At 44.9% G+C, this 107,692-nt stretch overlaps 7 protein-coding genes across 9 annotated transcripts in view; 3 read left to right on the forward strand and 4 right to left on the reverse strand.

Annotated features, from left to right (window-relative positions):
- Nucleotides 1-739: 739 nt before the first annotated feature.
- On the reverse strand, nucleotides 740-11,722 carry gdpd3a (glycerophosphodiester phosphodiesterase domain containing 3a; the record flags this gene model as incomplete). The annotated part of the gene is made up of 10 exons (XM_080009902.1): nucleotides 740-1,492; nucleotides 2,958-3,009; nucleotides 3,157-3,216; nucleotides 3,763-3,896; nucleotides 4,303-4,392; nucleotides 5,028-5,146; nucleotides 5,561-5,606; nucleotides 6,374-6,509; nucleotides 9,198-9,240; nucleotides 11,584-11,722. 10 exons carry the CDS (start codon nucleotides 11,720-11,722, stop codon nucleotides 1,364-1,366), a joined length of 948 nt encoding a protein of 315 aa, XP_079866028.1. The 3' UTR covers nucleotides 740-1,363.
- An 11,198-nt stretch (nucleotides 11,723-22,920) lies between these two features.
- Nucleotides 22,921-40,501, reverse strand: mapk3 (mitogen-activated protein kinase 3). 2 transcript variants are annotated; one of them, XM_080009949.1, is made up of 9 exons: nucleotides 40,176-40,501; nucleotides 38,526-38,708; nucleotides 36,200-36,389; nucleotides 28,772-28,888; nucleotides 28,365-28,479; nucleotides 26,553-26,684; nucleotides 25,378-25,487; nucleotides 24,764-24,905; nucleotides 22,921-23,156 (listed from the first exon to the last, which is right to left on the reverse strand). In XM_080009949.1, exons 1-8 carry the CDS (start codon nucleotides 40,376-40,378, stop codon nucleotides 24,786-24,788), a joined length of 1,170 nt encoding a protein of 389 aa, XP_079866075.1. In that variant the 5' UTR covers nucleotides 40,379-40,501; the 3' UTR covers nucleotides 22,921-23,156; nucleotides 24,764-24,785. The 2 variants fall into 2 exon arrangements, with proteins under 2 accessions (XP_079866075.1, XP_079866074.1); XM_080009948.1 differs by having other exon boundaries at nucleotides 24,760-24,905.
- A 1,107-nt stretch (nucleotides 40,502-41,608) lies between these two features.
- Nucleotides 41,609-47,063, forward strand: nudt9 (nudix (nucleoside diphosphate linked moiety X)-type motif 9). 2 transcript variants are annotated; one of them, XM_080009903.1, is made up of 8 exons: nucleotides 41,609-41,720; nucleotides 42,396-42,680; nucleotides 42,915-43,004; nucleotides 43,196-43,282; nucleotides 43,892-44,003; nucleotides 44,953-45,099; nucleotides 45,620-45,704; nucleotides 46,204-47,063. In XM_080009903.1, the coding sequence occupies exons 1-8, from the start codon at nucleotides 41,617-41,619 to the stop codon at nucleotides 46,347-46,349; spliced, it is 1,056 nt and encodes a 351-aa protein (XP_079866029.1). In that variant the 5' UTR covers nucleotides 41,609-41,616; the 3' UTR covers nucleotides 46,350-47,063. The 2 variants fall into 2 exon arrangements, with proteins under 2 accessions (XP_079866029.1, XP_079866030.1); XM_080009904.1 differs by lacking the exon at nucleotides 41,609-41,720 and adding an exon at nucleotides 41,931-42,054.
- Nucleotides 47,064-53,165: 6,102 nt separating this feature from the next.
- On the forward strand, nucleotides 53,166-62,158 carry LOC307237054 (uncharacterized protein). The gene is made up of 12 exons (XM_080009667.1): nucleotides 53,166-53,413; nucleotides 55,114-55,225; nucleotides 56,809-56,902; nucleotides 57,280-57,334; nucleotides 57,612-57,752; nucleotides 58,284-58,444; nucleotides 59,301-59,399; nucleotides 59,557-59,702; nucleotides 60,210-60,381; nucleotides 60,453-60,565; nucleotides 60,712-60,796; nucleotides 61,319-62,158. The coding sequence occupies exons 1-12, from the start codon at nucleotides 53,296-53,298 to the stop codon at nucleotides 61,376-61,378; spliced, it is 1,356 nt and encodes a 451-aa protein (XP_079865793.1). The 5' UTR covers nucleotides 53,166-53,295; the 3' UTR covers nucleotides 61,379-62,158.
- Nucleotides 62,159-62,717: 559 nt separating this feature from the next.
- rabep2 (rabaptin, RAB GTPase binding effector protein 2) lies at nucleotides 62,718-72,099 on the forward strand. The gene is made up of 11 exons (XM_080010227.1): nucleotides 62,718-62,874; nucleotides 64,243-64,398; nucleotides 64,589-64,671; nucleotides 65,485-65,856; nucleotides 66,016-66,111; nucleotides 66,248-66,346; nucleotides 67,024-67,137; nucleotides 67,645-67,747; nucleotides 68,354-68,508; nucleotides 68,963-69,079; nucleotides 70,432-72,099. The coding sequence occupies exons 1-11, from the start codon at nucleotides 62,829-62,831 to the stop codon at nucleotides 70,534-70,536; spliced, it is 1,446 nt and encodes a 481-aa protein (XP_079866353.1). The 5' UTR covers nucleotides 62,718-62,828; the 3' UTR covers nucleotides 70,537-72,099.
- Nucleotides 72,100-72,216: 117 nt separating this feature from the next.
- atp2a1 (ATPase sarcoplasmic/endoplasmic reticulum Ca2+ transporting 1) lies at nucleotides 72,217-90,526 on the reverse strand. The gene is made up of 25 exons (XM_080010226.1): nucleotides 90,336-90,526; nucleotides 90,077-90,216; nucleotides 88,982-88,999; nucleotides 88,238-88,320; nucleotides 85,985-86,089; nucleotides 84,254-84,392; nucleotides 83,021-83,101; nucleotides 82,857-82,942; nucleotides 82,478-82,633; nucleotides 81,756-81,897; nucleotides 81,080-81,246; nucleotides 80,473-80,561; nucleotides 80,221-80,323; nucleotides 79,434-79,565; nucleotides 79,112-79,237; nucleotides 78,751-78,969; nucleotides 78,462-78,573; nucleotides 78,094-78,317; nucleotides 77,747-77,967; nucleotides 77,431-77,633; nucleotides 76,705-76,790; nucleotides 76,082-76,215; nucleotides 74,943-75,060; nucleotides 73,289-73,406; nucleotides 72,217-72,536 (listed from the first exon to the last, which is right to left on the reverse strand). The coding sequence occupies exons 2-25, from the start codon at nucleotides 90,192-90,194 to the stop codon at nucleotides 72,526-72,528; spliced, it is 2,991 nt and encodes a 996-aa protein (XP_079866352.1). The 5' UTR covers nucleotides 90,195-90,216; nucleotides 90,336-90,526; the 3' UTR covers nucleotides 72,217-72,525.
- A 12,154-nt stretch (nucleotides 90,527-102,680) lies between these two features.
- nherf1b (NHERF family PDZ scaffold protein 1b) overlaps nucleotides 102,681-107,692 on the reverse strand; it is a 30,492-nt gene continuing 25,480 nt past the window's right edge. The window contains exons 5-7 of the mRNA XM_080009758.1: nucleotides 106,968-107,011; nucleotides 104,892-105,011; nucleotides 102,681-104,506 (exon numbers count right to left, since the gene is read on the reverse strand). Coding sequence (XP_079865884.1) covers nucleotides 104,366-104,506; nucleotides 104,892-105,011; nucleotides 106,968-107,011 — 305 coding nt within the window. The 3' untranslated portion in view covers nucleotides 102,681-104,365. The remainder of the gene's footprint in view (nucleotides 104,507-104,891; nucleotides 105,012-106,967; nucleotides 107,012-107,692) is intronic.

Here is a 107,692-nt window from a genome sequence, read left to right on the forward strand (position 1 = left end):
CACAGGGCAACTGTACTTTGGCCATTTTTACAATTTTAGAAAGACGCTGAGCACTGTTTTAATAACTATTTTTACGCTACTATAACATGAGCTACTCTAGATGTCCTGTGTCAAATAACAACAAATCAAACAATAAGATAATACAATAAAAAAATAAAAAATAATTGTGCATTCCTCCTCTTCAAAGCACTCCTCCTGTGGCCACATGAGATGCATTTGTCTGCAGGGCCCTTGAAACCAGAGCCCTGTTCCTAACAGCCTCACAGGCCTCATTCTGAATTGATCTATTCTACTTATTCCATTAACTCACACGTCACACTGCAATGCACAGAAGGCCCGGTAAGAAAAACAGCCTTTGTTTTAGCAACAAGCTGGTTGATTGTTACTGTTTTAGCAACAAGCTGGTTGATTATTATCACAGTAATATGCTTGGACTTTGACCGTGATGGCCTGGGAAAATGAGGAAGAAGGTAGAATATACTGCAGACATACAGTAATAACGATTAAAGATTCTTCTTCTTCTAGTTCTGTGCATAGATCTGCTGTTCAATGTCACCCTTCTGGTACACTGTTAGTTGCAAATGAAAAAATTGATGGGTTTTAATGCAGGGGTCCAAAAACTATGCCAGTCTTAGAAAACTACGCACAACAATAACACGTTGGTGTGGGAGGAGTCCAAACATATCAAAAAGTCAGCATTTCGCAACACAACTTTATTTAAATGTTTGTTTTTCTTCTCTTCCCCTTTATCCATAACAACACCCGTTATGAAAATAAATAACACCACCCATCGACTCAAGAGAAATTCAAACACAATCTAGACCAATGTGAAGTTTATATTTGTTATCGCTTAATGGTGACACGGTCCAACTGGGTAAAACATTCACTCTCACCACTGTTAAATTCTGACTGAATGTTTCTTGAAAACAACAGCTATTCATAAAATATGGGCATGCCCCAAAAAAAGAATGATCTACAGTATACACTCAACTACTGTTGTATTATTGATTAGGACTAAATTCAACATTATGTTATTGAGTAGGTGAGTACCAGAATTCTAATTATTTCAGTCGTCCATGGCGTCCACCCCCATTTTCTCGCTTTCAACTGTGTCACAATTGAGTCTTGAAAGGAGCAGAAGTATTGACTTTGACTCATATTTTGTAAACTTTCAGACCCTGTCACAGAAGTGTTGACTTGTTTGATTGCGCAAGGTTTGAGGGGAGACCTTTCACGTTCACTTCATTCGTACAACATTCATAGAAAAAACACACAAATGGACCATGTGAACCATGTGATATTATTTGCGAGTGGAGCTTGAAGGACATTTGAGCATTTGGGGGTGGGGGGCGTCCTCCGCCGGTCAGTCCTGGCCCCTGTGTGCGGAGAGGTAGTTTGAGAGAACGGAGGGATAGTCCGTCATCACCCCCGTGGCTCCGATGTCGAACGCGGCCTTGATGTCCCGCTCTTCATTGCACACGAACAAATGCACCTGGAAAACAGGCATTTACAGGTAATTTAAAGGAGGTTTAATGCTCTGTCAGTACTCTCTTTGCAAGTTTTCTTTCTTACAAGCTTTACATAGATAGATTAATGGATCAATAGATCGATAGATAGAAAGGCAACAATAATAAAGCAATGGAATACAAAATATACAACAATAAAATAATGTATAAAAAAAAACAATAATATAGTAGTAAAAAATAATAGTTGACTGTCCAAAATAAAATATGACAATATACATTAAACCTCGTGATAAACAACAAATGTAACCGAAAATACAACAGGAAAACAATAACATTTTGAAATAGATGTGACCCCGAAAAATAAAACGAAAGAATTAGGCCATATACAATAATTAACTAAAGAATGAACCAGGTAGCTGAATGCAGAGATGTGACTTATGTACAATAAACCAAATGACAAAATATTAAATATAAGTGGACAAAAATGAACCTAAAGGTACTGAAGTATACAATGCCTACTGTTCATGCTGAAACAACAGTAGGTTTTATATATATAGAGTGGGTTATATATATTTTTACATATATTGAATGGGTTTTATATATTATAAATAGAGTAACGGGTCTAATGCTCTATCTACAGTATCTATCCATCTGCGGTATCCATCTACATATATTTATCCATCCATCCATCCAAAATATATTTCCCAGCAGGGTATCAAACCCAAGATTGCCACCACTCCAAACCACGATCATTTGCGGTGGAACAAACAGAGGTTTCAAACCTTTCACCGGTTGCTGAACAGGAATGTGGATCCAGGAATATTCCCTAAATGACATTGTGCGACCTGCACACATGGAAAAACTTGCACAAACTCACAGTCACTTCTGTGCTCATCGAGATAATTCAATTAAGGGGGAGGGTCTGGAATGTTTTTTTTTTGTTGTTTTTTTTTTCGCTCTCCTGTTCTAGGAGCCTTGGAAAAGAGCGGTGCGGAGAGTAATGGAATGTCAATATGTCATGTATTGGCATCTAATCTCTACGGCAACCAGCAATAAACTTATAAATAAAATCATCACCAACACTACAGGCCACTCGCTGGCGTCAACAAGACAGAGTGAAGGGAAAGTGTCTACGTGCTCAGTCGACCTGTTGTCAGAAGGCGTTTGCTGCAGAACGAGTGCGGAGAAATGGTTTCAGTTCCCGGTGAGTGGGCGTGGCAGCTTGGTTAATGATACGTCACATGTTTGCCAAGTCACATTTTGACAAAAGCTTGAAATTTGGACTTTTGGTGCTCAAATCTTAAAGTAATGCGTCAAAGAGGTATGGTGGTGAGTGACCGAGGAGTCGATTTATTGCTGTGTGGAGGACCCAAAAACATATTTGCGTGTTTTGTAGGCTTTTGATCTATAAACTTTATGTACCGGGTGTTTCTCGAACTATTCATATTCGCACAATCTGGTGACAAACTGACAATTCTGAAGGTATTATACCTGAATTCCACGGGCTGCAAGATGGTTAAAAAGACTCTTCCTCATTGTTAACCTGGGAAGAAGGAAATCAGCAAAGAAATACACAAATGTAGGAGAAATAAGAAAAAATATTCTTTAAGTTATTTGTTGTTTTTTTTGTGTCCCACAGCGACAGTGGGAGAATAATGCTCTTTTGTTTCTGTTAAATCGTTCCACTCACGTTTGTAAGAGGGAGATGACCACCCTGCTTTTCAGGACTCGCTGCGTCGGGATGAAGGTCCTTCGTTGATCATAGAACGAGATGGAAAAACATCAGCACGCGCTTCCCAGACATGCACGCTCCTCACGTGTTCACTGTCATATCCAACTCCAACCAGAGCAGAACCAGAGCAGCACAAGCAAGATAAGAGCCATAAAAACCCTGGTTTAGACTGTAATGTAAGCAATAAACCTAATATATATATATCACACTGTGGAAATAGTCTGGGATTATTTAACAGGAATTGTAATGTAATACACATACGCGTAAATAAATAAGTGAATGAATAAATTAACGAACTAACAAATAATTAAATGAATAAATAAAGTATACAGTACACAGTTACTACCCAAACCCTGAACAAGTGGTCATCTTTAACTAATATGATTTTAAATATTAACACAGGTCGTGACGTTATTATCTTTTAAAGTGTATGTACTGTACTGTAAAAACACACACACACACACACACACACACACACACACACACACACACACACACACACACACACACACACACACACACACACACACACACACACACACACACACACACACACACACACACCTGTTGAAGACGCACGGAAGGTAGAACTGCAGGAAACTCTCCCCCAGCGGGACGAAGGGCAGCAGGCCGGTGTAGAAGAGCAGGAGGAGCACAACGCCTCGACCTATGCTGAAGCCGTACGGCATGGAGGGGTTCTGTGTGTGTGTGTGTGTGTGTGTGCGTGCGTGCGTGCGTGCGTGCGTGCGTGCGTGCGTGCGTGCGTGCGTGCGTGCGTGCGTGCGTGCGTGCGTGCGTGCGTGCGTGCAAGAGAAGAGCGAGGAAAGTTTACTACTACCAACATTACTCTACCTATTCTTGTGTAATCTTGATATTGCTGAAAATATCCGAATACTTAACTATATTCACTGGTAAATTCAAGTAATAATGATGCTAAAAGACACTTGACACTAAAATCAATCATAAAGAAAACAGTTAAGAACTTAATGTGAGAGACTTTGAAAATTCAAACCGATCAAGAATGAAGCTATTCTTGATCGTCCTCATATTTGATCGTCCTCATAAATGCCATTCATTTTTTATTGTACCCTAAAGGTTATGTACCGTTTCTCTGCACTTCCTCAGGATACCGGAGTGAACAGAGGCCCAGACGCTGATGTCCTCTCTGCCGTAGCGACTGACCAGCTCAGACACCTGCACACATGATGATGATGATGATGATAATAATAATAATAATAACCTTTATTTGTCTAGCACCTTGCATACATGACATGCCACTGAAAGTGCTTTATATTAATAGAAGGCCATCAAATATAAAAAATAAAAGCAAAGAAAACAAGCAAAATCCGTAGAATAAAAATACTGTAGGTAAATATTACACTAATTTCCGATGTGGGTCGTCAATTTAGGCTCAGGAGGATCACGACCATTCCTCAGCAAATGGATTATCATCATCATAACAATAGACTTCCACGCAGGGGTGGGGGAAGTCAAAAACAACACTTAATTATCAGTGTAAATACAGCTCTTCGGAGAACACTATCTCTTATAAAAATAAAAGCACTTGTTTTGCTGCAAAGCCACATTCCATCCCTAAATTAGTGCAGTGACCTCCATTGTCTGCGTTTAAAGTGTTGGTCCAGTGTCGGGAACGTTGCACTAATGGTTTCCTGTTATTGTCAGCAGGCTCATGTGGAGAAGTTGCATTTTCTTTGAGTGTGTGTGTGTGTGGGGGGGGGGGGGGGGGGGGGGGGGGGCTGTGGATTCTTCAACATGGGACGCAAAAGCAAAAGTAAAATATGTTTTTACAATTTGAAAGCCTGCTCCACCTTCTGTATCAGCCGCTCGTTGTCCTCCTTGATCTCGATGTTGACGGGAACGTTTGGGAACTTGTCGAACACCTCCTCCAGCCGAGCCAACTTCCTGTCCGAGCCGCTGCTGTAGTGACCTCCAGAGCAACAAGGGAGTTAGACTGCAGCCCTGAGAAATTTATGCCCTGAGAAACTTTATGAAGTTCTACATCATGTCTTAATATAAACGTAAAGCATTTACACGTTTACAGCCGCAGACCAAGGTACAGAAATTGATACAAGCGTCCATAAAACAAATTCATAAATCAAAAATTATAAATGAATAGCTTCAATAGATAAAAAAAAGTTTACATTTATTTCAGTGCATCTGAAAATCATAGCCAAATCAAAGTACACATACTGATACAAGTAACAATAACATACATTTATTTTTCTAATTTGCAATTTTGAAGGCATCTGAAAATCAATACCCATCCACGGAAACACACATGCACGCACGCACACGCACGCACACACACACAATTGGATCTAAGGTGGAAAGTGATAAACACCTGCATAGAACGTGACCTCCAGTCTCTCCTTGTACGAAGGCAAATCCTGCAAGACGTGAGAAGCCGTTATTACAGCACAACGCCTCACTGCACTTCTCAATCAATGACCAATAAAGGTCGTATCAATATTGTATGTATTCATATTATATTGATTATAACACACACATTATCCAATCCAATTTGTTGTGACATGTTGACATTATCTGGAAACCGGAGGCATGCAAACTTAATTTAACTTCCGGTAAAACATTAAGAGCAATGAGAAGCTTTCCCCGTGAGGTCCTTATCTAGGATGAGTTACTGAGGGAATACACAGCGTGGGTGGAACTGACGCCACGGTTACCATGGTTGCGGTTTATTCAATCATCTATTGTGTCTGTTTATATGTTGTTCTATATTGTTTGAGGCGAGTTTGTTGCATTAGAAAGATAGGATGTACGGTCAATGACAATGAAGTAACATAACGAAAACATAGATTCACTGACCACAATTTATGCCAGGGGTGATGAGTGAGAATTTTTGTTTTGTCGATATTGGTACATGTTTATAAAAATACATCAAATTAATATAAAGTTTATAAAATCATGAAATAAAAATAATTGTATTTTTAAATATGTAATTAAAATACATGTTTTCTTATAAATATAATAATTAATATAATAATTAATAAGTTACAAATCAAAAACGAATTAATTGAAATAAATGACAATAAATGTATTTATAAATGAAATAAAAAAATAAATATATTCTAACATTTATTATAACTTGATTATGAAATATAAATATGCCTTTGCATTGGTGTGCCGCTCGGACCTGCAGGTTGACAGCGGAGACGTCCACGCCTTGCCCCGTCTGCCGCAGCAGGTTCTCGTCATGTGACACCACCACGTGACCGTCGCGGGTCATGTGACAGTCCAGCTCCAGCAGCCCCGTGCCAAGATCCACTGCACTGCAGGGAGATAAGACCCAACGCAGTGCTTTACGTCCAATACACACTGGTATGCTACAGTCTTCTCATGCATCTTGTTGTTTTCACGTGCAATGTGCTTCCAAGTAAAATGACACCTGACACAGGACTCTGCTGATGTCACCTGACACCACATGACGTCACGCACAATGTAACACCAGCTCCATTTCGCTGCTATACACTCACTTCACATTTTATTCGGAACACTATATTAATAACTGTGTAGGGCCTCCCTTTGCCCTCGAAACAGCCTCAATTCTTCTTGGCACGGAACCCACAAGATGTCGGAATCATTCCTTTGAGATTGTGCTCCATGTTGACATGATCGCATCACGCAATTCCTGCAGGTCTGTCAGCTGCACATTGATGCTGCGAAATCTCCTGTTCCATCACATCCCAAAGGTGTTCTGCTGGATTGAAATCCGGTGACTGGGAAGGAAATTTAACAACATTGAACTCATTGTCGTGTTCATGAGACCAGTTTCAGACGACTTTTTCTTTGTGACATCATGGTGCATTATCATGCTGGAAGTAGTCGTTAGAAGATGGTCAGTTGATGCCATGAAGGGATACACATGGTCAGCAACAAAACTCGAATAGGCTGCGGCACTGAAGCGATGATTGGTTGTTATCACTGGGCCCAAAGTGTGCCAAGAAAAAGTTCCTCACACCATTAGACCATCACCACCAGCCTGGACTGTTGGTACGAGGCAGGTTGGGTCCATGGATTCATGCTGTTGGCGCTAAATTCTGACCCTACATCAGTGTGCCTCAGTAGAAAATCGAGATTCATCAGACCAGTCTACATTTTTCAAGTCTTCTACTGTCTAGTTTTGGTGATCCTGTTCCCACTGCAGCCTCAGCTTCCTGTTCTTGGCAGAAGTAGAACCCAACGTGGTCTTCTGCTGTTGTAGCCCATCCGCCTCAAGGTTCCACGCGTTGTGCATTCTGGGATGTTGTTCTGCTCACCACAATTGTACAGAGTGGTTATCTGAATGCGTTTTCAGACCTGTGGTTCGTTTGCTTCGTTCCGATTCAGGGAATAATATATAAAAATGTTGCACTTGGACCGTGTTCGTGTTCACACTGCAGCGCCTAACAGCGGACCGGAACGCCACGCGCTTGAAAAAAACGTTTTGTGATTGTGGCCATTCTGAGTAAAACTCTTGAGACTGTTGTGCATGAAATATCCCAGGAGAACAGCGGTTACAGAAATACTCAAACCAGCCCACCTGGCACCAACAATCACGCCACGGTCGAGAACAGTGAGATCACATTTTTCCCCGATTCTGACAGTTGATGTGAACGTTAACCGAATCTGCAGGACTTTACTCATTGCACTGCAGCCTCATGATTGGCTGATTAGAATATTGCATGGATTAGTAGGTGTACAGGTGTTCCTAATAGAGTTCTCAGTGAATGTATATAAAGAGCAAAATATAAAATCATCAATAAAATAGAGATTGGTGCAATAATTGATCAACATGGTTATCGAGCAAAGTAATGGGCCAGGAAATAAGCATATTTTGCAAAGCAGAGAAGACAACTGATTTGATTGTTCAGTTTGCTCAGTGGAAAGGGAATCAATAGGATATATACGGCTGCATAGTTGATTCGTAAGGTATATTATAGCTTTGAGTCAGATAACAACAAAACTGATCTGTGCTGTAACTTGCTGTATCACGGCGTCCTGTGCTCCTTCCACTCTTATATTTTCACTTACCGTACTTGTGTTAACCTTCACCCAAGCATAACTATGTTCAACAACTGCAAATGGCTTACAGCATTTTCAGCAAGACAACATACAGCAGATAAAACAACATAAGGGACTGGTATGCTTTAAAATAAGGCTAAAGGTTGTCGACATGGGGTCCGTTGACCCCCAGGGGTACTTCAAGAATTCTGCAGGCGTCCGCAGCTAAATGGATAATAGTTTAAACTTCACCATTATTCCATTTATAAGACATGAGCACCGTTAAGGGAATCACTGGCTGTAGCACAATGTGTAGACCTACATAGCAGTTTATCTTTCTTGCATTACTTAGGGTTCAACCCGTTCTCACGCTTTTCCGTGATCATAGTCACGAAAATTAATCTATTGAATCGTGTTCCAGAGTACGATTGTCCAACTTTTATTGTGCTACACAGAACGAAATTTATCAATAACCAGTTAAATCGTATCTATGATTGAAATTCATAATGAGGATATGAACCTATATCCTTATTCTCGCCCAACCTTGAACTTAATCGACCATTCAGAGAAAAAGCCAAACCAGTATCCCGCTTTTTTTTTTACGAGAGTCAGAACGAAATTTCAACCCGTGCATTTTTAAATTTGAATACATCCATGGCTCTCTTTCTAGCATCACTCACATCGCCATTTGCTTTTTTGGAAAACAGGTTGTATGGGAAAGAAAGTAGTAGAAAGTTATTTTTCTTTGATCTCGGTCTTAAAATATTCTCTCCTCCGGAAGAAAATAAACACAGAGTGAGAACATGTGAAACAGAGGGGAGGGATATGAGAGCAAAAAAACATGGACGGACACGGGTGTTGAGTTGTTCATGGTTATTCGGCGCGGCCGGTAATTTCTTAGTGCTACAGTTTGTTTTTCTTTGCGAGTCCTTTGCTGACTTTGACCAGGCGGCTGGGCCACGGGGTTGGGGACTCACTGTGTGAAGGCCTCCATGGTGTTCTCGATCCTCTCTCCGCATCCTGACAACAAACAAAAAAAGGGCCCGGCGTCAACATGTGGGAGCAGCAGGGGGTTCCCCAAACGCTGTTCCCCCGGCCCCAGGGATGCACTCAGGGCTGCACTCAGGGCTGCTATCAACCCTGCAAACACATTCTGCTGATTTATGCTCTTAAATAAGAGGAATTTGTCATGGCGAGGATAAGCATTAACAGAACAGTCTGAAAAATAGTACTTATTAAATGGAATAAAATAAAATAAAATAAAAATAGCAAAATATAGACAAATTGCCAAAATGACAGAACAGAAAAAGCCACACAAACAATATATAGAAATGTCATTCTATGCACATGATCAATTATTGATCCAGGCATATAGGGTGTAAAGTATTAAATATTAGAATAGGTATAAATATTACTATGTGCTAGTTATTACAGGGTCTGGTTTTATATTCATAAATTGTTCCGAAATTGCACAAGTAGCATGGATATTGCACAAAAATGTAATTTAGTCCAAAGAGTATATATTCATGTGAGAGATCTGGCACCGCAGGGCGTCACGGTTGTTGGTGTGTGGAATTTGAATTCGCCATAGAAATCAATGGACTTCCAGTTGGTTGTTGTCGTGTGCCGGATTTGGTGTAAAGCCGGCTTTAGGAGCAGTCAGTGTTCATTTAAAATCCCTTTGAGACCGTTGTGTAGCCCCGCGACAAAAGGCTATAAAACCATGAAAGTACCATGAAAACGTGTTTTAACGGCGTCTGATCGTTTTGTGGGTCAAAGTGAAACATAGAAAGTTAGATAGAAAAATAGTTAGACCAGGAGTCTGTACTTCTTTCACAAATACATATTTTTTTATAAACGAGTGTGAAACCCCTCAGTTCTGTGTACGATTAAGGTAGTATGACCACATTTTGAAACCCCCAAACCGGGACACTTAAGTGTACTGCACGTTTGGCACTCGGTTGGGGGAGGGGTGTAAGAGAGTGTCTGAGAGAGTGTCCCTTTTACGCATGGTGCGTTTTTTTTTGTTTTCGTTCAATAAGGTAACCGAGAGGCACGGGGACGTGCAGTGGAGTGGGCCCTGCACATCCACACATACACACCCCTGAAAGCACACAATCCACAGCGAGCGGGTGGGCGTATTGATGACCACGCCCACTTCTCCGGTGGGATCTTCGTGCACGCTCTTTTCTGCTTGCCTGTATACAGTATTTAATATAAGTAAGAGCTGAAAACAATTATAATATTATTTTAATAACGTTGAAAACCGGGACATTTGAGAGTTTTGCAGATATCTGTCGGGACCCGGGACACACAGCTCGAAACCGGGACGGTCTGGTCACCGTAGGTTAGGGTCAGCTGTTTGGGTAGTTTCTTTTACAACCGGGCCTGATGTGCATTAGCCCTGCAACTCAAATCGGACTATTCTGTATTTGGCCCACGATGCCGTCGCGGTCAAAATAAATTCCTGAAGAGTTCCCGAAGAGATTGTTTGCGCACCATCGGTCTGGGAAGGGTTCCTATAAGCTCCGGGGCTCGAGTGAAACGGTCAGGGACGAAGAGAGTGAGCGTCCGTCCTGCCGAAGCCGCGCCGAAAGCAAAGTTGCTGATTGATCCAGGAAGTCGAAAAGGAACCTCCAAGGACCCGCAGGTCAGCGGCAGTAAACGTGATCCACGGAAAAGCAGCGACGGGGAGCCCCCCTGCTCACAAGGAAGAAGACGAATGTTCAGCTCTTTTGACTACAATCGCTCTAACGTAAGAAACTAGAAACAGGATGTCGCGTCGCTTCTCATTGGCAACCGGCTGTAGCCAATGTTACTCTCACGGATGTACTGCGGCGTCGGCAATAATTAAAAAAAAGAGGAGCTTTAAGGTTTTTAAACAAAACACGCAAAAAAATACATATATTACGCGCTAACGTGGATTTCACGTTTTCAGAAAGGAAATTTAACATCTTAGCATGGATATAACCCAAAACGTTGACTTTTGCAAAAGTGTAAAACCCTATAAAACTGCTCAAATACAGGGTTTTTACGACCCCCCCCGTACAACAGGTAAAGACTCTATCATGAGCTTCCCATTTAAGGAAAAAAGGAGAATCAACACTATCTCATGGCTTAAACCGTTCGCCCCACTGGATTTCATTGAAGCACGGAGAGAAGCTGCAGCAGAGTGGTAAGTTTCTCAACAGTAAAGCGTTCGCTGAGGTCGCGTTATGAACGGTGATAAATGACAGGAAACTACATTTTAACACGGCCTGGGTTGAAAAACAACGCCCCAATCCACCTCCAACCCCGCCCAGCGACATATACAGACCCCTCCATCCACCCATCTTGTGGTGATGGCCCCCGTTCGGCCCTTACCTCCTCGGTGTGAGATGTGTCTGCAGTAGAAGGCCGTGCGCTTCCTCTTGTGGAGGACGTGCGGGTGCTTCAGCAGGTACAGGGAGGTGACGGTGTACCCGCCCAGGACGGGAAGGATGAAGTACAGCAAACTGCTCATCCTCCTTCACGAGAGGCACATAGAGAGAGAGAGAGAGAGAGAGAGAGAGACAGAGAGAGAGAGAGAGAGAGAGAGAGAGAGAGAGAGAGCGCCCACCTACGCTGCTGGAGACGCTGCAGGATCCAGTCGAGGTCGTTGGAAAAAATAAAAATAAAAAAAGTGTGTTTCACATCCTTCGATTCGACCAGCAACACACCCCACACACACCCACAAGAATCAAAGCAAAATATTCTGCTAATTGAGACTTTTTGCAGTGATACACCTCTCTGAGTTGAAGCGAATGAAGATCGAGATGCCAAAAAAAGTCAACCCCGGCGAGTCGTCTCCCCTTCACACACCCAGCCGCCGCTCCTCCCACCCAGTTGTCACCTTCGAGCCGAGGAAAAGAATGTTGTAACACATTTTCTTTACCTTGCTCAGAAGCTAGGGGTGTTAAAAAAAAACAAAAAAAAAACAAACCAAAACTTGACAAACTGGAACGACGACAGTAGAAATCTACCTCCGCTGCTTCGAGGCGGTTTGGGTAAAGGGGAACAAAAAAAGAACCCCACAAGAGCTCGAAGTTACATTTAAAACCACCTAATGCGACTCTATTGCCCTCCTGGATCTCTCTCTGGGTGTCGGTACCTGCCAGGTACGCAGAGCAGGGCTGGGAAAGTCTGTTAATGAAGCACCAGCTCCCCACCCAGACCTGGCCCCCAATTCAACTCTCCATCTCTCTCTCTCTCCCTCTGCAGCCATGGGTTCTTCCCTCCCTCTCTCTCTCTCTCTCTCTCTCTCTCTCTCTGTGTATGAGTGTGTGCACATGCACAGGCGTGTTTTGCCCATTTAAGTTAACAAGTACTAACTACAGACTATGAAAGGAACAAGGACATCCGTTTCATTTCTTTCTCTCGGTACGTGGCGAGCCCCATGACTTGTGTCTATTTGACGAAGGATGGGCGTGCAGGGATAGGTAAACTCAAAATTGACCAAGTGTGTGTCGACACAATGACCCACACCCACGCACACACACACACTGAAAAGCTGTGAAAGGTGCGTTGGAGTGAAAGCCCAGCGCAGAGTCAGCAGAGCCCTATAGCGCTCTGTTGTCTAACATTTCAATAGGCCACTAGTGCAGCAGCAGTAGGCCTGTGTGGGTTTTGGGAAGTGGTTCTGAATTTTTATTTTTAATTCTATTTAATTTTATTGTGATGGACGCGTTTTGAAGGGAATGTTTATTTTGCAGGATTCCGTCTTTTATGTCTTGTACATCTACGGCACACACACCTCCCACTGCCCCACTGAGCGTGACTTTCCCCCATATATCCCTGTCATAAATACCACTCAGCTCTGCCAGGGTGTGATTTTGTGATTCCATTTATTTGCCCCCCGGGCTGTGAATGATTCCCGTCCGTAGTTTACCACATTTGCTTGCATCCCTGTGAAATAACGAGCGAGAGTGAGTCGCTCCAAAACAAATTGCGCTTTTGTCATTAGTCATGGAGAGGATTCTGTGAGAACCACCGGCTTGCAGGGACTCGCCACAGAGGCAGATCAGGGTGAAACTGTCAAACACGACGTGCAGCTTCACTTCTGGAGTGAGATATCTGCAGTCATCTCACTGAACTTAATCGGAAACGTCACCGAAGAAACTATTTCTGCACCTGTCAGGTGCGGGTAGATAATCCAGTTACATGGAATTTGAATTGGAGCTGTTTCTTTTTTCCCAAATTAATTTTTACCTTTAGATTTTCATGTGTTGTGTAAAGCACTTTGTAAATGTTTTTTGAAAATTATTTACAAATTAGGCTTTGATTAATCATGTCCTGAAAACAATAGGCATTAAATGTCAAAGAGCAATAAGGCTGCCTTCATGTACCCCCTGGGAGCTCGGATTTTCCAGTTTAGTTATGAAGCAGTTGCGCATGCCCACGCACGCACGCACACACGCACACACGCACACTTAAAACCACTGACAGGTGAAGTGAATAATGTGTTGGAAGCAGGAAAAATGGGCAAGCATAAGGATCTGAGCCACTTTGACAAGGGCCAAATTGTGATGGCTAGACGACTGGGTCAGAGCATCTCCGGCACGACAGGTCTTGAAGGGTGTTCCCGGTATGCAGTGGTCAGTACCTACCAAAAGTGTCCCAAGGAAGGACAACTGGTGAACTGGCGACAGGGTCATGGGCGCCCAAGGCTCATTAATTCGCTTGGGGAGTGAAGTTCAGCCCGTCTGGTCTGATCCCACAGAAGAGCTACTGTAGCACGAATTGTTGAAAAAGTTGATGCTGCTATGATAGAAAGGTATCAGAACACACAGTGCATCACAGCTTGCTGCGTATGGGGCTGTGTAGCCACAGACCGGTCAGAGTGTCCATGCTGACCCCTGTTCACCGCAGAAAGCACCTACAATGGACACGTGAGCGTCAGAACTGGACCATGGAGCAATGGAAGAAGTTGTCCTGGTCTGATGAATCATGTTTTCTTCTACATCATGTAAACGGTTGGGGTTCGGCTCTGATCCCATCGAGCAATCGTGGGATGTGCAAGAAGCTGGCTTTAATGTTGTGGCTGTTTTCTCACACACACACACACACACACACACACACACACACACACACACACACACACACACACACACACACACACACACACACACACACACACACACACACACACACACACACACACACACACACACACACACACACACACACACACGGAGGTAGAGCGGGTCATCTAGTAATGGGAAGATTGCCGGTTACATCCCCGGCTTCTCCTAGTAGCATGCTGATATGTTCTTGAGCAAGATGCTTAACCCACTAACTGCTCCCCAGGCGCCGCTATATGGCAGCCCACTCCTAGGTACTTGGGTACTAGGATGAGTGAAAAGCATTTTGTTGCCTCAGTACTTGCAATGACAATTAGCTGAATATACACACACACACACACACACACACATATATATATATATATACACACACACACATATACACTACTCACAAAAAGTTAGGGATATTCGGCTTTCGGGTGAAATTTCAGGATGTACATAACCATTGACCTTCTCTAAACTTTTGAATGCACATGTCCAACTGTTCAATGTTTCAGTACTTTTTGCACGACTTGCTGTTCTCCAACAAGGAGCTGAACGGCAAAATTCACAACAGGTGTTTGATCCATGAATCGACCAATAGATTTCCTGGTTCAATTAGAATTGGTATTTAAACAGTCCTCTTCATCGTGCTGTTCACATTTTGATATCATGAGACCAAGACAACACCTAACAACTGATCAACAGTACCTCGCCATTGCAAGGCTTCAAACAGGATGTTCTCAGAGGGAAGTGGCCACTGAGCTTAGAGTGCCACAGAATGTCATCAGCAGGTTGCAACAGAGATACAGAGAGACTGGAAGAGTCACAGAAAGGCATAGAAGTGGACGTCCTTTGGCCACATCCCACACTGATGACCACTTCATTGTGAACAGTGCCCTGCGCAACCGGATGATGAATGCCACTCAACTCCAGCCACATTTAAGGGAAGTGAGAGGCATCCAAGTGTCACGTCAGACCATTCGAAACTGTTGACATCAGCGTGGTCTGCGTGCTAGACGACCTGCAAGGGTACCTGACCACACCACCAGGCACAGCCATCATCGTCTTGCATGGGCCAGGGAGCATTTACGCTGGACGAGGGGCCAGTGGGCCTCACTGCTGTTCTCTAATGAAAGTCAATTCACGTTGAGCAGAAATGATGGCCGCCAACGATGTTGGAGACGCCAAGGAGGGCGCTATGCATCAGCCACTGTTGTCACCAGACGAGCCTTTGGTGGTGGTGGTGTTACAGTGTGGGCAGGTGTGTCTAGTCAATACAGAACTTCCCTACACTTTGTGAATGGTACAGTGACAAGCCCACACTACCCGAATAACATCATTAATCCAGTCATTGTGCCCCTGCATGAACAACACAGGCCTAATTTTATCTTCATGGACGACAATGCTCCAGCTCATCGAAGTCGCATCATTAGGGAACAGCTGCTGGAGACTGGGGCACCTCAAATGGAGTGGCCAGCACTTTCTCAAGACCTGAATCCCATAGAAAACCTATGGGATCAGCTGAGTCGCTGTGTAGAGGCTCGTAACTCTGTACCCCAGAACCTCAATGACCTGAGGGCCGCCCTTCAAGAAGAGTGGGGGGGGCCAGGCCTCAGCAGACAATAAGTCGACTTGTGAACAGCATGAGACATCGTTGTCAAGCTGTAATTGATGCTCAAGGGCACATGACAAGTTATTGAGACATTGACATTTTTTTGTGGGGGTATACACACCACTGTTGTTGGCTTTTGTTTCAATAAATTATTTGAGATGAGGAAATCACCATTGCATGCTTCTACTTAAATGTCCTACTTTCATGATATAATATCACTGTAGCGTGAATAAATGTCTCCCGAAAGCCAAATATCCCAAACTTTTTGTGAGTAGTGTGTATATATATATATATATACATATATACACATACAGACATGGACAAATGTGTTGGTACCCTAGCAGCTCATTGAAACAATGCCTTATTCCTCCTGAAAAGTGTGTCTTTGGTATGTCATAGAGTAAAGCAAAGAAACTGTGAAAAGAGACAAATTATTGCTAAAGAGATATAGATAGAAAGAATAGATAGAGTTATATTCTAAAATGGCCTGGACAGATTTGTTGGTACCCCTGAGAAAAGATTATAAATCATTGGATTATAGTGATATTTCAAACTAACTGTTTTCTTTAATTGGTATCACACATGTCTTCAATCTTATAATAAGTCATTCAGCCTATTTAAATGGAGAAAAGTAGTCACCCTGCTGTTTGGTATTATGGTGTACACCACACTGAACATGGACCAGAGAAAGCAAAGGAGAGAGTTGCCTGAGGAGACCAGAAAGAAAATTATAGTCAAGCATGTTGAAGGTAAAGGCTATAAGACCATCTCCAAGCAGCTTGATGTTCCTGTGACGACAGTTGCAAATATTAAGAAGTTTAAGGTCCGTGGGACTGTAGCAAACCTCCCTGGATGCGGCTGCAAAAGGAAAATTGACCCCAGATTGGACAGAAGGATAGTGCGAATGGTAGAAAAAGAGCCAAGGACAACTTCCAAAGAGGTACAAGCTGAACTCCAAGGTCAAGGTACATCATGTCTGATTGCACGATCCGTCACTTTTTGTGTGACGGTGGGCTCCATGGAAGACCCAGGAGGACACCACATTTGATAGAAAAACAAAGCCAAACTGGAAATAGCTAAAATGCAGATTGACAAGCCACAATGCTTCTAGGAGAATGTCCTTTGGACAGATGAGTCGAAACTGGAGTTTTTTGGCGAGTCACATCAGCTCGATGTTCAGACGAAAAAAATGTATCTTTCAAAGAAAATAACACCATACCTACTGTGAAACACGGAGGAGGCTCTGTTGTGTTTTGGGGCTGCTTTGCTGCGTCTGGCATGGGGTGCCTTGAGTCTCTGCAGAGCACAATGAAATCTCAAGACTATCAAGGCATTCTGAAGCATTTCTGAGTTTCAGAAAGCTGTCTCAGTCGCAGGTCATGGATCCTCCAACAGGATAATGACCCAAAACATACAGCTAAACACACCCAAGAATGGATAACAACAAAACAGTGGACTATTCTGAAGTGGCCTTCTATGAGCCCTGATCTGAATCCTATCAAACATCTATAGAAAGAGCGGAAACCTGCCGTCTGGCAAAGGCACCCATCAAACATGAGACGGCTCTATGTATATGTAGAAACAAAACCTCTTGAATCTCGAGCAGTTTGCTCAGGAAGAGTGGGCCAAATTACCCTTTGACAGGTGCAGAAGTCTCATTGAGAGCTACAGAAATAGCTTTATTGCAGTGATTGCTTCTAAAGGTTGTGCAACAAAATATTAGGTCATGGGTCCCATCATTTTTGTCGAGGCCATTTTAGAATATAATTGATCTCTTTAGCAATAATTTCTCTTGTTTCTTTGCTTTACTCTGACATGCCAAAGACATGCAGGTATACATGAGAATTTCTTCTGTAAGAGCTGTAAGGGTACCAACAAATTTTTTCCACATCTGCGTGTGTGTGTGTACATACAGTATATATGCAAAACTGATTATTTGTAGGCAAAGTGGTAATTTAAAGGGAGAAAAACTGCAGCCTACAACAACAATTGAAGACTAATGTCGATCGCCGATGCAAGTGTGGGTTCTAATGGCAGACAATTCAAAGGTCAGAGATTAAACTTCCCAACTCTGAAGCTTGTGTATTTCCAATGTTACGACTTGTAATGACGACTTTTAGGGAAGTTCATGTATAACTTAAGTCAGGAATTAGCATTTCCAATACTGCAGAGCGCATGTGAAGGCAGCATAAGTCCTACGCAAAGGTTTTATCAGAAGGCCAAACAAAACGAGACATCGCCTCAGATGATATACACAAAAAGAAGAAACTCTTTACACCAGACTGTTGCAACAGTATGAGGAATTTTATTTCATATATGTATATAATCTGTTTCTTTGTTAATCGTTTAATTCATAATACCCATAGAATATACAGACTATAACCCTCAACAACTCATCTCTGCGACAATCTACTCATAACCTCTGAAAATCAAAATAAAAGTCATAGATAAAAGGGCAAAATAAAGAAACTAGGTTTCAGAAAGATTGAAGACGCTGCCAATTATAATCACACCCTTAAGAGAAAAGAGGACAAGAAAACTCCCTAATTAAAAAACAAACGATAAAACTATAACTCCCTTTTATGTGTTAAAAAAAAAAAAAATTACAACAACTCACCAACAATAGCGATAATAATAATACAGCCATTTAAAAATGTTAATATCAGGAAACAGGCCTTGCATCATGGAGGCCTGGAGGATCTATGTATGCTGTGCGAATGTGTACGGTGTGTAGAAGTGCAAATGGCCACGTAGACACAGACTCACTGGTCACAGAGTATGTTAGTGCGTGTTCGTGACGTCTTCAGGATGATTGCAAACATAGTCCTGTCGGTTGGATTCAAATGGAGCCCATTAAGACGTGCGGTCTGATGGCGGGTTCCACTGAGCGTGGGAGGGGTGGGGTGGGTGCAGGCCAGAGTGGAGCAGCTTTTCTCCACAGAAAGAGACAGTCATGCAGTTTAAAATGTAAAATAAAACAGCGGGACAGGCGCCCCCGCTGATAGAAAGAAGAAGAAACGGACGACAACAACAGACACTTAACATGCGTCCCGTCACGCAGTGCCGTCGGCTGCGTGTCGGCGACGGACAGGCGGACGCGACGTGACCGCAGAGCCCCCCGCGAGGCCGACATGTCGCCGCACGCGTCAGGTCCACCTGCTGGGCAAAGGATGAACGGGAACGATACAAGATACAGGAAAACCGCCTGGACATAGAAGGGGAAGGGAAAAAAAAAAAAGCTCCTGCCTCCCGCCTCGCCAAACAGACCTACGTACAAAAGCGGAAAGAGACAAGAGAAACGTGGCAGGAAAGGCAAAGTGCAGGCGTGCTGATTGAGTCATGGGACTGGGACGAGGCTCCCGCCGGTGGGACGGACCGGAGCTCCTTCCTCCCCCCGGGACGTTTTAATCGGCGACGGAGGCGGAGGGAGCTCGAGACCCAGTCAGTCAGACAAATCTGTTAGCTGGCAGCAAAAATCAGTGATATGGTTTAGAGGGTCTCGACCAATCCCAGGTGTGAAGCAGGAAAAGGCGGGGAGGGGAGGGGGGTTGGGGAGATGTAGCAGCCCTTTAAGTAAAGCGTGGCAGGTGTAGGGAGCGGGCAGGTGGGGAGCAGAGAATTAACATTTACCCAACGCACCGATTTTCAAAGTGTGGTTCACGCCCCGGGGACACATGCAGATAAGAATCCACTTCAAACCAATCTCTGGCTATGGCTTTTTTTTTTTTTTGGGGTGGGCTGGTGGTCAGCTCCGCGGTCGCAGACGGCCGACGGTTTTGCGGCCTAAAGACGGGAGGAAAGGACGTCGGGCCAGAGCTGGGTCTGAGCTGCGTTGGGGGATCTGATCGCCGGCCCCGTCCTGAGAGAAACCCCAGGAAGCGGTTGGCCCCTTTTTCCTCGGGGCGTTCCATTGGTCCCTAATGCATCAGTCAAAATCAACATCGATTGTGAGCTTCCCCCCCACACAACGGGATCCCACCGAACTCATAGTCCGATGCGGGACAGAGAGGAAAGCGATGAGATCAGTCAGAGAGAGAGCGTATACGCTGACGAAGACGAGGGGGAAGAGAGAAGGAGAATAGAGACAAACACACAAAGCCAATGTGCAACATGATAAGCAACATCTGAGAAACAGAAGAAATAGCCCCACTGTTATATATACAGAGCTAGCCAGGAACCTACACTGTGACATTACAGCCTGTAGTAAATACCGCACCCAAGAACAATGTCACCTATGAGAACAACAGTGACTGTATGAAAGTAAAGCCATCAAGCATATTAACAAAAATAAAATAAAATAAAAAAGTTCCCAGACAGCTGAGTAAACAAGTGAGTCCGGGAAGGACTTTCTATACAACAACTAGGAGGGCCAACTCGTAAGGGGAAAATCACAAATGGGCAGGGAGGTCCGAGGTGGCTAATAAAACCCTCTGGTGGGGATGGTGGGCAGCCGTACACTATCCAGTGTGGTGTCGAAAGGGCAAAACCTAAGCGCCGCCCCCGGGGGAAAGGCGAGGCTTTCGCCGGTTTGGGCAAAACAGTACGACGTCTCGGAAATCTACAGTGCGTTCAGAAGGTTTTTTTCTTCCACAATGTCCTGTTACAGCTCAACGCTGAAATGGATTCAATTCATTCATTTTGAGAAAAAAAACAAACAAACAAAAACAAATACAGGCTTTGAAATGTAAGTCTCTCCTTAATTAGAAAGAAATCTACTTGAATCAACTTTAGAGTAAGGCTGTAACGTAACAAAACGTGGAAACAGTGAAGGTGAATACTTCCCAAAAGCACTGCACAGTAGATACTTGGATGAGATTGTTTCCCTTCGATTCTCGCTTTTTTTTTTTTTTTTTTGGTTCTTGGCGAATTTTCCGCTACAAAATGGTATCTTTTTGTCCCGCTGAAATGATTCTACCAATTCAAAATATTCTGAGAGCAGCTTTAAAGTCCAGCTGCGGGGGTTTCGTCGGAAAAACAAAAACGATCGCAGCTGACTGGGAGCGACTGGGACGGGCCTGCTCCCGCCGAAGACGCCCGTGGCGACGTGGTGAACTGCACCAGCGCGGAGCTTCGTGCCAATTCAGCAGTTCACTCCCATTGGTACGGTCAAACTGCTCCCGATAGCGTCACCGAAATGCTTCAATTACACACCGATCGAATTTGATCACTTTCGGAGCTCGTTGATTGGAAAGAACGCGGTTCAACTCCTCAATTTGTTCGGCCTGTGAATAGTGAGAAACATCAGACAACGGATCGTCCATCTGATGGAATCATTTTTAATGGAATGGAAAGACCAAAAAGCGCGCCACCACGGGCACCTGTGCGGGATTTTGGCGCCTCTCAACACGGTTGGATTCCGGAAAGGTTTCCATCTCCATGTCGCCACCCTTTATGGTTGCATTTGTTGTGAGAAGCCTAATTGATATTTCGAATCGAACTGTTGACAAAGCGATCAACCCTTTGTTTCTCTTTTGTTTAAAAAAAAAAAAAAAAAAAAAAAAAAAAAAGACTATAAAAAAAGTCTATATAGGCCCCGGTTAAACTTGTCCGTTCACGGCGGCTTTCGTGGAAATGGACTCGGACACAGGCCCGGCGTCCAGACACTTTGACGCAAACTCTGCAGCCGGGCCCGTGTTGGGATTTCACCGACAAAAGATCGCATTGAAACGGCAAAGTGCAACCGAACCCAAACACAAAGTTCCTATTTTTCTAATGTCGCCTGCTGCGGGTAACCCCTCAGAATCTACCTTCAGAGTTTCACAGCTGTAAAAAAATAAAATAAAATAAATAAAAAAATAAAAAAAAAAGAAAAATACAAAAAGAAAAAACAAACGGTAAAACTCTTTTAAGAGGCACATAGTGCCATGAGGATTCTGTAAAACCGGGCTCAAGTGTCACACTGTGCTATTGGCCTAGTTTAATGAAGAGAAAATGACTATTTTGTAAATCTTTTTTTTTTTTTTTTTGTTTGTTTTTTTTCCTTCTTTCTACCTGGTTCGCTTTTTAATGACTTGGCGCCTCCTGAATGAAATCCGCTCCTCCCAAGACGGTGATGGAGCTTCTTCGTTTTTACTGCCCTTGGTACAGTACGAGTAATAGTTAAGGAAATGCATTTTAAGTTAAGAGTATAAAAATGACAGCCTACAACAGCCATTACATTAGTTGCTTCCAAGCCCAATATCTCACCTCTCACTGCCACTTTGGTAGGTTTCAGGAATGCATGCATTCACATGAACATTGTAAATCTTTTTTTTTTTTCTCCTTTGTTTTAGTTTTTTTTTTTTTTAAAGAACAAAAAACCAAATCACAAAAAACAAAAAAAACAACCAAAAAAACAAAAAAACAAAACTATAAATCTGCCAACATGCCGGTAAAAACACTGACCGTTTGCCTCGAAAATCAAGTGTTCAAAATGATCCGCGAATATATAAAACAAAACAAACAAAAAAGAAAAACCATTCAAACAACTCCTACCTGATGAGACGTTCAAATAACGGCGTACACACGACAAAAAGAACAAACAAAAACAAAACGAAAAAAGCAACAAGCGCACCCCCCCCCCCACACACCCACCCACCCCCCGCAAAAATAACAAAAAAAAAATAAAAATAAAAACACCAACCCTTAAATATATATTTATATACACACCCGATCTGCTGCCCCCTCCCCCACCCGGTTTCTCCAGGTTCCAAATTCCCAGGGTGCAGGACCAGAGTTATGCTTTCAGTTAATATGGTCGTATAGGTTTAGATACTGTGGCAAAAAGGAAGGAGAGCTTTCGGGGGAGGGGGGGCGGGGGGGGCGGAGGGGGCGGTAATGGTTGGAGCAAAGGGTTGGTATGGGCGCGGGAGGGGCGGCGGGATGAGAAAACTAAGATGGCGGAAACAAGAAAGAGAAAAAGAAAGCCTTGCGCGAGAGGGAGAGTCGAACACGGGACAGGACTGAAGCAGGACGACATCCTCCACCTCCTCCGTCCCCAAAAAACCTCCCCATCCCAACTACCCCGCCAAGAAAATACATGATTTAGCTCCCTTGCAGTACAAATGGAAAGATAAGCGGTTTAAATCTTTGTATTTCCCGGTTTCTCTTTTTGTTTGTTTGATGAATATGCTGTTATTTATTTTTATTTTTTGTTTGTTTTGTTTATTTGTCGTCGTCGTTGTTGTCGTATCTTTTCTCGTTTGGAGTCTTCTTGTTCTGAGCTTCAGTCTCGCATCGTCAGTCTTCTTTGCAGCTCACGCAAACTGTGAAATAAGACAACCCCGGTCAGTTGTTTTGTTTTGTTTTTTTGTCAGAAAACATGCGATTCAACAAGCCGTTGGGATTTGCGCCCCCTTCCGCGGTCATTTTGGGGGCCTCGTTAGAACGTGCCCCGCCCACCACCTCAATACCGCCAGATTCTCCGCCCACTGCTTGTGACCCGATGCGCTCCATTTTTTCCCCCTCCTAACACCGGACCCACTAGTATTATACCGAAGCTAAGAGTTGGGTATGAGAACTGCTCTGCTGTTGGCCGCGCGGACCAGCACAAATCTTTGAAAAGAAAGGAATCAGCTTTGTTGTCCGTGCAGCGGATATCGCTCCGATGGCTGGGGCGGAGGTGGCTTCCGAACTTTCGATTGATCGGCTGTATTAAACTTACGGGAGATCGACGGAAAAGCACTTAAATGGGAGGACGAGCGTCTGTAATTTGGCAAACTGCCACGCGTCGCAGTTTGTAGGTTACCACGTTACTGTGTCGCTCCCAGAATGAGTCGAGAGACCTGTCCACCAACCAGCTCCGGAGTGGGCGCGGCAAGAAGCAGCTCATTTGCAATTAAAGCTGCACGCACACCAACAGCCCGGTGAGAACAGGGGGGGGGGGGGGTTTGAGGCATGTCAGAATGGCTAGAACGCATAATCTGAGTGTTTTTTTCAGCAAAAAAAAAACCCCCAAAAAAACCCTTCAAAGACATGTTTTGGGGACCTCAGAGACTTGGATTAACTCGTTGAAAAGGAGTAAACCAGTTATTTTATGGTTGTTCGTTATCATTGTTTTACTGAATCCAGAATAATTGGATTTCCAGAGGCACGCCCACTCAACTGTTTAAATGGGAGAAAGGGAAACTTCTGGGTTTAGAGGCTCTTTAATGACCCGTGCTGGGTGACTGTGAAATGGTAAAAAAAAAAAAAAATATATATATATATATATATATATATCCTATTTAAATCCATATATTCTAGTATACTCAATTAAGACAGATTGTAATGTTTAAACGTTGTACCACGCTTTTGTTACAACTCCATGTTAACTGCAGCAAATTGTGAAGTTGTGCAATTTCTATTTTAAGTAATGTGTAAGTATGTATTGGTACAAACAGCCTTTTTCGGTTCTGACTTGTCAGCTCCACAACGCCCTGAAGCGTCAGGAGTTTGTCACTTTGAACAGCTTTAAAGAGAGGGTTCAGACGCTGGGCAATGAAGCTGATGTTTGCAAGTGTTTTACCGCCTAGATTTCCACGTCTTTCGAGATATAAATGTTGTTTTATATTGTGTTGCCCTCCCTTTTATGATCTCATTATGTCATCAGTTACCATCGTCCTCTTTCTTGACCAGGTCTCTCTTGTAAAAAAAAAAATATTCTCAAACTCAATAAGACTAACCTGATAAAATAAAAATGAAGAGAGCCCGAAATCCTGTGCTAGAGAATACAACACGTGTACTTAAAATGTAACAACAGACAAAATATGATTGAATATAGTGTGATAGTATTACTGTCACATATATTACTGAATATATGTCAGAAATTAATACGTAATCTTCTGAAAACGCAATAGTGATTCTATGAATTCTCAAGTGCGTACGTACGTACTGACGTGGGGCCCCCGAGAGTCTCAGGAGCCCTGGTAGTTGGCCTGGAAACGGGCCGTTTCCTCGTAGATCAGCTCCTTGAGCTTCTCCTTGGGAAGGTCGTCCAGTTCCATGGTGAAGGTGAAAGGCTCCTCCGCCACGGGCTGCACACGCACACGCACACACACCTTAAACTTCTGCAAATATACCGCTGTGGTTGAATTCAGAGTGCATAAGAGTCCGACTGCTTTGATATTTTCGGCCAAACACTGTCCATGACGCCATGTTTCCCCTGCCTCGGACTGTTAAACTAAACAACGTTCAAGTCTCAGGTGAGTGAACGCTGCGTCTCGCTTAGTGAAAATAAACACCGGCTGGGAGACACACCACACACACACACACACACACACACACACACACACACACACACACACACACACACACACACACACACACACACACACACACACACACACACACACACACACACACCCACCCACCCCTTCAAACCCACTGTAGGTTTGACATGAAAACGCTGTGGATGTGACTACGGCTCCATTCGATGTGGGCCTTTAAAAATGTAATATTCTTATTAAATATTTGAGAAAATATTAAATATAGTGTGTGTCTGCATACCTCATCCGTGGGGTCGTAGTACTGCTCCAGGTACGGGTGGGCCAGGGCCTCCTCCACGCTGATACGCTTGATGGGGTTAAAGGTCAACATCCGGCCCAGCAGGTCCAGAGCTGTCGAGACGGATCAAGAACATTTATTGGTCGAGGCGCTCGACTGACTGTGTAACGGCAACAAGTACAACTTTTTATTTTTCCAACCATGCTGACGGTATATTTATCCTAGCTCCTCTCGGGATTTTGGGAGTTGTCGCTGCTTGGTCAGAGGTTTGGTGACCCCCTCCTTTACTCCACTAGACTGTGCATGATCATAAGAACAACAAGAAGCTGAAAATGCTGGTACTGCTTTGCCTTCTGTGGACTGATTCCCGTGCAGTGAGGTAACACTAAATTCAGTACAGCTCGAGTCACGCTTCCTCATTTAACCTTTTATATTAATATCTACAATTATGTTTGGTGTCTTTTGAATGTTGAATAGCCTTTTAAAGCCGTTTGAGAGCTGCCTACAGTACAGTCTGGCTGCATTGGCTCAACAGCAACATCCACTGGTCGCTGATGGCATGACAAGTTATTCAGCCGCACCGCGGGAGGAGACATGAAAGCATAATAATGTCTTGCCTCGTAGTACATTTTGTAATTAACAGGAGCCGGCGGCTTTTTCGAAAGGCAATCTCTCTTTGTTTTCATTAAACTAAAAAAATAAAAAAAAGAGGTCAAGCCCTGCTTGTCGCTTGTACACACACCAATGTGGGCGAATAAGACACATTTGTGGACTTCTGGTTAAAAATCAGAAGGGAGTCGGATAAAATATTTGCCTCTCCTTAAAACCAGGCTCAACTTCCATAATACTGAGACAGCGTTTCCCTCATGTTTTCACAGCGCACAATTTTACAAGTCTATGTTACCGATGCAATGTTTCTTCTCTTTAACAACTAGTAAACTTTAAATGAGCCGTTTTTATTGAGCCACTCGGCTTAAGATGGAGAGTCTTAAAGTACAATGACGACTTACATAAGAGTAAAGAGGAAGAAATACACTACCGCCAATGAACTTCTTACTTTTTGCCTGACTATCTCGTCTTTCTATTCTGCTCTATAATCGCCACGAAATCAAATTTAATAAAAAAAGAAAGAAAGGAAGAAGAATCTTGTTGGTTGATCGTGCCAGAGCTCACTGTACCTTTGGCATCGGCCTTTGGGAAGAGTTTGTCCCAGGGGATCTTGGGCTTCTCGGGCAGGGACTGCAGGTAGTTCCTGGCTTTCATGTTGATGATGCAGTTCAGGTCCTCCTGAGACGGGGAGCCCAGGATCCCTGAGGGAAAGAGGCGCGTCACTCCAGGGTTTCCAGCAGAGCACTCCCAGCAGGGCTTGTTTCAAACGCCCTCTTGGTGCCACCACTCATTTTATCCTGCGCGGTGCTCTCTACACACCGAGCAGCCACGACATTAAAACCACCGACGGGTAAAGTCAATAACATTGCTCATCTCCTTCCAATGGCACCTGCCAAGGGGTGCGTGTTCCCGGTATGCAGTGGGGAGGGACGCCACTATGAGCAGTTTTTCCTACCAGTTAATAAACTCATGACAACACCGGGCATTTTGCCATGGGGGTGGGAGCAGTTTAAAGATCTCCTATGGCTTCCTCTCCTCCTGTGATAAGCAGACTGTGCTGCGACTCTGCTGCGCATGTACAAGTACCAGTGCCAGTAAATATTGACAATGTCAGCGCTGACACGCAAACATTACCTAATTACCTAATTTTATTTCTATATACAGTGGTACCTCGACATACGACTGTAATTCGTTCTATAAGAACGGTCGTATGTCGAAGCAATTTTTCCCATATAAATTATGAAATCATGACTGACAGCTGACTGGCCGCCGACGCGCCAACTGCAAATTTCCACGGTCGTATCTTGGAGCAGTCGGTCGCAAGTTGATACAAATTTTCGCGACTATCGCTACTCGTATCTTGGATTAGTCGCAAGTAGATGCAGTCGTAAGTCGAGGTACCACTGTATTAGAAAAAGCAAAACGAATCATTCGTTTTTGATACAACTAAAATTCTATCCATATTTTGACATTTTACACACAATGAGAATTGCTACCAGCTTTGCAGTGTACCATCTGATGTGCTTTACAAAAATATTTAGAAATAAATTCCGTCTAATACAGAAATAAAATTTCAATTCTCCTCCTTTTTTTCTGTGAACAAGATAAACATTTACTGAACTTTGAAAAACTTGAAAAAAATATGAAATAAATAACTATAATAACTTAAACATATTACTTTTATTAACAAATTGTGTTGACCTTTTTTTATTTGCCCGGTTCAAATTTGCGGCACAATTGACAAGTATCCAGTTTCATCACCAAATTCTGATGAAGTGAGGTTAGAAACGGATGGAAATTCATGACTAATAATGTTAAAAAGGTACAAAGATAAGGCTTCACGCCTAATTTGAAGACCGAGGAGGGGAGGAAAACAGGAAGTAGATAAGAAAGCAAACAAGCTGCGGCACAAGATGAATAAGCCGGATAAACTGTGTACGGCCCATTTTGCTGCCAGTTGAAGCAATTTGCTGCTACTATCTGCATTACAAACACAGCCCTAAAAACAATCCTGTTTCTAGGGTTAGGTGTTGCTGGAAATGGGATAACAGAGCCTCAAATATGGAATGACACAAATTTTAAAACCTTCTCTACAAATGTGGTAAATTTAGTGATTTACAGTTTTTCTTTTAAGATCTTCCAATTGGTGTGCAAAGTGTATATTGCAAACTACAACACAATATAAAATAATATTGCCAAGTTGTAGTTTTTTTTCTTTGAACAAAAATTAAACCATATCACTAAGCCCTTGTTGAAAAACTGTAGCTGCATGTTAAACCAGTTTGTTAGTCAGTTAAAATAACAAATGGAATAAACACTGTGGGCTTTGTAAAGATAACGGGAGATGCTTCATGGAGGAGCAGGTTGTTGACACGACTCACCCAGTATGTGGTTTAGCTGGTCCAAGTAATGCTTCCCTGGGAAGATGGGCCTGTTGGACAGCATCTCAGCCAGGATGCAGCCCACCGACCAGATGTCGATGGACTTGGAGTAGCCCTGAGAGAGAGAGAGAGAGAGATGAGAGAGAGAGAGAGAGAGAGAGAGAGAGAGAGAATCACTTTGTATGTCCAGGCGATCTCCTGCTGGTTTGTCATGCCAAAAGAGATGCTGCAAAAATGACAATAATATGCATTATAATATCTATAATATATTCAATGCATTAACAAAACCAGGCATGGATAGGGTTTTTGTTTCTGATACGTCCTCTATACCTACACCGTTTCTTGCGCAACCACAGCGTAACAGAAATAATCTTGCGCCAGTTACATAAGCTCAAACACGGACCAACCTTTGAGTTGAGCATGATTTCGGGGGCCCTGTACCAGCGTGTGGCCACATACTCGGTCAGGAAACCCGTGTGGTCGTGCTCTGGATCGGCTATCCGTGCCAGGCCAAAGTCACAAATCTGGAAATGAGACGAGGAGGAGGCAGGAGTCAGAGGGTTCACAGGTTGTTTTTTTTTTTAGTTTTTTTTTTTTACTACAATGTGCTGCAGGATGCAAACGTCCAATGAAGCCCCCACAATCCGCTTCCTTCCTTGACGATGGTGAGAGAGCAGGCAGGACTAAGGCTGGGTATTACATTCTTTAATATCGCTGTGGATGCCTTGAGTTTAATCGTTTCCTTAACGTTAAATTTTCCATTTTGCTCACACTAGAAATACAGAGTTTAAAAGGTGCAGTGTGTAGAATTGAAAGAACAGACTTGGCAGAAATGGAATACAATAATCATGAGTAGGGGTGTGTGATATGACCATATTCGATTGTGAATGATTGGAATGTCTCCACGACTTGTCCTTACAGAGAGATGGTTGGTATGGCGCTACAGTGCACATTCTAGCAGTTGCGGTTCTATGGCTCTCACACGCATCCAAAGTCTGTGATTTGTAAATCAGGAGGTGCCGGAACGCTGCTGCTCCAGCAGATCCTCCTTACATTTCCCTGTAAATTCAAACTAGCTGCACAACAAAGGTTCGGCCACTGTAGTGAGACCAGTCCACGTTTTTGAAGGTCTCTGGTCTCGTCCTCAGACTGCCTGTGCATTGTCTGATTTATTCGTTATTATTATTACTCTGATTGGATGAAAAAATCCCTGCTTGAATTGCAACCTAGGGTTGAGCCATATGTCAATTTTCCTACAGTCGCTTAATTAGGCGTTTGAAAAGGATAGCAAAATAAAAAAATAAATTTAGAAAAAAGGATCAAATGGTGTCATTATGCCCGAGAAAGCCTGTCCGGGTCTGCGTCTCTGCTTCCCGGAGGCGGTAGTAACACCCCTGGGACTGTCTCCCCCATCCCCCCCGGTAACAGGTGTGTGTGTGTGTCCTGCATCGTTCCTCCGATATCTAAACTGAACCAGAGAAAGCCAATTTCAGAATGAGCTGGAAACTGAGTTGACGGGGATTTATTTATTCTTTTTTGAGAATTCCTCCAGACGGGGAGAAAAGCACTGGGCGCGGTGAAAGCAGCGACACTGAATACCAGTTCCTCTTCAGCTTTGAATTTACAGGTCATTTAGATAAGCAAAATAAGAGGATGGCGGGTGTCCTGCGCTGAGCGCCCTTGGCTACATGGATGGGCTTGCGGCTGGGTGGGGCGTGTGGCCCCACCTGCGGTTCGGGCAGGGTGTCTGTCTGTTGGCGTGGGGCCTGGCTCCGGGCCGGCGGTCCATGCCTGGCACCCGCAACCCGGATTCTGCGCCTGCATGTTCGGGAGGGTTGTATGTGTGCGCCTCAGGGACACAGGGTCTCCTCAAGCTCTCTGGGACTGGCTTATGCTCCTCGGGGCCGGGCGTAGCTCCACAGGCTTCTGGCTTCTCTGAGCTGGGGGAGGGGGGGTCTTCTGAGGCTGCAGGGCGGGGTGCTCGGGGCTTTCCTGCGGTCGTGTAATGTCTATATGGCTGTGGGACTCAGAGGTAGCCTTGGGCCTCTGCTGCTTGGAGGTGTGAAGATATAATACAGACCCTATACACCAGGACCGATCTGGACAAGTCACGTACACTCACCAGTGAACGGACCAACGTACGCACGCACACCCTCATGGTTACATCCCTCTCCTTTCGTTCCTCATATACTGGCATAACTATGACAGGAAGAGGCCAGGTGCACAATTGCTGTTCCAGTTTTCCTGGACTAAATTGACTCGGTTTTATCGATACATGTTGTCCTATGATGTTTCTGTTTTTCCATGTACATGTTGGTGTTCGTTTCTAGGTTTATATGTCTCTCCCGCGGGGACTCTCCCTCTCTTGGAGTGGTGATTAATTGTTTAAAGACCAAAACATGTGCAACAAGAAGAAACTGTGCTCTTATTCTCCAGGTCGTCCACAGGACAGAGTTAATGCAACAGTTCTTGATGATGAAAGAATGAATAATGAAGAATGAATAAAGAGTGTCATTGCAGGTTGAGAAGTTGAACTCCACTTGCAGACTAACTCTGTCCTAGATGCAACGGTACAAATACTCTGTGTTGTATGCCCAGCATGCTGACAGCAGAGGTTAGGGAGAGAAAAAGAGAACACACAAAAAGGGCACCATGGACATCAAGGGGCAGGTGCTGAGGCACCCTCCCCCCCTCCTTTGCACGTTCCCTTTTGTCCCCAGTGTCCCATGACGCACCACAGCGTCTCCCTGTTGCTATGCGACTTAATTTAGTAAAAACTGGATGTTTAAATACTTGTAAATAATAATAAAATTAAATAAAAATAAATCCTGCACTTGTTTTATGGAGGGACTATTTCGTGACCATACTTATGACCCAGTTTATTGTTATAAAAATTATTTTTCCCCATTTGTGATAAATTTTTATTCATACGTTTTTTTTTTGTTTCCCTTTTACAAAGTTTAGTTTTTTTTATTACCTGTGGACATTTATTTAGTTGCTACATTTATTTAAAATAGGTGCACGGCAGAGACAATGAAGACAATAACATTAGTGTTAAATAAATGTAAATTTAGGTTCAGCAATTAAGCAAATTTGTGTCTCTTGTTATTATTACGTTGTTGTATTTTATCAGGTACCAAAAACAAAAAACTCAAACAAGATATCGGCTTTATATATCAGCTTTCGGCCACCCCACTCTCTAAATATCGGCATTGGCCAGTGTAAACCCATATCGGTCGACCACTAATTAGTACTTTTAGCAGCTCCCCAAAGCTGCTTTCACACATGCACTCCAGACAATGTCCAAACCTGATTATCGGGACGTTATCTGGATTTACCCTTTCACGCACAAAAAAAACAAAACCTGGAAATTATTTGTTTGGTTAGGGTTGGGGTGGCGGAGCCTGGGTTAGAGCGTGCAGGAGGCAGGATGTGACGCAATGATGCTGCGAAGTTTTACAGCACACCCAAGATACGCCATGTATTTGAACGTATCCGCAATATAAATGAGAGTGGAAAGGAACCCTAAACAAAGCAGAAAGGAGTACGCAGCAGTAGGCTTGGGCAACCGTACAAAATTCCAATCACCCTTCTGGAACGGGGAGACCGCGTTTGCAACATTAAACATGCGTGCGTGCGGGGGCGGCCCGTGAACATAGAACGTAATTTAATGTTGCAAATGCAGTTGCCCTGTTCCAGAAGTGCAGGATTTATTATTTACAACAAAAGTATTTCCACAAAAGCATCCAGTTTTCACTAAATTCACAGCAACAGGGAGACTCCACTGCCCCGACAGTGGAGACGCGCAGGTTTTTTTTGGAACGGTCCCTTAACTCAGTTGTTTAAAAATGTTGTTTCATACATGTAGGAAACAAACAAAAATAAATTGATCTAACATTAAGACTTACTGCATGCACCGCTGTCTGGAAGGTGGGGGGGGGACAAAGAAAACAAAACTCTCCTCCTATTCTGAGTTAGGTTAACATTTTTCATTTTCCACACAAGTAAGAAACTCAGAAAGATAAAGATTTATTTTGTTTCCTATGATTATATTATATGTTGCTATATAATTATCATCACAAGATCTGCATATAGAGCAGCACGCAAGTGTGTGGGGGTGGGGTGGCCTCCTCCCAGTGATCAGAGCTGTGCTGCTCTGTTTGCCCCCAGCGGCAAAATGCCTAGAACTGGAGCCGGGGGTCCATGTGCCTTTTCTTTCTTTTTTTTTTTCTTTGGAGGACCTGCCACTTTTAAAGTTTCTGTACAGGATTGTGGAGGGGGAAGTGAGATCTGGAGTAGTTTCTCAACAGCGCTGAGCAGAGAGGGCGAGAGCCTCCGCCCCCTCTCTCCCTCTCCGCTCCAGTTATAGAACAGAGTAAACTGCACTTACACCATTTCAACGCTCTCGTTTGTCCCTTCGGGGGGGGGGGGGGGGGAAGTAATAATTCTGACATCAGTGTCAGCCACAATCGATGGAGCCGATAAGACCATTTCATTGGAAATCTGCCCAAGCCTACGCAGCAGCTACGCTCCATGCACGAAGATCCGCACAAAGGTAAATAACTTTGATGGAGATAGAGCGCATGATAAACATCATCAACACGCGACTTTCAGAAGACTGGTGGTAACTTTGAACAATAAAGTTCAAAAGAATCCAATAAACTTGGGTCGGTTGAAATCATTTCTCATGCAAATCTATTAGCCATGAGGAGCGCACGCACGCACACGCACACGCACACACACGTTTTGTCCCCCCCCGGCGCATCTTGACCCCTCGGACTTTCCATCCACCAGACAAATTTAACCCCACCTTTAGGCTCCTGAATGTTGATTGGCCTGAGGCGGCCATTTGTTTTGACAATAGACTTCATCTTTCTTGAGCCAATAGTACCATCGTCTGCAAGGGTCTTAAAGTTGGTTGCTAGGAGTAGCGCGACCCACTATCATAAATCTTTTGGTAATGCGCCCTCTTTATGTCAACCGGATGCAACATGTGGCAGTCGATTTTGTAGAGCAAACTGGACTTGGGAACCAAGTTTTGTGAAAATTAGACCAAGTGCTCAGTAGATATGCCCACTTGCCATTAATGCGGCAATGTGCCAATACGTTTGCACTTGTAGCGACTACATCGAGAGGCATTTCAAAACTCAAAACAAAAGCTTTTAAAAGAGGGCAGTGCAAGGAATAAAACAAAGATGGTCTTGTTGGAATTGAACAAATGGCCTCGGAGGAGATGTCCAAGATAGTTTTACAGAAAATTTAAAATGGCGGAAAATCTGATCGGTGGAAGTCTGGTATCAGATATTGCGACATTGCCATGTAAAAAGTGCAGATTTGGCCTGTTCGTAGCGCGAGACGCATGGTCTGATTGGTTATCTTAGATCTCGAGGACTGAGACCAATGTCTATGAATGTGCCGAACTGTGTAAAAAGCGACTGGTGGGAACACGGTGAACTAGAACAAGTGGCGGAATAATAATCCAACGTAGAAAAACAATAGGGTATTTACACCTTCAGTGCTTGACATCCTAATAAATACATTTAAAAAAAGTCTACGTCCAGACTCTACAGGCTCTACCAGCAGCACATGCCCCGCACAGCGCACCACGGCCTGGGAGGGAGCACTGGGTCTCACCAGGGGGCAGTGCAGAGGTTCGGTTAAAACAATCACTTAATTTGCAGTTATTTCCATTTTTTTGGGGGGCTGCTTTCTTAAATCTCACAAAAGATAGAGTGAATTATCCTGTCTTTTATAGCCATCCAACCTCCCGGGTCTGGGTCTCTGCTCCCCGGAGGGGGGGGGGGGGGTGGAGGCGGGGGGCCGCGATTGGACGATTGAAATTTTGCACGATCGCCCAATTGTAATAGATATTCCAACTTATGTGTTTTTTTCAGAAATATATCACAAATATTCGAATGAAGAAGAGTCATACTGCAGAAACAACGGTTCCATTGATGCAATGGTACAAAACAAACCGGCAAAAAGGTGAAAAACACTGCTGTGCAGTATTTGCCCCAAAGTTTCCTGATCTTCGTTTGAGTGTATCATTAATTCCAACTCATCGCATTAGACCCACAGGAGAATTACAAGGTCGCTAACGCAAAGAAAGCAAAGCAGATTTTTGCGGAATGGAATGCAAAGAAAAGGCCCACACATGCCTTCTGTTCTTCACCCAGCACACATAATTGAACTAATCCAAGGATTTCTTCATTAGCTGCTCATAATGCATTGTTCTGTGGGCTTTGGTATCATGGGAAACAGGTTTGGTTCATTGCACTCGAAAGAAAACCTCAACCCTCCCTCCCTGTAATCGTGTTCATATTTTCAAGAGAACAACAGAATCTTTTTTTCTTTTATTCTCAAAGGTTTAACTCAGATTACTTATCGGGTTGAATGATCATTACATTAAAACAATCAGTGCGTAGGCCAATCACTCTCTCCTTTATTTATCTTATCCTTTATTACTTAAAGACAACATTTAACCAGCACGTTAACCTAAATTCCAAAGGGTATCTTGACTCGCATCAAGAACATCACACACACACACACACACACACACACACACACACACACACACACACACACACACACACACACACACACACACACACACACACACACACACACACACACACACACACGATACCGCTGGAGCCCACCTAATAACAATGAACAGCAAATAAGACTATGAACCTACGACAGGTTTCCTTTGTCCCATTCACACCGAAAGCAGCATGATGTGACCTGAACCAGACAACATTCTTTCAGGGAAGCGCGCTGAACAGCAAAGGCCACAAGCGCTATAAATCCAGGCGCAAGGACGGCATTGCGAGATTAACAACCCAAAGTTGGGAAGCAGAATAAGCAGCGTTCCCCTTTAACTTTCTATAAAGGATGGGCGCGATAATAAAGACGGTTAAATGGCTGGAAAATCTTTACAGACTTTTACTTTGTCGACGAACAAGCAGCCTTCAATGCGGCGCTCGGCTCCATTCAAACCATCACCCGTACACCACATTCCTGGGATGTTTTTGCACCTTGTTGAGCTGATAACAACATGCCAGCTGGCCAACAGTTGGCATCCCTGTTCGCTATAAGTGCTCTGAGCTTTTCCCCTCACTTGAAACAAGAGTCGGACATAATTGCATTACCTTAGATACCATCGTATTTGTGGGCATGCATACTCTGGGTTAAGCAGATGGTATTCCGGCCCTGAGACAATTAAAAAAATCTCATTAAGGCCCACCCAGGAAGAGGCAACGTTGATTGATTTTACGCTCACTTTTTGACCCAACTTCCCAGAAGCGAAAAGTCTACAGGGAATCTACCGAGAACTTAAAAGCGCAACATGATCTTGAGATTATTTACAGGTATATACAGATAGAGCTGTCACAATTATTAATCCTGCCTGATCACAAGTATTTGAGCAGATTTCAAACTTTTTGTAAAACCGTTTGATTGCACAATATGTTTCTAGATAGAGAAAAGATTCAGTAATAATTCAGTATGTACGTAGCTATAGTAAATAGTAATGATTTAGACCTAATAAATGTATCTTGTGCGTATAATTGCACTTTGTATATTTTTTTTATATATTTGGTTATTTCTGTTCTGTATTTTGGGTCATATCTGTATATTCTGCAGTTTATTTTTTTATTTCATACTAGTTGTCTGGAGTGAAAGGGACCAATCCGCACCAGGACAAATTCCCTGTATATGAAAAAAGATGTTCATGGTGGAATAAACTGATTCCTGATTAAAAAAAAAAATAATAAGCCCTATAAATAATAATTTTCATTGTGAACGTCATCATCGGTGTGTGTGTGCGTGCTGACCTTCAGGTCGCAGGTGGTGTTGATGAGCAGGTTGGAGGGCTTGAGGTCACGGTGCAGCACGTTGGCAGAGTGGATGTACTTGAGGCCTCTGAGGATCTGGTAGAGGAAGTAGCAGATGTGGTCGTTGCTCAGCCTCTGGGACTTCAGCAGCTTGTACAGGTCGGTCTCCATCAGGGTCTGCACGATGTAACTGTGGGGGGCGACGGCGGGTCAAGGCAGACAACACAGAGGACAGGGCCGCACACGGGTCGACGCCACCTGTAACGGCATGTGCACATCCACCTGTCTGGCTTAAAGAGTCTCTCTGGTCCATTCGTCCTGTCGTGGTGACTAGTAGGGCATGACTTATGACATTAAGTTGTGTAGAAATGATATACAAGGCTCTGCTATCCTCAATAAATAACTTAACAGTATAACCACAGCATAAATCTTTGCATTTAAAAAGACAGCTGGTGGTAGAAAACCCCGACACACCCAGTTACTCAATTTCAAGTCTGTAATCTGATCTCTCCTCTCTGGAGTACTTAAAACTACAATCAACTCCGAGTGCAAGGAAATAATTATACCTGTTTAAATTTTGTAGTTCAAATTATGCCGCCATCAAAATCATCACTGCAAACAAATGTTTTCCCAAAGGCTTCACTTTTCAAAAGCCCCCCCGAGGAAGCTGTTTTTGTATCACAGATTTGGCCTTTAAAAGAAAAGAAAGAAATGACGGACTCTTGGGTACACCACGTACCAAAGAAACACATCAAGGCATCATTTGTGAGGTCAGTTGCTTTGTTCAAGATCAGTATCAACTACAGAACTTCTGGTATTGTGACATCTCCCCCTGTAACAGCCATAAACACGTGATTCAAATAAATTTGACTTGACTGAATGCAAAGAATTTTACTACCAAATAAACACGAGCGAATATATAGTAACTGCTGAAAGAGAGCTATTCAACCCTGTAGTCAGGAGTGTCATCCATAAAAAAACTAAAAAAGTTAAAACATTGTGTAACAATCTATATCAGCAAAATAAATAAATAAATAAATAAATAAATTTGTATTTCGCTTCAAATCAGGAGTCTAGCAGAGCAGAAGCAGATGTACCTGCACCTGGGCAATCTGATTGCTGCTACATGCAGGGATTTCTAATAGTTGCACTTTAGGTGAACCGTCGTCTCTGGGGCCAAACTGCGGGTTTTAAACACGCCGCCTGTTTTCTCAAGTAGCAGCAATGACCGTGACAACGTGTTTTCATCCGTGAGAGAACCCTTTGTGCGGGACTTGTCAGCGTGACCACTCTGATTTGAGGAAACAAAGTGACTCCCCCCCACACAAACACACAGAAAGAAAACACCTACTAATGTCGACACGCCCATCACTCACTCAACACGCCAGTAGTGCCCTGTAGCGCCTGGTACATTAAATTGTTTTTTTCCTAAATCATGATCAAGTCTAAATTTATGTCTGTGTTAAAGGGGGCCTATTAAGAAAATTTCACTTTTTTCGTACTTATGCACAGAACATTTTGGTCTCCGTTGGGCCTACTAACACGCAGAATGTGAAATAAGAAAACCCAGTGAGTTCTTTGTGAGCTGCCTATTAAAAAAAACAAAAAAAACATGCGATTCAACAAGTCGTTCAGATTTGCGACCCTTTCCTACAGGACACGGGGCCTTAGTAGAATTAGAACCGTCCTCCATCCGAGTGACTCCACCCACGGCTGGAGAAATAACAAACGCTGCCAGCCCCCCCATGGGAACTGCTCTGTTGGCTTCACAGACCAGCACAAATATTTTGGAAAAAAAAAAGGAATTTATACCAACTGCAATATAAGACTGCAGATGAGGGAAATGGAAATGTAAGTATTTAAAAAATAACCCCGGTATAAAAAAAACAAACAAACAAAACGGTGAGGATATGCGGTAGGTTGACTACGTACGCAGCACCCCACGTCCGCCGCGTGTTTCTCCAAACAAAACCAATAAAAACAAGTGTTTTTATTGTAGATGTATTTATTTTATGTTTGCTAACTGAACAAAACAGGGCTGCGCGGTGTCCCCCCACAAGGCCCCCGTTAGGTATAAAAACATTAAAATGCCAGGTCTGAAATATTTGTCAGCTTAATTTAAAAACTAGAGTTATGGTATGATAATATCATATACATTACCGTACAGGTCAATGTGATCCGACTCTTTTACATGGGGCTCTGGTGTTGCCATTTCACACAGGTAAAGAGTGAAATTCCCTGCGATCACGGCGATTAAATATTCCTCCCTAATGGCCGGGCCTCGGCACACGCAGCAACTTGGTCCGTCTCCTTGGAATAAGGATACACATCCCTCATGCACTCAATGCGGCGCGCTCTGAGGATGTCGTTGATGCCGATGATGTTCTCGTGATGGAAGCGCAGCAGGATCTTGATCTCCCTCAGTGTGCGCTGGCAGTACGTCTGGTGCTCAAACGGGCTGATTTTCTTGATGGCGACACGCTGGTTGGTCACGTTGTCCAGGGCAGAGCTGTACAAGGCGAGGGGGAGCGGGGCGGGAAAAAATAAATAAATAAAAGGGGAAAAAAGCTCAAGTTACATACTGCAGTAAGAATGTGCTGATAATAGCATGAGAACTTGAGCTAATACTTGTCTGAAATGAGGCATCACAGATTTCCCCCCTCCCCCCAGCGCCTGGCACGAATCCAGAACCCGAAAAGAAAACAAGCCGCAAAACCGGCGTCGTACTTCTTTGTGTTATTTTAAGGTGACGTGAACGAGGTGTGCGTCTACGTAAAGGGAAAGTGTGTGTTTATGAGGAAGGCCTGCTCACTGTGACCAGCCGGGCTGGAAGGTGGTAGAATGGCGGCAAGGAATAACCTTCGAGGGAATGCTTGTTTCAACAATGATAGCGACGGTGACACACAACATCCAAATCTGATTTTCATATTCTCTGTCATCTGAACTTAAATCCTCATGAGTAGACCCTGTGAGTCTAGATCATCATTATACAGATCCCAGTCATCATACAGCTACCATGCAAACACTTGTGGCAGTTTGCAGAACTAGAACAGGTCGAATCAATGGTGGGAATAATCCCAATACTAGTGAAGTCCTATCAAAGGTTTGTTTTTTTGTTTAAGTATCCGCACATATAGCAATGGAGACGATAAGCTTCATTGTTATTGTTCGACATTCGTAGAAATGTGAAGCGACGTGAGTATTCCCTCCGAGTTCCGTCCTGTCCCTAACGGAGACAGGTCGGGATAATCCAACGCACACTCCCGTGGAATCGGTGCGTGCGTGCGTGCGCTGCACCTCCCCCCCCGTGCACGCTCCTGTCTTATCGAGATTCCTGCGCTTTAGCAGCGTTACGGAAAGCAACAGGAGACTGCCCGACATGTCCACACAGGGCTGTGGATCACAGCCTCCACATCTTGGGGAAAGGCCCTCCTGACAACCGGCGGGGTTCGCCTTACTGCATGCAGCTGCAGCATCGGCCACCAAAAGTCAGGGGGGGGGGGGGGTCAGTGAAAAATAAAAGCCGCCGGGGTTTGGGGGCAAGAAAATAAAATAAAACTCGGCTCTGAAAGTCGCACGACGTTGAGTCGTTAGGTGCCACTTCGGAGCATTTCCCCCTGGTTGCCAACGGGGTCCTGCGTAATCAGCCCCGTTGTTTCCTGTATGTTTTTGCAAGCTCATAGCCACGCCTGTAGCCTGTAGCCTGTAGCCCGTAGCCGATAGCCAGTAGTCTGTCGCCCGTAGCATACATCACGTAGCATGTAGCCTGTAGCGGCTAAACACATTAACCCGTTAGCTGCGAGCTGTGGAGGCTTAGCTGGCGAAATGTTTGTCGCTTATCTGGACACACACTGATTTAGTGCGTGTTAACGGCCGTGTCCACCCAGTTACACCGACCGCCTCCGCCCATTCCGCTGACATCCGTTAGGAATTCGATCCTCCCGCAACGGCGAAAGAACAATAAAACACATCTCACCAGACCATCCCGTACGCCCCCTCCCCGATGTACGACAGGTTGGTGTAGCGGGGACCCACGTCGAACGCCTGGCCCTTCACCAGCTCGGAGGCGCTCTTGGTGCCCGCGGCCCCGCTCGCCGCGTCGGCCCCGGCCGCGGCCCCGCTCCCGGAGCCCGGGTCCGCCGCCGCCGCCGCCGCCGCAGTGCCGCACGGATCCGCCATGCTTCGCTCCGCCGAAAAAAAGCAACCGAATCGCGGTGTCCGTCGACGTGTTCGGGCTCGGGCTTCTTCTTCCTACTCCTCCTCCTCCTCCTGCTCCTCCTTCTTCTTCTTCTCCCCGGCGCGACGCGGTGATCGGACTCGGTTCGTCCAAGAGCTCCCTGTCGACCCGGGCGGATGGTGCGGACGGGTAAGAGTAAAACGGGTCTATCGCTCTCACTCCGCGCTGGGATGGAAATGGACTCGATCGCGGCGCCCAGCGGTAAAAAAAAAAAAAAAAAGTTCGTTCCGTCAGCCGGGGCCGTCCCGGCGCGGCGGCTGTAACGCGGGGGGAGAGCGGAAGCACCGCCCGCGCCGCTGCGCTGTGACAGCAGACCGCGCGCCCCCCGATGCCAGCAGAAGCGCCGCCCTACCCCCCCCCCCCCGAGTGGGCGTGGCCAGATCTGCTGCTCGGTGCCGTTACTGAGAGGGAAGTTGGTTTACAGTCCGTCTCTAAAGGAAAAAGGAAGATCCAGCCGCACGTTATTACATTCCCACAAATTAAAAAACAACAACAACAAAACGAAATAATGATAATAACAACATGAATTTGTTTGTCTCGAAATCCCTTTATCTTCCGCTCCTCAATTCAATAGTGAAAGTGCAGAATGCGCCGCGTGCAAACGGCCCGTGACATACACGTTTAATAACGAATTTGATAGAAGTGCAAGAAGTTTGATTAAAACGATATTTGATAATAAATAAGTAAAAGAAACGCAGGTGTGACAAACGCCGACGCATCACCCGCAGTCGTTCTTGTACACTGCTCGAGGCTGTGAATTTAAACGATTAACCTTTCATTTATTTTTGTACTTTTTGCTTTTTCTGTAATCATTTCGGCGTTTTTTTCACAGCGACCCTAACTACAGAGTATTAAATGAATGTTAAAAAAAAATATATATATATATATATGTGTGTGTGTGTGTGTGTGTGTGTATATATATATATATATATATATATATATATATATATATATTTTTTTTTTACATGGATATATGTATATATATATACATATATATATATGTATATGTGGGTTTTTTTGCGTTATGTAATTGTTATTATTTCCACTGATGGACCCGTGTGTCCTGGGCTGGAGCACCGTGACCGAGCCCCTCGTGATGACGTCACCGCAGCCGCTCTGCACTTCCTGGTTACTTTCCGGTTACTTTCCGGTTACTTCCTGGTTCACTCTGCCCCGCGGCATGTTGTTGAGGAGGTTCGGTCCCGGACGACACTGGATTGGACCGATTCGTCTTGCGCTCGCCCTTCTGGGGGTTCCCTACGCGGGTGGCCAAGCAGGAACCAGGTGAGGGGGGGGGTGGATTCGTCATCGTCGTCATCTCGACCTTTAAATGATGTCATAGCTTTGGCAGATTGACAGATCAATAACCCACTTGAGAGCTATGGCGGTCTGTACGGCGGTGCTCGAATTACAAGCAGGATCTAGGATCTACGGAGGGGGCATCTAGACCAGGCATTCCCTCCTGGAGCACTGATTCTCAACCTGTTTCACATCAATGACCCTCGGTTTGATACCCATCAGTCCGCAGACACCTGTCTCCGAAGACCCCGAACTGAGAGGGTTTTTTTATTGTTAGATACGACATAAGAGTGAACCTGGGATCAAAACAGTCATCATTGTACGTTCTCTAATGGTGCTAATTTAAATAACGATGACGTTTAACTCAAATCATTGTGCTGGGGGACACCCCCTAGGACCCTTTGAAAGACCCCTGGGGGGTCCATGGTACTTTCTGAGAATCTGACCAAATGAGCTCCTTACTGCGGAATGCAGGGACGGATTGATGTCGAAAGCGGGGTCGAAAATATTCAAAGTTGAGTCTCAAGAGCGAGACTTGACGAGCGTGGCGTCGTCACCCCGATGCAGAGCGATGCAGCGGTCGAACGTGTCTTATTACTGTTCTCCCTACTCCTCCTCCTCCTCCTCTCCCTCCTCCTTCCTCTCCTTTCCCCTCCACAGCTGCAGACTCCCAAGCTCCTGTCCCCGTGGTCAGTCGTTCATTGGCCGCCAGTCCGTCACCGACAGCGTCTGTAAGCCGTACACGACCGCAGCAGGAAGAATGTCATCCTCTACTGCACCGCACGTTAAGTCCAGATGCCCCCAATACCCGGGGTCACAAATCAAGCGCTTCCCAGTGCCCGACGACAGGGTGAGCTGGAGCCAGGAGTGGCCCCAGTACGCGCCAGTCTGCCACACCGATGCAGCAGTGACAAAGCAACCGCCATGGGCAGATCCAGAAATCGGGTGAGAAATGGAAGTCACGTAATGGTAGAGTGACTGAAGTTTGGCCAGCAGTCCAATCTAGTTGAAAGTTTCCTGGTTGAGTGGCCAGGTCACCAGCACTGCCCTATGCGGCGGCATTGTAAACGACACAATATGATTTAGTCGATAGGTTATATCGTAGACAAAAGCTTACATCTTCGGTAAGAGGAAACGTTTTCCCTGTTATTCATGTTGTTTTGATCTATTGTTACGCAGCGCTTTCTCTCCGCGGTTCAACGCTTTGGACAACGCTGTGGACAGGACAAGCTTCGAGGGCAACTATAAGGTGGTGCAGGGAAAGCCCCTGTAAGTCTGCATCCCATACAGAACGCAGATAACACTACAGAAACATAGGACAGATTGTTATACGCGCTATGGTAACAAATTACGGGCGCTACCATAAAAGGATCGCATTCTGACACGTAGGCCTTGGCATGGTGAAATTCATTGTGACTTGTTTTCTGTCTGATGATGCCTGTTCGTTTTGACTGCCATAGCAACCCCCGTGGACGCACTGGGTTGGTTGGGAGAGGTTTGCTGGGACGTTGGGGACCCAATCATGCAGCAGATCCAATAGTTACCAGGTAACGTTGCCACATTGCTACCGGACAGTTAGATACTGTCCAAAAAAAATGTGTTATAAGAGATGGGGAGGGACGTTACATTTTGGATTTGATTGGTATGTTTCTTCAATAGTTTGGTTTCCTAGAGACATTACAATTAGGCTGAACCCTTTTAGATAATGTGCATGCAGAGAAACTGGTCTGAACTTCCAGAGAACCTGCTTGACAACAAAGTTGTGTCAACCATTTAACTTTTTTTTTTTTTTTTTTTTTTTAGGTCAGAAGGTTTTGTTTTCATCAGCCTTTAGTCAGAAGGTTTTGTTTAATCATAGTCGTCATGTCCTGATACATTTATTTTAAAATCATTTTTACGTAAAAGTATTGCACTTTTTCCTGTGCGTACGACGTCTGAAACGTTTAGGTCTATTATTATACTGACTCTGTCTCTGCATTGAGATTCATCACATTCTTTTCTTTAAATAAAAAATACACTATAGGGGACTAAACTGTACAAAATGTTTGGAGCACAAACAATGGACGTGGAAATAGCTTGAAAGCATTCACTTCCATACAGTAATAATTTAGCAGCTTTTCCATTTTTTTTTTCTGGGATATGGCACTGTCCTACAGGTGGAAAGTAGATGCAAAAGGAAAAAAGATTTGTCACCCAGTGTCCAAACGGCCTGTCCTGCAGTTTGTGTCCATCAAGAGGAGGGATTGTGGGGAGTGGGCTATTCCAGGGGTAGGTAGCGCATGTCTTCACTTTCTGAATTTGTATTTTAATAGTATGAGGTGTGGTATCAGGATCTTTCCCCCTCCTTATCGTTTTCTTGGCTACATTAGATAAAATGTTAATGCTTTATCATAATTATTTGCACCTGATTTTCAGTTTCAGTATTTCGAGATCAAAAGGCTGTAAAAATACGCAACATACATATTCACCATATTCACCATGCATGCACCATGCGCACCCAGCCATCCACATGATGTAAAACAAAACATGATTCATCAGACCAGGCCACCTTCTTCCGTTGCTCCATGGTCCAGTTCTAATGCTCACGCTTGGAGACTCTGACCGGTCTGTGGCTACACAGCCCCATACGCAGCAAGCTGTGATGCACTGTGTGTTCCGACACCTTTCTATCATAGCAGCATCAACTTTTTCACCAATTTGTGCTACAGTTGTTCTTCTGTGGGATCGAACCAGACGGGCTGGACTTCACTCCCCAAGCGCATCAGTGAGCCTTGGGCGCCCATGACCCTGTCACCGGTTCACCGGTTGTCCTTCCTTGGATCACTCTTGGTAGGTACTAACCACTGCATACCGGGAACACCCCACAAGACCTGTTGTTTTGGAGATGCTCTGACCCAGTCGTCTAGCCATCACAATTTGGTGCTTGTCAAAGTCACTCAGATCCTTATGGTTGTCCATTTTTCCTGCTTCCAACACATCAACTTCAAGTACTGACTGTTACTCCTAATATATCCCACCCCTTAACAGGTGCCATTGGAACGAGATGAGCAATGTTATTCACTTCACCTGTCAGTGGTTTTAATGTTGTGGCTGATCGGTGTACAGTAACACGCAATACAAGCAAGCCTTTCAATTTTTTTTTATATTAAACATCAAAGACAGACCCATGAAGCGTAAAAAACCCCGCTGCCTTTTATTTCTGTCTACATGTTTGTAGGGTATGGTGGACCCAGGGGAGTTGGTGTCTCTCACTCTGCAGAGAGAGTTCTCTGAGGAAGCTCTGAACTCGCTGTCAGCCTCACCGTCAGAGAGAGCCAACATCCACCAGCGCATCACCAACCTCTTCAACTCACCTGGGTTTCAGGTCTGTTTCTAAGAGATGGACCTCTCTGTCTTTTTTTGAAAGAGGAATACTTTGGTATTATGTATTAAAGCACAAGGGATTTGCACCCAGCATTCCCCTTCTTGGAGATTAAAATGAGCTCTCTTCCTTTAGTGAATCCAGACATAGTCCACTGCCGTGCATGCTCTGATTTTACGCAGCTATTCCTCATTTAGCAAGCAGGGCAGGTGAGGTGTGCGGTGTTTGGACAAAGCCTCCTCCAAATTTGCTCCTGTCACTGCCATTAGTTCTTTGTAGAAGTTGTATCGGCCACAAAAGTAAACTTAAATCAAGTATGTCTCTATGTCTCCCTGTTTTCAATCTGCTACACGTTTGTATGGCTCCTATTTTTAGAAAGGTAACAGACTGGTCTTAACTTCAGAATTGTGTGTTCTACGTCATGCGTGTCAAATAAAAAAATCCTATTCAAATGTCTCGGTTTCATTTTCATTCCAACTTCAGCGTTTGGTGCATTTTCTATCTTGGTGCCTTTCTCATGCAGATCTATAAGGGCTACGTGGACGACCCCCGGAACACTGACAATGCCTGGATGGAGACTGTTGCTGTTAATTTCCATGATGAAACAGGTATTGTACCACATTGTGCTGTTTTTTATTTTTTACCAATCAATACAAAAATCGAGATGCAATCTTTCAGGGTTAGCAATACAGCAATGGAAATATTGTTATATATCGATTGTATATCCATAGGGACAAACGAATGCTGTTTCTGTTGCAATAAAAAACATCCTTGCGTTACAGCCAGATTGGTGTTTATATGCCCATTTTTCAACTGCAACACATGAACCGATTTTATTAACTGAAGCTTTAATTTAACTTTGAAATAACGTCACATTTTCACTGTAAGCTAACGTTTATTGTGTGGGTGTTGCCAAATAATGAACTAAATGGACCTTTTTAAACCTGAAATTGACATTTTCAATACCAATTTATTTTCTGTTACTGTATTCACTGATAAGTGGGAACATGTAGAGTTATTATCCAAATTCCTGCAATCTAATATCATGGTGTAAGGGTTCTGTGTAGTGGATTTGTGGCGTAAAATGTCCCTGTTTTTACCCCATAGGCACCAGTGTGAGCGAGCTCCCGTTGCAGGCAGGAGATGATGCAGGACAAGTGCACTGGGTGGATGTCGACTCGTCCTTCCCCCTCTATGCAAGCCATTCCCATTTCCTGGAGATGGTTGCCAAGGAGAGGCATGCCAACTGGTAACCAAGGACAAGGCACTAAAATCTATTGGAAGGAAAAGATGAAGGAACAATCGGAGCCATATGCAAATCTGTCAGTATATGAGATATAAACATTTATAAACATGCATAATAAACGTCAACTCAACAAATTATCGCATTATATCTCCATGTAATAGTATAATCACCCCATTATCATTAATCATAACTGAAGTATAATATGCAGATCCTCACTCTGTCACATTCTCCTTATTTCCTCATGTCTGATATACAGTATATTCTGTAACAAAAGCCAGTATTTTTGCATTTCCAGACTTTAGACTGGAAAAGCAATCTTAAAAAATGATTTTGTGGAATATTTCTCACAACACACTGTGGAAGCTGAAGGCGAGGCCGTGAATTGAAGTGCAGCCGAGACTTAATTTAACATTGATACCTCAACAAACACCCTCTGATCTTTGCTCTGCTCTGACCGTGGAATAGCAAACGATCACATAAAATGAAAGTTATGCGTGGAACTACCCTTCTATGAATTCTGTATGACCACCAGAGGCGGTGCATAATTATTTATACTATCCTCCTAGTGGTTGTGCAGGTCAGGTGTGTACCGTGTTTAAGAACAAAGTCTGTCTATGTCAACTGAAAACATTTCAGTTTTGTCTTGCATTTGAGTAGAGCACCTGGTGTGTGTGTGTGTGTGTGTGTGTGTGTGTGTGTGTGTGTGTGTGTGTGTGTGTGTGTGTGTGTGTGTGTGTGTGTGTGTGTGTGCTTTCATTTTCTTACTGTTTTAATGTCGTATTGATGTAAAGCACATTGAGTTGCTCTGTCCATGAAATGTGCAAAATAAACATTGATTGATTGATTGGTGTGTGACCGGGATGGACCGGTGTCATCCTGTTTCGCTCTGAGTAACCCGAGAAGCTCTAGCGCGTATCCAAAATTCATAGAACCATAGTTACACGCCTAGAGGTAGTGCATAAGCGGCATTCTTCTTCCCTCACTACGGTTATGCGTTGAGCTGTGCAGCAAGCTAAACACTCACCCCAAAAGTAACCAAGACAGGAGCTGCCTTCGGGGCAGGGCGTCTCCCGGGTCTGTGGCCCGCAGGTGTAGGACACGCTGGACGGACAGGGCGGGTCACCATCGCTCGCGCAATTGTTTCCACAACTCACTTAGAGAGCCTCTGTGTCGACAGGGCTAGACCTTTTCTAGGCCCTCCGTGGCAAATAAAAATCAGACGGGCAGAATGCAGCTGTCGCTTGAACGGGTAATTTCAGTGATCGGAGTGGACAAAGCAGTTGTGCTTTGTGGTCCTCATTGCCCTGCATATGTGTGGGGTTGTTTGCCGCCGGTTCAATTGCCTGGATGACATGGGGGGGGGGGGCATGGCTGGCTAATAGAGAGTGCATGGAGCTCGCTCACTCTCTTTGCTGTGATTATGGCTAAAATAAATGCTGTCTTGGCTGACATCCATTTTAGTTCTAACTGTTCCAAGAGCTCAAATGTAGGTCTGCAGAGGGCTTGTTATACAGAGGGCAAATCCCATGAGTGTGCTTTTGGTGTTTGCAGGGGTCTTTTCCGCTGCGCCAGATTCAGAAAACGGGTCACCAGACTGTGTGACCCAATAGTCTGGTTCCCAACAGTTGCGCGATGGGCTGAAATGGCAGCCACAGTTGAGGCTGAGCATTTTTTGTCAAGCAGTGATTGCAAGAAGCACGGCATAATAGGCACTGAGCACTGCTCTGGCACCTCCTTATGTTGACTGCGCCACTGCGTAAAAAGTTTCCACCTGGTGGCATACTGCAACATACTGGAAGCTGCTCAAGAATTTAAAATAGTTTCCACTACCGAATCACCACATTCTCTTAGAAGTGGCTCCGACCTCTCAGAGGCCAAGACCGTAATTGCAGGCACTCCGGACTCAGATGTCAAATGTGTTCTCCCTGTTGTGAAAGGTGGTCCTGCCTCCTGGGGAGGCACCATGGCACCCCATTGACGAGCTTGTGCAGGACAGGAAACCAGATTATTTCTGACCGAGTGGGCTGGTTGTCTCCTGCAGGAGAACCAAATAGCAGAATGTGTTGTCGCCTCTGAGGTCCACTTCGGCTTTGCCGTACCTCTTCCAAATAGTTTGTACCACCTCTGGGTAGAGTCTCCACTCCCCTGGTAGTCCCTCCTTCTTGTGGGACAAGAAGCCTGCTACCTTGTTTTGAGTTCCTGCAATGTATACAGCCCTGGGGCTTGCAAAGTGTATGGAGAGGTGCTGTGTCGCCTGCCACACGCCAGTTGCATATTCAGGACCCTCCGGCACAGAGACACAGAGGATGGAGTTGAGAAACAAACACAAGTTTATTGTAGAGAGTGGGCTAGATGGAACAAGCCCTGGAGCAGATGGACAGCATGTCATGACAAGGGCTTCTCCCCTGTGTGTGTGTGTGTGTGTGTGTGTGTGTGTGTGTGTGTTTGTGTGGGGGGGTTTACCTGTTGCTCGTTAGACCAATCAAGGAGCAACAGGTATGCAGCCACTCTGATCTGGGGCCCCAGTTACTTAGACCCAGGACAGGTGTGGCTACTCAAACCACACCATCCCCACACCACAATGTGGAAGACCACTGAAGGGCAGAAAGTGGTTCAATTCCAGCTGTACTGCCCACAGCTGTAGCAGTCTAGTTCTAGCACTGCTCTGTTCTGTGGGCTCCAAGACCCCCCTACTGTCCTTTACTGTCCTGTAAGTGCCACTTTGGATCCAAGTGGAGCTCATTTATGCATTTCTGGAGGGGGCACAAAGACAGTAGCCCCAAAGGCACCACTGCTGAGGCTGCTGCCAACCGCCTGCAAGTCTTAGCAGGAAGCCATACCGTACGGTGTAGCCTTGCTAAAAGTGTGGGAGGCGGCATTGTGGCTTGGGAAAGCAAGCGTCAGGCCGCAATGGCTCTCCTGGAGAGACAATAATTGCTGCCATCGATGGCTCTAAAGTAGGCATAGAATTCCTGCACTGAGAGTCAGATAGACCTGCCCTCAGGTGCTCCATAGCAAGGCATGGGGGACATTCATTGTGGCGATCTTCAGCCAGCGTTGGGACCATGCAGGCCCTGCAGACATGCGACCCAGGCATTGTCATCTTGTCTTTATTTTGGGTACCGGCAAGAATGGTTACAATGTGAGGCAAAGGCACTCCTGCTGAAAAAAATATTTATCCAATCTTGAAATGAAAGCAGAGCAGAAACACTCTAGCTGTGTGTACTGTAAGATTCGGTATATCAACTTTAGATGGAGCGATGGGCAAAAATGTTCCAGCTCCACAATTTGGCTTGAGGGTGCCAACTAATGAAAGGTAGGGCCGGCAAAGCACTTCTGCAGTTTTGTTACAAATCTCACTGGAGATAACGATTGAATTACAATGGTGCTAGGAGCGAGGGCACTCCTGCAACCGAGGAGAGAAAACGCCCCAGCTCTTGTTGCAATACAGTAAACATATTAGTATGTTAGTAGCAGTTAGTAGTATTCAGCAACAACTGAATTTTTTGTCTTAAAGTGGTTACCGTAAATATAAAGTTACTTAAAGCAATGTCAGGAGCGCAGACACTCCAGCCACTGTTGTGATTTTAATGAAAGAAACACATTTTGAAAGCCTTCAAACTATTGAAATTTTATTAAATAACTGTATAAAACTGTACAGTGAAGTATTTGGGCAGCGTCATTTTAAACAAATAGGCAGTACAGGAAGAATGATAATGGCAATGATAATGGGAAACCTCTCTCACTGCTCTGCCTGACTGTCGTTTTATGACAGACTTGAAAAAACCTGAACCTATCCCTTTTACAGACTGTTATAGCTGCTGCTACCGGTAGTGAGCCAATCATACGTCGCATTGAATCCAAAAACGCTTTGCCATGATTGGCTGGCTTGTAGCTGCTGCTGTAGTGACGCTTGCTGTGATATGCATGTGAGCAAAACCATAAAAAATAGTCATTTATTTCTAGGAATGATGAAATAGAACCAAAATGTGTTCACATCACATATAACCTATGTAATATTACATTTAACCTATCCTTTAACATTGTTGTAGCTGCTGCTGTGGTAGTGAGCCAATCACACGTCGCATTCAATCGAAAAATGCTTGCCTTGACGCCAGCAAAACCATACAAATAGTCTTTTTTTTTTTTTTTTCCCTCTGAAGAATGAAATAGAGCCACAATTTGTTCATACTACAAAGAACAAATAGGCAACGGAAATGGAGAAAATTGCACTCGTTTTGTTGAAATATGATCTTCACACTTGAGAAAAAATAGAAAGGTAAGCTTAAACTAACATGGCGCCGACTGAAACTAACAGCGGAGCAACGCAGCTGCAGTTCCATACAAGTAGAGACCAGTTGAAAACCCTCCCTGAAAGTAGATGCCATGTCGGATACAGAAGCAGATCTATTAAAATGATTTCACTGGACAGGTATGCACATAGGAAGTTATGGTATCGAAAGTTGCGTAATGAACTAAAATACAGAGTGCAGGCCTTTTTGCTCATTCAGACCAAAGTCCTCTTTTCCATTTCCAGGATAGACCGTGTTATTTCATAAAGACATTTTAAAAATGGATGTATATACGTGGGGGAACAGGAGAATAATCCGGTGATGACGACGACAATTATAAAAAAATCCTTTACGTTTATTGTCATAAAAAGTAAATAGAAAATTGTTCATGAAAGAAATACTTACGATATTGGAAACTAGCCCACAAATTTAAATGAAAAACCGCGCTTCGGGACATTTAGTTTGCAAACAGATAAAAAGACCTGAGCAATGAAATATCTCCTCGGCAGAGTTAATAACCTTCATAGCTTGGATGTCAGGGCACAGGGCGGGGGGTTGTGGTGTTTGACCTGCTTTAACACATGGGTCGCCATGATTAAAAAATGAAAACGTCTCCCACCAGCACTTTCTAGCACTGGCACCGACCTCCTTTTAACCTGTCAAGTATTCTTGCAGCGGTGAGGGGCGTGTTCTATATCCCCCTCACAAACCCAAACCATTAAAAATAAATAAATAAAAATGCTTATTTTGCACTTAACAGAGTTGATTGACTTGGATCGACTAAATTCGACCTCGTCGGTAGAATCTGATGGGGACGCACATTCTGAGACGAGCTCATCGATATCTTTGGCTCCACAGCTGGGGTTGATTTTCCATCTTCATCTCTGACTAACAGGATTTGGGCTCAGCTTATGAAAGACAGGCAGACCAAACGATTTCCCGCATCACGCAGCCCCTCGCAAGCACGTGAACACAATGTTTTAAAACCAGGTGAAAGAAGTATTTCCTTTTTTTGTTTTATACCTTGATTATGAGCTGCATCTGTTAAAATTGTTATGTATAACCTAAAAATTAATGAAAGGTGCTATACAAGATTTTCATGCATTGATATTTCTTTGCATCTGTGTCACCAAGTTACATACTGTGTAATACCGCTTGCAACTGCAAGAAGTTATAAATTAAATGACAAAATTCACACTTTCCTCACAAAATCTTTGGATTCAATTTTTATATTTTTGTCTTCTGTATTTATTTTGTATATTTGCCATCATTCTCATCTGTAACATCCATTAGTCTGATTTTGGTTAATGATCAAGTCTCTGTATTATTTATATTTCAATGTGAAAAGGGGATTACAGTTCTTTTACGTGGCCAAAAATAAATAAATAAATAAATAAAAACAAATGACTCTGCAAAATACTTGGTGCCTCAAACCCCTTTGGCATTGAAAGGCTTTTTGCAAAGCATCGCTATGCTTTCCACTGGTTAAAATTTTGGATGGCCAGCGCACATGCACGGAATGGTCGTTTAATATTTAATATTGTGTGAAGAACACTCGCATAAGAAAAACGTGCATGTAATTATTTCCTTCGAGTACAGTAACCTCTACTGTCATTCTTTTTGGTTCATTATGAAGCACATTTTGGGTTGTTTGTGTTGTAATCCCTAATTCGGTGGCCCCCACTTCCAAGCTACTTTTCTGTTGGAAACTGAATCATGAAACATGAATACAGGCAGTGAATGTTTTTAAATGTTTGTTTGTCAAGCTTGTGCATTCCTCAATCAACAAAGCGTATATTAACGTAAGATCGATATCTGGAGATCGATGTTAGACGTGTTTTCAAATAAAAAACGTATGCAAAGGGAGGTTTGTCCAACGTGAGTGGCGCACGTCGTAAAGATGCTGCGATGTCAGGTCTGTTATCTCGGCAAACTCGGGCCAGATGGATCCACCCTGATATTACCACTTGGATTTCCCACTGAAGTGGCCGCCCTTTTGTGCTTCTCCGAGTGGGAGCTTGGATATTTCCTATGAAATACCACTTGACTGGACATCATATAAATCAATAAATAAATATGCCTATGAAATGGATTGTGAAGGAAATACATGTAAATATAAATTAGTAAATATGGTTCAGTAAATAAATAAATAGTCCCTTTTAAATAAAGAAAAAACCCCGATTCATTTATTGAAATAGATTTACTCATTTATATATTTATATTTACATTCATCCATATATCTATGTATTTATTGCCTCTTATATTTCAGGATTTATTTCAGAGACGTTTATTTATTCATTTATTTATTTAAGTATGTTTATTTTTTTAATATAGACCTAATATATTTTAATGCAGCATTATATTAATATGACCAATAATGAGCAACAGTCTTAATGCGGCTGGGCTGGGGGTGTGGCTGGGACTACATTAAGCCGCCAGCCGGGGGACTACATTACCCAGAAGCCCTTGCAACAGCCCCTGCCATGTTGGCTACGTGGCCGACCCACGTCGCGGTGTTTTAACGGACCGGGGCGATTCAAATCACGCGCAGCCGCCTGGTCTCCCCCTGGACGCGGTGCCCACCGGACCGGCTCACGGCGAACGCTTGCACCGAGCGACCCCACTAGCGTCGGTAGAATCCCCGAAGACGCAGCTCCAACCATGTCGGGAAAGATCAAGAGCCGGAGTGCCGCCAACGCCGACTCGGTGCCCGGCAGCGTGTCCTGCGACGAGCGGATCCTGCGGGACTGCCACCAGCTCTACACCGACACCGACAGCGGTGAGTTCCCCGGGGAGGGCGACCGGGACGACGGCCGCGGCGTTACCGGCGTTTCCAGGGGCTAGTCCGGGTGTTGGGATGCTTAGCGTGGGCTCGGGTTTAGCGGACCCGGGAAACCCGCTGACGTAATTAACAGGTGGCCTCTGCTTCTACGACATCATAATACAATAATACTTACAGTATTAACCCTTGTATTACGTTCAAATGTTTAAATAATACTTACAGTATTAACCCTTGTATTACGTTCAAATGTTTAAATAATACTTACAGTATTAACCCTTGTATTACGTTCAAATGTTTAAATAATACTTACAGTATTAACCCTTGTATTACGTTCAAATGTTTAAATAATACTTACAGTATTAACCCTTGTATTACGTTCAAATGTTTAAATAATACTTACAGTATTAACCCTTGTATTACGTTCAAATGTTTAAATAATACTTACAGTATTAACCCTTGTATTACGTTCAATATTTAAATAATACTTACAGTATTAACCCTTGTATTACGTTCAAATGTTTAAATAATACTTACAGTATTAACCCTTGTATTACGTTCAATATTTAAATAATACTTACAGTATTAACCCTTGTATTACGTTCCAGTGTTTAAATAATACTTACAGTATTAACCCTTGTATTACGTTCAAATGTTTAAATAATACTTACAGTATTAACCCTTGTATTACGTTCAAATGTTTAAATAATACTTACAGTATTAACCCTTGTATTACGTTCAAATGTTTAAATAATACTTGCAGTATTAACCCTTGTATTACGTTCAAATGTTTAAATAATACTTACAGTATTAACCCTTGTATTACGTTCAAGTGTTTACATTTACATTACATTTAGTCATTTAGCAGACGCTTTTATCCAAAGCGACTTACAATTATTCAAACACCGATGGACGCAGCCATCAGGAGCAATGAGGGGTTAAGTGTCTTGCTCAAGGACACTACAGCATGATAGCAGGAGGAGCCTGGGATCGAACCAGCAACCATTAGATTACTAGACGACCAGCTCTACCTCCTGAGCTACCGTCCCCGCCCCGTTTAAATAATACTTACAGTATTAACCCTTGTATTACGTTCCAGTGTTTAAATAATACTTACAGTATTAACCCTAGTATTGCGTTCCACTGTTTAAATAATACTTACAGTATTAACCCTAGTATTGCGTTCCACTGTTTAAATAATACTTACAGTATTAACCCTAGTATTGCGTTCCACTGTTTGAATAATACTTACAGTATTAACCCTTGTACTAGTTCCAGTGTTTAAATAATGAACTCTGTTTGCGCCTGGAGTGGTCGGTGCTATGAGAGTCACCTCAACATTGTGAGATATCCATATTTAACCTATTGGGGGAAAAAAAAAATATATATATATATAATTTAAAATGACCTCCGTGTCACTGTCATTACAAACTGACCTGATATTTCAGTTTGTTTGTTTTTATCCACGTGTGAGAGAGAGAGAGAGTGAGAGTGAGTGTGAGTGAGTATCCATGGCATCTGACATGAAGGACACTGTCATGGTGACGCCTCACACCCTGTTTCCACCTCACCTCTGTCCCGCCCCAAACACACACACACACACACACACACAGAGTACTCGCCCGAAATACTTTATTGACCCAGGGGGGCATGATTTGTCCCAGGATCCCTCCTAAAATGTGTTGAACTGTGTCCTCCAGGGCTCATCGCCGTGGCTCAGTCTGTGGGCGTGACGCTGCTCCCTCCCAGGAAGAAGATCACTGTGATGCTGATGGGGAACCACTCCGCTGGCAAGAGCTCCTTCATCAACTGGTGATCTCCATTGTTCCACGCTCATCTCTCTTGTTTATTATGTTTTTTTTTTTGTTTTGTTGTTTTTCTTTTTTCAATCACGCATCAGCCTCACAAGACATTAGTGCTCAGCAAATTATGTGATGGAATAAGAAGATGAATTATGTTTTATTCAAGCTCTGCAGACGACATCACAGTCCTTGTGTCAAGTGTGTACTGAGTAGTGTCATTGTCTTCCTTATAAACATAATGGCAGTGATTGTGATGACTCCAAATTTATTATATATATTTTTAACTGAGCGTGAATAATTACAGGCTTTGAAATGAGTGCAACATGCAATGTTGTATCTATAAACGGGGTTCTTAGCAGGCCGACGAGGAGCTTGAATTTCAAGTAGCGTAATAACTTGAAAAATGTTCAGCCCATTTTGTGCTGAAGTGCTTGAAAAGTACTTGAAAACCAGTGGTTTACCCCTTGGTTTTGTCATTCAAATCATAACGTAATAAATAAACTCCACAATTGCTTTTACGACATAGATTATGCAATGGAAATGTACGTTTAATCCAGCATGGTTGGAAATAAGAAACCTGTTTAATATGTGTTGTATTTTAATAGTAGATGACAATGATGAGTGATTAGTAGATGTACTCTATATACAATAGATTTGCTAATATAAATAATAGACAATGAGACTAGGATTATATTAAATGAATAAAGATCACATTGAAAATTGATTTTATTGGTTTTGCGGGAAGCCCTTGAAAATGGGGGGGGGGGAATAGTGTTTTTTAAAAAGTTGAATTTAGTTTTGCAATGCCAGAATGAACCCTGTATAATATAATTGTAAAATTGCACACTAGATAGCAAGCAATAACTTTAGCTGTTTAACTATACAAAGGTAGAACATTAATTTCAGAAGGCATCTGACAAAGACTACCCAGATGAAACCTTCCTGTGCCAGTACAAGTATTTAATATCGTTCTGCTTGTGGCGATTAGCATTCCACCATATTTTTGTTTCTATGGAGGATCTTTATTTATTAATTTTTCTCTCTAGCCTCTTAGCGCGCCGGTATGTGATTCTGTTCCTGGCTGTTAATGGATCCTAAGTAGGAAATCTGCAGTGTGCGCCGAGCTGTTGCGATATCAGATATCATTGGATGGACAATGTTTTGTTGGTACGAAAGCACAGAAAAGCCCCAGGATGACCTCAAACCAAATGGTGCGGAGGCCGTGGTGGAGAGAAAGGATGAGGGTTTGAAATGAACCCCTACCTGGATAACTCCAGCATGTCATGACACATTAAAGACAAACTGTCAAAAACACTTGCCAGTGCTGGTACCGGGCTAGTTGGTTGTCCAATAGATCACAAAGCTGAAAACAACAACATAAATGTGTCTCATCAATTTTACATTATCATTGCAGCGCTCTATCTGCCGACAGCGAGGGTTATTGTATGTACACGGTGTACAAAGATATATTCTCATATTCTATGCTGTTATCTCACTGTTTTATTATATATCCTATGACAGACTTTATTTTGCACTTACACTGCCGCAACCGAATTTCCGCCCGTGGAATGAAGCCAAAGGTGTTTTCCTCAGGTATGTTGAGGAGCACATCCAGCGCACGGGCGTCGCCATTGAGACCCAGGGCTTCAGCTTCGTGACGAGCGGACGCAAGAGGGAGTCTCTCACAGTCAGTACCGTCCCCCTCAAAGATATTCCACTTACAAGATAATTTTGGCTTTTATACTTGTCATGAATTGTAATGCCGTCTGCTGCAAAGTCTTGAAAGATTAATTATTCATTTATTTATTTATTTTATTTTATTTTTTCTCTCCGAGATTCCAAAAGGTGTGCTTGAAATTTGAATAAAATGCCCGAAAATAAGATGGGAAAACAAATATAAATTTGTTGATCTGAGTTGTCAAGTAATAAATGACGATGATGATCTCGCATAGTAAGGTTTCCAGACACATCATTATCAAGTCCACCTTTTTAATTTAGTTTCCATAGTGGTGACAGTAGTTCCTGATGTAATGTTTTTTTTTTTTTGTTTTGTTTTGTTTTTAGGGAAATGCCACCCTCCATCTATATCCCCACTTCAAACCTTTGCAGGAGTTCAAAGGTGAGACTCTGATCTTGAATCGCAGTTGCTCTGTGTAATCACTTTATAATAAATATCACATTGTATTTTGTTTCCCCTCATTCTTGTTGTGCCGATCCCCAACGTTTGATTGTGGTCAAACAAAGGGGTTTGTAAAATGACTGACCGTAAAAAATATGATGTAGGCAACTTCCCAAATGGCTGTTGCAGATTAACTAAATCTCTGAACTTAGTACAATGACCATTTGTCCCTTGTGTTTTTTGCCCGCCCACCCCCAATCCTTGCTCTCGTGTGCAGGAGTGTCAGAGTACCTGGGCACGGAGATCTGCACGTCCCGACAGAAGCGCTTCAGCCTGGTGACCTTCGTGGACTCGCCGGGCTTGGTGGACGGAGACATGAAGTATCCCTTCGACGTAGACCAGGCCATTATGTGGCTAGGTCGGTGGCCGTCAATTTCTTTAATTAATCTATTTATTTAATTATTTATTATTATTATTTTTTTTTTTATTTTTTTTTACTTTTATATAGTTTGTGACTTAAGTCTTTCTCTCTATTATGTAGCGACAAATTGGTGCTTTTATTCCCCAATTTAATGTGTAAATCTGCATTTTATGTATACAAACTGAGGCTGCACAGTGTAAATTGTGGCAGCTTAAAAGGACATGGCAACTCCAATTGGTACACTAGAGCTGAAAGAGGTTAAAAACTGACAAATAAACAGGATAAAATGGTGACCGGTAGTAAAAGTTCATGAAGCCAAGCGCTCCATTTTTTTTTTCCATACAGAACATATTTTGACTCTGGATATTCAGCCTGACATTGTTTCTTAATACGTGAGCCTGTCCTTGCTTAGTATTAATTTTTTCATTTATTTATTTATTTACTTTTAACGTTTTTACATGTATCCAAAGCTTTTTGACAAAACATGGTAATGTTAACTGATCTTCTGCTCCCTTCCTTTGTCCTCAGGTGAGTTGTGCGACCTGATCCTGGTCTTCTTTGACCCCATGGGCCAGGCTTTGTGCAAGCGCACCCTCAACATCGTGGAGAGTCTGAATGAGAAGCACGGCGACCGGCTTCGTTTCTACCTCAGCAAAGCTGACGAGGCCGGCGGAGAATCCGACAGACAGGTGCGCACCGCCAGAAGTGTGTGTGTGTGTGTGTGTGTGTGTGTGTGTGTGTGTGTGTGTGTGTGTGTGTGTGTGTGTGTGTGTGTGTGTGTGTGTGTGTGTGTGTGTGTGTGTGTGTGTGTGTGTGTGTGCGCTTTCATTTTCATACTGTTTTAATGTCGTATTGATGTAAAGCACATTGAGTTATGCACATTGAAAGCGCTGGAAAAGTGCTTGACTTTCTCTCAATTTTACTTGTGCGAACCCACTCGACATACTTTAGAAACGTTAAAGAGGTAATTTAATTATAACACAGGATTTTTATTTAGTTTTTCTCTCTTTTTCTTTCTTTGCCTAAAATGTGATGGAAAATGATGCTTGTCTGAGAAGAGATGCTCCACGGCTGCTGGTCGATCTAAGTACCCACTGTGAGAATAATAAACTAAAATAGAGGAAGTGAGACCTCAGGCCCGGTGTGTGGGCTCGCTGAAAACATTATGTCAAGTGTTCCTTCCTGTGCATTTGAATAATGTAAGAGTGGTGTTGACATAAGTAAATGGACACTTTAATAAAACTTTAATCCAACATTATTCTATGAGGCTTAATGCATTATACCACACAAAAAAAGGATGTCATCAAGCAGTACTGAAATCCTCGTTGAGTTGAGATTTAATGTTTCATGTACATATTGATGATTCATTACAATTATAGTTTATAAAATGAACAGTTATGCAGCAACTTGAATAACTATTCATTGTGCGGGTGAGTGATGGATTAAGCCACACTTGTAGATGTAGCCACTGGAAAGGAAACAGTTTTGAGGAGATGGAGTTCTAAAAATGTAAGTTGTTCTGAGACATGTGATTGGCTGTTTCAGAGGGTGATGATGCAAATTGTCCAGGAGCTTTGCAAGCGGCCAGGGCTCAACAAATGTGGCTTTGATATGCCAACCATCTATGTTCCTAATCCCAACAAGGTGAGTTTTGTACTTAAACTCAACTCTAGCCTAAGGATGAATTAATGAGGCCCAAAACAAAGTACAATTGAAGTACTAGTATTCTTTTCTTATTCATACTTAAAATATATTATGTATGTTTATTCATTCAGCGACATTGTTCTCCTGTCTCCACCAGCCCAGTCGCTGTGTTAACCAGATTGAGGAAGTGTGCCGTACCATTGAGAAAACCATCAATCAAACGGTCCAGAACACACTGAACTCTGTGGAGAAGGACTGTGAGCTCATCACCGAAGCCATCGAGGAGACGCTGGAGAACGACAGGTAGACTGAGGAAACACACTTTCCTCAAATCACCGACTGCAGACCAACTTGCAACGTGTTAAAATTTCACCATACACTATTGACATGTAAAAATAAAATCTTTTTTTTTTTTTTTTTAACCATGTTCTTTAAATTAAAAAAAAAAGTAATTGCACGTGTTAATCTCTGAAACCAGCTCCGTGAGTACCGATGCATGTACTTTTAACAATACTGCAATTCTGGTCTACCCTATAAACACTGATTTTAATGACGGTGTGTTTGTTTTGCAGTGAATTATTCAATGACTGCTTTGTTTAAACAAAACACTAACATTTAACTCTCCCAGTTTAAAAAAGTGGACCATGTAATAGTCGCAAAGTTTCAGTGAAAATAAAAACCATAACCTATACTATATAGTGACTTTACTCACTTGGTTTGAGTGGGGAATCCAACGCAAATTTTTATTATTTTTATTTTTTTGCTGCAAATAGTGCACGAGCACGGTTACAGTCCTGTTTCTTCTTCCAGGCACACTGGTGGTGAGAACCGGCGTGCGCGCTGTAAGGGCTGCTTCCTGGCTCTGCTGGGCTTCAGCGTCCCCCTGGCCCTGATGGCCTTACTGGTACTGGGCAGCCTCTCCAGGGAACTGCTGGAGATCACCCTGGGACCAGAGGGCACGGAGGCTCTCTCACACTACCTGGTGAGTGTCCGCAAGTGCAACCTCCTCGGTGATGTCATATTTTTCTATTAACGTGTTTCCCCTCTTCCCAGATTCCTGTGGTGCGGATATTTGAGTCCCTGTCGGTAGAGATTCAGCTGTACAGCTGCGGAGGCCTGGTCCTCCTCTCCTTCCTCCTGCTCATCCTCGCGCGCTTCTCCTTCAGGTAAGAGCAACTCTGGAGATTGAAGGGTTGCCTTAAGCCTTCTTATAGCGCTTGAACCTTGGTATTCTATCCAAGAGTTTTTTTAGGAAAATATATTTGTGATGCATATGATGAGCTTTTGGGAGAATTGACACCGTGATTTACAGGACTCGACAGACGCTGTCAGGACGGCAGAAAAGGCAACTGCAGGAAAAGCTAGACTACATTCAGGAGGTGGTCAAGACCAAAAAGGTGTGTTTGCATAAACATTTGCGTTTGTTACACGAAATAAAACATAAATGTGACCTATGATTCAGTGACCAAATAATTAACATGGCAATAATAATAACAATTATGTGTTAATCCTCTGGGTGTATGCAAAATCCCTGGGAAGAGTTCAAGAATTCATGTGAAAGCATATTCAGACCCATTGATCCTCCAGTGGTAATGGCGCCGACATAAAATTCCAAATGTTATACAACTTCAGTCGACTGATACGTGCAGCGGGTGCTTGCACAGAATACGCATACCCATGCAGAGACGAGTGGTGAGAATTGAACGTTAGACAGATATTATGCAATGAGCCACGAGAGCCATGAGCCTTTTTCCAGAACAGGAAATGGGCTGAGATGCTTTCTGAAATTCGCAGTTAAATGCTGAATCATCCAGAGAGGGTTGGGCTCTACAGGATCCCTTTTATTTATTTATATATATATATTATCCCTTATGTTAATTTCTGCATCTCTTTGTTTTTGTTTATTTTTTTCACTCCAGAAAAAGCTGTATGACGAATATCTACGCCAGAGTGTGACGGATCAAGACATGGACCTGTAAACAAGTCTTTCTAGGACCAACCACATAGTTTTGCATAAATTTAAATCAAGCATTGACATGTCACTCTTACCTCCAGGCGACAGACTAGATGCAAGTGTGTAGATCCCAGCACATGGATGTAAATCATGGATTAAATGTCAGTAATACTGTCGGCTCATGTTAAGTCCTCACGTTCGGGTGCTCTTGAAACTGTAATGCCTATTTGCCTTTTTGATTCTGTCACCTTTATACAAACTATAAAGTAGCACTTCCAAAGGATAATCGGAACTATTTTATGACCGATGAGCTTTTGTTACTGTTGAATACTATTTTATGAAATTTTTTTGGTTTGTTTTTCTTTCAAAGAGCATTTATATAATTATTCCTGTGCCTGTGTCAGAGGAATTCAGGATCAACCACTTAATTATATATTTAAAATAATGCAAACTATTTATATTATTACAGATGTTGTATTTTGGTTAAATGGCATATAGCACTGGCGTTCTCGAGTCACTTTTACATTTTACACACATTCTTCTAAAGACCTCCAATATTTAATACTCTACACACGTTCTATTAAAGGGGATTGTTCGTCAATAGGAAGTGACAGTCAAGTTAAAATCTGCTCCTGACACAGAAACGTCTGTCAATTGAAATGTTTCAAATCTGTGTAATTGTCAACATTTTGTGAAGATCCTTGACTACGTAAAGCCGTTTGTTGGTACAGACTTTGGTACTTGATTTCCCTTCATTGTAGCCGTGTTTCATAAAAATGTATTGGAAATAAATATTGTTGTCGAGCGTGGGAAGGTAAAGGCGGGCGTGGCTGGTTTCCTTTTACTGTGTGGTGGCAGCCGAGCTCCACTGGACGCAGAGGGGCTGAGACGAGGACCCTTTATCAGAAGCGGAACACTTAACAATACACAAACAGAACAGCGAGGGGCGCAATGTCAGAAAGATGTCATGTTCTGCTTTTTTTTTTTTTTTTTAAACAAACGTTTCAAAGCATTTGTTTGTAGAGTTAACGTTTTAAGACGGGGCAGTAATATCCAGGTCGAAATAATGTAAATGTTTTGTTTTTTTTATGTAAATTGACATTTATTAGATTTGCTTAAGTCACTATTAAAAAAAAAAACAGGGACATTTTTCTGTAACAGGACATTTTTCTGCACATATTTAATAAAACGACCCACATCTTTCCAAAAGAATGTTCCCATCTGGGCAGCACCGTAATAAATGTAACACCACTTCTGCCGAGTGCAGAAAGCAGGAAGGCCAAACAGGAAGTCAGGGTTGCGCCACATCCGGTTGGTAAGCTCGGACCGGGGAAAGTAGTTTCCTGAAGTTGACATGGGAGCAGCGCCGGGCTGGAGATGACTGCGGACGGGCGCAGGGGACCTTGTGTTAATCGTGCTGTAAATAACTTTATTTCGTTTTTAAAATTGCACAGCTAAATGAGACCTGTCCCCCCATGGAAGTATCCGCCGAGCCGGTCACCTGTAGGAGTGAAGACACGGGTATGGAACGCTGCGTTTCCTGCTCAACGCTGTTTAGCTTGTTCGTCATTATAACCAGCCGCCGTTGCTAGCTGCGAGCTAGCGCTGTGTTTACAGTACGTGTGCAGTGGAGGGAGAAGCTTTTACTGAAGTAACAGTACAGGTGTCCTGACACAAAATTACTGAATACTGCTTACTTTCCTGCTTAAGGAAAAGAATGCAAGTGGCGAAATCTAATTGCTCTCGAATGTACTTGAAAATAAAATAAGGTAAAAGTACTTGTCATATCCAATCTATAACACATCATACAGTTCCTACTGTTCTTTCCTCCCCCTGCGGATGATACTCATGCATACTGATTACAATTTACAAAATAAATAGGGCAGATGGTGTCATAGTAATCCCTGTTTTTTTTTATGTATATACATATTCTACATGTTCAAATAATATTGAGTGCCAATTAAACGCCCAGCTTTACGTCTTATTCTCATTGTCTTTAAACAAAATGTTCTGAATTTTCATATTCTACGCTGGATAGGTTGACATACCATCACCAAAATCGAAAACATGAATAAACTCGCAAATCCGACGTTCGAAACGACTATTTAGCACCTTTGCAACCTGTTGATCACAGTCACAATTGAATTTTACAGATGCCCTTTCATCCCATGGTCGGCAGACCTTGGTTTAGTAGTAAGAGAATACACAAAACTGTAGTCATGTACAGAATTTAGAGCCATATGCAAGTCTAATCAACTTCATCTAGGGCAGTGTATTTTCAAGAATCAGACGATACGACATGTATCCTGATACAGACTCCCAATTCATTATATCACATTCACAATCCATTGTGATGCTATATCACAGCAATGTGTTGCATTATGCATTGCATTCATTCTGGTTGCGTGACCCGACCATTCAGTGATAATAGCCCTGTCTGCTGTAGCAGCAGACAGGGCTTGAATACATGAGATACCTTTACGTTCCTAATAAATTTGATTCTTTAATTTTTCAAATTGATGCAATGTCAATTTTTTCTTACACTCTGTTTCACTGCTTCTCTCTCCGGCTCAGAGGTTACACAGACCTCTGTTGCTCATGCTTAATGATAAGACAGATCGCTTTCGATAAAATGGTGGTGGAATTTGAAATACTGGCCAACAAAGTTGAGAATGTTTAGACATGCCTTGAATACCCAACAGAGTAGTTTGAACAAAATCTTGTATACAATACAATACACATTCATCCTTTTTATGTAACTGTACAAAAACACCTGAAATAGACTTTTACAGAATGCACAATAACAACGTCTGCTCTAGATTATACCACCATGGACAACTTAAGCCAATGAGTGGACAAAACGGCCATCTGTTTGTTTCTTTTTTTCAGAGGAATGTCTGCAGGCTCAACTAGCTGATTTCCGAGCGCAGGTAGAACACTGGCAGGGCGTGGCGACAATCTGTGAGCTCAGCAAGCAAGAGGAGCTGGCAGAGCTCCAAAAACAATGTGACCAAGAGATCCAGAGCCTCCAGGAGGCCCTCAGAGGTGTGTGTGTGTGTGTGTGTGTGTGTGTGTGTGTGTGTGTGTGTGTGTGTGTGTGTGTGTGTGTGTGTGTGTGTGTGTGTGTGTGTGTGTGTGTGTGTGTGTGTGAATTGCATATACACAAGAACCCTGTTTATCTGAACCATCCATAATAATCGGCTCCATAATAATCTTGTTCCTCTAATTTTTTCAGAGACTGCCGCTCAGTATGAGGCCAGAATTGCCTCTCTGCAGTCAGATTCTGGAGACTGGAGGAGAATCAGCGGTCTGAGCCAGGTGAGTGCGTGATTCAGTGGCTGTGTGGTAGCGTCGTGTGTGTTAGGCTTGGGCCGATATTCGATAATATCGAATATCTCGATATTTGCCGCGATATTTTCACAGTATCGAAAAACATCTTCCTCCCTGTCCCCGTCCACCCATCCATCCTCTGGACCACAGGGAGTGACGGATGAAGCAGCATAGTGCACAGACAAAGCTTATTCACTTCTGGGCACAAAGAGGACGTACTGTACAGTCTGTGGACGTAGGCGCGCAACCGCGAGGAAGCAGATGGAGTATTTGGATGTGGTGGCGTGGATGGTCCGGTGATTAAGTTGTGGCTCCAGATTATTAGTTGCATTACTAAAATTATATTATTATGAATGTTTTCATAATAATTGTTATAGAAAGCTGAAAATTCTCACGCTTTGACCGTGAGACTCACGCATATCAACCAGTTTACACGCTCACACGCCATAGCTCGTATTTCTCACGCTGAGAATCCCAAAATAAGAAATTCCTTTTTTTCCGTTTCCGTTTATATTTCCTCACTTGCACTTGCCTTGTGCGCATCACTGTTCACGTGGTTGAATAGGGGATCCTTTCCGCACACGTTATGCAAAGTCCCACGCGTAACTTTGCAATCCCTTCTCCGTGATCTGGCATAAAGGTTCACTGTTTCTCCTTAGAAAACAAATGTTTTTTATCGTAGATTTATTTTATTGTCATATAATTAAACCCAAAAAAACGCTTTGCCTAACGGCAGCACTTTCTCCGTCACTCTCTTGAAATAAAATAAAGCCTTGATGTACCTACACTGTGATCCTCTAGAGCGGAAGGAGAAGCCGGACTGACGTGGGAGGTGCCAGACGAGAGTCTCTGGAACCCCTGGGCAGCTGCCCGCTGGACCCGGAGAGCAGGCTGCAGGCGGACAGGGCCCAGAGCCAATCAGCAGAGGCTGACGGACCTGGGGAAGGAGAGGGGGCGGGGCTTGGGACGGAGGGCTACTTCTCGCAGCACTGCGACTCGGCGTCGCTGTCTTCCTTCTCGCTGGACACGCCGTCCCTACCCAGAAGGACGCCCCCCCAGGAGGACACTGCCTCCCTGGTGTCCACGGGGACCCTGGTGCCCGAGGCCATCTACCTGCCGCCGCCCGGCCACCGCCTGGTCACACACAGCGACTGGGAGGCACTGAACACCCAGGTGAATTATACTTATGAGGGGTGGGCGGCAGGGTGCTGCAAGTCCATAAAAAGTTTTTAAAATGTGTCCATAGATTTATTTTTGGCAAAATGTGTCCATTTTCTGTTATAAAACCCTGACTTGAACAAATTTGCTGAGCAAACTTGTTGTCTTGATCAGGTGTCGGAGCTGCAGGCGGAGCTGAGTCAACAGCAGAAGGAGAGAGAGGAGCTGGAGAAAGAGCTGGATACGCAGACCAGCCACACACACAAACAGGTGTGTGTGCATGTATACACAGTATCACACAGATGTTCCCCAACTTAATGCTGTAGTAGTAAAAATAGAATTATGCAGACTAATTTGTGTGTGTCTGTGTGTCTGTGTGTCTGTGTGTCTGTGTGTCTGTGTTCAGGTGACATTGCTCCAGTCTCAGGTACAGACTTCAGAGTCTCTCCTCCAGGATTTGCAGAAATCTGTCAGCCAGTCGCAGAATGCCGTCCAGGGCCGCTTGGTGAGTGTCAAGTTAACACTCTCTCTTTATCATAGTTAAAAGGCCCTGGTTACACCTGACATTTCCATGTGACTTGTATCCACATAGTATTTGAATGAGTTCTTAATCCAGTTGCCTTTCCACACTCCAAAATGCAAGCTAGCACCTTTTTCGGCCACAACATTTTATTTTGAAAAGGTATTCATGGTCCTCGTGGCGTTACTGTTTGGGCGGTTTGGACTTGGCGTATATGCAATGGCATCAGATTTAAATACAGCTTTAATGCATCTTGATTGCATTTATTCATATCTCTTTATGTAATTTGTAAGTCTTGTTATTGTGAACAACAATACAGAAACTTTGTCTGTTGCTTTGTTTTTCAGAATTATTATGTCGACTGTGAATTGTTGACATTTCAGATTTATAATTGTTTTCATAGTTTTCCTACTTCTATAACTCATGAATAAGAGTGGTTGATTCATAAATAAAAATCCCCACTCAAAGTGTGTGTGTGTGTGTGTGTGTGTGTGTGTGTGTGTGTGTGTGTGTGTGTGTGTGTGTGTGTGTGTGTGTGTGTGTGTGTGTGTGTGTGTGTGTGTGTGTGTGTGTGTGTGCGCGCAATTTAATTGTATTTTTTTTATAATGCATGTCATGATAAATTAATTAATTGACTGTACATGTATAATGTGTGTGTCCAGGCAGAGCTGTCATTGTCCCAGAGGAAGATGTGCTGTGAGCTGTCCAGGCTAAAAGGAGAGGAGGTAGAAGAGGAAGCATCAGACTCCAGCTCAACATTCCCTGCAACACTGCAGGTAAAAAAAACACTGTCTCACGACCTGTTTTTATTGAAAATAGCTGATTGAGTCCTTTTATTTTTCTCCTTTTTATCTAAAAGGATTGAAAGGGAGATAAATACTTACCTAGCTTTCCTAAAGCTTCTCTTAAATATTGATAGTATTGTTAATATGATGATTTGGTTTGTCGGACCTAGCAGCTAAAGGTTGGGTCGTTCCACTTCAATATTAAAGGTCGAAAAATGCTGTTGGTCAACTGCGGCACCTTAAGGTCATGTTGTCACACACCTATTCAAGTGTTGACGGTGTAAATATTGTGATGTGAAGGTCAGTTTATGACAGTATGACCTCTTGACTGCTCATGCCCTTGTTAAAGATAAGAGCTGATCATTTAAAGATCAATCAACAAACAAAATGAGCCAACCCCCCCCCCCCCCCCCCCCCTCCTTCTCTTCCTGTTACTTTTTCAACTGGTTTAAATGTCCATTAAAGCCGCATCATTCACGGGCCGACTCTGGCCCACAGGGGGCGCACTGTGAGGAGCGTCTTCGCATCGAAATAGTGAACCTGAAGGAGCAGTTGGAAACCCGCAACGAGGAGAGCGGTCCGTCCGTCTTTCTCTCTGCCTGTGCATTTCGTGAATTTTTATATATTAATTTTAGAACATGAACTTAAATATTTCTACATATTTTTTTTTCTATTCTGTTCTAAAAACTAGCGTTAAGATTTTCAACACTTTAACTTTTATTATTTTTGTCTACTTTTTTACCCCCCCCCTGTCTCTTTTCTGTCTGCTACTGTCTACAAAACCTGCACCAACAGAAGTGTTAGAAGGTGAGTGGACAATAGTAAATACACTCTGCTTTTACGTGAGCTGAAAATGATCTTAAAGGGTGAAAGAAATAAAAACCAATGGAGAAATTTGAGGTAAAATTAGAAATATGTACTTCAGTATTCATAATGTAATGTGTTCTTTTACAGCTCGGAGAGTGCTGCGATTATAGTTGTTTTAAAAGTTGCTGATGCTATATTTGCTTTAAGAAGAATGTATAGTATCCGTGACGTTCCTGTTTATTAAGTGTCACATTTGACAAGGTACCTAACGCTACTTCTACTTGAGCACACTGACGTAAGCTAATGTCAAGATGAAGATGTGGAGTGTGTTATCCAAAGCCTAATGTATTATTCCGCTAATGGACTCTTTGCTTTTATTGATCGGTCCTTGCGGCTCCAGTTCAGCTCTCCAGCCTGAAGACGGAGACGGAGCGGATTCAGGGACAAAGGGACCAGCTGCGGACAGAGCTGCTATCTTGCCGCACCGAGCTGGAGGCCCTGCGGGTGGCGCTATCTCACCTGCGGAACAGCAGCAAGGCGCTCACCAACGACAAGGTAACCCCCCCCCCCATGGCTGAAATGCATTAAATCAAGTGCTTTCATTTGTAAAATCTCAATTAGTTAGGATTTCTCAACTTAAAATTTACACCATATTTTCTTATTTCTAAATTTCACATTAACTATATCTAAAATTTTGTCAACTAGTACTTAAAACGACTTGAATTTCTACATGCGTTAAACACCTTTTGTATCGGTTTTTCTGTGTGAAGAACAGCTGACACAAATCAGACAATCTCGACACATTTTAGATGTATAGTTCTTTTCCTGTCAAAGACATATATTAAAATCACATGGAATAAAACGATGCATAAAGAAAACACTTGAAGTATAGCAAGGAAGCTTCATATGTTGAAAGAAATTTTAAAAGGGTCTGTTTTGAGAGATGTTTTTTGTGTGTTTTGATGTTTGGGTTTTTTTTGTTTGTTTTTTTTTTTTTGCTCTGTGCCAGGTGCTCCTGCAGCAGCAGTGCTTGGAGCTGCGCAGCCAGGCCATCAGTCTCCGCTCCCAGATGGACACCAGCCAGGCCGTGCAGAGGGACTTCGTGCAGCTCTCCCAGTCACTGCAGGTAGGCCTGGTGTCTGTAGTTAATAACACAACTCATGGCTTGGATGTCTTAAGTCTAGGCTTTGCTAACTGGAAGATTTGGGAGAAATGATTTAAGGTACAATAAGTCATATTTTATCAGCCCGTTGCGCAAATTGACCACGGTAAAGCAGCAGGCTATTACAAATGTTGTTGATCACAGCCAGTCAGACCTCCGTTACCTTGGTGGCTGCTGACTCTTCAAGCTCTTCGAATAGGCAGTGCGGTCCAGATTCTCTGATTTGGAGGAATTATGACTCATTCCCAGACCAGATCAATCCCTCTGAACTATGCTGCTTATATGGTTTATTATATGGTTTATTTCCTTTAGAGGCTATTTGTTGATAATTGTCCTGTGTTGCTGATTGCGCCTTGAACATAAACTGTCAAACTAATTAAATATTATTTTCAAATAACACAGAGTAATTCAATTATTTCATATTATTTTCAAATTGTGGCAACAGCACAACATCCTATCGAGCTTGAAAGCTACTGCTTCAGAGTCCATAAATATCACGGATTCAAACCTCCCACAGCCCACTTTACACCACTATTGCCACAGTGAACAGTGATGGGACTCTAGATGAAACTTATCAATCCCTCCCTTTCCACACTCTCTCTATTAGGCTTGGACGTTTGGACAAAATATATCGCAAATCCGCATTGTTTTTTGTTTTTTTTTGTTTTCTTTTCTTTTGCCAATTTTTTTTTTTGCATGATTTTTGTTCTTTTATTTTGCTAGTGGTCTGTCCCCTCGAGAATTCAACTCGGCAAATAACTGTCCCCTCTTTTAAAACCTAGTGTGTCACCGGCAACAGTGACACACGTCCTTCTCTGTCATTGTACTTGTACTTCCTGGCGAAATCACGTGCGCTGTTGATTTTATTGGACAGTCCTCGCGTTTCGCAAACCACGTGGCTCTGATGTCACAATGAGTGATGTCACACTGAGCCAATCAGAAGCTCGATTACTATCCACCACGGTCCGCCAATCAGAGGAGAGGTTCTTGGACGGATCCAATCTGATCCAACTTAAGCCACATTCAGCTTTTGTGTTGACGCTTTAGACCGGAGTAAGTTTTGCCAGTTTTTTTTTTTCCCCCCTGCGTGATGGTTCAAAGAATTGTCTGAGGCCAAGTGGAGATGGAGATTGGAGACTTTCTATGCCGGCATTGGAAATTTATTTTTGGCAGACAGAGGCGACCAGGAGCGGATTTATCCGAGCCCGATCAGCGAGAATGGTTTGCAAAACGCGCAAATACATCTGCAATCGCCAGTTGCGACGGTGGCCGGTAGGAGAATTGACTCTCCAGCCTCTCTTTTCTCCCCACTACAGGTGAAGTTGGAGTTGATCCGCCAGGCCGAGACTCTCGACCAGGTCAGAGGAATCCTGGGGGAGGGGCTCCGTGACGAAGACCCCTCGTCCACAGACTATACATAAGCGCCTCCGCACTGGAACCTGAGCGACACAGCGCTCGCGTCACAAAGAGCTTTAGTTATTGTTACTGCCCCCACTGCTACCTCCAGGAAACCAAGGGAAATTACAAGTTTAGAAGTTTCCTACCCATGTGCGCCCCATAGCCTATCGCATTTTATAGATTGAGAAACCACTAGAATCTGCTCCAAGCTTGAATGTCGACGGTTTATCCACCAATTTCGGGGGTTTCACATGAAAGGCATTTCTTTCTGGGCGTAATGAGACGGGCGAGCGTCACTACAGCCGCCCCCGGAACACTTCCTGGTAGGAAACTCTGCTCCGTCTGTTTCAAGCCGTTCCCCTCATCTACCCGATCCATCTAAATAGCACAGGAAATGGCGTCCGGACGGAAACATCTGGAAGCGGGAGCCGTAGCGGTGACTTTCAAGGCCCTTTGAAGACGGATGGTTCCAGTTGAAGGACCACGAAGGCAAATCTTTAGGGAACCAACTACAGCAGCAAGCGGTGCAGGCAATACGATAGACCACTTGAACTGTGATGGCTGTTACATTATCACTGCACAGGGCTTATTTTACGACATTTATTCTTAAACGTGTTTTTAACATATTATAACTAGGGCTGGGCGATATACTGATGGAAAATCAATGTCGGGATATGGAAGCAGATATCGCCTCCGTTATCGTAATATTATGATTTCGTTAAACGTTGTCTGTGAGGCTACAGGACAGCAAAGTAATACAGTTTTCTGAGCCTAATCTGTTCTAGGTGCTCTAACCAGCGCCCGTAAATATCTTATGAAAGCACCAATGGTCACCCTAAAAATATTGCCAAATTATCCACATTGAGGTATTCATCAATACATCGAGGTATTCACCAAAACAAATGGTGACGTTTGATTTTGTCGGTGTCGCCCAGCCCTATTTCGATATGTTGTTTCCTTGTCACGACCAAACAGTCGCTAAAAGACCAAACCGAGGTTCAACGGGAGGTTTTCTTCTAACCTGAGGATTTCTATGACACTACTGCTCGGCGCTGCACGTTCCCAAAAGTCTGTCTCGCAGGCAGATGGGACCACTCATTGTATTCATGGAGTATAGCATTATAGCTTTTACTAATAAATATTTCTTATGGATTATAAAGTATTTATACATGTTGCACCAGCAGAACGCTAAGATCATATTTCCAGTCTATGCACAACACGGATGCATGAGCTTTTTCATTCGTTCAGTTCCATTCTCTGTGACCAAATACGAGGCCGTTTGACCTGAGTTGAACGGTGTTTTAACTGAAGTGAGTGAGATTAGATGTTGATCTCTTCGGGACCAGGACAAATATAGTTCATATATTCTTATAATTGATAGATAACCGAATTGCTTTGTTTCCCTCTTTTGAGGCCTTTCTAACAGTACTAACGATTCTGTATTCAACTTCAACCAAGGCCTAGGTGTCAGACTTCAAAACTGTTTTGTGATGGAAAATTGCACAAGAAGCCCTTTGTCACCTATGAAGGAATGTTTATATTCATTTACGGTTTTAAATTGTGTTAATATATCTTGTCAAACTAAATATTGTCTCTTCCCTTTTTTTTTTTTTTTTTTGTTTTAAGAACAGGTAGCCCGCTCTGTGCAATTGATAGGGTTGCACAACATGGTTGCAAAAAGAAACCAAAACCACCTCCAAGCCTGACATTCATTTCCTCTTTAATATATATATCTTTATTCTTTAAGAATAGAATAATCACAGAATAGTTAAACTCTCATCTATATATGAATTTCAATACATACACAGAAAGAAAAAAAATTCTTTGCAGCTTTTTTTTTTTTGGTGTTTCTTTTTTTTCTTTTTTTCCTGATGGCTGACGTCTTCGTGCACACGTCACTTGAATCTTTATTTTCTTTTTGCGATGCCCTCACGTGACCGATGGCACGCTCCGCCGTCTCCTCTCCGTAAGGCCGCTGGGCTCGTCCACTCTCGCTCGCTTGTAGTCGGCCTTCAGACTTTCCCTGTGTGAGCGAGAGAACATTTTTTTTTATATACAGTTTCATTGAAATGGAAGTTCAATGATGGTTAACCGCTCGAATGGGCAATACAAAGGAACTATTATACCTACTATAATTTTTGTTTCCCATTTGGTGAAAAATGTAGTAGTAGTAGTAATAGTAATAGTCTGAAACTAGGAATTGCTGACACTGGTGCAAACAGGAGATAAGTGGGTTCAGGGGCATCAGACTAAACGAAGTGAGGATGGAGAGGTGGCGAGGAAAAGAAAGGGTACAATAGTGGGATGGGGAGGTGGCGGCGTAGAGAGAGCTTAAAGTTTTACATTTAAAGAAATTTAATAGGAAAGAAAACTTTTTTCTTTCAAAAAAAAAAAAAAGAAAAAAAATCATTCCATTAATGAATTATTACTCTCTAAAAAAAGTCATATAATAATTAATTCAAAAACAATACTGTATATTTTGAAAAGAGGACATTCAACACCTTACAAAAGTAATTCATTATAAATCGAATAAAATGTCTTGAAACGACCTGCTCACATTGCACAAATGGAATGAATGCAAAAATAAAAGAGGTAGTAAACATAGTAAAACTGTTAAAGATAAGATACTATATACTGTAGGTATAAGTGGATAAATAATTCATATTTGACTAATGGGGGGGGGGGGTTATTAAAGATCCGATCATTCAATGGCAACAGTATTTAAGGGCATCATTTTTAAAAGCACAAGCGGCGTGGCTGCGTGCGTGCGCTCACCCTCTAGGTATGTGCGGGCCACAAACTTGAGCAGCTCGTCGATGAGGATGACGGGGAAGGAGAGCTTGAGCACCATCAGCCACTGTTCCACGTTCAGATGGGTGAGCTTGAAGATCATCTGCGGAGGAGAGCAGTGACACGCCCGAGCTGCTCAGACAACGTGGATCCGTCATGTCGCCTTTGCTCGTTTAAAAGGCTTTCAGTCGCGGGGGGAGACGGGAATGAGGTCGAGGTTTAGTGGTGTGTAAGCGGGGCTGCGGCCCATTACTCTGATAGTTAGATGTTAGAAAAGAAAAATAATTTGAAATTTGGCATTTAATGAACACAATTATGGTAAACCCATGGTTGTAAGGCACAATCATGTCCTATGAATTTCCGCATGTAAACGCCACATCCGGAGACCAGAACAACCAGGATCAGCCGAAATGCCTCTCATGAGAAACCCAATTATGACGTCTGGGAAGCTGGAGTTAAAGCTGCGAGGCCGACCTCGTCCCGGCTGCTGCTGGCTTTCTTGGGAGAGAACATTTTGTTTCTCTCACATCGCTTATAGAGAGAAATGTATCCATAAAGGGATTATTAAAAGTTCCAATTAAATAGTAGGCCAGTGAATTGGCAACATATACAATAATTTGCACCTCTTCAAAAGCGATCATTGTACACCCGAGATACAGTACTGGAAAAAAAAAAACTACCCAAAACTGCATCACAATACCACAAAATGTCCTAACTGCATCCATTTAACTATAAAGGAAGGAATCTGTATGTCCTTCGATTATCTTCGACAACCGTTCATCCAATCTACTTCACACTTGGCGGCTGTATCACCGGGGACCCCAGGACGTGCAGTGTCAAATTTAGCGCAATTTGAACACGCGACACGTGTTAATATTAATAAACTTTGAATAAACGAGCGAACAGCGAGGCGCTCAGCCGGGGCGGGGCTTCAGGGCTCTGCGACCGAGTCGCTTGCGTCCGCAGTGCGGCCCGTTCCGAACAGTGCGGTGGGGGTGGGGCCACGCCGCAAAGTTTGTTTTCGAGCCGACACCAAGCAATGACATGGCCGGAGTCACTCAAAACAAACTGTCATTATTGGGCTTGCTTGGAGAAATGGTAAAAGGGGACGCACAGCGGATCTTTTTCACCGATCGTTATTATTATAATCTTTGTGTTGCGCGTGGGCGTTCGCGCGACGTGAGCGCTGGAAGGATCTCTCCCGTTCACCGCACAGTGACGAGCGCCAAGCCAGCGCAAGTGAGGACACTATGTCGAGGGAAACGGATCCCTTTTTCGGGTATCGATCCTGTTGACGCCAGAACCGATCTTCAAAACGAGGCGTGGTATGGGGGGGTACCGATGCGCCCGCCCCTACAACGCGGCCCGTTTCCAGCAGGCGCCTTCTGAACGGGCACGGCGCTCGCCGTCGAGAAATCTCACTTTGGGTGTCGATACTTTGTTCGTTTAAGGGATCCTTGCGGTGTTGGTAGAACCCAGAACGGCGACGAGCGTGTGAACGTTTTGTTACAGCTCCTAAATGGGGATCAGACTCGGGATAAGATTGGTTGATTGGTTGAGGAGTGAGTGAGCGGGTGAGTGAGTGAGCGGGTGAGTGAGTGAGTGAGGTGACAGATGGATTAATGGGTGTGGGACTCACGGGCAGGGGGTCGACGTAGATGATCATGAAGTGGAGGGACATGGAGAGGGTCATGGCTCCCACCAGCCAGCCGTTACTCCAGGGAGGCATACGCAGCAGGGACTGGTTCTCAGACAAGCTGGAGGGGGGAGGGTAGGGGAGGGGAGGGGTGGAGGGTAGGGGAGGGGAGTGGGGGGTTTAATCTCACGTTTAATTGGGAGTGATACGTAAGGATATGTATGTGTGTGCGGGAATGCATGTGAGAGTGCCTGCAAGTACCTGTCTGTGTGTGTGTGTGTGTGTGTGTGTGTGTGTGTGTGTGTGTGTGTGTGTGTGTGTGTGTGTGTGTGAGTGTGAGTGAGTCACAGGCGTGTTTGTCTACGTGTGTGTCGGTGTGCGTTGGTTCGAATACAACCGTGTGATGACTTAAAAAAAATGACAAGGACGAGCGCTCACGGTGAAAGTGCTGCAGGGAATCACTAAAAAGTTTGAAAGTTTCACTCAAAAGAAACATCTCGGCTCTTGATAGTTCATTATCCCTCACGATCTGCAGATGAGTCCGCAAACACTCTGATATTCAATTTTTAAATGAAGTATCAACATTGTTTAATAACTAAAAATAAATTAATGATTTCATAAAATCACTATGGTAATTATTGTACTTGAACCTGTAGATAATTAGGTAATAATTGAGTTAGTACATAGTAATCATCTAGAATCGCACTTTGTATATAACATTTATTTTGTGCATTGTGCGCTTATTTATATTATCTATATTTTTAGATTTTTGGCTATTTCTGTTGTGTATTTTTGGCTTTTTCCTGAAGCCACAAATACAAGCCTTTTTAATGCTTATTCTCCGCAGCAAACCTCTCCACGACGAATTCCTTGTATATGAAGATGTACTCTGCGGAAAAAAACTGATTTTGGATTCAGATTCAGATTCTAACACTATGTCGTTTGTAAAGTCGTTGAAATGCAAACACGGAGACCGTCATTAAATTGTATTCCACAGTTGGGGGAATTCAGCCGTTCGCGACTCAAATCCCCGCCCTCCGTCCTCGACGGAGAGACGGGATCCTCCGAGCCGAGGGCGCGGTTCTAACGTGCCGTTGGGAGTTCCGCGTGGCGCCGCGGAGGATTTGCAGGGAGCCGGGCACCTGTTGAGGGCGTTGCACATCTCGATGGTGACCAGCACGGACAGAGCCATTGTCATGGGGGGAGCCGCCTCGAACACCTCGCAGTGCACGCCTGCAAAGTCCTCGTTGTCGTCGCTGCACTGCATGAAGTGGGACTGGAGGGGGTTAGGAGGAGAATTTGATATAAGTCAGGGCCAGGGAGGGTGACAGATTTTCTCCCTTTTTGAAAATGTTATTATCATTTTGAATCCAGCACTGCAAATGTTATCCTTTCATACTGGTCAGAATGGGGGTGGCGACCCTGTGCATATATATGGAGACCCCGCGTGGGGCCGCCGGCCCAAGGTTGACCAGGCTTGATTAAAGCCCTTTATCCTCCGTCAGTGGTATCGCATGATCCTGAAAACTAAGATGTTGTTTTACTCTGACACAATGAGGGTGTGCCACAGAGATATTGCATAAAATGGCTCAACGTATGAGGTCTTGAATACTTGGGAGGGTTATTATATAAAAACGATTTTCTTTCAGAACTCCTAATCTACTGCGGAAGAGTCCTCGCTGAGTAAAGTGACACCGCGGCGAATCAGTTTTCGAGTTTCCAAACCAAGGTGCAGAAAGGGGACGGTGGAGTAAGAGCCACTGACCAGCTGGTAGAAAGTGATCATAGGACCTTCGTCGCAGTACAGGAACCACCAGGCGGCGGCAGCCACAGTTGCGGCGCCGACATAACCTGAAAGCAAGACGTTTAAAGTTTAAAGCCGTGGTTGCGGATATTGTAGATCTATCGATCTATCGATCTATCTATCTATCTATCTATCTATCTATCTATCTATCTATCTATCTATCTATCTATCTATCTATCTATCTATCTATCCATCCAAACCACCTCATCGGTGCATCTGAGCACGGCGTGTTCTTGCGCTGTCCAGTATGCTCAAGCAGCTGATCTGCACAGCCCTGTGGCCTTGCTTATCGAGCATGAGTCATCTGGCTATTAGTAACATGAAACAATAGGTGACGGAGAGCTCTTAATGCTAATTATCATGCCAAAAGGGTCAGGCTAAATAGAATTAAGAAAATTCCTCGGTACTAATAGGGCCGCACTAATCGTCAGCTCCGCGATTATAATGGGAGAATTCCACCCTCTATGGAAAGGTATCTCATCTACAGGATGTCTCTCCAATTGTTGTGAAATTAAGAAATATATCCCTAATCTTCTGAGCTAGTCTACTGTAAAAAATAAACAGATAAAAAAAGACATCCACTTCTCCCGCTTTTGGCCATGTCACGTCTCAAACTGTTGAGGTCTAACCCTAACCCCCCATATTCACTTCTCTTTTATCAATGAAAGTCGGGGTAAAAGCCAATACCTCCAATAGCCATGTATCTGAAGAAGAGCCAGCCGGAGATGAGGGGCTCCTTGGGAGAGCGGGGGGCCTTGCCCATGATGTCCAGGTCTGGGGGGTTGAAGCCCAGGGCGGTGGCGGGCAGACCGTCCGTCACCAGGTTGACCCACAGCAGCTGAACGGGGATCAGAGCTTCAGGCAGGCCGAGGGCGGCGGTCAAGAAGATGCTGGGAGATAGAAAGGGGTTCAGTCAGTGTGGGGTCAAGACCTCCGACACGTTTCTTGATGTTTATGGAGAGGCATCCCCATAGTTCACACATCATGGGGTGTACTGGCTCACCAGACGACCTCCCCCACGTTGGAGGAGATGAGGTAGCGGATGAACTGCTTCATGTTGTTGTAGATCGCTCTGCCCTCCTCAACAGCGGACACGATGGAGGAGAAGTTGTCGTCAGCCAGGACCATCTCAGAGGCAGACTTGGCAACGGCGGTGCCAGAGCCCATGGCGATGCCGATCTCGGCCTTCTTCAAGGCGGGCGCATCGTTCACTCCATCACCGGTCTAGGCGAAAAGTCGGGGGGAAAGAAAGAAATTAGTCGCAAGAGAACGAAAGGAAATCCCATTTACGCAATGGTGTTTGCAAACACACAATGCAACAATGGTCAAAAGGTCTTTTTAACTTCTCACCATGGCAGTAATCTCATCGAAGCCTTGGAGGAACTCAACAATCTTGGACTTGTGGGATGGCTCCACCCGGGCGAAGCAGCAAGCCTTGCGGACGGCGATCTTCTGGTCGTAAGGTGCGAGGTCGTCAAACTCGCGGCCGGTGTAGGCTCTGTCGGTGACGTCCTCATCTTCGGAGAAGATGCCGATACGACGGCAGATAGCCACCGCTGTGCCCTTATTGTCACCTGATGGGAGGGCGGAGGCAGAGGGGGGGCAGGGTTACAAATCATAAATGTCCACGATCCCAAGTGCTCAAACACGCCAAGATCTCAAACCTCACAACTACAGCAAAGGAATGATCAGGAAAATGCCCACAAGCTTGTACTGACCAGTGATCATGATGACACGGATGCCAGCGGCCCGGCACAACTCGATGGAGCTCATCACCTCCTTACGAGGGGGGTCCAGCATTCCCACGCAGCCCACGAAGGTCAGGTCAGTCTGGCGAGAAAGCGCTGGATCATTATCAAACGCCAGACTGTTATTCTCCAGATTCCTCTTGTTTCTTTGTTCGCGGTGCCGCCTAACTCTTCTCCAGAATCTTGGGGGGCTAAGCCAAGATATGCTCCGTCTACGGTCAACGTGGTTTACCTACGCCGCCTGCTCAGTCAAACTCACCTCATAGTCAACAAACTTGGTGGCGTCCTCCAGGTTCATCTCCTCCTTCCTCAGAGGCGAATCCCGGGTGGCCAGTGCCAGGCAGCGGAGGGTGTCGCGTCCTGTTCCCCACTCCTTGATCACCGCCAGGATGCGGTCCTTAACGGGGCCGGTCAGGGGCACGCGGGTGGTTCCCACGCGTACGTAGGCGCAACGTTCGATGACGCCCTCGGGAGCGCCCTGGAAAAGGAATCGGTTTGGTTGTTTTGGTGAGAGGTTACGCGGCGGTGACTTCTGAAGAATGAATTGGAGTCCTACGGTAATCAAGACTCCTGGAGAACTTATTTCAGTAAGCCTGCGTGTCTGGGTGCACTGGGCTCACTTTGACAAACATCTTGTTTCCGACGGGGGCTTTGGAGGACTTGGCAGGGGAGCAGTAGACTGACATGGACTTCCTGTCTCTGGAGAACTCCAGGGTGAAGTCCTTCTTCATCAGCTGCTTGATCACCTGGAGGGGAGGAACAACGGTTCCTTTACAGTGATATTGCATTATTGTATATTAAAGACAGTATGCTATAGAATGACTGCATTGCATTGGTGATCAAAGCAAAGAGTACCAGCAGCCCGTCTAACCTCCCGGTAACTCAGTGAAGGCATTTCCAAATTGGACTTCTGAAAAATAAATCAATTCCTGGTGGACTTACGACGCAGCAGGCGTTGGCCCGATCCACCTTGGACAGGCCGCGCACTTCGCTGTTGAACACGTTCATCTTCTCCACCAGGCAGCTCAGAGCCGTCTCAGTGGCCTCTCCCACCTTCTCATAAATACCCTTGGACTGCAGCAGACACAGAGAGAGAAATCATTCAATGTTCTGCATTCGATCGGAACCTGAGTCAGCGTTGACTATCAAGTATATTTTCCCTTTTGTACGAATTAGACTCTGTATCTTGTTACCATTAAGGGGAAAAAAATGTCCTGGGGCAAGAATGGAAGGAATTTTAAGTTCAAAATATTCCTAAACTTTGATGAACACTGCATATCTGTATGACTGTATGTATATGTATGTGACCAATAATCTCTTGAACTTGAACTTGAACTTGAACTTGAACTTGAACTTGATATTAGACCTGTTGACATGCAGAAATAAACGGTAATAAAGAGACTCCAGTCGTATAAAGACAAGCCGGAGTCCATCGATTGAAAGCCGGACTGGAGCTCCCCACAGCTATTTTTTCTAGGTTTCCGTGGCCTCTTTTTTTCCACTTCCGCCCTAGTATTTATCTCTTTTGCTTGTCATCGTTCATCTTTACATCGGATTACAGGGCGAGTAGGCATGGTTGTTTATCCTGGCACAGGAATCCATCATCATGTCTGTTTGTGCCGTAAATAAAACGTATCCGACTGTGATACTGCTGACGTCAATTGCCGCCAATTGTCGTGCGCGCTGAGCGTGAAATGTGAACGTAAAAGACGTTGAGTGGTCTCCAGACCTCGTTGTAGTCCAGCGAGGAGTCGTTGCACAGAGCGCAGATGGTGGCCAGCTCCACCAGCCCGTCGTACTGGCCGCACTTCACCGAGCCGCCGTTCCTGGTGCTGAGAGAACAGGATCGTCCACGTCAATCTCGTGTCATAGGCAATATACAATATTTGCTGGAGCACGTGTGTATGTGTACAGTATGTGTGTGTGTGTGTGTGTGTGTGTGTGTGTGTGTGTGTGTGGCCTTCCAACAGTGAACACTCACACTTCTCCCTCGGGGGTGTATTTGGAGCCGGAGATGTCAAACTGTCCGAGTGACACGCTGTCGCCGTCCACTTTTTCGATGATGAACATCTACGTCAGAAAAGGGCACAGGACACGGTGACCAGGCTGCTCCCACTCATTCTCAGCTCGCAACAGGCCTGTTCTACCTCCATCTGGCTGCGGTTTCGGAGGAACATGTGACTCTTCCAAAACATTTGTGGCAGTGCAGCGACCAGTTGCCGTGGTAACCAAGCCTAGTAGCTTTGTGCAACAGGCCGAATTGACGACTACACAGAAAGTTCTTCTCAATACACTGTCAGTGCTACGGACAAATTTAGCCGTGTGCGACCGTATGGATCTTTTGCTTGCATTAAAAATTTGATATCACAACAAAAGCCTATATCTGCTATTAAAACAACTGGATATGATGGTCGCTTTGTCGTCTTGTCCTTCATACCATCTGAGGGGAAATCACCACAGTGGCTTAGGAGCAACCTAATGCGTCTTAGGAACCCTCCACTAGGATGCATCTTATGGGTCCTACTCTAACGCCACAGTCCTCAGTGGCCTCATGTCCTTCTCCTTTAATGCGTGTGCATCTACAGTACCTTAGTGACAGACATCTGGTTGGTGGTGAGGGTGCCAGTCTTGTCGGAGCAGATGACGGAGGTGCAGCCCAGGGTCTCCACAGACGGCAAGGACCTGACGATGGCATTCTTTTTGGCCATGCGGCGGGTTCCCAGAGCCAGGCAGGTAGTGATGACGGCGGGTAGACCTGAGGGAATATTCCGTAAATACTTCAAATCATTATTTGGTCATTTGTGCTTATTATGTTTTATTTATTTTCAATGTATTTCCTATTCATTTTGCACTTGGAATACAGACAGCCAGATATCTCTCATCCAGAAATCACATTTTGGGCTGTACAGCCCACGCTATACGTAAAGCTTAAAACTTGTTCGAAGGGACGTTGCACTGCACAGAACCTTTTAACTCTTTTAAAAGCTTCAAGGATAACGGATTAAGTCCCCTTCTTTTTGGCTGGCCGTTTCGATCTCTTTCGAAAAGGCTGGATAAACGTCTGAACTCATGTAGGGCGCTGGTTGGAGGCTCATTTTAATTTGTGGGACAGAAACATTTTCCGCTAAAACAGAAACCAACGGTGGGAGATCCCTTTAATAGTCTGGTGGACGTGGTCTCTAAGAGAATAGATCGATTAAGACAAGGTTCTCTGACACAAATCCCACGGCAGGTCGCCGGGCGGGTGCGGCATGCCGAGCTTACCTTCAGGGATGGCGGCCACAGCGAGCGCCACGGCAATCTTGAAGTAGTAGACGGCGCCGCGGATCCAGGAGCCTCCGTGTACGGGGTCGTTGAAGTGGCCGATGTTGATCATCCACACGGCGACGCAGATGAGGGAGATGACCTGGAGGACGGGGAGACAGATGGCGCAAGGAGACGGAGGGAAGACGGAGGTAAGAGGGCGGAAAAGGGGACATGGAGGACAAAAAGCAGAGGGGTAAGGGAGACAGAGGACAAGGAGTCAGGGGGACAGAGGGGTTCACAGGAGATTAGTATCCAGCTGAGGTTTAAATGCAGCAGTGAGCTTGTCTGGGACTAAATTCAACGACCTTAAAAATTTAGGATAAAAGTGCTTTGGTTTGTGATGGGGAGACACTGGTGTTGTTCACTGGTTGATTTCAATGGATAATACCCAAGATTGTTATATTGCACCACTCTGCACCATAATGACCCGTCAAATATCTTTTCAATTAACGCTCCAATTCACTTATCCAGACACACTTATTCAATGACAACCAAAGAAAGGGGCCATCCTGCTCATCGCTAGCAGTTACAGGTCAATCAGCTCGCTCAAGGGTACATCAGGAGGTGCTTGAGAATCAAACAAGCAATCTATCTGTGGAGCCGCTGCTTCCATATGTTGCCTTTGTAATTTCCGCCTCCTTGACCCAAAAAATGGCGTCTCCTCCTTCCCTGTCACCCACCTTGGACAGCTGCTCTCCGAACTCGTCCAGTTTCTGCTGCAGGGGGGTCTTCTCCTGCTCGGTGGCGGCCATCTGGTCACGGATCTTACCGATCTCAGTGGAGACGCCGGTGGCGACAGCGATGCCGGTGGCCTTGCCGGCGGCGATGTTGGTGCCCTGGGGACAGTTACAGGCAGGGAGGAAAATTTTTATGGTTTCCGAAATGGGAAAGCACTTTGGAAACACCGTTTTAACCACCTCATCAAGGATTTAGAGAAGGTATCTATGAGGCAGGACGACACGGATGAATTGGACTTGACTTTTGGAACAAAGCAGCTTGACGTCAGGTTGAGATTCAAGCGGAGAGGTTCAGGGGATAAAGGCCCGGAGAGAAACTTACGGAGAAGAGCATGTTCTTTTTGTCCTGGTTGACGGCTCGGGGGTCCGGGACGGCATCGGTGTGTTTAATCACGCTGACAGACTCGCCTGATGATACAGATAATCATTGGTAATCCATCATCGTATCAATGCGTGAATGGATCAATGGATCAATCATACACCCACCGGTGAGGATGGACTGGTCGACACGCAGGGTTGTGGACTTGATCGAGATGATTCTGATGTCAGCTGGCACTTTGTCGCCAACTAGGATACGCACGCACGCACGCACGCACGCACGCACGCACGCACGCACACACACACACACACACACACACACACACACACACACACACACACAGACACACACACACACACAAACAAATAAACAAACTATAGGCTTATTGACATACCAAAATCACTCTTGAATGAGCAAAACCAACACTGACAAATGTGTGTGTGTGTGTGTGTGTGTGTGTGTGTGTGTGTGTGTGTGTGTGTGTGTGTGTGTGTGTGTGTGTGTGTGTGTGTGATGGGCGTTGGACGGATTGTATTGCTGCCATCTGACACCACAGCGGTGGGGAGAGGGAGATGGAGACCTTGGGGAGATTACAAAACCAAAAGAACAGCTGTACAGCAAAGAGAGAGAGAAATTGAGACAGAGAGAGAGAGAGAGAGAGAGAGAGAGAGAAAGGGGAGGGGGGGACACTGGTAGATGTTAAGTGTATTTATACCCAACCGTATATTTCTCCTCCTACAGTGAGAAACCCAACCAGCCCCTGTTTTCTCTGTCTTCCTTAAAAGGACCGGTGTTCCTCGTCGTGCATCCGTGAACCCCGTGAGGAGACACTAATCTAGACTGGATGTCGTCATAAGGCTCCGCAAGGTGCTATTTCTCTCTTTTATGTCAAACCTATGGGTTCCTAGACAGAGAGAGAGAGAGAGAAGTAGCGGCACAATAAACATTAAAAGTCTTCACTGGCCACCATTGTGGCGACAGCTTTAAGCCCAAAAGCCTTCTCCAACCGACGGGTCCAAACTGTGAAGATTGCAGTGGGAGTCAGCACTGCGACACAAGCCAGATTGAATTCAGCGCGGATCACAGCGTACAACAATGACTGTTATGATCATAGTTTTGGTACCTCTTTGAGCGGATCATAGACGGAGGTGGTTTGGACCGAATCGATAAAAAATATCCTCAGATCGGGGTCCCGGAGACTTAATCTTGTCAAATGGGGTTCGTGGCCTTATGCCTGTCGAATTGAGGATCCATGATGATAACAAGGTTGAGAACCACTGACCTATCCCAGGAGGTATTCCACAAATCTGACGTCATGCAATGCCCTCAATGTGAAACAATTATAATTACGAGTCTTGAAGTGACAGTATGGTAGACTAGCCACATGCCAAGGCTCATACCGGAGATTTCCACCACGTCTCCAGGCACGATCTCCCGGGCCTTGATCCTCTGCACGCTCTTCCTGTCCGAGCGATAAACCTTCCCCATCTCGGGCTCATACTCCTTCAAGGCCTCGATGGCGCTCTCCGCATTGCGCTCCTGTTGCGACAGAACAACAACAACAACAATGACCCGGTGATCGCATCGGTGCCGTCACCTGGCCTGAATCATCACAACTATTTGGGGATTGCGTCCCGGTGCCAACTTCAGCTCGGTGATCCTGAGTAGGCAACCTCTCCTTGTGCCAGCGTCGATGGCCCGCGGACCTTGCAGTCATTCCCAAAGGCGAGCTCTGGCAAATGGCTTTGCCCGCATCTGGTTCTGACCCATATAAATTATGTACGGGCTCATTCTCTCATACTTTCTTTTTCAAGACATTTCCCTTTATTTGACCGAGCATTTTTAAAAATGACGATATAATCGATCCCTCAAACAATAATACTATAATTGGAATACTATAATTGTGCTATTATCAACTGCAACGGCCGCTTTATTCTACTTAAGTGCCAATCAAAATTTGTCATTCATTTGTCATTTAACTCTACCACGGAACCAATTCATGAATCGATACCGTTGACAGGGGCTGGGGCAGGTGTGTCCCTCGCAAAGCCGAACAACAGGCTGTTTGAGGAGGTGAAACCCAACTCAAACTATTCGTACGCTTTACGGCCTCTTCCAAGGCTGTCTCCCACCGCCTCAAAGTGTAAAGCCCGACTTATTTCGGCCCTCCCTGCCTCCTCATTCTCCCCCTTGGCCCTCCATGTGTGAATCCTTGTGCATAGTTTCCAAATGACCATGACAGAGAGAGCTGATATGGGACCACCCCCCCCCCCCCCCCACCCCAACACAAAAAGACACACACATTCGCACTCACACACACACACACACACACACACACACACACACACACACACACACACACACACACACACACACACACACACACACACACACACACACACAGCTGAGGCCTGCGGTAACCCGATCATCCCACTGTATTTTTACTGTGGATTGCATGGTGTGGATTGTATTGAAGGGGTCTGCATTTTGGGCCTGCCAAACGGCCTTCATTGCCGCGCTGGATCCAGCTACAATCTCCTTCCCTCCCAGAACACCGCACACGCACAAGCGCTCGCGCGCGCACACACACACACACACACACACACACACACACACACACAGTTTACCCCTACCCTAACAGCTTAACCTCTCACCCCTTCACCCTTTTGTTGACGTCATGCCACTCTTTATGGCTTTCCTTGAATTCTGAGCCACTGGCTGCCGCTCCAGGAGTCATGTCCCACTGTGCAGGATACGGATTGTGTTTGTGAGCCAGCCGCCATTGTTTTGATTTATTGTGTGTGTGTGTGTGTGTGTGTGTGTGTGTGTGTGTGTGTGTGTGTGTGTGTGTGTGTGTGTGTGTGTGTGTGTGTGTGTGTGTGTGTGTGTGTGTGTGTTTGTGTGTGCGTGCGTGCGTGTGTGTATTGATGTGCTGGTGTGCACTCGTGTAACTGGTACTGAGAACGAGTATCTATTTAGGTGTGCCTAAAAGGCAGCATTTACGGGCTGGCATGCAAACATGTCCTTGTAAAATTGTGTGTGTGTGTGTGTGTGTGTGTGTGTGGGTGTGTGTGTGTGTGTGTCTATGTGTGCATGTGTGCGTACCTGTGCGGGATTAGCTACTAACTGACCTGCCACACACCAACCACAGCGTTGGCGATGAGGATGAGGAGAATGACGAAGGGCTCCACAAAGGCAGTGACGGACTCCTCACCTTCCTCAAACCAGGCCAGCACCTGTGTGAGGAGAGAGAGAGAGAGAGAGAGAGAGAGAGAGAGAGAGAGAGAGAGAGAGAGAGAGAGGGCATGAGAGTCAAGCTTAGAATGAAGTTCATGATTGATGATGTTTTGCTGTGAAATAAAGAAGATTAAAGTGCCAAAGAGTCTTTCTGATCGATGATCTTTACACCTCTGTTGTCTCCAGTCAACTGAAAGGACCTTACCGGAGTCACATTGAGTTTTCCCACCCCCGACCATTTTCCTTACGTTTTTTACATGTTTAACGCTGTCTCTGTTTTCAGGTTCAAGGGAATTTGAAGGGAACAACGTGGTGATAAACCTACTTTCAATTGATCTCCTTGTCCCGCATTTCTTCCCTGGTTCCTGAACAACCGCTGTACTAGGATGCTGGGCACAAAAACCCTCCCATGCCACACACATCGAGGTTGTGTGACCCGGCAGCTTTTAGGGTCACATCCGACACCAATGGCGTCTTCTGAAGAAGGCTGTAAAGTCCTCGATGAATCTGTCAACAAGGCACTAAACTCCAGAGTGTATCTCAATGTCTGGCGGTTTGGCAGCTTACGGGTGAAAAAACAACCCGACCTAAGGACCGAGGGAAGTCTGTGTGCACGTATGTGCACGTGTGTGTGAGTGTGTGTGTGTGTGTGTGTGTGTGTGTGTGTGTGTGTGCATGTGCGCGCGCGCTGGAGGCACGTGTGTGTAGGCACGTGTGTGTGTGTGTGTGTCAGTGTGTGGGAGTCCCGGGTTACCGACAACAAACTATTTCGGAAAGGCTTCGTGTTATCATGGAAACAGATTAGCTTCAGGCTGCTGGAGCAAAGAGAGAGAAGGAAAGAGTCCATCTATCTATCTATCTATCTATCTATCTATCTATCTATCTATCTATTCTATCTATATATATCTACATCTATCTCTTCCACCTGAAGATTCTTTTCCAGAAATAGGACGTCCGTTCACCCTAACTCGGCCTCTGTCCTCTCCTTCTTCCCTTCAAAGACACAATCAATCTCCAAGATGACAGTCCTCTGCTGTCACCACGCCACGGTGGGACGCGACCACATTCCTGTGGACATGAATAGGGGGAATATGTATTTGCAGTATTTAGTGCCCACTCTTTTAGAAACCATATACAACTCAGATTCTAATGCCTTCATTTGTCATCCCAACGCACAATGCCATTGTGCAACCCAATCTCCGATTCCCGATGTCCACGTGCACGTGCACGGGCAGGCACTTGCACACGGCCACACACATGGCCACACACACACACACACACACACACACACTCCCCGGTCTCTAGCTCTCTTCTGCCGTTCCTCGTTGTCTCTCTAACCATGACCTTTGTCCAAGTATACAGTTTCTCGTCCTGGCTTGAGACTTTCTTAAAATAAAGCCTCAGCCATGCACACACTCGTGCACGCAAACCGGCACACGCGCACATTTGCGTCGACACGTGCGCGCACACACAAAGAGCCGCCCGGCCTTCTAAGGCCATACAGACAGCTGGTCAGAGAGCAGAGATTGGGGATTAAAGACAATGTTCCTGCCTGAACCACAAAAAACTGCTTTAGAGACATAGAGGGAGAGCAGAGAGAGAGAGAGAGAGAGAGGGGTAGAGAGGGAGAGAGAAAGGGAGAGAGAAAGAGAGAGAGAGAGAGAGGGGGGGTGCCAAAGAAGGAGAGAACAACAGAGAAGGGGGAGGAGGGACGAAGGGAGGGGGATTCCTTGGCTCACTGGGAGCGAGGACTTCAGTCCAAATGTAACTCAATAACCCAAGGGTTTACTCTGTGTTTTGGGCCCCGAGAATACAAGCGCAACCCATAGTAACCACATAGTGTGCGTGTGTGTGTGTGTGTGTGTGTGTGTGTGTCCGTGTCCGTGTGCCCAAGTGTGTGCGCACGCATGTGTGTCCATGCCAATAAAAGTCACTGGGTTAAGGGGTCCAGGGGATGCTATAGCTTTAAATCCTTTCTATATATAATCCAATGCGCCTAATATCTGTATTATTAAAATAGATGTTTGGACAAGAGTGTTTTTCAGTGACAGAGCCCTGCCCAGCCCACCACCGGCACACCACCCAATCGGTGAAACACACCGCACAACCATAGCGGAGGCACGTGTGAGAGTGTCCAAGTCACTTACGAAAGAGATGCAGGCCGCGAGAAGCAGGATTCTGACCAAGAGGTCCTCGAACTGCTCCACCACCAACTCCCAGATGGTCTTGCCTGATGAAAATGTTTGTTGGAAGTTTCCACTTAATTCAATGCACCGTCAGTGTGCGGAATCATTTTGTGAAGCGATGTCACATCCCATGTTAAAACAGCCAGCGTGAGGTCGTTATTCAAGCATTACTCGGACATATGTGACAGCTGTGAAATGGGATTCGAAATTCCATGCCGTGTTTGCTTAGAATAAGATGCATCAATCTTTTATATTAGTCACTTTGTGTAAGTGGTAATTCGATATTCCTGCTCCGCAGCTTGAGATGTAGCCCGTGGTATGGTAATGCAGCAATTGGCTAATGATGATAATTGCTCTAAGGCACATGTAAAGATGAATGTATTTTTAGGGCCTGACTTCTCGAGCGTCTTGCAGTGTGAAGACATCACCGTACTTGGTGAATGACCCCGGCCACCTTCCGCCTCCTCAAGGTCAAGTGCTTTCAATGACAAACGCCACGGCTCATCGTATCAGGTCCGCGAGATGGTGGCGGACCAGCTAATATGGGCAAAAAGCCGGAGTCCGGTGATGAAATCATCAATGGTAAATGGACAGGTGTTTTTGCGCTGGCAGAAATAGAGAGATATGGGATACCGTGTGTGTGGTTGCCGGGGCATGCAATTAGAAAAGACAGGTGTTTTAGGACCGACATGAAAGTGGACTTACCCTCCTCGGCAGGCAGCTCTGTGAGTGAGGAAGGGATAAATCGGATTAATTTTGCAACACTACGCGCCGCACCGCACCAATTGAAAAGAAACACCGAGCATAATTCAGAATAAGTTTCCCCCGTGCTCGTCGAATCTCCAGTGAATTTCCAGGGAATTCAACGACAGTCTGTTTGCTCAGAGCTTCACGTGACATATCTGCGGTGTGCGCGGCTGGAGCGTCGCCGCGGACGCCATCGGCGTGAACCGCGCTGAACTTGAGGGCCTCGGGCTTTTTCAACTTTTTCGTCCGGGCGTGAATGACTCGACTTCCCGGAGAACCCGCTCAAACCGATTTACGGCGATGGAATCCGTTGAACCGGTGCAGGTATTCTTAGTGTGCCGCAGAGCTCTGCTCATTAGCCCGAAATCAGAGAAGGCCTGCCAAACAGCATGCAGTTCAAAGAAAAAAAGAAAAAAAAAAAAGAAGAAAAGTTGGATTCCATCATTTTGTCTGTTTGTCGTGTTATCGTCGACTTGGCAATGGTTTGTCCAACGCAGCTTCTTTGGCTACCAGCCTTTCGCAATGACCTAAAGCATCCTGGAATTGAATGTACGTTATCTCCTTTCAGTTCCCACATTGATATGACGCGCCAGGGTGGGTACTGCGAGAAGCACAAGGCCAAGAGACGGTTTGCAATTAGTCTGTGGCCCTGGCAGGGCTTCCACTTTGTGCCCAGGGGTGTGCCAGGCTGCGGACACCTCTCTCGTTACTCCTGCTCCCAAAACGTTTTACAACCTGAAATCCAAACTGGCGTTCTTAACACAGTGCGACCAGGATCTATTGTCGGCAACCCCGAATCTTTGCCCGCACCTGCTTCGGAAGCATCATTCCCCCCTTCCCCGACCTTCAGAAGGTGGGACCTTGCTCTCGCGGAGTCGGAGAGGCCCCCGGCGACGTTCCCGGCCCCCTCGGACTTGTCGTTTTACCTGTAAATGTCTCTCCGTCTCTATCTGTCGCTCTATGTCATTGTTTTTGATGGTCCATCCGTCCGTCCGTCCATCCATCCATCCATCCATCCATCCATCCACCCACCCATGCATCTTTTTCTCTCACCGTTGTAGCCGTACTTTGCGATGCTCTTCTTGACCTGGTCGGGCGAGAGGCCGCTGTCCTCGCTGACGCCAAAGTGGGACAGAACATCTGGCGACTCTTTCATGTGTGCGTTCTCCATCCTCGCTGCTCGCTGGGAGAGGCTTCGCGGGACAAGAGGGGGAAGGGGAAGAGAGAGAAAAGGGAGAACACTTAGCACTCACAGCTCACGGCCTCGGGCGGCGATAGCAAGGCTCGGGGCCACGGAGATCAGAGGACCCACCGCGCTCTAGAAGTGGCGGGGCTGGGACAAACGCTGGCAACCACCCCTGTGTTCTCTCTCAGCTCTCTGCCTCCGCTCTCTGCTATCGCTCTCCTCTCGAGGCCCTGGACCGACAGAAAGTGCAACCTGGCAAAGTCTCCCGAAAAGTTTTATACAGATGAAAAAGTGGCCTCATTGGTGCTCGCTCAGCACGCACCGAGCCCCCCCATTGGCTGAGGCGGGTTGGGGCAGGGGTGGCTCCGTTGCAAAGAATAGGCGATGGGGGTGAGGCGGGAGTTGGATTGGGCAACAACTGCTGAGGGGGTCCACTGTCCGGCGGGCTGAAAATAAGATGTGCATTTGGGGAAACATGCCGGGCTGGGGGAGAATGGGAGGAGCATCGAGAGAGGGACTCCTTCTGAATGAGAAGTGGAGGGGAATTGATGGGTGCGTGACACATGGGGCTACTGTGTGTGCGCGCGCGCGTGTGTGTGCGTGCGTGCGCGTGTGCGTCAGAGTTTCTGAGAGTCTGAGAGAGAGAGAGAGAGAGATAATGGGTTACGAGCGGCCGCGCATCCAGATGATTTTACGGTTAAGAGATCAGGGAAAGTAACCGTAGCGGGCCTGTCAGGTGCACTGCGGGGGAAATAAACATTCCAGCGTTTTTTTTTTTTTTTTTTTTACTCTTTCAAGAGGGATCAGAGATGGACGGCTGAGCGGAGCCTTCGTAGCCCCGATAGCACACACACACACACACACACGCATGCACGCACGCGGACACACACACAACAGGCAGTCTGTGAATACTTGCCTCTGCACGTGTGAATGTGAATATTTACCGCAGAAAAGGTGTAACGGACATGCACACACGCACATATCCACAATACCATTTCATCTCACATTGCACCGCATGCCTGTGTAAGCTCTGAGTGTGTCGACGCACATTCCTCCCCATGCGTGTACCAAGATAACTCTTGAGTCTTGTGTCTTGTCCCGTGTACCTCTCTGGTTGTCATGGTGATGCTGTGATACGTAAGGGAGTATTTACTGTGTTTTCGACGTGTTTATTACGGCTTTAGTGCATCGTTCCCTTCTTGACGACTGGCTGTCGAGCAAATTCCCACAGTGGGCCATTGAACATTCATTCCATTCCACTCTTTACTGTTATTTCTTTCTTTCTTTCTTTCTTTCTTTCCTTCTTTCCTTCATTCCTTCCTTCCTTCCTCCCTTCTTCCTTCCTTCCTTCCTTCCTTCCTTCCTTCCTATCTTTCTTTCTTTCTTTCTTTCTTTCTTTCTTCCCGCTGTGCTGTTGCTCTCCCCTCCCCTCTGTCCCGCGGCTGCAGCGACACAAAGCTCAAGGTGGCCGACTGACATTTAACTCAATCTCCATTGGAGATCATGTTACTGCCACTCATTCTGAGCACTACGCTCTGATTCCAATAAGACACATCGGCGTTAATGTCACCGCACACACACACGCGCGCGCGCGCACACACACGCGCGCACGCGCACGCACACACACGCGCGCACGCGCACGCACACACACAGACTCATACGTACGCATGCAGACACACCAATATATGTACTGGCGCCCACACGGGTGCATAAGCACACCATCGTAAACACCCTCAAATTAACACAGGTGCACACACACGCACAGTGTTCAGCGCACACCCAGTGTTCTTCTCCTGCGAGGTGTGGAAGGCGGAGAACATTTGGTCCCCGCTCCTTCTATCGGCAGATAAATACGCGGCCATTATCCTAGGGCAAAGTACATTTCGCGTTGATGGTTTTTCCTCGGCGTTCGTCGCTTCGCAGGTGAGCGTCACCGTTTTAGAATCTAAACTTTGAGCCGCAACCACGAACCTTCCGATGTGCACCTTCAACTGTTGTAGTTGGGGAGCCCGGTGGGATGATTCGTTTGGCAACTTGGTTTGTTCATATCACAGCCCATCCTTTGATCCAAAACTCATCCGGGATTTGATTTTTGGATTATGCGTTCCATTCCGTTAGATTCCGTTTTAACTGATGCCAAAAGACGAGGTACAACCAAGGAACATTCCCCCTTTTCAGTGTGGTTCTTGTTGTGTTTTAGACACCACATAACATGGTTGAATTCATGCAAGGGCATTTACAGTGGCAAAATATTCTACGCGCCTGATATGAGTCCTGCCTATGGCACCTTTTACTGCCACCGTCCAAATAATTGGAAAGCCGTTAACTGGCGATCAGGGAATTGACTCAAGGGAAAAGAAAGGAGACTCCTCGGACGGCGGGGGGACAGGGGTGTCGGAGAACAACTGGAAGCCCACAAAATATGCAAAAGGTCAAAAGGAGCGAAACATCGCGTCACTTAAACAGATTTTAATGGCAAGTTAAAGGCAACTTCATGAGTGGGAGCCGGGGAGCCCTGCTTTCGCTGCGCGACCACTGGGATGAATGCGGGAAGGACAATATATAATATGTAGTGTGTGTGTATGGTGCATTGTATTATTAGCCGTGCCAGGGCAGCTGAGGGTTCAAAGGGTCCCACTGTAACTGTACCTATAGCAACAGTTGTGCCGTCCTGGTATAAATAGCCCCGAGGGTGACGCGAGGAGGGCGGCCATGACACGACGGCAGCCTTTTTTTTCGTCCTTTCAACGGCTTTGCAGGCGAGCGGCGAGTCTTGAAGGGAGCGTTAAGGCTGGGGGGCCGGGAAGCGGCTGCCGGGGACGCGTGACGCTGCTGTGAGCGTCCAGACGTCCTCGCTCAGCCATCTCTCCTTCATGGCTCCTCTGTCACCTCCCATCGCCATTCCTCTGGACTGAATCCAACATTAAAGGGAAATTCCACTACGTAGTAACATCTAGCTAATTAATTGGAGGGGGACAGAACTGAATAATTATCCCCTCATGGCCGGCCAAGGCAATGTTGCAATGTACAAACCAGTGGCAGGTGACATTTATTTCTTCCTTGTTTGGTAGAGGTAGACTATAATTTAATGATAATTTAGCGCTGTCACGGCATTCTGGAAGGTTTGTGAGCTCATTTTTACCTATATGTTAGTAGGTGTTTTGTTGACTGAGGAGGGATCAAGGGTGGAATCGCCCTTTTAAATAAAACGTTCTCAACATTGTCCTTGGAAGATTGAACACACAAGTTTCCGGGAAAGCGAACCTACTGGAAGCGACAGGCTCTCCTAATCGGAGTGACCATCACACGGCAGTCCTCATGTTTGAACAACCTCCAAACTCCCGCCATCCCAACAATCCGTCGCCTGACGTCGCCCTGGCATCTCCCCTGCTTCCTCCTCCGTCCTCTGCGTCGTCCCTGCGCCGCCACGCGCCCCCTTGGACCGACCCCCCGGAGTCCCACCAAGGACGGACGCACGCCAAAGTGTGTCTGTGTCGCTGGACGCTGGTGCGCTCCGATCGCTCATGTTGCCGCGTTATGTCACCGGCTCCTTGGCAACCGTCCCTCGTCCCTCTGTCGGGTGGTGGTAGAGTTTCCTCCTCGGAGAGAGAGCACTGAACCTGATAATGGGCCACTTCCTACTTAGTTGATCAGTTTATGTTTTGCAAAGTGGATTGAATCAACACTCAGTTAGCTCTGAAGAGCCAGCCCACTAGAGCCAGCTGGATATTTCAGGTATTAAACCTTATTGTGGCGTGACTATGAACATATTATGCTGTGAAAGTAACCGCCACATGGCTTAATGAAATTGGCTTGAGTTCCATTTCAATGTCGTAAAGGCCCACTACGTGGATCCAAATGCTCCATCGGTGGTCTGAAGGGTTGGGAAAACTGTGAAATCAGCACGTTAGGTCCCGTCCAAAAAATATCACCATACAAATCAAGCAAGTCAGATTTGGCCCCAGGTCTGCTCCTGGTAGATCCTGGATTGAAGCCCGAGTGTATGTGACCCATCATCTGCATAAACCTGCTTGAGAGGCATCTTGCTTGATGACAAACCGGGGGGCCTCTCGGGTCACTGTCAGCCAAAAAGCCGATCAAGTGAATGCAAAAGTGGAATTTCATCGAATAGTATTTAATCAATACTGGTATTTGGTCATTGGGGGTCAACCGGAGTATCGGTGTGGCGTCTGAATTTGACCTGGGACTGTGATATTCAATCAGAATCAGAAACAGTTTATTCGGCCGGGAATATTTACATTTACGTACTAGGAATTTGTTCACGTGAGGTTTGGTGCGTTATACTGCAGACAAAAAAAATACAAACTTGGAGACAATGGAGAATACAAATAATAATACAATAAAATAGAAGGTGAACTGGAACAAACATAAAATAAAAAATACGAATAAAATTGTAATTGTCAAATATATACAGATAGCCAAAAATTACGAAAATATCAAACATCAAACTATATACATTTACAAAATATACAGAATCGTTCTGTGGCGTTGTACCAAATATTGGAACTGAAGTGACAGCATTTCTTAAAATACTGGATCAACTGAACAGATTCTGATTCCACAGGACAGAGTTGTTGCAGCAGTTCTTGATGATTAAAGAATGAACAAAGAGGGTCATTGCAGGTTGAGAAGTTGAACTCCACTTGCAGACTAACTCCGTCCTGGATGCAACGGCACAAATACTCTGCGTTGTATGCCCAGCATGCTGGCAGCACTGGTTGAAAGAAAGAAAGAAAGAAAGAAACAAACAAACAAAAACAAAAAGAAAAAACATTCCGAGGCCAATCACTCGTAAAAAAACGTTTAAAAAAAAAACGAACAAAAACAAACAAGTGCTGCTTGCAAACGAAGCCCTGTAAAACGATCTCCTGGCCGCTGAAGGGACAGAAACTATCTGTGCTTTGCTCAAAACTGAACTCGCATTCGGGAACGCGCTCTCGTGTTGCGTGCGCTTGATGTGGGAGACGGATGCGATGCTGACAGCTTCACCAGGACGCCCCATTGATGCATCTTGTCGCTGGCAGGTTGGTCCTGGACGCCTGGCGTTCTCTGAGCTCCTGGAGTATATTTAACCCCTGACGGGCCCCTCCACCATATGCGGCCCTACGTCAGGACGCGCCGGGACTTTGGGGCGAACGGGGTGTACCGTAGCGACCGCTACAGCGATGACAGGGCGACGGATGGATGAGCCCGGACGGTGACCGTGCAGAGACAGCGGGAAAGCGACAGCAATTTTGGGAACTGACTTTCCAGATGAACCGGGAGCAGCCAAATTGTCCCTGTTTAGGATAAGGGGCCTGTTGATCACACAGATACACACACACACACACACACACACACACACACACACACACACTGGCACTGAGAGACAGAGAATATAGAAATGTGACCTTGCAGACACAAGTGGCAACATTTCTAGATATATAACAGTATGTTGAAGTGTGTGTGTGTGTGTGTGTGTGTGTGTGTGTGTGTGTGTGTGTGTGTGTGTGTGTGTGTGTGTGTGTGTGTGTGTGTGTGTGTGTGTGTGTGTGTGTGAGAAAGAGAGAGTGACAGAAAGAGAGAGAGAGAGCAAGAGAGAGAAAGAGAGAGAGACAGGAGCCGGGTATGGTATGTGTCAGGCAGGTGTGTGTTCATGTATGCAAGTGTGCACACAAATTACTGTGTGTGTGTGTGTGTGTGTGTGTGTGTGTGTGTGTGTGTGTGTGTGACAGGTGTTTGGCTGGAATGGTGCTAAGCTTTAAGTACTGTCCCTAGCCATATTTGCACACACACACACACACACACACACACACACACACACACACACACACGCATTCACACTATGATTTATTATAATCATCATCTTTATCGTCATCACTTTATATAATCTGTCACATGGCTAAAACATATCAGAACAAACCAAATGACAAAGATGAATTCAAAACGAGTTCAATAGGAAACAATTATGTGAAAATGATCGAAGTAAAGTTAAAAGCTCGTTTGAACACAGGTTACCACCTTAAGGTTTCAAGATCAAACCAAAAATATTGGGTGGACGCTCAGACAGGTGTCCAAACAGTCCTCAGCAAGTTTTAACATTTTTGAATAACACGTAATAATTACATTATTACATGATAATAATAATAATAATTATTGATTTTAATAAATAATTGGAAAGAAGAAAAAAAAATCATAGTTCATAACAGCTGCAGCAACAATAATAAGGTGACATTGTGGAGGAAGTGGACTCGGGCTGAGCGGGACCACTGACCCCCCTCCAGGCCTATAAATTACCGGAAGTATTTAGAGACTTATTGACGCTCCGGATCGGGAACCAGGGGGAAGCCGCGGCTGAAAGAGGAGCCAAGCGAACGATACGACAATAATGTGATCCATCTGCACCTGATCGCCGCAGAGACCCGGGGACCTGTCGCAGCGCTGGGACGGGGCCGCGGGGGCAGAGGCAGAGCTGAGAGCACCGTCCAGACCGCACTAACTGCCAGGAATAGAAATAGATATATCACTTTGTTTTGTTGCTGCGAGCCTCACGTTCCCGGGGCACATGTCAATAACCGAGGAAAAAAATAATAAAGACGAGGGCGGAACGGCGAGGCGGAGCACGGGCCTCGGTCACGTGAACATGTCGAGCTGGCGAAAAACAACAACGGAGGTTTTTGCGGCGGGGTCATTTTGCGAACAAAATGAATATGAGCTGACAATAAAAATGGGAGGGGAGCCCGCAACCGGTTTGTACTGGAGGTTGCTTCACGGCGACGGGGTCATCAACTAACGCGCCGACCGTGAACCGTTGAACCGAAATGAGGAAAACGTGTTTCCCTCCATTCACTCCGGCCTCATGACTCACCGCCAAACCACGCGGTGCGGCTATTGAGAAGGAATTCATGCGGGGTCTCCTCGTGCTCCCTGGGACTTGGTCGTGCTCCTCGGGCTGGGCGTGGGAGTTGCTCTACGGCCCTCTGGCTTCTCTGGGGGCCGCAGGGCGGGGTACCCGGGGATCTCCTGCAGCCGTGGGTTGTCCGCGGGGCTGTGGAGTTCGGGGGGGGCTCGCGACATAATACCGACCTTCTACACCAGTACCAATGGGGATAAGTCATGTACACTCACCGGTGGACATCTTACACACATACCCACGCACGCACGCACGCACACATGCACACCTGCTTGGAGTGCACCCCAGCAACCTGGGGTGCATTCATTTCCTTTCCTCCCTCATTTGCTGCCATAACTGACAGGAAGAGGCCACGTGACCAGTTGTAGTTCCAGTTTCCCTGGACCTAATTCAGTTTTTCAATACATGTTGTCGTCCAATGTTCATGTTTTGGTGTAAATGTTGTTTGTTTCTGTGTTTATTTGTCTCACCGTGGTGATTCTCCCCCTCTTGGAGTAGTGATCAGCTGTTTATAGACCCAATCATGATAAATAGTTCTCCAAAGAGGAGGGTTGGTGGTGGCTCTCTATTACAAAAAACTGTGCTCTTGTCATCCTACAGGGCGTCCACAGGACAGAGTTAGTGCAGCAGTTCTTGATGATTTAAGAATGAATAAAGAGTTGCATTGCAGGTTGAGAACTTGAACTCCACTTGCAGACTAACTCTGCCCTGGATGCAAATTATTACATTTCACTGCATATATGTATGGAAGTATGTATATGTATGTGACAAATAAAAATCTTGAATCTTGAATCTTGAAATGGCATACAAATACTCTGTGTTGTATGCCCAGCATGCTGGCAGCACAGGTTATAAAAAAGAAAAGAAAAAATATTCATAAAGGCGTCATCGTTCACGAGAGGACAATGACGTCTACAGCACAAATAATGTCTCCCTCCATTCTGAGCCTCCTACGGACGCCGTTCCCAGAATCAGACACGTCAAAGAGGTGGACGCCTCGGGCGCGAGGGCGCCTCCTGAACTTGTGTGTCCTTTTTTTGTTGTTTTTTTCTCCATAAAAACCCTGTTTCTGCTATGTCACTCCGGGGATCCACGCTGTGCGTCGCTCACGCCCAATGTATCCCGATAATTGGAATGAGAAAAGTTCAGCTTGCGACCCACAGATCTTTTTAATTTTGGTCCACGCGTGCAACACAGCCGACCAAATGCACGGATGCCGTCTGACTTCATGACATGAGATGGATCAAGCAGGGGAATAAGCAAAAATAAAAATAAACTTGTAACACGGCAATACGAAGATTATCATCAGCACAAAACCCAGTCTGATAAATGACATGATCACACCGTTCAATATTATGATATTCCGATAGTATGAAATATTGTAATTGATATTGTATAGTGCACATAATTGCTGTTTTTCCATCCAAGTCCTGCTGCTGCTCCTCAAATGATCGGAGGAGACGACCAAGCTTCATTCATCAGAACTTCAGTGTTGGAGGACTTGAGGGTTCGCCGGAGGTGGCGTCTAACAGGGCCAAGCGCGAGGGAGACCTAGTGCCACGATGGATCCAGGCGCTGCCGCCACAGGGTCGAGGCCCGGTTTTTCCATTTAAATCCCTGCAGAGGTCCCTTTAGTCCTCCGACACCGAAGTTGTCATCCAACGACTGATTTCTCTAAGCCGCTGAGTCTTTTGGAGCTTGGTCTTCTCCTCCAATCATTTGATGAAACGAGCATGAATTGGACGGAGAGTAGGGGCTTGAAGCAAGGCAGCGTCTGAGCCATCACGTCACCGGGTCGACTTAACGCTTTGCCCCTGGTCTCCGGGCGCTTTTGAACGTACCGCCTGTCAAAAGCTCACCGGGCATCGAACACCTCAGAGTCCCCCTCTTCCCATCTGCCGCTCTTGGTTCGGGTGTCATGGCTTCTGCTTGGAACCCCGGGGCCCTGAGCTCTTTTGGTTCCGGATCAGAGTCTCAGTTTGGCCTGTGAGTCGCGAACAAAACGGGCAAAAGACTCTTTTTTTTTTTTATCCGGAGCGACTCCACAAATTAAGCCGGAGGGAAATTTAAAAAAAAGAGCACGGCGGAGGCGAGCGCCGTGCTCGTGCATTACAACGAGTGCGATCCGGGTTCCCGCGGAGAGGGGTGTGTGGATGCACCGGCGGGTTCATATCGTAAACCTTCGCCGACACCGACGGGGGAAACCCTTCCCTTGAGCAACTACGTGCGTTTCTGCGTGAGCGTCTCCGGCGCCGGCGCGGCCACCTCCGCCACCTCCGCCACCCCCGCCACCTCCGCCACCTCCGCCAACCTCCGCCAACCTCCGCTGACCACCTCTGGGTGTGGTCTGGCTGATCGGACCTCTGATTACGTCGGATCCAATCTGCCGCTGTCACAAAAGTGGCATTGAAAGTGTAACCAAGCCCTCGGACCACCTCCGCCTCCGCTCATTCCATTTCAATGGTAAATCATTGGTTGGGTAGAGGAGGGTGGTGTTCTGTGGTGGAAAATTACTGAAACAGAAAGTACGTGATGTTTGGTAGTTATTACTTATTACTTATGATTGGTTGTATTCCATCCTATGGAATTATTCCCACATCTACATTTATTTTAGCAAATTAAACCAAATACACATATTTGCAGCTAATACTTTTTTATATGCTGTTTAAAAATGTATTTTACATATATATATTCTATTCTCAGACAAACTTAGCAGAAAACCTGCTTCACCGTTGTGATGATTTCGTGCACCAAAGTAACCTGTGTGAGAGGTTTAACAGACACTGTCTGGACCAGCCGTGTGTGTGCATGTGTGTGTGTTCATGTGTGTGTGTGTGTGTGTGTGGTCACATTTAATGGTGGAAACATGGAAAAATAATTGTCAATGGAAGAAGGTCTACAGGCCGCGAAAAATACTTAGCCGCACAGAAGGTCCCATTTCTCCGAAGCCAGCTGACAGCACTCCCTAATAATAGTGAGGCTTGTCCTTGGGTATTTTGGTCAAAGGAGTCATTGTGTGTATTTGTGTGTGTGTGTGTGTGTGTGTGTGTGTGTGTGTGTGTGTGTGTGTGTGTGTCTGAGTGTGTGTGTCTGTTAGTGTGTGTGCCCATTAGGAAGATTGAGGAAGAGGGTTTCCCAAAGTAAAAAAAAGATCTTGTGTTACAACACATGTTCCATCACACTAGACTACATTGTTACACTGGTAAATGCTTATATTATATATATAGCAATGTTTATATATATATATATATTAATATAACAATATATTATCACCTCACTGTGTTTAATTATGCCTTTAATTATCTCATAACATTTAAAAATTCTCTGTTCTACCCCTGCTGAAAAGCATACACACTCACTCTCTCTCTCTCTCTCTCTCTCTCTCTCTCTCTCTCTCTCTCTCTCTCTCTCTCTCTCTCTCTCTCTCTCTCTCTCTCTCTCTCTCTCTCTCTCTGTCTCTCTCTCGGTTTATTTTTAGCCCGTGTGGGGTTTGAAGGTAGAGCTCCATTGACCCCTCGCCCCTCCGCGGCTCCAGGCCTTACAAGGGCCCGCGGCGGCACACGGTCGCCTAGCAACTGCCACTGTTTTCCACCTAAAGCCGTGAAGGTCCAGCGCACGACCCGCACCCCCCGGGCGACCTTCACCGGCCCTTATCATCGCCGCCACCGTCCTCCTCACCGCCGCTGCCGCCGCCATCGTTCGCCACCCTTGCGGCCGGGTGCTAATGCGGGATGGATGAGGGTGGAGTTGGGAGGTCCCAGCTCAAAGTGTCTGGGGCGGAGGGCGGAGGAGGGAGAGGTGGGACAGCAGCCGGCCGGAGGGAGAGGAAGGTCGAAGTTTGAAGATTTGGGGACAAACTAGGGGGAAAAATATGGGGTTTGAAGGTGGAAATATAATGGAATATAAAAGCCTTGAAGAAAGAGAAAAGTGGGTGGCTAGTGGGTGTACAGTATAAATAATAACTTGTTTCAGTTCATAAAATGATAATACACAGTCACAGTCGTAATAACTAAGAATGTTGTTGGTTATTTTGTGTTATTCTATAGAGAAATATAAATAATAGAGAGACGCATGCAGAGAAACCACAACTAGAGGCGCACATACATAACGCAAATACATTGAACGGTTTCTTCTTGAAAAGGTAATTATATATATTAAATGTGTGACAAATTTGGAATGAATAAACTCAATCATCTCCAGGACTATCACTTTAAACGAGAGATTTTTATTGTTGTAATAAATGTATTATTGTTATTATTCTCATTATTATTATTATTATTATTATTATTATTATTCTCATTATCATTATCATTATTATTATTATTAGGGTACGAGCCCACAGAATGTGTGTGATGACCCAATCTCATTGCTATTACCTATTGTTATTTTTATTCTTCTATTTGTTGTTATTATTATTATTATTATTATTATTGTTATTATTATTAATATTATTATTAATATTATTATCAGATGATTTTCCACATAACCATCTATTAATTCTTAACATCAACAGCAGCAGTGTGCAGGGCAATTTTGAGTTGGTGTAACCAGTGATTGTTATAATAATAATAATAATAATAATAATAACCATAATAACTTGAATCTTCCTTGTAACAAACTCAGCATAAATGAATGTGATTTTCATAGTCGTAGTGCCATCGTATTTGCATTTACATAGTCTATACGTATCACTCGGGTTTGTCCTCTGGGCTCCAACCTCATCACCCCCACATCAATGTTTTGAGCAGAAAATGGCATCGACAGGCATCAGACGTGATAAGAGATGCAGCGCCTGCAGGTGGATGCGGGGGAGACCAGAGGCTGACAAAGCTCCGTGACAGTTCAAATAAATCGGCCCATTAAGGTTTGGAAACGCTCGGCGCCATTCCAGATGTCAGCCACGACGAGCCCAACGGGGGTAATTATAAAAAGCAAAGTGTTTTGTGTGAAAATTTTAATTTCCATTTGGATGACACAGTGGAACCAACAATGTGTGTCCCTAATACTAAAATTGTCTTCATGATCGGGATGAATAACATTGGACTTGTTATTTTTACCTCGCTGAACACATTACTATTTGGTTACTAATTTACCACTCTGCTGCAGCTTCTCACCGGGCTTAAATGGGGTCTAATGGGGCAAACGTTTAAACAAAAAAAAACAAAAAAAAAAACATTGAATCTCCTTTTGGAAGACAGGAAACTCACATTATGGTCCCATTACGCTGTTTTAGGGTATCTTTTAAACATGTTTTGAATAACAGTAATATCATATTTTATTTAGAACGACTTTTTGCAGTTGCTGCAGTACATCCAGAGCGTAACGTTGGCTACAGCAGGTTGCCAGTAGGAAGTGGCATGACTCCCTGTTTCTAGTCTCTAATCTAGTCTAGATTTGCAGAAGTGCAAAAGAGTAAAAAAAAAACAAAAAAAAACGAAAGAACTGATAAAATGCAGTTTGTGACCGCGTTTTTCCCCGTATGACATATAAAGGTCGCCTTAACGGGTTTAAGATGTTCGCCCAGTTTTCTCCGTGAGGCACGACACCGGCGATCGGGGCAAAGTTGTGATGGCAGATTTATTGCAGTAAAGAAACAGCATGTCACACCTCCAGAGCTAAAAATGTCAAAACTCATCGCCGTCGTCAATACAAACACATCAAATCGATCTGTAGTGAAGCACGGACATTATTTCATCGTCATACGCGATACATCACAATGTTTTAAGACATCGATAGAAATGTGTAAAAATCTCTCAAAGCGTTTTTTTTTCAGAAGCAATAAAAACAGAGGAATAGTCACCGGACACTCAAGGTTATTCAAGAAAAAAAATTCACATTTATTTCGTAAGACCGCTATGGAAAACGACGCCCCGGCTGACGGCGTGGATCCAGGTTAAGGAACTGATAAAAAAAAAAAGGGGTCGTTGGCAATTCTGGGTACTTTCACGGGGGTTTTTCAAAGCGTGGTTCGTGGCCCACGGGCGGGGTCACGGGACGACTCTAATCGGGTCACCAAATCAAATTGCAGGATTTCTTACATAGTCCTTTAAGAGTGCATTTCCACCCACGATACGTCGTCACACACAAGCCACGGCGGGTAGAAATGTACTTTTACTCATCTACCAACGAAACGTGGTCGTAGTCATTCAATGATGTGCTTCTCCTTTTTCCTCATCGCTCTACAAGGCTATCTACAATTCTGATTCATATGATATATACAAATGAGGTGAGATGATGTGGTGCAACTGTTTCATATTTCATATTCAGATTCATGAAGACTAAGTTATTGAGACCCCGAGCTTGGTCATTATTATGGGAATGTACATTTAAGTGCTGAAGCCGCATCGGAATAAAGTCTCACTGTGGCCCTCTGCTGGCTGGCAGCGGAACTCTTTCAAAACCACATCTTTTGACGTGACTGTTTCTGAGTAAAATGCAAATCAAAATTGTCTTAGTTGAAAATCATAGCTTATTTTCTTCCATGTTATAATGTATATATATATATATATATATATATATATATATATATATATGTATTTTTTTGGATAACTATTGTATAAAATATATTTAAATGTAAATATACACTATATAGAGTGGTATGACCCCCCATAGACTTCTATTTCTCAGAGTTTCAACACCAGTATGCCTGCATCAATGCTCCGCAGTGGTTTCAAAATGCTCATTTTCTCTTTCACGCAGTCAGTGTTCCTACTTGGTGAGATGATTGTCGACCTGTTTCTCTGCACTGACCGACAAGGGGCAGCACTGTCCATTGAAACCAATAGTGACCGGCCAGCAGGGGCAGCACACACACACACACACACACACACACACACACACACACACACACACACACACACACACACACACACACACACACACACACGCACACACACACACACAATCACACACACACGCGTTTTGAAAATTGTGGTGCAGTTTTCTATCTGACATTGGTGTATGAGTCTTTAATTTGTTAGTAGTTCATCATTCTTCGCATCTGAAATATAATTTGAGTTTACACTGTATTTTACAAAATAATCTCTTTTCCCTCATCCACCGATAGTTAAAAACCGCCGAGTTTAACGTGCAAACGGGTCGTAGAAAACTATATAACATTATAAATGCTTATTTTCTCTGACGTTTATAGAAATGACTACAATATAAAGGTGTATGAGTGTGTGTGTGTGTGTGTGTGTGTGTGTGTGTGTGTGTGTGTGTGTGTGTATATCCAGAGGGGGGCTTATAGGTTGCTGAAGAGTTCGTTTTTCTTGGTCCAGTCCATAGGGGGCGCTCTCTTGTTGGAGCGCTTCTGGTGCGATCGCTCCTTGACCTGCTGCAGCGTGAGGCTGAGCGCCGGGTCCATGATCACCTGCTCACACTCCTGAAGGACGGAGAGAGAGAAGGAAAGGGTCAAGGAGGGGGGCTCGTTCGGTCATTGAAGAAAACTCAATTTGACCGCCACGATCCTTTAACCTCGCGATGAAACATCAGAGCCAAGGATGAGTCGGATCGAAAATCTTTTTTATTTCAGGTTCCATCAACTGTGGGATACAAGTTGAAATGAGCAGAATCCCCACAATGACATTTGCTTCTTATAATGATCATATCCAATAACATAATTTTCCACAGATCCGCCGTGGAATGTCTAGATATATGTCAAAGGGCGACATGGCAAAAATACCATACCATCTCACGTGCATACGACGTGACGTACGTTACCTGGCATCAGGTTAGTGCCGTTACCGGGGTTTCCCTGTACCACTCACCTCCGGGGGAGTGTTTGAGGGCGGAGTGGTGAAGGAGGTGTTGGAGGAGGCGCTGGACGGAGACGGACTCACCGACAGCTTGGAGTCCCTCTCCCTCTCGTTGGCCATTCTGCCGTTCACCTGCGGGCAAAAGAACACCAACACTCAAGTACACTTCACTGACTCCAAGTCCCAAACTCTGAGTGCCAACCCGAACCCAAACCGATCGACGAGGACTGCGGAACTTCACCCTGTGCCATGTACCCCTGTGGGTGCAATACACGGTTTCACCACATGGTGGCAGTCTTTTACCAGATAGATAGCCAAATAGACAGACAGACTGACAGACAGACAGACAGGTAGATAGATAGACTGACAGACAGACAGACAGGTAGATCGATAGATATAGAGATAGACCGACAGTCAGGCAGATAGACAGACAGACAGACAGGTAGATAGATAGATAGATAGACAGATAGATAGACAGACAGAGAGTCAGTTAGATAGATCGACAGACAGATAACGTAAATTGCCCTAACGCCCGGTCCGCTGGACCGGACCTCCGCTCCGGTGACGGCGAGGGGGTTAACCGACACTTTTCGGTTTTTCGGGCAAGAACTTTTCAGACTTTGAATCGAATGTGGCGATGAGGTCACAGCGGGGGGTCTCTCCCGTTTCCGTGGGCTCAGCGGAGGCATCTGCGGCTTACTGGGCCTAAGCCTGCTGGGCCCTGGTTCCTGGTGGGGCTTCAGGACTTAACCCCACCCCCCTATGTCCCTCACCTCAGAGTCACCTCCTCCCTCACACCGCTACCCCATACAACCCTCCACCCTCCACTCCACCCCCAAACCAAGTGCTGTGCAACAGACCTCAGAGATAAGATAAGACTGAAGACTGTAAGACTTAATCTCCCCCCCTAGTGGAAATGCCAAGATACAAAAGGTCAGAGGAGGGGGTGAGAGGACGTGGATGTTAGGACAAGCACACGCACGCACGCACACACGCACACACGCACACACACACACACACACACACACACACACACACGCGCACACGTGCACCTACCCGCTATCCACCGGAATATATACCATCTCTCCTGCTATATCCCCCGACGCTTAACTCTGAGCTCCATCACCGCACCGAAGACATCTCCACTTACATCTGCACATCTATTCCCAGAGACCGTTTAATTATAGGACCTTAATTCGGTTTGTCCCCGGGTGTCGTCTTCGTGCCGACCCGTCGATTCCTCGTCGCGTCGCCTGTGACGCCGCGCATGATGATAAGCGCATCACGTGTTTAATGTTAACATGATGAAACCGGCAGCCATTAAAACGACAAAATGTAAACTGTCGATGGAAATGATGCACAGCAGCCACTCACACATACACACACTGGTGAGTTATGTGTATATACTCTTGTGTGTGTGTGTGTGTGTGTGTGTGTGTGTGCGTGCGTGCGTGTGTGTGTGTGTGTGTGTGTGTGGGGTTAACAATCTAACTCCCACACTGGTCCTGGGCCTCTCTGCGCTATTAGAGATTAATCCTAAATACCTCAGGAGGATTATCACGAAGCCGCTTCATTCCCCATATCTCCCCCTCTCGTCCCCCACTGTTCCCGTCGAAGCCTCCATTTTCCACCGTGAAGCCAACTCACCTCTCGGTTTATTACGGACCTCCTCTTGAAGCGTTCCCAGAGAGTCGTTACCCGGTTCACGCTACAGAATAGTTTTTAGTGTTGGAACTACAAAGCTTTGGGGATAAAAAACCCCCCAAAAAAACAACCGAACCAGCTCTAACGGTATCACCTGGGAGACCGGTAGAGAATGTACAATCATGACGGGTCTGGAGGTTTGGCCAAAATCATACCTCACAATAAAAGTCTCCTGAGATCAGGGTCGCAAAGGACTAAGCCTTATTGAATGGGGTCCGTGGCCTAATGTGTATCAAATCGAGCTCTTCTTGATATGAAAACAGGTTTGAGAATCACTGCCGGGAGGCGGTGGTTAAAACCACGGAGTGCGACTCGCTCCCTCTGCCGCTATGTGTTGAGCGGTGAATCTGGCGAATCTGGCGAATCTGGTGAGGGGCAGTTTACCTTGTCCTCCTGGTCTCCGTTCATGACCGGCTCCGGCAGAGGACCTGCGAGCAGGGGGGAGAAAAAACAAACAAAGAAGTGGTTGTCACACGATCGCAAAAGTCCACAAACACGATACTTGAGACTGCTGCCCCCCACCCCCCACCACTGAAGAAAGTACGGTGCACCCGGCTCAGCGTGGAGGCACCAGAAACGCCGGCCGGAGCAGCGCTGCCTCTCTGTTTCGACCGTCAGAGTCCCGTCCCACCATCCCACCACCGTCCCACCACCGTCTCGTTCTCCTCTCGGCCACGCCCTGAACCGCCCGAGCGGAGGGCTCCGCCGGAGCCGCCGGATCAAGAGTCTACTCGGCGGATCGACTTTCATTCGGCCGACACCTACTCCCTTACACAGAGGCAGCGACGTGTAGTTCATCCATTATTCACGGTCAGGTTCATCTTCTGCGGGTTGCTCACTGGCCCCGATCGGCCATATTCCATATCCCACCGCCCTTTTGTCCACCAGGAACCTACAGGCCGACGTGTCGCATACATCAACTCGAGAATATTCCACCACAAATGGCACTAAAACCCTAACCCTAACCCTAAGATTACCAGAGTCACCAGTGACCAAATGGGTGCCTTAGCCGGCCATTTTTTTAACCAAAATGGTACGCAAACCCTAACCCTAACGCCGTCCCTGAGATTACCGGAGTCGCAAGTGGCCAAAAGGGCGGCACAGCCCCC

This window comes from Zeus faber, assembly GCF_960531495.2.
Source record: "Zeus faber genome assembly, chromosome: 11".
NCBI lineage: Eukaryota > Metazoa > Chordata > Actinopteri > Zeiformes > Zeidae > Zeus > Zeus faber.

Excerpts from the sequence above, each read along its gene's own strand:
- LOC307237054 (XM_080009667.1), top strand. The coding sequence starts at position 53,296 with ATGTCGGGAAAGATCAAGAGCCGGAGTGCCGCCAACGCCGACTCGGTG. Across the intron at positions 53,414-55,113 it reads CTACACCGACACCGACAGCG|GGCTCATCGCCGTGGCTCAG; the intron begins GTGAGTTCCCCG and ends TGTGTCCTCCAG. Across the intron at positions 60,566-60,711 it reads CTCGCGCGCTTCTCCTTCAG|GACTCGACAGACGCTGTCAG; the intron begins GTAAGAGCAACT and ends CGTGATTTACAG.
- nudt9 (XM_080009903.1), top strand. The coding sequence starts at position 41,617 with ATGTTGTTGAGGAGGTTCGGTCCCGGACGACACTGGATTGGACCGATT. Across the intron at positions 42,681-42,914 it reads TGGGCAGATCCAGAAATCGG|CGCTTTCTCTCCGCGGTTCA; the intron begins GTGAGAAATGGA and ends ATTGTTACGCAG. Across the intron at positions 45,100-45,619 it reads TCAACTCACCTGGGTTTCAG|ATCTATAAGGGCTACGTGGA; the intron begins GTCTGTTTCTAA and ends TTTCTCATGCAG.
- mapk3 (XM_080009949.1), bottom strand. The coding sequence starts at position 40,378 with ATGGCGGATCCGTGCGGCACTGCGGCGGCGGCGGCGGCGGCGGACCCG. Across the intron at positions 28,480-28,771 it reads AAATCATGCTCAACTCAAAG|GGCTACTCCAAGTCCATCGA; the intron begins GTTGGTCCGTGT and ends TCTCTCTCTCAG. Across the intron at positions 24,906-25,377 it reads ACTACGACCCCACGGATGAG|CCCGTGGCGGAGGAGCCTTT; the intron begins GTATGCAGACAC and ends GTGCGTGTGCAG.
- rabep2 (XM_080010227.1), top strand. The coding sequence starts at position 62,829 with ATGGAAGTATCCGCCGAGCCGGTCACCTGTAGGAGTGAAGACACGG. Across the intron at positions 65,857-66,015 it reads GGGAGGCACTGAACACCCAG|GTGTCGGAGCTGCAGGCGGA; the intron begins GTGAATTATACT and ends TGTCTTGATCAG. Across the intron at positions 66,347-67,023 it reads ATGCCGTCCAGGGCCGCTTG|GCAGAGCTGTCATTGTCCCA; the intron begins GTGAGTGTCAAG and ends GTGTGTGTCCAG.
- atp2a1 (XM_080010226.1), bottom strand. The coding sequence starts at position 90,194 with ATGGAGAACGCACACATGAAAGAGTCGCCAGATGTTCTGTCCCACTTT. Across the intron at positions 81,247-81,755 it reads TGTGGCCGCCATCCCTGAAG|GTCTACCCGCCGTCATCACT; the intron begins GTAAGCTCGGCA and ends ATATTCCCTCAG. Across the intron at positions 78,318-78,461 it reads CCGTGTCATCATGATCACTG|GTGACAATAAGGGCACAGCG; the intron begins GTCAGTACAAGC and ends CCCTCCCATCAG.